Consider the following 110,808-nt stretch of genomic DNA (forward strand, 5'->3'; position numbering starts at 1 on the left):
TTTGCTTACTTTGAACTCTTTTTTTTAACTGTCAGAAATTTTATGTCGATGTGTTTAGACTTCGACAAACTATGATTATTCTTGGAATATAATTCTACAGCTTTATTATCATAATTGATCCTCAATTACCTATTTAATGAACTGTAACCATGTGATAAGATTTTGCATCTATATCCCATGATTGGAAGCTTCATAGTAAATTATTTGAGTAATCCTGGACTAGAGCTTTAGAAAGTTGTAAAGAGGGTTATGTTGTATTTGCAAACAATGAATGATTACATGCTCACATATTAGAGATCAAGTCATTTGAAAATCATTGGATATTCATACTCTGATTTTGCTAGGTACGCAAATAGCAGGAGGTTCACCTTAAGTTATGTCTTTTTGTTGATCGACGGAGATATATTATGAAAAAAACGTAAAACAGATGCTAATAGTGTTGTCATTCCTCTATGTAGGTAGAATTTATAGTTTCGACATTACAATGTGAATCTCGTTTGATTTTAAATATTCATTTGCAACCAACAGATTTCACCCTCTTAGATAATTCGATAAATTCCCAAACATCGTTATCCGTCATAAACTTCATCTCTTCCCTCATGACTTCTATTAATTTTTCTAGATGAAAGATACTATTTTACTTTTTGAAAAGATGAGAGATCATGTTCCAACCCAATGTCAAACTCATGATCTTTGAAATAAATATAATCATGTGACATCATAAATCTCAGTTTTCTAATGAATCTCTTTAGTGACACTTATCTTTAAAATATTTGAGTCACACCCAACCCAATGAATCTCTTGAACTGCGACATTTTTCTGGATTTGTTACAGTTGATAGGGGAGGCGTTTGCATCTAGTTTCATCTTTTTATTGGCGACTTTATTCGGCGCCCCGATTACTGGATTAAAAAGTTTTGTCAATAAGAAAAATACAATGGTGGAGGATCGTCACCTTCTTGGTTCATTTGTCTTTCTCAGCAACAGGATTTCCTTCCAGATTGATCGAGGTTCTTTAAGTTAATGCAGAAAGGACTTGTCAAAAAGAAAAAAGAAAAAAGAATAGAAAAGTTAACCTAGGATATTAAACATATCAACAAGCAAAGAACAACAGACCCGCATTACTTCCTAACGATTATGTCTGACCAATTAATTGTTGATTAAATTGTTTCCTACATCCAAATTTTGGAACCTTGAGTTCCTAGCTAACTCAACAGGGAGAGTCCTTAGATTTGTCAAAGACGTTAACATGGAAATTCTAGTTTACTTAATAGATAACACAGTTACATAATCACTTGTAATAGTTACCAAATAGTTTGAAGCTAATGGAACCAAGACAAAAACAGGTGTGAGAAAATTCGATACTATTGTACAACTAAAACATGCAATTGACTGGTTGCAGCTTTTTCAATGCAACAATTGTGTACCTTAATTAAAGAGACTAATTTGCACTAGATCACAAGCAAGTTTGCCAACAATAACTAAGGTAACCGATTAATGAAAAGGTTCATTCTATCTCTCCTTAGTCATGCTCCTAAAATCCTTAATCTTGTACACCTTCAATATGTCTTTCATATTTTGAAGGCTAAGATTTACATGATGAAATAAAATCTAGAAATTTTTTTTGCCTCATATGGATGATGATGTCAATGGTACGACTTCAACTCCCAAAGAACTCGATGAAGAGACTTCATACTTAACTTTGGTTATTTTCTCATTAATCATTTGACTCCAAGATTAACCCAGTTCTCAACATATCCTGATACTTCTGGAATTATCCCCATTTTTCAGCAAGTAATGAGCTATGCAGCATAAACTCTTTTACCTACAATAATAAGCCCTATTTCTATGACAAGAGCAGGCACATTACTTGCTGAAATAATGTGGTGGTAGAACCGAACTTGTCATAGAAATAGGGCTTATTATTGTAGGTAAAAGAGTTTATGCTGCATAGCTCATTACTTGCTGAAAAATGGGGATAATTCCAGAAGTATCAGGATATGTTGAGAACTGGGTTAATCTTGGAGTCAAATGATTAATGAGAAAATAACCAAAGTTAAGTATGAAGTCTCTTCATCGAGTTCTTTGGGAGTTGAAGTCGTACCATTGACATCATCATCCATATGAGGCAAAAAAAATTTCTAGATTTTATTTCATCATGTAAATCTTAGCCTTCAAAATATGAAAGACATATTGAAGGTGTACAAGATAAGGATTTTAGGAGCATGACTAAGGAGAGATAGAATGAACCTTTTCATTAATCGGTTACCTTAGTTATTGTTGGCAAACTTGCTTGTGATCTAGTGCAAATTAGTCTCTTTAATTAAGGTACACAATTGTTGCATTGAAAAAGCTGCAACCAGTCAATTGCATGTTTTAGTTGTACAATAGTATCGAATTTTCTCACACCTGTTTTTGTCTTGGTTCCATTAGCTTCAAACTATTTGGTAACTATTACAAGTGATTATGTAACTGTGTTATCTATTAAGTAAACAAGAATTTCCATGTTAACGTCTTTGACAAATTTAAGGACTCTCCCTGTTGAGTTAGCTAGGAACTCAAGGTTCCAAAATTTGGATGTAGGAAACAACTTAATCAACAATTAATTGGTCAGACATAATCGTTAGGAAGTAATGCGGGTCTGTTGTTCTTTGCTTGTTGATATGTTTAATATCCTAGGTTAACTTTTCTATTCTTTTTTCTTTTTTCTTTTTGACAAGTCCTTTCTGCATTAACTTAAAGAACCTCGATCAATCTGGAAGGAAATCCTGTTGCTGAGAAAGACAAATGAACCAAGAAGGTGACGATCCTCCACCATTGTATTTTTCTTATTGACAAAACTTTTTAATCCAGTAATCGGGGCGTCGAATAAAGTCGCCAATAAAAAGATGAAACTAGATGCAAACGCCTCCCCTATCAACTGTAACAACTGTATCAATTACCAAGGGGCATTGATAGGTAATTGATAGGTAAAAAAAATTACCAATGACCATGTCAAATCTCTACAAAATCCAATAAAGATATTTTAATAATTTTTTATTCTCTCAAATATAATAATTGATATATTAAAAAATTAGATCCCATTAGAATTGGGGCCCTAGGCATAGGCCACTAATGGCCTATGCCTAAAGCCGGCCCTAGTATATATCCCATAGTTGGAAGCTTTGTAATAGACTATAAATTTTGCCTCTATGGTGGAAATGACTATTAGCATCTGTTTGACATTTTTTCATGATATAGCTCCTCCAGTCAATATGAAAATATAACCTGAGGTGGATCTCCTGCTATCTAAGCAACTAACAAATCAGAGGATGAATATTCAAATGACCTGATTTCTGATTTGTAAGCATGTAATCCTTCGTTGTTTGCAAATTCAATATAACCCTCTTTATAGCTTTCTAGTACTCTAGACCAGGGTTACTCAAATATCTACCTAACATCCCTATAATTTACGCATGATCCGGACACGTACATTTCCAATGCATAAGAAATTACTACATTTCCTTAATCTCAAGTTCATGATATGAACATTATTACAAGCTAAATCTATCACCCTTTAACACAGGAGTGTCACCAGGAGCATAATTCTACATACCATACGGAATGAACATATTTTCTATATAGACTTTTTGTGAAAATCTAAGTATACACCTTAAACGATTGATTATGAATAATCTATATGTCTAAGATAAAGGATGTATCACCGAGATCCTTCATTTCAAATTTATCTCAGCAACTTCATATAATTGTAAACTATGGAACAGAATTGTGGTTCAATATGGAACTCGATGAAAGGTCTGTACATGCACTTGCTGCAGCCAAAGAAAACTAACTGATTAAAATTATTATGGCGGTTATTTCTTCGCTTCAATACTTTCGTCACTTTATGTTAGTATTAGTTCCGCATAAGTTAGATAAAAAAAGGATATAAACGGTAGAGGAAGTATTGATGCAACATTTTTTTTTGGACAATGTATTGGAATACAAGCACCCCCAGCAGCCACATAACCATTTAAAATAGCACAAACCAAGAGCTAGCTGATAGATTACTTGTGGCATCAGTCTGATTAAGCAACATAAACCACCCTGCTGTTTAATTATATAGGAAAAAATAAGCACGATTTATACTTCATTGATCATATCATATGATAACACACTACATTATGCTATCTACCGTCAGTGTTTCGAGTTTATTTTCCACCAGACTGCCATTTCAAGTCGACACAATATGAAAGATTAAGTTCGATACTTGAACTCTCACCTTTTGCGTAAACCATAAACTTGCCTGGAAAAAAAAAATACACCTTCAGAGACGAGAGGCAGTCGCCACTCAGATCAAGTTTCTCCAAGTTACGTTCCAGAAATTGCTCAAACAAGACAAAAGTCACTTGATTCGTTTGATCAAAAGCTTTGCAAAAGCTCTTGAGCGAGTGGTAGAGAGGGCGAATCATCTCACATCGGCAAGAGAGTTTGAGGGAGGCGGTAGCGGCAGCGTCAGTTTTTTTTTTTTTCCTCTCGGAATGCTTGCTCCAGAGTGAGGCGCACACCACGGCCTTCGTAGAAGTCAAATCCAGCTATTTTGAAATTGGATCACAACCAATGCAAGAATAACTCTGTATTGGGCCGACCTGGAGGTGGGCTCATGTTTTGGGCCGACTGGGCCTTGAACTATGGCCTTGTAAATTCGAAATAAAAAAATCAAAAAATATATATAATCAGAACTAATTAAATTCATGTTTAATAAACTAAATTATTAATTTTATTTGTTGCGCGCCATTTATTTAATGCTGAAGTCTTTCGTTTATACAACAAATTAGAAACTGAAAATTTATTATGATTTTCTTTTGGCGTAGATCAAACAGTGCGACCTAGCCACGTAACAATTACTTACACATATATATAACAACATATGAACAAAAGCTGCATCAATCAAAATCAAAAACTAACAAACTGGCCTGGAGATTGGAGAGGACTACGAAGTCAAATGATGTATCAATGTAAAACACACTGCAAATTAATGGCGTAATGCAACCTAATCAATCGGCTTCCTGTCCTCCGCAAGCAGGCCTCAGAGTGTTGGAGTAGGCCGTGAAATCAGGAAAGTAGGATTCAATGTTCGTCGCCAACTTGGTTAAATCTCTGCGCATGAAGGAGTAAACGTAGGCTTCGAGTTCGACGCTGAACACCAGCAGCATCCCTTTCTCCTTCCCGCCGTTGCAGACCAACATCGTCCCCACGGATTTTGGGTTCCCCGAGTAGACGAACTCGTTCGACTTCGCCCACGAATGTGATTCCTCCGACCATCTCCACAGCGTGAACGCGCCGGAGCGTTTGCTGTAATGCACCAAGCACAACCATGATTCCTCCCAGAGTGCCACGCTGATATTGTCGTCTGACTCCACGTCACTGCCGTCGGGCATCGCGAGGAACTCGATGGCCCCCGTGGCGATTTCGTATGACATAACGTAGGGGTCGGCGGCGGTAGATCTGAAGCAGTCGGAGACCCAGAAGACGACCCCTTGGCGCATCACCGAGTTGTGAAATTTCAGGTCTCGGCTGCCGTGGTGAATCATCTCGTCCCTTGTCCAAACTCCGGTTGCCGAGTCGTAAACGCGGCACTGGTACAAGTTGGACCAGTTCTTGTCCGGTGTGAGGCAGACGAGCTTGTAGTCGCTCGTGATGCCGTCACCGTCGTTGGTGAACTCGACGGCCAAGCTGGCGCGCCGTGCATTGCCGCCGGGGGGGATAGGAATGAGCGAGCATTTGCAGCGGGCGGGGTTATAGGCGCATATGCTGTAGGGAATACAGTCTGTTTTCACGTAGAAGATGAGACCGCCGGCGGAGCAGAGGACCCTGCAGGTGTCGTAGGAGGAGAGGGCATCCAAGCAGGTGTCGTAGGAGGAGAGGGCATCCAAGGAAGCCGGGGGGAGGCCGGCGTTGGGTTCGATAAAGAATAACTGCCGGCTAATATAGTTACCGGCGAAGATGGCAGCTGCGGCAGTGTTGTGGTAGGATTGCTTTTGGTGGAAGAGGGGATCCGAGGTGATCATGTTCAGGATGGACTTGGAAACGAGTTGGAGGCGGAAGATATTCTTGGCCGGGAGGTAAGAGAACACCTCAGCCAATGTATCGTAGTTGAGGGTCTTCTGGTCGACGGCGGTGGCAGCGGCAATGTTGCTTCCGAGGTCGGCCATGGATCGTGTGTAGAGATGAATTGATCGATGATGATGCATATGCAGGCGTCTATAAATAGGTAGATGTTCATCATTGGATTAAAATTTCTGTTACTAAAAATTTTGAGAGAAGTTCTCTATTCCATTTTAAATTCTGTTGAGAACTTTTTTAGAAAAAAATTTCTCTCAAGTTTTTTTTATTACTTTGAAATTCACCAAACTAATTTTCAATCACGCTGTATTTTTAGATAAACTAAAAAATTATGATCGGATAGATTTTATTCTAATTACTATCATTCTTTCAAATTCAGTCTTGGATTGGAATAGTACCTTAACTTTGTCAAATTAATTTGCAACTTGGAAAAATCTAATCAACATAATAATTCTGTTTCTACAAAATAGGAAAGCTATAATTAATTCTGTTTAGTTAATTTTGAACAATTAAATTAGAAGAATCTAAACTGCATATATACTTCTAGAAGATGGATTTCTTCTTAAATCAAATGTAGGGAAAAAAAGAAGGTCAGCATTAAAACCTATTAGACAATATAAAGTATTGTTTAATTTAACGAAAGTTGGGTTTTATATTTAACAATATAAAAAAATAATCATGCCGAAATCAAGGTCAATAATTTGGGACGAGGCTGTCAATAAAAAGCGTATGTGCCGAAACTAATGTGATTGCTGCCTTGCCTGATCATCTAACTGATGCCCTAGCAGTTGATGGAGGAAATAGATTTGAGCTTAGGAATCATAAGAGGCGTCTTTGATATTGAAGTGGAGAAAATGAGGAAGCACCTGAAAGCACGTAATATATGATATATCGAACTTAATCTATGATGTATCTACGATAATAGAATTTATTTTATTATCATCAACAAGGTAATACGAAAATAATCTTTGAGATTAGGAATCATAAGAAATTCCTGAACATACCTAACCTCCCAATAATTTATGTAAGATCCGGACACATACATTCCTGAACATACATCAAACTCTATACTGTCGATGCATAAGAAATTATTATATTTTTTTAATCTCAAATTCATGACATGAATATTGTTGCAAGCTAAATCTATCGTCCTTTAACACAGACGTGTCACTAGGAGCATAATTCTACATACCATACCGAATGAACACATTTTATATATAGACTTTTTGTGAAAATCTAAGTATGCACCTTATACGATCATGAATAATCTATATATCTAAGACAAAGGATGTATCACCGAGATCCTTCATTTCAAATTCATCTCATTTAAATGACTTGGTTTCTAATAACAGACATTTATTATTGTTTATCAATAATATATCATCCACATAACAGAACAAGTATAATAAGTTTACTGTCACTAAACTTGATATATAAATATTAATCAATTGGATTCTCATTGAAATCGCATAAAGAAATCACTTATACCATTGGCGAGATACTTAACTCATATATGAACTTTCCTTTTCTTCTGCAAAAAAAAGGAAAGTTCATATTTGAGTTAAGTATCTTTTCTAATTTATATATTAGGTGCTTTGAATTTTTTGACTCAAAATTCTCTAACTACATTATGTATATAAATTTTCTTAATATTTTCAGCATTATAATGTGAAATTCGTTTGATTTCAAATATTCATTTACAACCAATAGGTTTCACCCCTTTAGACAATTCGATAAAATTTCAAATGTCATTTTCCACCATAAACTTCACTCTTCGCTCATGACTTCTATTAATTTTTCTAAATAAAAATACTATTTTACTTCTTGAAAGGATGAAGATCATCATCTTCCAATCCAATGCTTCAAGATAAATATAATCATGTGACATCATAAATTTCATTTTTCTAAAGGATCTCGTTAGTAACACTTATCTTTAAAATATTTGAATCATACTCAACATATTATCGCACGACTTGCTGTGCAAAGATGATAAATTTATTTCGTTTTTAACTATAACGCACCTCCAAACTATTTATGACTATGAAATGTCAAGTGTTATTGATGTCTAGTTTTTGTTGCAAATCTATTTACCAACAGACACAAGGCTGCTCCAACATTGATGTGTAGATGCTTACGACAAACAGTAACACAGAAAAGAGCAAGGTTTTAACACGCGCAACAAAGCCATGATAATTATCTCCGGTCAAATTAACCCATGAACATAGAATCCAAATTCAAGACATCAAATGGTTCTTCTTTCACAAACGCACAACTCATTGCAAACAATGATCACTAAGTCGAAACATCACTATCTACAACTCTTCAATATTCTTCATATCTCTAAAGAAAAAAAAGTAGCTCACTCAACATATCTTATGGTTTAGAGAAGGTTCAACCAGTCCAAATGCAATTATAGTACCTGCATATCAGAGAACCCCCAAAGAACCCTGTTCAGATTCAAACAGCAAGCATATTCAAACATGGAGAATAAGTTAAATTTCTCACGATAATTTGAACACCGCCACGCCACCCATCCTGCTGCAAAATGGTGGTCTCACAACATTACAGCAAGAGCAGGTGTTAAACAGCTGCAGGATTCAAAGATTTGAGTTAGAATTCTATAAATCAATGAGAAAAATTAGAAAAGTGGGCCCTTATTGGAATACATCTAAGTTTATCCTTTTCATGAAATATTTTCTAGCATTTCACTATTTGTCAATACCCACAAAATAGTTTATCTTTTCTTTCCAAAATGCCCACTAAAATTTTTGTTTTATGATTTATCTTTGTTTGTAGAATACAGATAGCTATTCAAAATGAGAGGAAATGAAAATAAACCCTGATTGCATTTAGACATACAGACAAACAATAACTTGGAGGAAGGACATTTTGACAGGAACTTTGTTCCGAGGTAAAAATCCATGGAGCCCAAACATAAGAAGTTTCCAATTTTTCATATGAAGAACTTAGAAAAAGAAAATATATTCAGACTTAAGCTAAACTAAAAAAAAAAAGGAAAAAAAAAATCTTTGCAACAAAGAACATTCTATGCTCAAGTGAACATAAACAAAACAATATTATACCTAGCATATGTAGTCAACTAAACAGCCCAATGTGCTTCAGGTCAGATTAGATGTCAAAGCAAAGACCAAAGAGGGCATTGTAAAACACCTGCGGGAAGAAAAAATAGATATTCCACAACAAAAGAAAGACCAAGTAGAAATGAATGCTTTGGGTAGACACCAATTCCTCACCTTAAGCTGTTACTAGGACATATTTAACCGCCCATGCACATCATTGGCCAAAATTCATCTCTGAATACCTGCAAGAATATGGAAAAGAAAACAGAATAACTAGCATGCTATGGAGATAGCAAACAAATAATCACCATCTCTTGATGCAACTTTATATCAACATTTTTTATGCTTACCTACGAGGCTTGTTTTGGCGTTGCCCAGAGTCCTCGTTCACCTCTGATAAAAAGTAAAAAAAAAAGACAAGAGAGAGGTAAATACCACATAAATTTAATGACGATAATAGATGGATTATTATGGAAAATAAGGAAAATAGTATCAGCTACGTAGTGTACCAGGTCTCTGGGAAGGTTTCAAAGAGCTAGCAGGTTTGCTTGTACCAGTTTCCCTGAGATGCATATAGTCAATGGTGAAGTTCTTATAACATAGTAAATTCCAGTGTAGACATATAATTACGTACAGAAAAAAAAAAGAAGAGGGAAAATAATATGGAACACTGCCTGAAACCATAGTAGAATACCATTCACAATATGACATCAAAGTTCCAGAGGCAGTATGCTAGGCTAATCAACTATATGTGCATTTGTGAAGATTGTACCAATCAAGGCACAAGTTTCCCTGAGATGCATATAGTGAATGGTGAAGTTCTTATAACATAGTAAATTCCAGTGTAGACATATAATTACGTACAGACAAAAAAAGAAGAGGGAAAATATTATGGAACACTGCCTGAAACCATATTAGAATACCATTCACAATATGACATCAAAGTTCCAGAGGCAGTATACTAGGCTAATCAACTATATGTGCAGTTGTGAAGATTGTACCAATCAAGGCACAAGTTTTTGTTCTTAAAAATTAGGAAGTCATATGGCAGCCAGCCCTTTATATTTTTCCATAGAAGTCAAGAAGAACACCTATCAAAAGCATTCATACCATGACCCAAAACAAATAGGCAAAAAAGCTAACAATGCTTGGGTGAAAAATAATTTGGAACTGTAACAGAAGCAGGCATTCAGGAAGCAATCAGAACTATGTTGATATCCAAAAAATTGTGCATCTTACCTAGAAGGGGATGATGAAGATGTCTGTCCTGAAGGATGAGCAAAGTAGTTTCCATCAAGAGCAATGTAAGGTGGGCAGTAAGGTGGCCCTAAAGCCCCAGCAGCACCTGCCAATACTGGCACCCTGGGATCCATACGGACATGAAAGAGTATCAGTTTAATACCAGAACAAAGACATAAAGCAAGACAAACAAAAATCCAGCCTCCATATGCTTTTCTGATGATAATTTAAGTCCCTTACTCTTGATAACATGAGGCATATTCTCAAGACCTCAAAGTTAATTATCATACCATCAGATGATAACATTCCCTCACGAATAGTCTGCTAACATGCCTAAACTACAATTGGTCAGAATATAGCAAATAGTCTATACAGGAAACCATCAAATCCAAGTCCAAAAAAGCCTTTTCAATAAGCAAATGAAAGGTCCCCAAGGGTCCATCTTATAGACAATAATAAAAGAGTAAACAACTATGAGAAAATGAGTATGTGCCATTGCATGAAAGATAACCTATTTGAATATCATTTTGCCTTAAGCATACCAGTATAGGTCAAACAATATAGCACAACTGTAAAAGTGAGAAAAGAAAGGAAGCAACATATTTTATACCAAGTCATTTCTCCGCTGCCAAAACCAAGCTGAGGTTGAGCTACATATCCTGGAAGAGCCATACCCATCGCAGGAACTCCCATACCACCAGGATTGGGACCACCAAGTTGCATAACTTGAAACAAGCAACAAAAAACAAAATCAAGAAAGAACAAGTTTACGGATACTGCCAAAAGTGTACAAAAGTCATATGGTCACAAAAGATTCAAATGATAATTTCTTGTTTAGTTTTGAATGAAAGTTCATTCCTCAGAATATACAGCAGACAAAAAAAGTGAAAACTTCCTATCAGAACCTTGTCAGAATACAATCTGTGATCAGTAATTCTGATAGAATTTTCTTACCTCTCTGATCACAAACTGTGGGATGAATTGGGGCCAAGAGGCATCCCATGAACCCTAAGAATGATACTTTTGGGAGCCCATAAGTCAGCGGAAAGTTAAAAAACAAGAGAGCCTTGGTCTGGTCAGTGGTCAAAGAATCACACAAAAGGAAAGCAACTGCTAGGCTGGTGTTAAAAACAAGTCACTCATCCAAGATTTTGGGACAAGAGGAGAGGCAACCTCAGTTGTCCATGTGCCCATTTTATGGGATGTAATATGAAACTTGAGGAGTAATGTCATCCCATCATATCAAGAAGTGGATAAAGGAAACCCACAATGACGAAAGGCATGCTTCAATAAAATAAATACAAGAAAGGAATTTGACAAACCTGGTAAAAGTGCTGGAGTTCCAGGGAAACTATGATCACCATTGGGAAGTCCCACAGCCCCAGTTGCCCCAATTACCTGAGTTCCACCATAAAGAAAGGGTCCCTTTCCTATCCCTTGATTGTTAATCCTTGCTTTTCCAACAAGTGCGACTTCTGGTTTAGTTACACCTGAATGTGAATCAGACTGTACAATGTCAGATGAACTAGGAGGTGCAGAATCAGGAGGTGATGATGCATGATTCCCAATGCTACGAAGCTGGACCGACTGCTGGTTAGAAATTCGTGTCGCAGATTGTGCTGGAAACTGAAGTGGTTGCTGTTCTGTGGGCTTGTTTTGAGTAGCAACTCTTCCAGGTGGGCCAATTGATGGCTCAGAATGTCTATTTATACGACCAACAATACTTGATTCCCTAACCTGGACCCTAGAACTAGCAGTCTGAATTTCTTTTGATGATAATGAAGATCCTGACAGCTGGAGACTGGAGGTAGCCATAATTTTCCCTGCGGTTGACCGAAAGGAATCAGCAATAAATAACTTATCAGGGCCAACAATGTCAGTAGGTGTATTCCCTCTCATCAATGAGTTTGTTTGGGATGCCATAGAATTATCTTTTATCAGTGTAGTATATGAAATGGACTTGTTGGTGCTTCCAGTATGTACACCACTTTTCTGAGTCAAGGCTGCCATATCTTGATTAGAGGACCCAGAGGGGTAAAATGGGGGTGATGCAGAATTGAGGCTTGAGGCAAATGAGTTCTTCTTTGGAAGAAGAACAGGGTCTGATTGAACTGTTGCCGGTTGAGAAGATGGTCTTCCAGAGGTATCATTTGATACTGAGTGGTGAGGTTTTAAAGGTAAACTGCCAAGAAATTTAAGAACAATTTAGTTGCAAATTGGTACCATGCTGTAGAATGATTGCATGTGATAAACAACAATGAATAACTACTAACCGTTTGCTCTGAATTGCAGGAAAGTCTCTTTTGTTCCTCAGAATAGGTTCATAACGCCTAGGTCCTCTCCCTCTAACAGTCCTCGGGGCACGAGTTTCACTTTCAGCATCATCACGGTACGTATTGGACCTGTTTCCTCTAATATACACACGTTCAGAGCCCCGTCTTTTACCACCACCTCGTCCCCTAAAACGGCCTCTAGACTTCTGTCTTTCCTGGAACAAGTCAATTCTCATTCTCAATTAGCAAAACCTCAAAGGTAGGTTTCACGAAATGGGAATATGGAAAGAAAGTACCTCATGATTTCGTGTCTCTAGCAAATTCATTTCTTCAAATCTATCATGCACCCAAGCACGTTCATCTTTAGGATCCCACAGCTTTTGCCCACCAAACATTCGCCTACATAATAGTCATTAAAAAAAATGTAAGGAAAAAAAGTGCAAATGCCAAACAAAAGAAGTTTCAATTCCGTAACTTTAGTAGGACAGTGCCTTTGGAATCGATCGATGTCAAGAAAACTAAATGCACAAGACAATGCAAAACTATTTGATCTAGACTGCAATAATCACTGACTGCAACAAAAGTGTGAGTGGGAAAAAAATGATCAATAAATAACCCATAATGGTAAAGAATCATAAGTAATCATTATAAAGGAGCAAAGTAGCTGAATTATACAGTGTTTAAGGTCAAATAGTCCATTTAAAAATGATTAATAAATAACCCATAATTGTAAGGAATCATAAGTAATGCATTATAAAGTAGCAAAGTAGCTTAATTATACGGTGTTTAAGGTTAAATAGTCCATTTTTCCTATATGAACTATTTCTAATCATCTTGCAGAGTGTAATCTTCAGAAAATCATGAAAGTTTCAACACAACGGAAATGATGTGAATATCTTAAATGATAGCAGCATTATGTACAGTAATTATCTATTGAAAGCGGTAAATTACATCTAAACAAACTGTCAGAGTAAGACAATCTCAATAAAATGCACACTGTTGGGATCATAACAACTTCTATCAGTAGTCTGGCACCAAAGTGATTGAATATCTCTGATTTATGGAAAAAAAAAATGGAGTTCATAAAGAGTAGTAGTAGAAACTGCAAGAAGAAAAGAAAAAAGTTATCTATTACACCAGAAGCACAAATTGTGAAATTATGTTATTTGGTCAGAAAAAGAATATCACCTGCGGCGACCCCTGCCATTGTCCTGGAACCGATCATCATGCATGTAGAAAGCCCCAGCAGTCGGCACAGCATAGGGTTCGTTCTCCTTCGCCTCCTCTTCCACTGGATTCTTGTCTTCATTTTCTTCTGGTTTTCCACGATACGTCTGTCCATCTCCATCAGGAATCGGTGCCTTTCCCAAGTCCTTGAGGCCTTCGTTCACTGGAATACTGGCAAGATTCCCACCTTTGCTTTCCATCATTTCTTCTTCCCCAGCGAATTCCACTACTCCGTCCACCAGTTCATCCTCCTCCTCTTCGTAGTACTCCTCTTCGTCATCATAGACCTCAGCACCGCCTTGACCATCCGACTCGCCATCGGACGCCACCAGGTCTCCCGCGGGAGATTTCCCCCGTCCCTCGTATCCTTCCCCTTCCTCGTCGTCGCTCGCCTCCCTGCGACGCATCCTTGGCAGCGGCGCGTCCTCAGGATCGCTCTCATACTCCGAATCCTCTTCCTTGACAACCATCGATCTCCTCCTCTCCAAACCCTAATCAGCAATCAACGCCCCCAAAACCCAGAACCTGAAACTCCGCGGCGAGGAAACGACCTTCACGATCAATCAAGAACGATCCGCGGGATTCCTAAGAGAAGGATGTGAGGAGCGACAGATCCGCAATGGTTTCCCTGAGAAGAGGCGGAAACAAGATCAGGCGAGGATATCAATCCATCGATCGAGGCATCGTTAGCTTCGTCCAAAAAACGCGTTCTCCGCGATCCAAAAATCTGATCTAACCCGACCTCGTCTACCCCCTCCCCCAATGTGGGGTCCATTTAAAACGCTACATTAATTGGTCGAAAAAAATGGGGCTGATCGTACTAGGGCCTTATTAAATTGTTTGACACACTCTCATTGATGACGTAAATGGAGCACAACGCTTAGCTCACGTTAAAAGGGTGTTTCAAACTGCCACTGCCAAATCTAACCGCAACCAGTTTCTTCTGAATAAATAGATAAATTCCAATTTCAAGAACATAAAAAAAAACTAAAACATAATTATAAAAAAAAAAATCTGAAGCCGTAAGTTTCCTCATCACAAACTAACTCTCTGAGATGGCCTTCTTTAGTGTGTAGTTCTTTGCAAAAGCAAAATAAACACACAAAAAAATTCACTGTGGATATATATACAGGAGTGCCAACACCAGGAAGTAGCTATGGAGATTGCCCGAGGTGATGATGAACGAGTTCAAGCAGTTGCCTAAAGACATTGAGAAGAGGACCATTATGCTCTTCATCCTGTCAGGTGCCTTCGCGAAGAAGAACTCAGTTGGGTAATATTGTTGAAGCCCTCAGAATTGACTAAACAAAGAACCGAGGGAATTGTTTTGATTTGTATGAGGGGTTTGATTCTTTAATATAAAGGGTTTCATGCAAGTGCTGTCTACACTGTTTGTTTGTTTTTTTACTCCTTAGATGACTTTGCATTCTGGTTATCAATTTTTCTTGATCATAACATATGTGTATTCATGATGAATTAGAATGTAGTGAGTTTTTCTTAATCTTTTCACTCTTTAGTTTAGCCTTATTAATTCACTTTATAAAAACAATGACGAAATACATGCATCGCGTATTAGCAGTATCATTACTTGACGATGCAAAATAATAAGGATTTTGAAAGGCATTTTGATATTTTTAAGGGCGTAATAAAAAAATAGGTAAACAACAGGGGGAAAATGAACAATTCCAAAAGTTTAGATCACAGAATAAACAAGTGTTTTTTCTCTTACTGAATTTTCCTTCTTTTTCATTCAGACAAGAAACACACTTCCTAGTCGAATTTTATGCCATAAGCAATAAAACATTAAAACTTGAGAGTGTTTCTTTCAGATCAGTGTGGGTTTATAAAATTTATTTTTTTTCAAATTATTCTGGATGTTATTATTGTCAAAAAATAAATATCTGTGTGCAACTTAATGGTTAAAATGTTTCTAGTAGTTAGTTACAATCAGAAAACTTGACAAAACAAATGACTGACCTTCACTTTTCACGTGGGTATCATCCATTTCGCCATTGGAACCTAACTTGAAACAAATGTCAGTCATAGTAAGCAAACTATAGATAATGTATATTCTTTCGCTTTATTTAACGAACGACATTTTGAACTAAAGAAAACAAAATTCTCCGTGGTCTAATTAATCCTGATAAAGTTGCGCCGCCAGTTTCATATACTACATACTACTTATATGGGATCAAAATATCCCCGGAGCAATGGTAGGACATCCGAGTTGTGACCTAGAGACTCACAGTTCGATCTTCAGCTACGGCGTATTTATATGAATTTTCCTCCAAATGGGAAACGCAATCAAAGGATACTGGGCATCTGGATTGGCCGCCGTATACGCTTTCCGATTTACCCTGGTGGTCAGTGGAAAACTTCCGTGGGACCGGACCGATCACCCCAAGGGATTGAATCCATGAGACTCACTGGGATTTATCTTTTTTTTTAATATGAGATCAAAATATTCCATTACTGTCGTAGAGACTAGAGATATTATCCCTACAAAACATAACCACTGCCAGTTTTAAGTGTCTTTGTTTCTTGTTTACCTCTTGTTCCGACCTTTCTACACCTAGTTTAACGAACATTGGAAGAAGGTATCGCAACATCAACATCCATCATCGAGCCCTGGTCACCACAAGAGCTTCCTTGGTGACTTTGAAAATCTCATGTTTCATCTCAATAAGTGTTCAAAGTATGCATCATATAGCTCCATTGTACGAGCATTCTTAACATAGAAATGCAATTAACTCTGATACTAATTGTTGAAAAATTCTACAAATTCTCAGCCTACATGATAAACGCTCAAACTCTTCTATCTATATATTATCTAGTGTTACGTCTCAAACGGCCAATGCATCTATTTTGACGTCGGTAATAACAAAAAATCAAAATAAAAAATAAAAACCCTAGATAGGTTTGGCCTAGAACAAAGCATATTGGAAAGAACCAAACAGCTTTCAGCTATACAGTTCGTTTTGCTGATAAATAGTACACTCCAATACAAAATCAGCATTACATGTATTTCTCAATCTTTCAGATCTACATAAATATGACAAAACAATCCCACCCTACGCAAAATGACCGAGCAAACAAAATAAATGTCAAAATAGGGAACCTTCTGTATTGAATCTATGCTTGAGATTTGAGAACTGGGTCATAAAATCATGGCAAAACCTCCGGCCTTCCTGCTTGGAAAATGAGCAGTAAATGATCAGATCATTGGGGAACAAAATATTGCTGGCAACAATAGAATCACATTATGTTTGTCAAGATGGCAGGAAATGCAATAAGAATAAGTAGTTGCACATGTGAAAACGATGGGTAAAAAAAAGAGCACCAAACTAGGCTTGACTCACTCAAACTTGTGATAAATAATTCAATGTTCTGAAGCTCCACTATACCATAATTTACTCCACTGTAGCATAATTTAGACGAGTTTGCACAAATGATTGAGAAGTGGTTAAATATTATTGGCCATCTGATGCTCCTTGGTGTTATAGATATGCCAAGCATATCTTCCATTGAAGAAGACAACTTATGATTTCATTAAAACGCACAGACTAAATAGTTACAGCTACCACTAGCTATTACAGTTGGGAAAATATAGCTCCAGAAGCTTGAGACAAGCAATTCATTCTTTGGGACATCAGCAATTTCAGAAGATTCCAGATATGCAAACATGGATAACATGTTAGATATTATTGATAATATCCAGATATATTTTGGTAACAACGTTCATCTACTAATATTTTCAGTTAGTTCAAACATTTTAAAATTGTTTATACCTGATAATGACAGACACCATACCAAGCTCTGTTGTTTTTATTATTTTTTCATCATTGGCCTATCAACAATCACATCTGCTCCAAGAACCAATTTTACTACCCACAGATAGAAGCATTTATGTAATCAGGTGGTCAAGATCTGCGTTACACAGTTCACATTCTAAATGCTCGGCTGTATAGATCACTTGCACTTGGCATGTGGAACTTGTTTTCAGGAGTGCTTTTGTAGTAGTCATTGAGCCCAATTCTTTCATTCCTGAAGACCTCACCCATGCCCATATCAGCAACAGTATGCAAATTATTCCAGGAATCCCAATGGCTATTTGAGTAAAGTGGATTTCTTGGTTGCTGGTGCGACAGCTGTGCAAGAGGAGAAAACCTTGTATGACTTTGTGCTAAAAGTCGAGATGCAGCAAAAGCATCATTTAGTGGCCAGAATGTTTCTTCCATATCTGGTACCCTCATGTTTTGATGAGAAGAAATCATCTGCTGTGACAGTAGGTGAAACCTTGGGTCATTATCAGAAGTGGCAAATTGTGAAGGAAATGATGACTTCAATCCCAATGTTGAGTTATTTGGTTCGACAGGTATCCGGCTCTTGCCAACAGCCAATATTGCAGGATCTATGAACTCCACATCACCAGAATGACTAACTGAATGCGATTGATAATGATTTTCACCTGAAATGGGACCGTGCCAATGATTAACACACCATAAAAATAACAAAAACATACAATAGCAAAATGTACAAACCTGAGTAGGCACCATCATAAGTCTGGTTAAATCTGGTTTGAGAAGAAAACCCTGGAGGAGGTGCTCTGCTTGGAGCTGAGAATCCAGGTGGAACAGCAATCTTGGCCCTTGAAACACCTTCCAAAAAAGGACTTTCAGTATGTAAATTAAAAACATGAAAGACACAAGTTTAGCAGAAAGGTCACCAAGCATCAACTCATCAAGTGAACTTTTTTCTTGCATTTGAAAAGAAAATGCTGAACAAAACACTTTTAGAAGCGGATACAGGATCAGACAAAAATGGAGATGTGGAAACAGGCTAGTCAAAGCCATTTATAGGCACCGCTAGTCCAGGTGTACCCCATAGATATCAAACATCAAAGTCAAATCCTTGTATGCATATTTGCTTCAAGAATTACACTAAAATTGATTAGTGTATCACATAGCCTTGACCATGTTGCCTGGTCTCACTTTTCTTCTTTTGAAGCATTCTCGTATTACTCTAAAACAAACATAGAAATCTTGGTTTTTTCATCTTGGTTTTTTCAGCAAGTAGCACCCATAAATACCTTAGTTTTCAATGAAGAATATACAATTTGATGAAGGTACTGAATATACATTTCAAATGAATCCTAACAATCCATTTTGGATGGAGCCTATGAGCAATGCAAGAAACATATTCTCAAAGGAAATGATGGCAATACACTCCTTCACTATACTTCCAGTTCTTTTCAAGGTTGTAAAGAAGAGGAGTTGCAGAAGAAAAATTGATAAAGGTTTTATCTTAACTGATACTGTTTCCTTGTTCAGCTTTGAAAAACAGGCAATAATATTCTAAAAGAAAGAGCTTCACAAAATTGCAGTTTCAGAGAATCGTGTATCCTAAAAACCTTAGAATTCCAAAACCCTGAAAGCAAAATGCATTGCCTGCATCTGACACTCACAGTGCCTCAATAACAATCATTAGTTCATTATGGTGCCTCTTAAGCCACAATAAAAAATCTTCTGTTTCAAACAATTAAAAAAATTAAAATGGATGTACCTACATACAGATTTTATAAAACTGAAGTCTAAATTGGGTGCATCAAGTCAACTGGAATATTACAGCTAACCAACTTAAAAATCAGAAAAGCCAATACAACAGGTTTTACTGTGTTAGATTAGCATATAATTACATGTCCTAGGTTGCTTAAGAATTCAACAGTGTATACACCATCAACACTGTTCTCTCATGTATGCCCTCATAGCAACCATGTACTCACACGGAGAAGAGGTAAACAATGTCATAAAAGGTGGGCACACAAGGCAGATTTCAGATACTAAATAAGCAAAAAAGCTAAAGGAATCATAGACAAACTTCATTGACCCTACTGCAAGGCTTACAATCATGAAAATTAGGTGGCATGTGGTTGTGCATGTAGCCATTCGGAATAATGTTGTCTAATCAGAAGGCACTTAAGCATGGACATAGTCTATTACGCCCAAATCAAAACTAGATAAGGAGCATTAGAACAGAACAAACAAAAGTTAAATGGGAAGATAACAAAAAAAACAACACTGGATATAGTGTCAAATATTATATACAGCTAGTTAAAAAAAACAAACAAGAAATACTCTTACCAGTCCTATTAGAATCATCAAAAGTTTGGTCAATGGAAGGACCCGCATAATCGTTGACTTGAAAGTCACTGTAGAAATTTTCTTGGTACGAGTTCTGTGATGAGGAACAAAGTTTCTGCACAAAATTAGAATCTCCAATGGGAGTTTCTAGAAGACTTGATTGATTTTCTTGCCGGGCAAAAGAAAATCTAGACTGATTATTGGTTGCACTTCTCGATGAACTGGATAAGCTAAATGATCCTTCTTGCTTTTTTGTTTCACCCAAGAACTTAGCCAAAGAGTTAGCAGGTGATACTGATTCGTCCCATGGATCAAAGTCTAATGACAAAATATCTGATATAATGCTGCTCTCTCCTGTTTTATCTACAAAGGCATCCTTGACAGTGTTAGTTGTAGCACTCCTACCTAGAGGTTGCACACTCTCTTTGATGCAGTTGAACTCAGAACTCCCTGAATCATTCCTGCTCAAGGAGTTTATGCCTACACCAACTATTTGGGGTCCGTTATGTACAGCAGAATCTTGTTCTCCTAAGGAACAATTGGTATCAATATCCACAGAACTCTCACCACCTGGTGCTTGCTTATTGTCAAGTCCATTCCACAAGGAAGTAGAACTTAAATGGCTTGTATTATTATCCTGGTTATTTAAAGAATGCAAAGAGTGGTTCTGCTCTTTCAATGGATTATCCATCTCATTCATCGCAGATATCAACTGTTGCCCTTGGGGCTCATTGCTCCATTCTGATGATTCACCCGTACTCAATGTCACAGGCTCTGAATTAAAATCTTGACTCCGGGTCAAAACAACTGAAGAGAGATTAGAGGCTAAGGTCTGATGTTGACCAATATTTACCTGTTTCATCGTCGAGCTATCCAAATTAACAGACGAAGATCCTAAGACCAAGCTATGTACATCACCATTGATGATAGCTGAATCATGCTTAACAAAATCAGGATCAGAATTGCTAAGCTGTCTAACATGACGTTTAAGCATAGTGCTATTTCCCAGCATCATCTCACCACTGCTTAAATTTATGGTGTTTTCCTTATCTTCAAGTGCTTCAACAAGAGGGCTTGATAAGAAACTTGAAGAAACCTGGGAAACATCTGTTGTTTCCGGGACAACCTGGGTTGGCAAATGTGATAAAGATGTAGGTTGTTGTTGTCCAGTATTCAATTTTATAGAATCCAGACCAATGGAACTGTCATCCAAATCTTCCCCGTCTTCGTTGGGCTTTGGTGTGATAATGGTATCATCATCCCATGCAGATACTGAAGGATAATCACTTTCAAAAGCTGTAGTCAACGATGTAAGCAATCTTGACTCTAGCCAGTTATCAAGTTGTAATTTCTCTGATGCTGATAGGGCACCATCTACATTGCTTTCAGGTACCTTTGAAGTTGTAATCACTTTGTCAAGCTTTTCTGGAGGTTGAATCGGACTTTTCATCAGTGGAGAAGGCAAAGCAGAACTTTTGCTAGTCTCTACGTTATGCCTGGCAAGAGTTTGAGAAGATTGTGCATTTGAAGCTATTCGACAATTCAAACCACGAAGACCCCTACAATGGTCAGAATATTAGTTAAAAAGATCCTTTCGCATGTGAAGTTAAAAGCAATATACCATGAAGCAGCTGCTGGTAAAGCATTGAATTTTCCAAGACTACTATTGGGAGGAGAACCTTTGACCTGGCAAGGAGCATTATGTATGAATACCTAGTTTGAAAAATAATGAGATAGAAAAACAAAAGGCATAAGGTGGATTTGGTCTCTTAGAAGATAGCAGTTCTTGTCTAAACAAGTGCATCTACTACTGAAGACTATTTGCTTACATTACAGGAACCTTTGACTGGAAGCTTGTCTGAGCCTGCTCCATTAATGCTGACGTCGTCTACTGGAGGAGGCAACAAATTTCCAGACCGTCGCTGTGAATTGTTTAAAGTAGTTTGCGGAACCCTACCCCTGCAATGGCATAAGTTAAACTAGTTCATGGATTATTAAGTACAGTAATAGGAAAAAAAAGTTTATAAACAGCCACTAGAGTGCGAGTGAAACAAAATAAAAGTATGCTCAAACTGAAAAAACAAAGGAAGTTGCCTCTAATTTATGTAAAGGACCCATGGTAAAACACCAGTAGATGCTCATTTATACAATTGAATATTTTCAGTGTATTCTTAGTATGGCCCTCAATAATCAATAGGCACTCAAGTATGAGTTAACAGGTTGATACAATAATGTAGGTACTCAAGTATGACTTGACGGGTTGATACAATAATATAGTGTAAATAAATGTATTCTTAGAGTTAGCAGGCAGCAATAACTAATAGCCAATGCAAAGAGTGCCAAATTACCTTGATATAGAATTGATATAGAATTAACACATGAAATGTACCTAATCAGTCTTTAACATCTCATAAGCCATATGATACTAGAAAAAACACTGATATCCTACATTTCCTCCTCGACTAACCTACTTGTGAATACTGACCATTAAAAACTAAGGATGATGCATACAAAAGTTTGTTTGAAGGTAAAATAGCAGGCACACAGGAGAATTGAACTAGGTGGCATATCATTGAAAGGTTGACAATCATTCTATATTTCGAATTTTACCTCAAAACACTATATATAGATATTAGTTAGTGTATACAAGGACTAATAGGTACGATTAAAGGCAGACTAGCTATTGGGGACCATTGTCAAATCAAACGGTAAATCAATGGCTAGCACATATAGGCACATACAACTCTGTTTATCACTTTACAGTCTTGCTCATGCATCTAAACCAGGATATGTACTGGATCTGAATCCCTGAGGATGACAATCTACTACCTTATAACCCCTTTCATACAATGTGTGGTCACAATAGACAGATTATTAAATTCACATGGTTAAACCAAGTGATCCACCAAGTTGTTTATGGCTCAATGATGATCTACCAATATAACCTGTAGAAATTTGATACAAAAATTCAAGATATAAGAAAGAGAATAGAACTTAACAGGATTCTTCACTTGAAGATCGGAAGATAATTGAAATTAAGACCAGAACAGACAGGCTGATGCTGAACAGAATTAACTAATTCATGCTAATTCCAAAAACCAGAAGCCGATTAAGAAATGAAGGCAAAAAAAAAAAAAAAAAGAGGTTAGAATGAAAGCAGTTGCAAAGATAACTAATTGCTTAACCTGTTTGATATATAAAGTAATTAGGGCTGCAATGAAAAATGAAGGCAATGAAAAAGTTCCTGTCATGTAACCTTGTGGTCACAGGTTCAGGTTTGAGTTGCGGAATCAGCCTCTTACAATCAGGATAAGGTTGTATAAAATAGACCTAACATGGTCCGACCCTTCTCCGAGACCCTGAATTGATGAGAGCTTCGTACACCAAACCACCCTTTTTGTAATGACTCCATACATCAACCACTACACATATCCTATCAATTGAGTGATTAATGATGCATGTTGTAGTAAGATACACATTCAATAAACACAAGGGTTCGATCACAACACACAATTGCATCTTTATACTGAGGTAAAGATTTTAAAGTTCATGCAAACTTTGAGGGGGAGACATACCTAGTATATGCTGAAATTGTCTCATCTTTTGTAAAGCTGTCCTCCTGGCTCCCTATGTCATGTAAATACAGACAATCGGGATTGCTGCAGGTCTGAATCAAAAACAAACTCAGCTTATAAAATCCTGCAAATAGACGAGCAGATAAATACATAACCTGTGAGAGGACAAGAGGAGATGCTACATACCAAGTTCCTCAACCATGCACGGCAATATTTTGTGGTACCAAAGCATGCTCTAAGAAAATCAAGTGTCATAGAATAAGAATTCCAAGCAATAATTTCAAGAAATCAGAGGTCAGGTTATGTGCTTACCTCAAGGTTTTACCTTCTAAAACATAATTGTGTGCTGCTTGTATGCATCGAACTGCTTCTTCCTCTTTGGCATATGTGATATACCTACACATTAACCATTACATGAAAGTGTTAAAGTACTTCGCACTGGAGAGAGGATGAAAAATACATGCTTGAAACAATATCAAGACACAACTTAGCTTATCTGAATGAAAGAACAGTGAACTTCTTCGATATCATTTGGATGTCCATTAAGAATTATACAAAATTGGGACGTATTAACTATATCTAAAAACGATTAGAAAAATCTTAGTCGACAGTGAGGTGAAACAGAATGATAACAACAGTCCACAACTATATCAACAAAGACTAGAAATGAATTACAACAAGCGACAATAACCTAATAGTGTTTGACATGATTAATTTATCTGCTAACAGGTTATATCTTATATGTAAATGTCTTCAAAACCAATGCAAGACACAAGCTACAGGAGTGTGTTTGACGAGACATACACGCCAAATGTTTTTTGAGAAGCGGTGCCAGCTGGACGTGAAATTGAAACCTTTAAAACTTTACCATACTGACCGAAGAATTCCTTGCGTTCAAGAACCTGACAAACACACATATGCAACCTTTCAATAAATGCCATGTTGACAATTTGATTCATCACTATCGGTGAAAATGACATGAACATACATTTTCATCACATAAGTTTCCTGGTAATCCAGTTACATATACAAGATTTTTTTGCATTACTCTAACACCGCTAAGGTGTTTCATAACTTCTGCAGAAATCTTTGCCTTTGTTTTGTGAGACCTTTGCTTCTTCTCAGAGTAAACCTCAGCTATTATCCTGTCTTCAGGGTAAGGAATATTCCATGCCATTTCTTAGTAAATGAGGGTTAAATGAATATGAAAACATAGAAATGAAGCAGACAGAAAACAAATCACATATGAAAACACGAGCAACCTCTCAGAATTAGCAGCAGCTACTTTCAATACTCTGTCCTTGTCATAAGATGTACGGCATGCTGGACATCGGGCTTCTGTGTCATCCTTTTCAGCCATTTCAATTATGTGATGCCAGCACCAAATACAAATCTATACATAAGAATATAGAATCGTAATGTATGATCATATAGTTCCATAAATATGCAGAAGTTAAAGTTTTGAATAAACTAGATGATACCGAAAGAAATTGGACCATTGCAACACTGCCCAGTTTAAAAAGTTTCAGGTCTACAGAACAAAACTCAAGTGTTTCTTCTTGCTTTGACGAAACGCGTACCTCGTATCCACACTGGCAGGGCTTCAGCTGCTGGTCGGTCAGGTCCATTTCCTCAGCGCACAAAGGGCAAGTCCTTTCTCCGTCGTAACTCATGGTCGTAAACACAACAACAATTTCAAATTCGTCAACTGCAAAACAGTACGAACGAATTACTGCTTTCTTCCAAAATCCGACCATTAGAGAAAACAGGAAAAAACAACTCCCCACCCCCCCCCCCCCCCCCCCCCCCCCCCCCCCCCCAGAAAATAAATAAAAGTACCTAACTAGTGAACGTATTGTCTCCAACCAACTCGAGCAGGAAAATCAACAAACATATTCCCCAATACCCAAATCGACCTCTTTAAATCCAAATATAACTAACGAATAATCAGATCAGATCAGATCACAATATAGAAAATCTCAACGATTCAAACACTTTCGCCTTGGAACCGGAAAGAAATCGAAAGCCCTAAAGATCTATCCTATGCAATCAAAATTTCGAAGCCGGATCAACGCAGAAGGGAAAAAATCGAACTGAGCTTTTGAATCAAATAGGAACCTAGCCGGAAGACAAAATCAGAAAAACGAACACAGATCTGCAAGAATTTTAACAATCCACTTACGATGACCTAAAAAATTACTGCCGGAGAGGAAGATTACGTGGTTGAGGGCGGCTTAGCACGACGGATTGGGGCGGGGAAGATCGGCTCGATGAGAGGCGAGACGACGGCGAACGAGCGAGAGAGCGACAGAACGAGGGATCGAGTAGAAACCAAACCCTTTCCTTTGGATCAATAGCTCTCTCGCTCTTTCAATTTATCTCTTTTTATTCAGTCTCTTTTTCCTCCATTAATATAATAATAACACAGCTTCTCATTTTGGTCCCTATACTTTGAAAATTCATTATTACGCGTAAACTTTATTTCCGTAGTCAAACTACCCGCTTTACCATTAACCCTAATCCTTTTCATGTACGGATTCCACCTTAATCCTCTTTGTATAGCCTCCGAAGTATAATTGTGTTAGTTACTATGAAATAGATTTATTATAGTGGATAAAAATTGAATCTCGACAAAGTTAAAATAATATTCTCTCCCGTAATAATCAACTGTAACTTCTCGATTTACCTCTTCATAAGAGCATCTACAACACTGTTAAAATGGGGTGTTAATAACACCCTTTAGGTGTTAATCTATAATGTGGAGGGATGTTATAACACCCCTCCACATGAACGCGTTCAAAGTCTTGAACGCGTTCATGTAGCAGTGGGGTGGGTCAGCTTGGATGGCCCACTCCACATGTTTTTTTTATTTTTTTTATTAATATTAGAGTGTTATTAACGGGACAGCATTGCAGATACTTTAAATGATCATGAGATCGATTGTATGGGACCATTGGAATGGCAGACTTCATCTAATCTTCTTCATGTCACACGAGGTTTATTAGTTTAAATTGATTCCAAAATTACCTCAGAACCCATAAATCTATAATCTTAAAAGTAAAAAAAAACTTATTTTTTTTTAGTTAAGAATTTAAGAATATTTTTAGAATCATGATCTAATTTAGAATCAAAACTTGTGTTCATTTGTGTAAGCCTTTTAACATCTATGAATGCATTGGAAAATAATTTATGCCTTATAAATTTATAATTTTACTATTTATGAGTAAAAAGTATTTACATCTATGAATGCGGTGTTACTTGTATGTCTTCAAAAATTAAAAATTTGAAACATCATTATAGAAAATGAGTGTAAATTAATTTAAAAGATTGAATTATAAACACTAACTAGAAGTTTTAGGCTTGTATAAGAGGATTCATAAAAAGTTTTTATGATATTTATAAATCCACCAACAAATATCATTTTTACAATAATAAATTGTTTCTATAATCAATTTACATTATTTTAATTTACTACTAGATATAATAAAAACATTTTAAAATCAACCTATAATAAATCTTGAATACATATTAGAGCATCTAGTTTGAACTTTAATATATATGTCACTTATATAAAACAAAATAAAATCTATATCACATGCCTATTATATTAACACCTTCATTTTATTAACATATAATTATATTTATTTTAACATTAATATTCATTATTTATGAATTCGGCTGTTTAAATAATTGAACGGTAGTATATGTATAAGTATTATAATACATATCTACATTGATTGTTATAGCATCTACATATTAACATCAACATGGATGCTCTTAGCATGCAAGAAAAGAAAAGGACATAGGGTAGTTGGTTTCCAAATGATAGAATTATTGGATTGGATACAAGTCAAAGTTCAAGAATGTTAATATTTTGGATTATGCTCTCCCACCTAAAAGTCTATTGTGTATCTAATGTATCTATCTATATCTCATTGTGAAATATACTAGACCGTTTGAAATGAGTAAAATCACCATTTGCGGGATTAAATATCTATTAGCATCCTCATCCTTTGGTTACTAACTATTAGAAAAATTATAAAATAATTTGTTTTGTCTCAAAATTACATACACAGTCGGATTTTAGTAAATTAATTAACTTGTGTCACTGAAACTGGAAAATCTAATATCACATGCGGCCGACATGATTCGAATAATTGATGGGTCATCAATAGGGAATACTTCAATCATAGGTGGGTAAAATATAAATTTTAAAGTTCTAGTGGGAAAATTAAAAAGTATCAGGGGCCAACTACAATTTTCTCTGGTAATAATAAAATAAATAATTATTGACCGACACGCAATTGCCCTTGTACTTGATACAATTAACAAACCGAACCCTTCCACATGTCACTTTCTTTTTCGTACCCTCGAAGGGTCAACTCCATATGTAAGGACGTCGTGCCATCCAACGGTAGGGTAGACAGTGGGTACGGATATCAGTAAGCTTGTTAGATCAGCTGTGTCCGGGCGGCCGCTGCGTTTGGCACCTCCGCGGAGGCTAATTAAGACATTTCATTCGTGACGTGGCACCATGTGACTGAGTTGGTGGGGTCCGTCCAAGAAGCCCTTCGAGATGACGCTTTAGAAATAAAAGATTTCCAAATTCTTCATCATAAAAAAGTCAAAATTAATCATGAATAATTAAAAATAGACAGTGGGGTGACGATGTTAGTTTATTAAATTATTACTGATCATTTTATTAAAAAAAAGAAGAAAATTTATATTTTATGATGAGGATGTTGAGTGAGGCGTAGTCCACGTGGCAGATGTATGGTGGTGGAATGTGAATTTCTAATCAGATTGCGAGAGCGAAAATATGTGTCCAACTAATGCAAGCTTTATCCATCTATATCCAGCAAAGATAATAAAATATATATACGTTTTTTAAATGTATATAAATATATAAAAACACATTTTTGATTTTGGATCCTTAAAGTTCCATATTTCTAAAAATGAGAAGAAAAGTAATCGTTATAAATATTAAATACATTGCATATATCTTTAAGTATTACATACCAAATATGAACAATAATGTTTAACAATTGAATTATTATTATCATTTTGATAATATATTTAGTTTTTATGATTCAACTAATCCTTCATCGACTACCAGAATAAATTAAGAAAAATATATAGGTCTTAGTGAATAGTCTAACATCATACCATTTTTAAATTTCATATATATAATGTGTCATGGGGTGAAATTTAAAGTCTCGTTATTGTAGGATCTTGTACGCGCTAGAGGGGAGGTGAATAACGCGTAGTCGCTTTTCAAAATTGTTCGCTTTCTATCATAATACTAAGCAACGGATTAGAAATAAGATGCAGGGACACGCGGATTTTAATTGGTTCCTAATCCCCCAGGGTTAGTACATCCAAGGTCTATGCACGGGAGGCGCCCGTCCACTAGTGGTCTCCTTTCCGAACCTTGTTCGGAGGCGGAGAAATCCGTCTTACAGTCCAATCAATAATGCAAACAAGATAAATACAGAAATAACAAGTAAGAAAAACTAAACCAAGCAAGTAGCCGCTGATCTGGAAGTCCGAGCACCGCGTACTCCTCCTGGATCTTCCTTGGTTGCACGTGCCTGGTCCCGTTCACGTTCAGAAGCACCACTAATTGAATATGGGAACTTTTTGGTTTCAATGAATTTGTTTCTGCACATTCACCTCCTTTTATACTGCTTCTGAGCCGACTCAGATGTCAATCTGGGTCGACTCCAGCTTGCGTGGCAGATAGAACTTTATCCTGCTCGTTTATCCACATGTCAGTCGACTGGCCCTTCAGTCGACTGGGTTTCAGTTTTAGTCCCAGTCGACTGGATTCTCTGGACTGGTTGGTTTGACTTTACTTTGTTTGCTTCATTTATGTTTTCTCCATCTTGCTTCCATCTCCTTGGTTTCTGCAAGACAAACATACAAATATACAAACAATTCTAAGCCTTACCTGGTGGGTCTAACTTCGGATTTCTACCGAAATCCTAGGTTAGTCTGACACCTCCTATTCCACTCCGGGAACGCGCCCTTACCCACTCCACTCAGGAGAATTTATGCCAACCAAGTCCTCCAGACTTGTTGGACTTTTGCTCGGCTCTGTCCTCAGTCCCTACGATTTGTGTTGCGGTTCGGTTCTCTCTAACCAACCTAGACTTCTACTGCGACTCGGTCACCCACACCAGCTCAGACTTCTGCTGCGACTCGGTCACCTAGACCAGCCCAGACTTTACCTAGTGTTTCGACTATGCCAAGACTTCCGTCTGATCCTCCAAACCAGGACTTTCCCAGTTTTGCCTAGCCTACAACTAGGACTTTCCCTTGCCCAACTTCACTCACCAGGACTTCCTTTGCCCAATCTTCCAGATTAGGACTTCCACTGCCTAGTCTAACCGACTAGGTCTTCTCGCTAGTCGTCTAACTAGACTTCACTCACCTCCACACATCCAAACATCAAATCCTATTTGGGTCAACCCTTGGTCAAACTGACTAGACTTAGGTGTATTGTCAAACATCGAAACTCTAGGCAAGATCTTAGTGCATCTTGCACCAACAGTTACTAGGGATGTAAAAGAGTTAATAAGTTACTTGTAAGCTATTTGTGTCTCGGTTCAAAAAAATATTCATTCAAGTTCGTTTGATTAACAAGTCAAACTCGAGCTTAATTTCGAACACAAAAATATTATCGAGTCGAACACAAGTTTAACATTATTTCATTTGTAAACTTGTGAATATATTCAAGGGGCTCATTTATATAGTTTATAAATAATTCAATCGAACGATGATAAAAGATGAGATGAGCTCTCTAGATAATGAGTAGGAGTGTAATCGTCGAACTGAGCTTAACAGTAAGATGTTTGAGCTTGGCTCGATTAGTTTTTTCCTAAATTTAAGCTCGGCTTGAGTTTGATTCGAGCTTTAATTTTTAAACTTGGACTTGATTCGTAATGAATTAAATAGTTCGTGAATGATTCGAGCTTGATTTATATATCGAATCATTCACAAACTATTTAATTTTATTTCAAATCAAGCTCAAATTTAAAAATTAAAGTTCGAATCAAACTCAAATTTAAGGAAAATCCAATCGAGTCAAGCTCAAACATTTTACTATTCAGCTCAGTTCAATTCAATTACTCATCTTCATTACCTAAAGAGCTCATCTCATCTGTTACCCTTGATTGAATTATTTATAAACTATATTGGAGTGATAGCTATATTTTAGTATGAAATTAAATTTTATTTCAAATATAATTGGATGTAATGATTAAAAATATTTTAGCAAAATGAGATTTTGCTATTTTTGGGAGGGAATGATAAATTAGAGGTTAGGTTATGTGAAATTCGAGAGAGTGCACTTTTTTGCTATGAACCGTGTGATGCTGCGCGCGTAAATAGGATGTGTCCCTTTTTGCTATGCATGATTTTCTTTATAAACATGTAAAATTCGATAGAGATATTTATTTATTTTTTAAGAAAGAAGAAAAGGGAGCCGATGCCACTAACTAGTCTCTCACTTTGTAATTACAAACATGCATTCGTCTTCTTCAGCGACAATATAGAAAAAAAGGATAATATTATTTTTTTGCTCTTTAAAAATCAAATTTTTTTATTTTTTCTACACACCTTAACCTTTTAGGTTTATTATGTATAATGATTGGTTAGATTGATGTGGAGTAAGAACTTAGAGCATGTTTACTTGAAAGGAATAAATTAGATTCTCTTATCTACTCGCAAAAAGTTTGAGTAAAACGTGCATAGAAAGAGGAGAAGGTGGAGGGAAAATTAATAATTGGACTTTATGTTTCTTAAAAATGGGAAAAACATGCCATTTATTTTTTCAAGTAGGCAAAAACCAAAAGGTACGAAAAAAGAGAAACTCCCTTTATTCTTCCTTTCTCCTCTCTTTCCATTTCTATGATTGCACCTTTTTTTTTAATATTTCCTTTTAGTCAATTGACTGTAGACGACATCAATATTCAATATTGATATTAGAAAAAAGAAATATAAAAAAAGAATGTTAGAAAAAGAGAGAAAAAAAAGGAAGGGGATAAAAGTTGAATTAATAAATAATAATAATATAATATTTGTAAACTAAAAAAATATTTTAATACAATAAGTTAATGCATATCGAATTATTTCTTTATTCAAATTACTATACCATTTTCCATGTTTTTTATTAATTATTTTTTGAAACCAGCTATAGTTTTTATAAAAGCGAGAGGGGAAAACAATCTTTTGCCTACTATTTTTCAGTTGAAAAAAATATTTTCTAAGAAAAAAAATCTTATTATGATTTAAGATCCTTTATTTTTTATTTAAAATTTATTTTTTAAACCTTGAGAAATAACTTTTCTTTGAAAATGAATTTAAAATTCCGCAAGACAAATTCCCAAAAAGCATGGCCTTAATTTCGACTTTTTTTAATATGTTCTTACAGTTGAAAATTTGCAAGAAAGAGGGTAATTTGATAGACTAATAATTGCCTCGTTCACTTGTATGATTGCTAATATCTAAATAATATTAGCTAAACATCATACGTTTCTCCTTGTAAACTAGAGAGAGAAGCTGAAAATGACTCGGTATCAACAACCCATTATGAATAACATGATAAATAAATTTAATAATAATAATAATAATAAAATGTTGCACGAATTTGCATACCCAAATCAGCAATTCCAAGTCTCCCTGAGTCAAACCGGTTTATGGATTGGGCTTTTGTCGGGCTTAAACTCGATACGTTTGTAAAATGAAGAGTCATTTTGTCTGCTCCCTAAATTATTCTAAGCCAAGTCAATTCCGAGTAGAGCTGTTCATCATTAGGGTTATAAATAAATTGTTCATAAACAAATTTATTATTATAAGAGTTTATTTATGTTTATTTAATACACATAATATTAATAAAAAAATAAATTTAAATAACTCATTAAATTAAACAAACAAATTTGAATATATATATATATATTCAGCTCATTAATATTTATGAATAACGTTCATGAACAATATATGTAAACAATATTCATAAAAAATATGTGTGAATCATGATTATCAATAAAACTTTTATCAATATGCTAACTAAAGAAATTTTTTTTTAAAATAAATAAATATATATATATCATTAAACTTAATCAACCAATCAAGTTTAAAGTGTAAAAATTTTAAATAATAAAATTAATTTGAGTCAAACTTGAACAAAGCTTAAACTCATAAACAATAAATCAAGCTAAAATTGAATAATCATTTTAAAATTTAATTCATTTTAAACTTAATTTGACTTGCCTTGATTATCTTATCAAACAAACTTAAACATCATAAAATTTAATTTGACTTATTGACCTATATGTTAGATCGGATAGAATCCATATGTATATCCACAATGCTACTACGATATTATCCACTTTCAACCTACGTTCTCATAGTTTTATTTTTAGACTTTATCCAAAAAATCTTATATCAATAGAAATATCTTTCATCTTATAAATTCATGATGATCTTTTCTATGTATTTATAATATAAAATTTTAATTGTATCCCAACACTATACACCGTACAAAATGCATTCCGGAAACTAACGATAAACCCATCGACCAGCTGTTGCTGTAGATACTTGGGTTAAAATGTGTATCTCAGATCAAGTACTTCAGTTATTGTGCCTCCTGAACAGGGGACGGCAAGACATAAGGCCATCGCACGTTCTCAACGACGGACAAGAAGCACAAAACAAAACTTTAGGATATCCACTAAAAAGATAATTATGATATAAAGTCCATCGATCGATGGGCTATAGCTGTTGGCAGCGTATACATGCAGCGGATGATCGTCCTGCTCTCGCTACGTGTCGACAACCTGGAGCAAGAGACGGACCCACGTCACAGATACACGCTAGCAGTAGATAAAAACAGAGAAAGCAATTAATAATGTGCACCCTTCGTTGCCCTCTCCTCGATATACTTGATTGCTAAGCTAAGCAAAACGTCGTCGTCTTCAGATTGAATTTTGCTCGAGTACAGAAGAAGAGGAAGAGAACGCACACAGCTTGAGGCACGCAGTCATGCATGTTCAAACATGCATGCATGCTTATTATGTTCGTCACTATATACAGTGGTACAGAGATCTTATACTAGTGAGTGTTTTTTTATCCCAAGAAATAGAATAACAGTGTTCTCATCTTCTTTAATTTGTTCTTGCGAGTTCTTTTTCTTTCTGTTTTTCCCCAGTACGTTGTGTAATGTGTTCTTCTTTGAGATCAGATGTATCACTCAAAGGAAGAGGGTATACTACCTACTGCATGAGATGTTATTGTGCTATTTTGTCGTACGTGTAAGTTGTCGTATTGGCAGTACTTCTGTATGTATTTGCTGTATTCGCGAAACCAGATTTACCTCTTTCTTTAACACTAACAACTGTGTTATCTTTTATTCGGAAATGACTTTTTATAATGCAATCAGTTTTTTATGTCAAAAATTGTATTTGTTGTCGAGATATTTTTAGTTCATAATATACCATGAAGAGCAATCTACTTATTGTAAAAAGAAAAACCGTTTGGAAATAGACTTTAATAAATTTTCATTATTTGCTCGCTGAGGCCTTTTATTTAAAAAAGATTTATTTATCTTTTACTTTTCTTTTCTCATATCGTTTAATTTGTCCACTGAGGTCTTTTATTTTTAAATACTTCTAAATTAAATTTTGAAATAAATAATTTAACCTTTTAGCACACTACTAAAGTTTAATATTAAAACATAATTTAATATTTTTCAATTTCCCACTAGACTTATAAATGTTATATTTGATCGAAAAAGATATATATTTTAGGAATTCTATTATTCAGTTTATATAAATACTATTTTTTAATACTGAATTAAATTTCGATTGAATAATTATAAAAAATTATAATGGAACTTATAATATCGAGGTACATAGATTTTAGTTAAAATTCAATTTTAGATTAAAAATTAAAGGTATAATCTTGTAGTTGTAAAAGAAGGGGAGGGCAAAAACACAAAATAAGAACTTTTTAGGAGAATTGTTCGACGTAATATAATCATTCACGAACCCTGTCCGTCTCGTTCGGTTAGGTTCGGTTCGGTCCATGCGTAGGCAAACTCGGGCGTTGATGATGTCATCGATTTCATACGCTTACGCGGAACGACCGGAGAAGAGGAGGCGACGACCGACGGTATTGGCAGTTCTCATACGAAGATTACTCTCTTCAGCCATTTGAGGAAGGCAACGATCGATACAGTGAGATATCTTTTCGTTTCCTTTATCTGTAGCTTGATTTTCTTGTTATTCGATTTATTCTCTGATCTATGGAAGTGAGGGGGAAAAGTGATTTTGATCTCTCTGGTAGAAGTAAACTGAAGTCACCCTAGTGTATTTTTATTTTTTCATGTGTGGTTGGTTGTTCATGTACTTCTGCATAGAGTTTCTTCTTGGTGGATTCATACTCTTTCATGCCCTCAGTTTCTCCCCTGTTGAAATTTGCTGGTGTCGAGTGAGGATTCAAATTGAAATTTATATATCATAGATCGCTGAAAATCTGAGAGAATTTGAGGGATTTATCAAATCTGATTTAGTTTTCAGTACGGCTCATTGATCTTTCGAAGAATACTAAATTAACTTTACTCCATGGTAGGGTTTTGCTGAAATTCGTCTAAATTGTGGGTGGTCTATTGACTCACTTTGGTTATTATGATATAAAAGACACCAAAATTTTTGTATGGATGCAAAATATTGTCTTTTGCAATCCAGAATTAGAAAAATAGAAGATAAAATGGAACCCTCACTTGAAGAGATAAATTGAGCAATGGATTTAAACTTCAAAGTGAGAGGGATAACTCCGGATGGATGAATATTTGAATAGATGATTTGTAGCATTTGTAACCTATCCATCTAAAACTAGATGGAAAATTAATTAAAGCTTATTGGGTGAAAAATTATATATTTCCGATGGGAGGACCAAGTTTGGAGAACCAAGGAGGTGGAGGAAGGGGGAGGAGGAGTTGCTGACTATGTGTAGTAGTGGATTGCTGAGTAGGGCCTAAACCTTGGTAGGAACTGGAGTGGGCAGGCGACCTAGCATCGAATGGATGCTGAAGCTGTGATCCTGAAATCACACAACTCAAAGAAAAAGATCAAGGGGCTTTAGAAGTAATCAATCAGTTCAAGGCAATAATTCAAAGGATAAGTTCTTTTTTCATGCTTCTCTTCTATTTGCCCATATTTACTATGTCTAACTTCTCAACTTACATCCCTCCCAAAGGAACAAGGCCTTAGTGGGTCTCTTAGACTTGCATTCCTGTCAACTCTACTCGACCACTTAAAGAAACTTGTGCTTCTTAACCTTTAGATGAGAAATTCTCTAGTGAATAACTTTTTAAGAGCATGGGATTATTCAATTTGAACAGATCCATTCACTTCTGATCAAAAGCTGTTTTCTAGATTCTGAATGCTTAGATTACCATTTCCTGGGTCATTTTTGTTTAGCTTTGGGGTCTTGTTCTTATGGCATGGCTGCACTTGCTATTTCTTTGTTATACATTATCACAAACAACATTTGGTGGAGGAATGTGAATTATGCAGCAATTGATTAGGGGCATGCTTGAGCCTGCGACCAGTGAAACCAGGATCTAGAATTTCCTTTTTTTCCTCTTGTTTTTTTGCTTTCTTCTCCATCTAAAAGTCTCTATGTTTTGCCATTTTTCTCTGATCCATTTTAAATGAGAGCTTGTCATAAATAAAACCAAAGTAAGTGAAAACCTGTAAGCAATCCACTTCATTACCTGACCTTATTATTCAGTGCAGCATTTCCTGCGATTAGAACACACTTCATAACTACAAAGCCTTTGAATAAGCTGGGTAATACTATTTAAGCAGCCATTTCCCCTTTTGATATTTGCATTCGGAGTATAGGTGAGCAGTTAACACCAACGATAGAGACAAAATCTTGCAATTTTCTTTTTCAATTACGTTTTTCTTATGTGGGGTATATTTTTGGATTTCTAGGTCATCCGTTCCTTTTGGATTTTTAGTGTGGGTCAAAGCAACAAAACAAGCTGAAAAGCAGAGACTAGTATTGTCTTAATTCTGGATTTGATAGCTATGCCTTCCTACTATATTAAATGGTACCTAAATTGCAAGGTTTAGAGTACCCTTGCTGTTTCAATCTCGAGCCTAAATTGTCTAATTTTTAATGCTATAATTCTTTTCCATATGTGAATTTAATCTTGGAAAATGATATGTAAATCTATTTCATCATTCGATAAGGACTAAATAAAAGAAACTAGGAAATAAAAAGAATCTTTATCTTGAGGAAAATTTCATAATCATGGGAGAATAGATTAAGTTATAACGGTTGAAGTGGATTCGTCTCCCTTGATATTTTTCATTTTCTCTGTACTATTTTGAGTTTTTGGCATACTATCGTGTTTTATTTCTCGTTCATTTGTGCAAATACTCTACCTAGGATATGTTAATTAAGAATTTTGAGTTCATGCCCATTTTTCACCAAATATTTTTCAATATTATTTCTCATATTAACCTTATGATTTTAGATGGTATTAAAATGAGGCTGTATGTTTAGAACTATTCATTTTTATGAAAACTATTTTGAGTTAGAATAATTCACTTTTATGGAATATGTCTAGAATTATTGGATAAAAAATATTTCACCTATAAAAATATACTCGCCCTCCATTAACTATTTCTCCAAAATGCAAAATAGAAAATTATATACATTATTTTTTACAGAAGCTATTTTCGATTAGATATGCACTGATACCAGTAAATAAACAAATTGATGCGTAACTAAGCAGTCATTAATATTTTTGCAGAATTCACCAGGTAACATTCAGAGATAATAATTGAAGGCCGATGAGGAAATTATGTGCGATAGTACTACTAAACAAAACATGAATGCTTCCTTCAATGCATGAACTAGAATCCAAAACGACTGCTCTGTTTCTTGCCTCATTGTCTCCATTTTAGCAGAGTGTACGAAGCACGACACCCATTCAAGTTTACTATGTGCCTGTTTCCATGCAAACTCATTGCACTGATCCTAAAGAAACTACTACAAGTAAATTGATACTTATACATTCATCTCCCTAAGTGCTAAGTAAACAAACAAGATAGAAAGAAACGGCACTGAAACCTGAACAATGAATTCAACTCAGCCCCTGTTTTTCTTGTTTCTTTTACCCTACAATTCAACGTCCTGCTTCCTTCTCCCTGGTCCATCCCTGCTCACCATGAATTCATCGTCTTCCTTCTTTTTGACAGTCATCAGCAAGATTTTGTTTTTGTTTTACTTGCTTTTTAAACAGAAGTCAAGCTCTGAAATTACTGTGGTAACCAGGAATCGAATCCGATGGCGGAGCAGGCGATGGCCAGAACTGGGCGTGCTTCACCTTGGCTATGCTGTTGAGGACTCCCAGTGGCGTCACGTCGCCCTCCACCGTCACCTTCTTCGACGCGAAGTCGATCTCAAAAGATGTAACTCCTAATGATGAACCCAAAACAGGTAAATAGTGATTAAACTTCACGAACTGAGATCAAACTGTAGCTTAACAGACGCTCGGACTTGCTCACCTTCCATCTTCGAAATGTGCTTCCTCACCTTTCCTTCACACCCCTTGCAGTGCAATGACACTCGCAACACCACAACCTAGCAAGAATGCAAAGTACTGGATGAAACAAATCTACCTTGTTCCTCGTTTCATGCTAAAAATGTGCAAAATCTTTAGAGAAAATATCAACTTGGGACAGTAATTAACCTGGTTTTGCCTTTTTGAAGCAGAAGCGAAGGCAGCGGCGGAAACAGAGCAGGCTTTAGACCCAACCGGCTCGCTTATCAGCGCTTTCAGCGTCGGCGGGTCTAATGACATAAGAGGAGCCAACTCCCTCCCTCCTTCACCTTGCTCTAAGTAAGCTCCGTCGACACTGACGCCGCTGCTGCCGTCCTCGTCGCTGCCGAGCAGGTACCTCATGGATCCCGGGGTGCCCAACGTGCCTCTCCTTAGCTTCTCCGAGCTCTTGAGGCGGACTGTCTTGGGATTCGTCGGCGTATCGGGAATGGAGGAGGGCGCGGTGGACTTGGGCCGCCGGCGGGGGTCTTGGAGGTGGAGCGTGTGGCGGTCGAGGGCGCGGCCGCCACAGCCGCCGGCGGGATGGATGGTGGAGCGGAGGTCGATGCTGGTACAGATGGCGGAGGAAGCAGGGGAGACGCAGGAGAAATTGACTCCGCCGCCGCCTTTCTTGTCCTTGAAGAGCAGGGAAGCCATGGCTGGCGGCGCTCACACAAGCCCAAAGCAAGGAGGAAGAAGATACACTAGCAATAAGGAAAAATACAATAAATGGCCTAATATTTATTCTGATATTTTTACAATTTTCTCACTTTATTTCAGAAGTTTTAAATGCCTTTTAGCCAGTGAAAAAATAATTCGCTCTTATTCCACTTTAAAAGTACAATAAATTTATCTACTAATAGTCGTTACGTGAGATCTACATCGATAACGTAGCAATTATGTATTCTTTTACTTTTTCTATATTATCCATTTACCTTGCTACTTTCCCCCCATGCTCAGGCTTGGATTCATGTGGACGCATGCTGTGTTCCATCAGACCAGGAGAATCCAAAGGGGGTGTCGTTGCTGTTTTACTGCAGTAGAACCACCACGTTATGTAACTGCAACACTAAAAGAAATGCTGATTTATTTGTTTTTCTTCTTCTGGAAGAGAGGGGGAGAAAACAGTTTCTGCACTGTTCATGCCTGTTTTTTTCTCCTGCACCATCAAGAACAAGATCCTGCCCTGATTCTATTCACTTTTGTAGATACACATAGTGGCATTTCAGTCACTGACGGGAACAATTCATTCCTGCTTCACTTCTACTGCAATACAAGATGGCAGAGGGTGATAATTATGAGGGCTGAAGAAATTGATGGAGATAATGGGTAGCCTTTCTTCTCCATTATCTGAGAACTTCTGGTGCATCGTTCTTGAGGAATCAGATGTCTCTCCTTTCCCATCCAGATCATCAGATTCTTGCCTAGAAACAGGAAATCAGTGGTAGTTTGCAGTAAGGATGTTATGACTGGCATTTGCGTGCAACAGTTTGGATTGGTAAATTAGTCATTTTGACAGGCTGTTTTACAAAATTTCATGCATAAGAAATTTGCTAATTGTCCTACAGTTGGATGAGTGCATGTCTCAGCTAAATTATCACTCTCTCATCGCTCGGTCATGGTTCTCATTTCAGTGAAACTGTTAAGCTTTTGGTATTCTAATATATCGAAACAAAAAAGGAAAATAGAATTCTAGTATTAATTTGCCCCCATTCTTTATTTAAGTCTGGAGCTTCAACATTTTACAGGATCTAATATCAGTATTACCTATTTTATATTTCCAACAAGAACAATTAAAATATATTGTATAGAATCAGAACGACCAGATATTCGTAATTGGTTCTATGGTGTAGTGGTTAGCACTCTGGACTTTGAATCCAGCGACCTGGGTTCGAATCCCGGTAGGACCTTTTTATTTCTGTTTTTTTTAATTTCACCGTAGAGAAAAGCTGATATAAAACTGCACTATTTCGTGAGATTCGACGGCCGTCAAAGAGAGAGACGTCTTTCTAAGATGCGGCCGCATAATTCTATCGCATTTTAATACTTGTATTGCCATATCTATTTTTAGTCCCACATCTGGGGAATTGAAGATGCTCCGGCTGACGCACTGCATAAGATGCGGCCGCGACTGGTTATCAAACACACAGCTGCGTGGCAGGTACATAGCGAATTATTCTTTCGCCTTTTACTAAAGAATACCGTGCGCCTACCACATAAAGCAGCATAAGTTTATTTTTGGAGGGCTGACTTTGTTTTGAAGTGGCCCCAACAAATCAAACTTAAAATTATTTTATTTATGTTGTTTGTCCAATTGATGAACTTATCACTGTGTTTTAGGATCTAAGCTCGTCTAATGTGGAAGAAAGTGCTTGGTTTTCGCTGATGTCGCTATTTCAGATTTTGTTCTCTTCAAGTTCTAGTGATGCTCTCTATGCATGAGCCTGAATCCTCAAACTTAGGAAGGAATACAGTGTATGCTTACGGATGGGTGGTTGGTTCTCCTGTACTGTGTGGTTTCTGGTTAATGTCAAGTCTCCAGAGATGAGATTCAGAAATAGATACCTTTTATGTTTTGGTTCTTGATTACACTTAATAAGGATTAAAGTTGAGTATCATATTCCAGAAATGTAAAACTAACTGCGGGATCTAAAAAGGCTGCACTTGTGCTTTTAGCTCTTTCAGCAATTTTGAAACTATAGCTGCTGAATGAAATTTTCCATTGTAGCTGCTATATGATGATAATACAATACTTTTCATCGTGCGAGCTGTAGTTTTTTCTGCAGCCAAATGGCATAACAGACAGATTTCGACAAGAACGACTTGTGACAGCCACAGCTCCAACTAGAAAGAAGTTGATTGACTATAGCTGAACAGCTGCATAATCTTGAACAAAGTATGTGCTTCTAGCCTGTCATTCTGTCTGGCTAAGTATCACAAGCTTGCGCATGCTCAGGCTTGTGGGTGTATTCGTAGTCCAAGTGAACAAAAGCTCGCTCTATCTCTGGCAACTGCTCGAGCTTCTCCTGTAGGGCTTCACCAATGTCGTGTGCTTCTCTTAGAGGCATCTCTGATGGCAAGACAATGTCTACTTCGACAAAGTAGTGGGAGCCAAATGTGTAAGCCCTCACCGTATCGATCTGCCTTATGGCTTTGTGGTGATTCCAACACAGGTATGTTAGCTTCTGCAGATATTCTGGTGCTGCAGTGCGGCCTACCAGGGAGTTCACATTTTCCAGCACCGTCATTGACCAAGTACGGATGGTATACAATGCCAACTGCAAGTGTAATAGTAGTGTTGCATTAGTATTTGCAGATGTTGTCATAGAGTTCATAATATATGATGGTAAACATATAGCAAGAATTTATACACAGAATAATAAAGGAACATTGCAATTTTTAATAAAAATATGCACATACGACAATAGTGAAAAGTGAAGAAAACCAAGGGAGGTAGTAGAATAGAATGTAAAGGAAATAATCAGGCACTCACAATTACAGCTCCGACAGGATCTATCCAGCCCTCCACTTTGTCTGCAAGTAGAGCAGCTACAAGGCCGATCACATTTGTAATGACATCAAAAAAGTGATCCTGAGCATAAGCTTTGACTATTTCATTAGTAAATGAACGACAGTAAATAGCTAGTACAAGCTTCACCAGTGTCACTGAAAGCATGATTCTGACCAACCAAGATTCTTGTTCACTGGTCAACCTGAATTCATCCTTCTGCACATTGAACGTGAATAAGTATAAAACTCTGGATTTACATAAGTGGAACTAAGCAAACTAAAATTCTGTACTTCAGTAATGACAATAAACTATCAATGAAGAGGTCATCTGCTTTGTTGGTAACCAATCAAGTATTTTAAGACGCAATTCTAACCACTCAAGGATCATGTTTGACTTTTATGATCCAAAGAGCAAACCAAATTGTAAAATAATTTAATGATGCAGGAGATAAAACATAGTACTTACATCTGACATAAGTGAGCGCACTGACTCTAAGATTATCTGTAGTCCAAGTGTTGCCATTACTGATGCAAAAACAAGAATTCCCTGAAAATCATACCACGCTGAGTGAAGCTGGAAACCAATGGCACAGTAATGGCAGTGGAAGAAATCAATAAATGAGAGTTCAGATGATGCCCACAGAAATGGCTGGAAGCAGAAAAGATCAACAAAAGCAGTTCACACATCCAAAAGTGCTCATATGAATGAACTAGCACTAACTTGGGTTTAAGTGTTCTCGGTTAGTTTAAAGGATCTATCAAGTTATTAGGTTGTGATCCTCACATATTTGGTAGGAAGAAATCATTTTGTACTAGCTAAACAACAAGAAAAATGTGCAAGCTAAGCAACAACAAATTTTCACACCCAAAACAGTGTGTCAAACATATAATGGAACAAATACCTTTTCAGCATGAATGCTAGTGAAAGAAATGTACAAGTTAAGCAACAAGAAATTTTGTATAAAATTCAACATACAACTTGCTTCAGCAACACAACTGTACTCTTTTATGGTAAGCATGTGCAGGAGCGCATGAAGCATGGAGTGTAGTTTAATGAAGAGTGACTCGACATCGAGAGATTAGTTAATGCAAGGGTTGATGATGTTTTGCAATGTTGAGCTTCTTGGTAGAGAAACTTTTTTGAAAAAAAAAGAAAGTGAATGAGCTGTTCCAGAAAATAGTATTTACAATGTACATTATGATCAACTTAATCACTCAAGTATACTTACCAATGGTTGCATGCGCCTTTTCCCAATAGGATATTTGTAGGGGTTTCTTGATTTCATTTGGAATGCAGTAAACCATAAAATAAATCCTGATAATAGATCAAGGAGGGAATCCAGTGTCGACGCAATGATTGCCAATGAGCCACTTCGAATTGAAGCATAAACTTTTGCAGCAAAGAGAACCATGTTAGCAATATTCGACAACCGGATGGCTAGTGCTTCAGATTTAGCTAACTTTTCGAGCTCTTCCTGTATTCAGATGATATGGTGACTATCAGACATAATTACCTTTTCAAGGGGGAACAATCACTTCACTCATACCTTTGACATTCCAGGTAGAAATCCACGCTCAGCTAGTGTATCCATTTCACTAAAGCCCTCAAGCATTTCTTCTTGTTGTTGATAGTATTCTGCAACCTCATCTCCATTCCCTATAACCATCAAGTCAAACACGGATAAACAAAAGAAGGATAAAACTTCTTGCTCACTCAAGTGTTTATAAACTATCTTAAATCTTCAAAGGTCACACTTGCACATATTTGCTGGATAATGCCACAAATGTTTCGAGGGAAGGCAACACAAGTAGAAAAAATCATTATACAAAAAGAAATAACAAAAAGAACAAAAGAGACTTCACAAGAACCAAAACATAACTTTATAGATAATGATCCCACAGCATGACAGTTCAGTATTCTCCACCATTGGGATCCTTTAGATCAGAAAGGCACATCCCTTACTCAAACACTTTTCTATTAATGAAGTAGTTGCCGACACAGGGATGAAACTGGATTAACCCTAATTACCGTAAACAAGAAAGCGAACATCAACCAGACAGTTTCAATTTCTGAACTATTTCATCATCTTCCAACAGTGCCCCTCAAAATTTCTAGTTTAAAATTTCCTCATATCAAACCCTAAATTAAGATACTTTAAATCAACGAACTATTTTTATATTCCTTTCCAGGGTAATAGTGTTGTAGACGAATCAAACAGCATATGCTTACTGCAAAAGATTGTACTTTTCATAACAAAAATAGGGGAAAATAGAAAAGAAATAGACACATGTATTTGGATGAGGTACTTACCATTAAGGGGGATGACGGAAGAAAGACGACCTAATACCGACTAAAGAAAGAACCATCAAGCTGCTCGGATGATCCGACGAAAAAGAAATCGATTGGGCAAACGAACCTAGGACGCCGAGGCAATCGTGGAGGCCGCGGGTAGGCGGCTTCTCGCGGGGCTCGGAAGGCCGGAACCCGTCGAAGTTAAGCCTCCAGGAGCGCTCCCTGTCGCCCAACTCCACCAACAGGAGCTCGGTGCCTTCGTCGTTGGCGCCGCCACCGGAGGCCGACCGCGGTGGCTCCGCCATTCGCTGCCGCCGAATAATCCGAGAAGCGAAACGAATTCAATCTGACGGAGACGGGAGTCGAATCGCGAGACTGAGGAGAGGAGCCGTTCCGATTCTTCTTTCTTTGATTTTAATCGCCACGCAAAGCAGCCGCCTACACTGATGCGGCGGCGATGCAGTTTACGAGGAGGTCCACGAATTTTAAATCGAGAATTAATTATCGTTACTTTTCTGGTGGTTTCTATAAATGCACTTATCTCTTTTTTTTCCTATCTCATATTCTCATCGTTAAGACTTAAAATTATTTATGGACGGCTGCGATTCGATCCCGAAGGGATATCCAGTTCTTCATGGACGACGATGGTCCGACCGATGGGACCCTCCCTCGATATGACCTAAGATAAGATCATAGCAATCTTTTCTTTACAATTTTAATTTTAATTTCATCGATATCTTCGAAGGAGAGACAGAGAGCTCTTTCTTTTTTCAAAGAAAAAAGGAAAAAAAGAAAGTTTTGTATTTGGTTGTCCCATATTTCAGACCACATGAGAACGTGTTTTGCAAGGAAATGGGCTGCACTTCGCATCAATAATTACACGTACCCCACAAGTTATAATTTTATTCAATTAATTCCCCTTTCGACCAAAGAATCCTCCTTCTCATTATTTTCGTGGAAATCAGAATGGATTATAATATAAATTTGGAAGCAGCAGTAGCATTTTCGAAGATGTCCTTTTGCGTTTTAGGCGCGATGCTTTCTGTCAAATGGTTACGTGATTGACTCAGTCCAAATTTTATATATATTAATATTTGGAAATGACAGCGTTGATTATGATTCCGCTCATAATTGGAGTGAGTAGTAGAATACAAATGCAATCGTGTTAGTCCTTAATATTTAGGGCAGATATGAAACGTGTTCAAATTCCAACATTAAATAAACTGAAAGCAAGAGGAAGGAAGCTCCAATCTGATAGGGATTTGTCAGTAACAAAGAATTAAGATTTAAATTTTAAATCGAATGAATATTTTAAAAGTTGATTTATTTAAGTTGGAGTAAATCTGTATATCTCTAGAATTAATTAAAGCTTAATTTATAAGGGAAACTGCTAAACCTGAACTCAGGCGGCAGCGAAACTGCTGCCTAATAAATGAACATAAGGGACTAGAAAGCTTGGTAGTTCTTTTTAAGTACGAAGAGTGATGCAGGTGTTATAAAGGGCGTGGTTTCTTGGGAATAAAGGTCAAGAGTCATGCGAAGAATAAATTTCGGACCGATATGGCAAGACGGATTAACACATACTTGATCCCATTAAAATAGGATATCTGTCACCTCGGGCTAAGACCATACTTCGGGTTCAGCATGAGTTCGGTTCTGGCTCCCACTTGGGCCCCTGAAGCTATCTCATCCAGCCTCGTCTCGACTAATTCGGCATCGAGTTTCGTCTCGACCAACTCGGCCTCAAGTCTTGTCTCTACCCAATCAACTTTGTCTTGGCATCTCGATCGTCTCGTCTCGGCCAGCTCGGTCTTGAATCTCGTTTCAACCCGATCAGTCTTATCTCGGCCATCTCGATTGTCTCGTCTCGACCATGTCGGTGGTCTCGTCTCGTCTTAGCCAACTCGGCTTTAAGTCTCGTTTCGACCATCTTAGTCGTCTCATCTTGGCCATTTCGACTTTGAGTCTCGTTTCAGCCACTCCGTCTCATCCTGGGCTGCACCTTTATGTCTTCTATGAACCACTATCTTACATGACCCGCTAAAAGGAAAACGTGAATATTCTCAGCAGTCCAAAAATGAAAAGACGGTTATGAGGTTGTCAGACTCGGTCCTCTCGGATACCCCTCTTTCTGCACAAAAAGCTAAAAGGATATGACTATCGGATCTGATTCCCTTGGCAAGTTGCTATAAAGGCTCTGTCCCATCCGACATGGAGATGTCTTAAGCATGCTATAAAAGGCTTAGCCTATAGCCTTATTTCAAGTTCGATTCCGAGAACTTTGCTAGTATTATCTTCTTTGTCCACTTTTCATTATTTTTCATAGAATCCTAACTTGAGTGTCGGAGTAGCCTGCTGGAACTTTCGGCGTCAATTTAACTTCTCCTTGAAGTGTGTTTCAGGTCCGGATCATCTCTTGCGTCCTAATTCATTCAGGAGGTCGTCCACGTCGGACTGCTTGTTGATTGATGGCTTAACTATCCATGATATTTGGCCGGAACAAAGAGAATGAGAAAAGTGTTGAGGAGATAGGGAAGCTAAAATCGCAAGGCCCAGACGAATCTCAAGGAGCAGATGAATGAAGTTATGTAGAATTCATTTGCAGCTACTAGAACATTATAAAGGCAGATGTGTGGAGGCTTTTTGAACACTATCTATAAAGGGAATCTGCAAACAAACAGACTTAATTACATTTGCATCTCATTGATTCCCAAAATTCAAAATGCAATAACACCAGCTCACTATGGAACAATAGCTCTCGAATTACTTAGCATCGAGTTGATATCGAGGGTGCTTGCAAAGAGATTGCAGGAAAATCATTATCAGAATGCATTCTTGAAAGACAAGGGTGTAACTGACTGTTTTATGACAGCTACTGACAAAAGCAGATTGAAGCATCAGTATTTGAAGCGGATTATTAAAAGGCATTCGATAATATGAATTGGGACTCACTACTTTTGATAATATAAGGAGCAACTCAACTGTTGAATTTGAGTAAACAAAAGCAACACTTAATGGGAGGCAGGGTAGTCATTGCCTCCCCCTCTTATTCGACGTCTTTTCTGCTCTGTTGCACAAAACTTTTATCAGAGACTCTCCTACCAGTGTTATTATTTCTTTTGAAAAGGAATCATGTCAGAATAGCAACACTTCTTCAGCAAGTTTCAGATATGACTAAAAACTAATGCAATTAAGGGTAATCCATCGCCAGAATAGCAACACATCTTCAGCAAGCTACAGATATAAGTAAAAACTAAATACGGCATTTACTCCTAAATTTGAGGAGCCCTAACCCCGCCATTGATCTCAATTTATCACAATCTATAATGAATTAACTGTTTTAGTTTTACCAATTCAGCTAGAGGTAAAGTTACTACGAGGGCAATCAGTCGTCCACAATTCAGTGAGCAGACTGAGGTTGTTAAGGTGCTCGTCGTTGGGAAAGTATAATATAATTCTTGATCAAGGGAGGAAGGAGGCAGCTTGTGTCCTGCTCTTCTTCCGTTATGCTATTAACTATGACAAGATTGGGGTAGTGAATTACCAATTCCTCTAGGGAGGTGAATCCATTAACTCTCTTTAAAGGAAACAACATGAGTTATCTACAATCATCAACAATGATACATTCAACATGTGGCAGGTTGTGGAACTTTCATTTTTGCATGGTCTTTTAAGATCAAATAATACAAGCTCTTCCAACTTGAGAAAACACATGACCACAAAGTGGACGATAAACGACACAAAAATGTGTGAGCTCAAGAAATGTCTCTCAGAACAATTGTTTGGCTAAAACAAATCCATTATTCTATAAAATGAAAATATAAATATGAGTATGTGCATAAAAGCAAAAAAAAAAAAAATTGTATATATATTATGTTTACTCAGCGACCAATTAATGAAAGAATCAACACATCCTCTGTTCACTAAATCTGCAATACAATGATCCCTCAATCACTACACGAACAATGGCAGGAGCTGATACTGAGAGCTACTTCGCCGCATTCCCACCAACTCATCGAACTCGATACAACCGACGTTCGCTTTGTTCACCTCGTCGCGGCGTTCGTACTCGGCGACCGGCCGATCTCCCACGTTCGCTGCCTCTGCAGCAGCCGCCATGACCCTGTGCCGCCTCATATGGCCGCCCAACGCCTGCCCCAACGCGAACTCCACCCCGCACACGCCGCACCGGTGCGAGCCACTATTCTCCTTCGCCGCCTCCGGCCGCTCCGCCCTTAGCCTCTTGTGGCTAGTCCGGTGCCCTCCCAGCGCCTGAAACGTCGTGAACCGCCGGCTACACGTCTTGCACTCGAACTCGCCTTTCTCCGCAGCCACCGACTTCGACGCCGGAAGCTTCACGCCGTTGGACAAGGAAAGCATCAACAGCAGCTCCGCGCCTTGGATCTCTTCCTGATCTCTCGACCGCTTCAAGGAGCTCACAATTGCCATGAATCACACTGTTCGACGAAATGCCGCAAATGGAATACTGAGGTGCTGCGAATTGAATCCTTAGCCTCTTGTCCCGAGTGCTGAAGATCGGTAGAATTTATAGATGTGGAACTAAACTTAAAGGTCTCCACGCTGCACACGCCAGACGCTTCGAGACGGCTACAGGTAGCCACAAGCGTACGTGCTTGCGTTGGATTCGGAGAACAGAAAATGGTGAGAGTTCAAAGTCAAACTACGTGTGTTTTGACTCCTTCCAGATTAAGCTACATAAACTGGCGGTTGCTTGGAACGGGAGCAAAGTATGACTTTTCAAATTTCCCCCTCAGTTTTTAATGATTTTTCAATTTAACGCCTGGTTTTTTTCTCAAATAATTCTAATCCTACGGAGCAGCAATTAAATTAAGAAGAAACTTTTGATGGTAATTGAATATATTATTTGGATATATTAATATGGATTTTATAATTAAAACTATCGACGTTTAAAGGCCACTCTAAATTATTACTAAAATTTGAAGGGTTAAAGTTGAAATTTATGTTTCTAGAAGTTCCAAAAACAAGGGGGATCAAATTCAAATTTGTGTTGCTTCTGGCGGTGCTTGTCCTCCACGCGGTTCGAGTGTTTGACTCGATGGGATCGCCTGAAGGCTAAGAAACAGCGCCGCCATTTGGGTCATTTGATTCATATGTGTAATTTCCATTTAACTATTTTATTTTTCAAAGTGAAAAAATGACCAAATCTTCGGTTTTGCATAGTCTTCTCAATTAACGTTGTTAAATAATCACCAAATCTCTTTTTATTTCTTTGCTTACCTAATAACAGACGTGTTATGTTATGTAAACATGTAACTAAATCACGTTAGCCAAAGCACGTGTTTCAGTCTATAAAATCAAACACGGTTTTTTATATTTAAAAAAAAAACGTATTCTTCTCGGTTTGCATGTTTTTGAAAGTTCTTAAAAGAAATATTTTAAGGATGGCGTAGAGCGAATTAGACTCTTAAAATGGAATTAAAAGGAGTTAGGTTGATGGTTGATTTGTTGATCATTTTTTCACTGTGGCTGTTACCTGTTGGAACCGCCATCTAAATTTATAATCCAAATGAGAAAAAGAGTAAGTTGGGAGGAATCAAATTAACCCACTTGGCTTAGTTTGATTATCGACCCTAGGGAAAAAAAGCCTTTGATATTGTTTTAAAAAAATTTCCTCATCCATTTTTTCATTCGAATTTGAGACCGACAATGGTAAATTTAAAATTTTATCATTTATACATATATATATATATATACATATATATAATGATAAAATTCAATACAACTCTTACAAAATGAAGATCACAAGACCTAACTAATTATTATTATTTATCAAAAACTAAATGAAATTATATTTTCATTATCTAAACCAGAATATTTATAAATGATAGCATGGAAACACAGAAAAAATTATAAATACATCTAAATAAAAATTAAACTTAATGTTTATCAAGAAAAAGAAATGATGGAGGTATCTAACTCCTTATGCTTAAAAATAATAAAATTTATCATTTCGATCGGATACAATATGGATGAATGCATCATTGTTTGAACTTAATCAAGTAAGAAGTATAGTAGCATCTAAATCAACATGATAGCATTAGGTGTGGTTTATATTTTCCAATCTTAACAACTAAAAGAAGCATGGAGAAAGAGAGTTACGTTGGAAAAGGGGAAGAGAGTTACATTTTTATTTAGAATTGTATAGATAAATTTTTTTTTTTAATTTATGTTATTAACGATCAAATTAAAAGAGAAAGCATCATCAACGAAGAAAAAATATAATCAGAGAAGACTAAAGTTGATATTGAAGAGGAATATAATATATAGATCTTATACAAAATAAACTAAAAATAATAAAAAATGAGTCCCTTTACGACTCTATCGGTTGGAATCATAACGAAAAAATTTATTGAATGAGATCATACAATTTTTAATATATATATATATATATTTGATACAATACGCGACTGGAGAAATACGCGACCGTGTGCGACTTGAATCTGGCCGTTCATCACGCGATCACGCGCGAATCCGGACCGTCCAATTTGGGAATGCACAGTGTTTCTTCTCTGACCCCCGCCGCTTCCGGCCGCCCTCGTCGCGCCGTCCGGCCACCGCCGCCCGCCGGACCGGGCCTGATCGACGCGCCGCTCGCGGGCGCGTCGACCGGTGCCGGTCTTCGGCCGGATTGTGGCTGCCGGCGGTCCTTCCTCGGCCGGTCTCCGACCGCGATTCGGCCGTTTCTCTGGGGCGCCCATTGCCGCCGTGATTCCTGCCAAATTGCGGCCGGTTTCCAACTAAATCGCAGTCGAAGATCGGCCGAGGAAGGACCGGAAGTGGCTCGACACCGTAATCGACGGTTTTCGACCAAATTCGCCGGATTCCGGCCACTATCCGGTCGGAATCCGGTGCCGGCCGGTGCGCCGGCGAGTCGCGCGTCGATCGCGCCTGGTCCGGCGACCGACGATGGCCGGACGGCGCCGCAACGGCGACGGTAGCGAACGGGGGTCGCGGTGTCGCGCAACGATCGCGTATTTCTCCGTCGCGTATATTATCAAATATATATATATATATATATATATATATATATATATATATATATATATATATATATATATAGAGAGAGAGAGAGAGATGATATCCCGCGCGACTCCAAATCCCGACTCCCGTGCGCGACACCCGACCCACGCCCGCTGCCGCCGCTCCCGTTTCGCCGTCCGGTCACCTCCGGCCGTCGGACCGGCCCCGATCGACGCGTCACTCGCCGGCGCGTCGACCGGCGTCGGTCCGGCGGCCGGAGGTGGCCGGACGGCGGCGAATTTGGCCGGAATCGAGACCACAGTGGCTGGCGGCGATTCCGGCCAAATCGCGGCCGGAATCCGGTCAAATTCCGGCCGGAGACCGGCCGGGGAAGGACCGCCCGGCGCCGGCGGCCCTTCCCCGGCCGGTCTCCGGCCGGAATTTGGCCGGATTCCGGCTGCGATTTGGCCGGAATCGCCGCCAGCCACTGTGGTCTCGATTCCGGCCAAATTCGCCGCCGTCCGGCCACCTCCGGCCGCCGGACCGACGCCGGTCGACGCACCGGCCAGTGGCGCGTCGATCGGGCCCGGTCCGGCGGCCGGAGGTGGCCGGATGGCGATGAAATCGCGGCGGCAGTGGGCGTGGGTGGAAGAGCGGCGTTTCCGGCCGATTTCGCCGCCGTCCGGCCACCTCCGGCCGCCGGACCGATGCCGGTCGACACGCCGGCGAGTGACGCGTCGATCGGGGCCGGTCCGACGGCCGGAGGTGGCCGGACGGCGAAACGGGAGCGGCGGCAGCGGGCGTGGGTCGGGTGTCGCGCACGGGAGTCGGGATTTGGAGTCGCGCGGGATATCATTTCTATATATATATATATATATAATATTAAAATAATATATTTTAATAAAAATTGGACTCTTAGGCATAGACTAAGTCTATGCCTAAAACCGGCCTTGCCATCGACCTCAAAGGGCCCCAACTGATTTGACCAAACCAAATGCTAGCTACTCTTCCACAAACACTGTTCGATTTGCATCCTCATCGCTCAGCAGTGTTAACTGCTGCTGTGCCCGCTAGCTAACTACTCTTCCACAAAACACATTTATTCATTAATTTATTGTGGATAACTAATGCCTCCTACTCTCAGCTTGATAGTGAAAACACTACCTATCAATTATATTTACGTAAGAAGGTAGGCATTTGACTGGCATCTCGTCCCTGGAATATATCCAGGTGCATGCTTGGCTTCTAGATTTTTTATCTTTGATTTCAATGAAAGCCAGTCTTAGTCGTCTCTCTAGAATCTAGATTTAATATTCTTCACATTTTCGGGTGACTTCAACTTAAAGATTAGCCTCTTCCTTGTACGTTCTTAGAATTTTTTCTAAGCTTCCTCAATTGAGTAGCCGAAGCCAAGAGCTGTTGTGCATGGTCAGTTTATTATTTACATGTTGATTTAAATCTTCGTGCTTCAGTTTTAAATTCCGAAAAGAAAAAAAACCACCGCTGAAAATTTATTATTAATGTTCCTATTCAGCGCCGTGACACTTTTTCAAGTTGCATTTATCTACTAAACGCGTCCCCGGAGTAATGGTGCAACGATAAGACATCCGGGTTGTGACTCAGGGACCCACAATTCGATCTCCAACTACGACGTATTTACAAGAATTTTCTTCCAAATGGAGAACGCAATCAAAGAATGCTGGGTATCTGTATTGACCGCCGTATGCGCTTCCCGATTTACCTTGGTGGTCGGTGAGAAACTTTCATAGGACCGGACTGACCTGATTGGAATTTATCATTTATCTACTAAACACGTGAGGCTATACTATTACTAGTGTTACAGATTCCACGTGTCTACTAAAACGTGCTGCTGTACTATTAATATATAGTTTTATTATTTATTTACTCGATGTTCATTTTATCTTAATTTGAACGTGATGCAAACGCTAGTTTTTTTCAACTGCCAGCTTTTATTCATATTTTCTATCGAAAAAAATTATTTATAGTAGCATGATAAATAAAGGAATACTTAATTAAATAATATATATATATATATAATAAATTTAATTTTCTCATTCTATTTCTCAACTATATATTTTATTTTTATTGAATTATTTTTTAATATGATATTAATTTTAATATAATAAAATTAAAAAATTATTAATATAGAAAAATATTTAATGTCTAATAAAAATGAAGATTAAAATGAAAATAAATATAATAAATAGAAATGAATACGAAAGAAATGAATTCCGATCTCAATCTCACTCAGTGACATCTCTAATTTCTAATCGAAGACTCTAAGTACAAACTATAGATAAACAATAATAGCAACACCCTTCCTCTGCTGCTGACTCGCTCGCCGTCGCTTTCCATCGCTGCCGCAGCGAACACACCAGTTTTTAACTACGTGTCAACTCCGTCACTCTTCCAATTCCATTCTCATCCATAAAATTTTCCAGAATCTCAATCTCAGTTTATCCGTCTACAATTTTATTCTTGCCCGGTCTCTGTCTCAAAGATCGAGGCTATTGAAATTTGTTTGCAAAAATCGCAGGGGGCAAAACGGAATTGGACTCCCACCAACAACTACGAGGCCTATAAAGATTTTGTGATATTATAATTCTTGGATTTCATTCACAATTTAATTAACTATTATTCCAACATGAAGAGATCGTCGTATCGGTTCGGAGGAGAAGCCAGGATCGATAGCATCGACATGGCCAGCATCCTCATGCTCTTATCTCGCGGCGGCGGTGGAAACGGAGGTGCCGGCGACGAGAGTCGGGTGTTCGAGTGCAAGACGTGCAGCCGCCGGTTCCCGTCGTACCAGGCGCTGGGGGGCCACCGCGCGAGCCACAAGAAGCCGCGGATGGTCGCCGCAGGCGACGAGGCGGCGACGAAGCCGAGGATCCACGAGTGTTCCATCTGCGGGCTTGAATTCGCCGTCGGCCAGGCGCTGGGCGGACACATGCGACGCCACCGGGCGTCGTCCTCGTCGTTGTTTGGGCGTAGCGCGGCGGTGGCGGTGGCGGCGCCGGAGAGAGCGGCGGCGGCGGTGGTGGAGCGGGAAGGGATCAGAGGAGTGGTCTTGGACTTGAACTTGCCGGCGCCGCTGGAGAACAGCGTCGACGATCTCAAACTGGGTTTGGGATTAAATTTGATGGAGAGTGTCGATGATTAACAACAAATCCTCCTGGCCATTTTCCTACTGCAATAATTCTTGCTAAACGAAATGCAGCAATTCCACCCAGTAAGGTAATAGGTGAGTCCCTCTTGTACAATGCATCAGGCTCTAACCTGAGTAAACATGGAACAGCTTTATTAATGAGCTCAAATGATTTTTAATCTAATTGCCAGATTTTTTTTCTGGCGTTTAAATCTTGAATGACTACGTACAATATCGCCTTATGATCTAAAAGCTTATCATAATTGGCTAGAATATTGTCCTGGAAATCTTGAATGACTACGTATGATGCTTGAAAGGAAGCAATTACAACATACTACAATAAGCTCCAACACTAGAACGTCTAAAAAGTGTTGCTTCAAATTTTAGATCATTTTTACATCAAACAGATCAAAATATATGAAACCTCACTTTAATTTCCTCCAGGAGCACCAAGGGCAAGTGTAACAAATCAAGAAAAAAAAATAATGATCAAGTGCCTCTGGGGCGAACACTAGCAGAATTGTAGCACACTTGCAAACAGCATTATTACATTCCTGATGCCCTTTTACAAGTACTTGATGAGAGCCCAAACTACAACGATGAGGACTACAATAGCGACGACCGATAAGAGCAGACACTTGCAAGAACAACCACCTTTTGTGCGCTTGTTGAGGATTGCCAGTCTCTTTTGAACTCTCTGCATGAAGTCGCCAAAGAATTAATGTGATATATTCACAATTATTCTGAGTCAAATGCAGGTATTCCTGCCTCAAATCCCAAGTCTATCAAAGAATAATGTGGAATTCTATGATACGAGCTAAAGATAACTTCAACACAACCAAAATTATAGAGGGATAGTCATCTATTGACATCCACAAATCAAACAGCAAAATATTATAGACGCTTTTTTTTAATTGCCATTTTACATTTCTCAACTGTTTTCACATACATATTGGCTGGCAATATATTTGTGCATATGCAAACTTCTAAAAAGGGCTGTGTTAAGTCAATGAACTGGTAAAAAAACAGCATGAAGGTGGAATTACCTGTAACCTTGAGTCTGTTACATCAACTTGCTGGTTCAGATCATCCTGCATCATCAGAAAAACATTCAATCAGCGATGAGTTCTTGAAGCTGCTGCTCAGTAATTTTGCATAATAAAGAGACCTATACTAGTCATAGTATTACATACAATTAATCTTGTGTGCAGATCCAGCTCTTCATTAACTGCTAATGCAACATGTTTGGTGCTTAACACAGTCTCCTCCAGTTTTTCAAGACCCTCGTCTTGCTCTATAAAATGGGATATATTATATAGTACGTTGAATTACAATTTCACTTAAAATGTGAAGAAAACCAAGAAAATACCTCTCATAATCTGCCTCTGCAAACCAACAATACCCTGATTATCCAACCCAGCGACTCTTGTTGCCACATCAACTGGTTTTTTACCATCTCCAAACAAGTTCTCCCTATGTTTCACAGATTAGTTAGTTTAAAGTGAAAAAAATGACTACAATGCATCATTCAAGTGGTAACAAACATGCCATCGTAATGACTCACCAAATTTAAAGATTGAATTTTGAAACAGAGGCTCTATTATGGTAAAACTAAAAGGTCAAAATATAGCATTATAAAGACAGAAAACTGACATAGAAACGTTATGCTAACCTGTTCCCGAAGTTGGACATGTTTAACGTGGATGCCATCTGATTTGCTTTAGATTTCAGATTTGATAGCATCTCTTGGCGCTTGTGTAATTCCTTATCCTTTCTGGATTAAGAAGGCAGTTAGGATGTACAAAAATAGGTAATGTTCCTAAAAGCAATCAATGGATAAAACTGAGTTCATAGTGAATAAGGTAAAGCAATTTAGTTTACAAGATTCTATAACAATGCCTTGCATGTATAAAGGGGGAAAAAAATGCAAGCAAATTATATTGCAATTAAACAAAACAATGACTGTAAGTAATATAGCAGCATTCAGAGAAGAAACCTGCAAATGAGAAGATACAATGGATCATTCAATAAAAAAGATAAATAAAAGATCTTCATCCTCGTATATATTCTTCCAAAGGGGAAAAATTTAAGAAACCCATCTCTTTGTCCCTTCCAAAGAATTGCATCCTAGGTTGAAGTTATCTCCTGAAAGAGTTTGCACTGTTTCTGAATTACCTACACTACATGAAGGAGAGGAAGAGAACCAATGTTCTGAATAAAGAAAAAAATACAGCATTATTTTAGAATAATATTTAACACTGAAAAGAACAGCAAACACTTTACATTGGCTGTAAGCTAGGAAGCTTTGAAAGAAGCGACTCCAAGTTCTCCAGTCTGGTCCGGAGAATTGTTATCTTCCTCCTCATTGCAGTCAATTGGCGTTGGGTCTCAGGCCCAGATGGAGGCAAAGAGCCCCTTTCAGAAAGCATAACACTAATTTCCTCAGAAAGCCTTGATGCTTCGTTGAACTCTTTCATCCATTGTTCTAACGAAGATGTCATCGCTGGTGAAAGGACCTATAAAGAAAATCTCCACTGTATGAGTCAAGATATTAGTTTCCATTGTAATAAATTGTATATAGGATGAGCATGTGTAGAAGAAATCATTCATATGAGAACCGAGAGAAAGAATATCAATGAAATTATGACCTTGATCTATTGGAAACAAGATTAACAAGGTCAACATAGTCAAAGCAAAGCAGAAAAGAAAAACAGGAATATTACATAAAGATGTTAGATTAATTATTACAAATTACCACTATATTAAGAACCGAGACTACAAATTCTGCAATGTTGGATGCAAGAAGGAAAAAAAAAACCTTTCTAAGTTAACACAGATATCAATCACCATGAAGGAGGATCTACTCCTCGTTAAAGAGACATCCAAAGTTCGAAACTTCCACCAAAAGTCTGCATTTATTCTCCTCTATAATGTTCCTCTTTTCCCCTCTCCGAAGCACCTCGGAGATCTCAAAATATACGACCAATGCTTCCTTTATGAATCAGAATTAATAGAAATCCTGACTCGACTATTCTTATTATGAGTCCTTCCTACACACGAATTTCGTCCAGTTCCTTCTAACGTTCAAGAAAATTACAATCTTAACCGAAATAAATCCGATGTGCCGGAGAATTTCGAACGAGGAAAGAGAAAGAGGATGACGATATTCTTCGTAGAAACCGGGGCAAATCACCAACAATTCACTATTCAAACTACAATAATCCTCGATCTCAACCAAACAAATCAAAGCCTACAAATTTACAAAACAAAACAAAAAAAAATCGTTAGAAGGTAATCGAAAGATATGCAAACACATCACGGAATCGAGAAACAACGACAATATCTCAGAAATAGATCACCGACGAGAAGAAAAGCATGACAAAGGTATTCAGGAAGAAGAAATCTCGGACCTTATCGCCTCCTTCCTCTCTCGCTTCTTCTCCCCGATTCCCAAATCCCGAGATTAATTCTTTTGCGCCGCGTTGCGTTGTCGATCTGATTCGTCGTTCTGATCTATTTCGTCTTTTGGCCGAGTCGAAACAAATAAGAAGGTTCCAATAACTAAAATACGCTGCGCCGTCCACCCGAATCCGACTGTGGAAGTAAACAGCTCATTCCTCCGACCCGCTTAATTAACGTGAAGACAAATCGATTCATTAATGATAACGGATTATAATTAATAAATAAAGTACAGTATATTAATTTATCTTACCAAAATAAGCAACTTTCCTCCTCTGCTCTTCTCCTCTCCGTCCTCTTTTTCTTCCATCCTTCCTTTCTTTCCCTTCCGCTGTCCTTCGGTGAACTGACCACCATCTCGGCCAACTGCGACGGCGAAGACGTGCGATCGTTCGTTCTTCTTCATCTTCACTGATCGATCCAACCAACGTTGAGTAAGTATTCAGCTTCATGTCCACGGCAAATATGTACAGGAATCTTCATGTTCTAGGCATCGGCATCGACTTCGGCACAAGCTATTGCTGCGTCGTCGTGTGGCGGCGCAACTGTGTCACCGAACCACCCTCTCCTTCCTTGTCTTCAATGGCATTGAGCGCATCATCGGCGACTCGGGAAAGACTCAGGCGTCCATCAACCCCGCCAGCACCATCCTCTGCTGCTTTTTGATGTCATATTTCCGTCCCTCTGGGTTTGGAGACTGCAGGTGAAGCCATGAATGTGATGGCTCCAAGAAACACCACCATCCCCAGCAAGAAGGAAGTGTTCTTCTCCACCAACCAGGGCAAATGGCGGAGCAAGAATGTTTGTCACGAACTGATTCAGATAGATGATCAAGATCACAGACAATGCACTGGTGACCTCGAACAAGAATGCGAAGGATTCTTCGTCGTGTAGAGTTAATCCAGGTGTGCGAATTAAGGAGAGATTCGAGGGCATGACGCAACAGTCTTCTTGGCAAATTCGAGCTAGCTCTCAGCCCAGCCGTCTCTACGGACGCGAATGGAAAGCCAAAGATTAAGGTGACTTTCGCCATTGATGCCAATTCTGTACTTATTGTTTCAGCTGAGGACATGATCACGGGGCACAAGAGTCTTGGCATAACTGAGAGCACAGAAGCATCTGGCGGAGGGTTATAACGAACATCTCTACTAGACTTCTTTATAAAAAAATAATATTATATTTTCTAAAAAAATATTGATAAAAAAATGTATCCGCTATTCTTCTACACCTTTAACAGCGCACAAACTTCGCTCGATTTCAGTGCTTTCGGTCAACGCGCAAAATGTAAGAAAAGATACGAGCTCGACAATTTCAAAATCACGTAACACTTGTCGCTCGATAATTGGATGCAGACCAGTCATAAATCCACCACCGCATCCAATTCCGGGCCAGCTCTTGAACTTGCCGGATTCTTATCAAAGGGAGCGAACAAGCTGCCAAGAACATACACCAGCCCTACATTGTCCTCTCTCGGAGCAAAAGCTGAGCCCGATTAGGGAAATCCTAGTGTTTGGACTTTCCTCTTGCTACAGATTTATCTGCTTCCAGTCGCTGCTCAGTCTAAAAGAGTAATTTTATGCTAAAAATGTGATTTTTCTTACTTCCTTTCACCAGATTTGTGTGAGCGATCAGTTTGAGAGTTGAAATGTGTGCTTTCATTTTCCATGCAATCTTCTTGTAGGTTTGAGAGTTGAAATTGGAAGGCAAGAAAGATGCGAAGTTTGAGCAATTTGGGCATCTGTTTGAGCCTTGTTTCAGGATTCCTCTTCCTGGCTCTTGTTGCAGAGCTCTACTACCTCTTTTGGTGGAAGAAGAAGAACAGAGCGAACAGAGGCATGGAAGACGGCGGCCACGGGAGCTGCTCTGCCAAAAATCTTTTCCTCCCTCTCTTTAGCTGGAGGAATCCATCTTCCATGAGTTCCACAGCCATCAATCCCCACGAGATCTCTAATCCGCTGAAGCCAATCGAGGAAGAAGATGGCACAGTGGAAGCAGAGCTGAAGAGACTGCAGGGCCTTGCAGGTCCTCCGAGGTTTCTCTTCACCATCGAGGAGGAAACCAAGGAGGATTTGGAATCCGAGGACGGTAGTAGCATCAAGGGATCAAGAGGGAAGAGCTTGCGTGATCTGTTTGTTACTTCAAGCACTCCATTCTTGACGCCTCTATCCTCTCCTCCTTTTTTCACTCCTCCTCTGACTCCTATGTTTGAGCCATTGACGGAAGAGGAGTTCATCAAGAGGTGTTCCTCTCCGCCTCCAAAGTTCAAATTTCTGAAGGATGCCGAGGACAAACTACAGAGAAAGAAATTGATGGAAGAAAAAGCAAGAAAAATCACAGAAGAAGAAGGATCTTTCATCTCTATAAAAATAGGAAGGAGCAGGGACAGAGGGCAACAGCAGCATTCGAGTTCCTCCCAAGTGATTCCATTAACTTCTTCACCTTCCAGTTTCAAACCAGTTCACTGAGCTTTCCATCAATCACAATCTATCTGCTGCTATTGTTTTTTTTCTTCGTTTTCTCCTTCATGAATGTTTCAAACAAAACTTTGATATGACTTACTTATGTTTCAATCCGCTGAATCATGATCGTTATCAAATGGAGGCCATCATACGATCTGTCGTCACTTTTGCAGAAGAACGCTGCCTTTTGCCTAAAGAAGGGGCAGGGAGATTCCTTTACTTCGAAATCACCGAAGCTCATTTACGTTTTTTTAAGAGTTATTCCACTAATATCTCTCTGCGAATTTATCCCACGTGTCTTTTTAAATTTTCTTTTAAATAGTATCATTATCTTTACCATTTTCATCAAAAACAATTTTACTTAATAAATTTATTAATCACATAGATAAGATCGATATTGATTTTTATAAGATGTTATTTGTATATATAAGAATCTATAAAATAAACTAAGAAATTAAAAGTTTTTAAAACACACCAATAATCTCATAGATATGTAAATATTTATAATATTACATAATTATTTTACTTGAATGAATCTCTAGTATTCACAAACAAAGTTTGCAGTTATATATATATATATGAACATATTTGAGATCTCAAACTTTTAGTTTAACACAGATATTGATGAAAGAGATGAGAAAATGATTAATCAGCTCCACTTGGACTGTTATATTTAAGGTCTCAAACTTATGAAAGAAACAATCCAAGTAGACGAGCTGAATGATTCATTAATTGATCCACTAAAAATAAGCTGAAAACGGATCCACCTGTCAGGGACACCACATACAGGAGAGTTTTCAAATCGCTACGACAACAATTCTCAAGGGAAAAGGCAGATCGATTGCTAAAATAAAGTGCAAAAACCAGAAGAAATAAAACTGCCGCTTAATACTAATTGTAGCCTTGCAAAGGGTCTTCTATCATTTCTTCTTGTCGCTGACTCCAGCGGACCTGAATAACCATACATCGTCAGAAATTGAAGGCCAAAGCAAATATATGGCAAAAACATCTTAATAGAATAAGGAAAAACTTACGAATAGTGAGCAAGAAAATAATGACTCAGTATTAAAAAAAAAGGGAACAAGTGACTCAATGAGATCAATATAACACTACGGAATATTTACTGTCAAATGTTACCTTAGACACCAAACAATTAAAGGTTCTTGTAAATTTACAAGATAACATCGCTGATTCATGAAATCAGAATGGAGGAGTATCTTGTATCCTATAATTTGCTCAAGTTCATTTCTGTATCTGATGTGCATTCGCAGGAAGCAATGGGAAATAAACATTGATGCAACCAAAAATTCTATTGCATTTTAAATTTTTTTTTTGATAAGTTTATATATCATGACTTGAATATTGGGAAAAAACTAAGTTGAATGGAAAAACAATACTTAGTATCCAACCAAACATAGGATAATTATGGCTTTAGCATGAGAACTAAACATGAACTAATGTGTTTTGTGGATGTCACACATCAGTTGTACATGGCTATTAAACACCTAGAAGGTTTATCATACATACAAAGATGATAGATTCATCTAACACATGGAACTGCAATTAGATGTCCAACATGCCAAAAATGATTTCTCTCAATTAACCATTCTATTAGTTGTGGTTATTAAACAAGTTCAAATAGGTAAAAGAATGATTTTAGCACACAAGACGATAGGTAAAACTAAAACAAGGAAATTCCGTACAAGTGGAATTAGGATTGAATCAAATACCTCATCTTCCGAAGAACATTGGCCATCTCCTCTCTCTTCTTTTTTGCCCTCTTATGTGTGCCAAGCTTTCTTTTTGCAACTTTTAGGGCTCGCTTGTCCTTCCCAACTTTCAAAAGTTCAGTGATCCTTTTCTCATATGGTGCAAACCCAGCAACCTCTCTAATCAAGCTCCTAACAAAGTGAACCCGCTTGCTAGTTTTCTGGAAAAATAATTGTTTCAAATTCAACAATGCTGAAGTGTCTTAGTCAAACAAAAAAAAAAGAATGCACCTAAGAAAGCAACATGTTGAAGGTTTAATCCAATGTAATTGGACAAGTGACATAAGACATTTCAATGGGCATCTGTATAACTGACAAAAATATTGATGTGAAAAAGTAAGATCGATCATGAATATGGAAACACATACAAGATGCAAACACACAAAACCAACAGCTAGAATTATATACTCAATCAAAACATTGGGCAAATATGAGAATGACATCAAAACTGCATAAAAAGTAATTACATGCAAATTTGGCATACAACGGAAAGGTAGTGATAAATCATATGTTAAAATATGAGATACTCGTAAATCGAGACGAGATTGAACTAAAACCCATAGCGTGATGGTAATATGGATACTGATGATGACTCTAACAAGATATAATCAAAAAGAAAATTTTGGCTAGAGTACTTAATCAATTTCCAGTTGCAAATGGAAAGGCAAAATAACCTTTAGACTATCATCAAGAGATTAAAACATCAGCCTTAAACTTTTGAAATTCTTACCCCTTTTCTGCTTGAAGGTCGAGGAGGCAACTCCCTTCTGGTGACGATGTGTCCTTTGTTAAGCCCCACAAAGAGACCGGTCTTCGGCTGAGGAGGAGCCATTTCTACACCTGGATAGAAGTTAAATTCAACAGATGCACGAGAAAACCAAGTATGCAGGAAATATCGACAAGTAAAGAGGCAAAAAAACTGGAACGGAGGCGATCAGATCTTACTTGTGAGAACCCAAGCAGACAACTACAAACCCTAGCGGCGGCACAAGGAACATTATATCGCAGGCGATTTCAGATGAAAGGACCAAAGAGTGACTCGAGAGCAACATAATTACGACGTTGCCCTAGCGTGATTAGGAACGTTGGATCAATTGATTAAATAATGCCAAGATCTTAAAACGAAATTAGAAATGCTGTGATATTTTTTTTAAAAAAATAATAGTTTATAGATAAACTACTGAAATTAAATAATAAAAAACGTAAAAAATTATATAGTTTTCAATTTTTTTGAATTTTATTATTTCAAAAACCCGCGGATCAAGCCGGATCCGACCCTGACCGCACTAGGCACTGCTCATTCGGACCTCGACCCGATTGCCATTCTCTTGTTCGAGACGGGCGTAGTATTAAATACCTTCTTGCGGTCCGTTTTAGGGTTTTGTTACTGGAGGCTTTGCTTCCCTTCCCTCGAGACTCTGGAGAAGTGGTCGGTGACGGCGATAAGGCAACGAAGCGATGGACAAGAGCATGCTCGGAGATCTAGCCTCTCTTCCCGAGGAGGACCAGATGAGAATGTCGGCCATGATCGATCAGATCCAGATTCGCGACAGGTATTTCGTGCTATACTTGCACTCTTTATTTATATATGTGCTATTGTCGTTCTTCTCGATCTTTTAGTATTACTTGGACGAACTACTGGATAGATTGTAAATCAATTAGACGTTAGTCAGAATGCATTAAGCAGTGCTACACTCGCATCGATTCTGTTTGCTATCTCCTCTCCGCGCGTTAGAAACTGGCAAATATATACGCAGGTAGGTTCATCAATTGTTTCCTTCATATGATTATTTCTCGGTGCCACAATATAAACTATCAGGTATTCCCAATTATCAATACGAGTGGCGAGGTTGTACATGTCAGTTGCCAGTTCATCTATTACAAAGAGGTAACTCGAAAGTGCATTTGAACACTCGTCTTTGCTGATGGTTTGTTATGGCTGAATCCCGCGAACTGTTGAAGTGACCTATTACTAAGTAGCAAGAAGAATTTTAGAGATTGACAGAATTTTGGCATAAGATGGTCATTTGTTGCAATTTCTGTGTTGAATTTCTTTTATTGTACTCAACACATGAAGGAACAGTAGTTGGACTGGTGCTTACTTTTTTTACCTTTTGTTTTTAGAATTTGGTCACGACTAGAATGCAACAATAGTTACTGCACTACTTAGCTTGAAGTGTGATGAATTTATTAATCACATTCAATTCAAAGGAAGTTAGGATTTCGCCAAGAGATCCGATCTTAGTTATCCTATAAGTCTATTGATGAGGTCTGTAAGTTGTTATCGATTGGGATTAGTTGGCTGGGATCCTAGAACAAGAGGTTTTCTTTTCCTTGGCTAATGCTAGCAGAGGCATGCTATTATACATATCTGTTCCACATATCAGGTGCTGATTTGTTTGATTGTTATTCTAGAAATATACCTTGTACATTCCTGTACCAGCTCTAGGCACATACAGAAGGCTTTCAGTTTGCCTGCATTAGTTAGAATTTTGGTGCTGTAGTTCAACAGGAGTGGGGGTTGAATTTCTTTTGATTATGTGTTCTGATGATCAGGTGATTTTGAACCTAGAAGTTTTACTGATATTTTGATGTATTAATTAGGAAGCTCAAAAAACATATATTTTTTCCAAATGGCCGATTCATTTCATTGGATATTCCATTTACTTTCATTGATAATTTCAATTATTCATGATTGAATAAATAATATCATTTATTTTCCTTATCTTGTGGATCTTGGAGGGTTGTATGGATCTCTATTCTAACAACTTTTCAAGTGTTGGGATTTATGGTGTTTTTCCTAAAAGCTGACCCAAAGTATTGGGGTTTCAAAAAACCCGAACCTGAAATTTTTGAGAGAAAACCCTGATTGGGCCAGGTTTCAGGTTTATTTTTGGGAGGTTTTATGTATTTTACATAGTATTTTGTAGATATCTGGTATATAAATGTATGGTATATATCATTTATGAAAAGCAACTCAAACCTAAACTTTGAAATCATTGAAATTTGAAACCCACCACTAGGGATTGTTAGGAGTTTGCCTAAAGTTTGTACTATCACTAGGGGTTTGACATCCAGTTTACGACTCATTGGGATTTTCTCACTTGCTAAGCATTTACTTACCCTTTACCTACTTGGACTTTCAATACTAAACATCTAGTCCTCTTAACTTGTCTAGACATTCTATGCAACACTTACTGGGCTTCTTTTTTGCCAATTACTTGTTGGACTTTCCACATATCAACATCTTTCGGAATTTCACCGATGTCAAGGCTTGTTAGACTTTCCATCTGCCAACTACTTGCTGGACTTCTCATATCAAATGTGTAGTTGACCTCAACCTATTCAGACTTTATCTAATGTCGACTATCCGGTCAATGTTAACATGTTAGCCTACCTTAAAGTTACCTAAATTATATTGCCCACAATTGGATTGTGCCAACATATTGTTCAAATATCAAATCAAAAACCTTGTCCATCAGGATCAAGTTACATCTGATTGCACCAACACAATCTACTACTAGTATATTGTCTGTTGCTTTTAGAACCAGGACATCGTTTCTGTTTTATTGGTTAACCATCACCTCATGGTTTGTTGCTCGCCAACATGGGAATATCTTTTGAGGTTATATACCATCGTCAACTTACTCTTACTGGCCTTCATATATCCTTTGCATTATAATATTTTATTTCCGGCACTTGTTTTACTGATATACAACTTATTGTTCCATCACGATTAATTGGTCTTCTGTCTGATTATTCTTTGCGAACGTGCAGTTTAAGAATGTATAATTCACTGGTCGAGAAGTGCTTTACTGACTGTGTAGACTCCTTCAAGCGTAAATCTCTCGACAAGCAAGAAGAAACATGCATCAAACGCTGCGCTGAGAAATTTCTGAAGCATTCCATGAGGGTCGGCATGAGATTTGCGGAGCTGAACCAGGGGGCTCCCACTCCTGATTAACTTGGTAATCTGGCCATTTTCCTATATCACAGGCCCATAATGTTTGTATTTGAGTGCAGACAGCAATGATTTAAATTTGTATTTGTCCATCGGAGAGCTTCCTATTAGCTCAGCAGACTTTGTTGCATTTTTTAGCACTAAGATTTGGCGTATTAATCTTATTATACAATAAAGCTCAAGCAGTTAGATCTTGCTTCAGCCAAAATTCATACTGTTTCAATTTTTGGAGACGATTTTTTCTACCATGAACCAGGGGCTACTAGATGACCGATCCCTGTTCTAATAATGAAACAGAAAGATAGTATATATGGCATTAAGATTCAACAGCAACAGTTCTTCCAAAGATAAGATTTAGGGTGGGTTTTGCAAATTAAAGAGAAGGCATGAACAATAAAGACGCCAGCAAAAAATTAGTCTTTGAGGTCGGCTTCTCTGTTCACCGACCGTTCATCTCCGCCGGAGGCCAGTGGAGGCCGCTCAGCTGCTCCAGAAACTTGCTCAGCCGCATATGCTTTGCGGCCCACTGGTCTGCTAATTTCTGCTCCTTTGCCTCTGCGTCTTTCCTCAGCCCGGCAATCTGTTCCTTGTACTCTACCTCAATTCTCTCCAGCGCCGCCTTCTGCTCCTCCCTCAGCGCCCGCACCTTGGCGTCGATCTCCTCTAGCTTATCCCTTCTTTTGCATGCCTTCTCCGTTTCCAGCTGCAGCTCCAGCCGCTTTAGCCTCCAAGCTGCTTCCTTTTTGTGTTCCATCCACGCCCGGTGCCCGTCCTCCAATTCCCTGCAGCACTCGACCAGCTCCGGCATAATATGGCCGCCTTCGATGCCATGCTGTGAGTTAGCCAAACCCAATCTACCTTCGACCCCCCGTTCAGCCTGAAGCCACGGCCTGGGAGACGGAGGCGTAACTGACGGCGAGAGCGTCAGAGTAACCGATGGCGGCGGCGGTGGGGGTCTGTGGCCGCCGGCGCCATTGTTCGCGAGCCACGGTGGGAGGAAAGGGGTGGCCATCAACAGCGGCACGACGTGGTGCTCCTTGACTAGCTTCTCCGCAAAGCCCTCGAGGATGCGGTCGTACTTGCCTGGCTCGGCGGCGGAAGCAGAGGATTTCTGGATCTCCCGACGCTCCCTCTGCTGCTTCTCCCGGAAGACCTCCCACCACTTGCCCAGCCGCTTGGCGGTACGCCCAGGGATCTCGGCTGCGATCTTCTTCCACTTATTGCCGTGCTTGGCCTGCAGGCGAATGACGAGGTGCTGCTCCTCCTCGGTCAGCGACCCTTTCTTGATCCCGGGCTTGAGGTAGTTCTTCCACCGCTCCAAGCAGGATTTGGCGTCCCTATCAAGGGCCACGTTCATGCGCTGGGAAACGAGGTGCCACTCCCTGGCTCCATACTGCTTTACATAAGCACGCAATATGTCGTCCTCCTCGGCCTTCCACCGCTGCCTATCCTTCATTTGTTGACTTCCATTGCCATCTCTCCCGATACCTCATATCTTTGTGCTTTGTTTTTTCTTTGATCCCCTATCCTGTTCTGGGCAAGGTTGCTAACATCTCAATCCTACAGAGTAAGCTGATCAAGATCGTCAGTAAGAACGATGGAATTCAACATCAACAGCAGCAAGATTTTTAACACAGGTATATACACTCAACGGTAGCCCTTTTTTTTCCCACTGCACCACAATTTATAATTTTCTGCAGCATATGATTCCAATAAGAAGAATCCAAACTTGTTTAGCGGAGATATAACAAACTAGTTTTGGAATGGTACAGAAACATTCGAGTATCCAAATCAAAGATTGTTCATTCCAACATTTTTTTGTCTCACATATCACCATGCATCTAAAGCAGCTTATAGATTTGTTTGGTAAATTTCTAGACATGTTCTTCTTCCTAGTCGATAAGTAAACGGATGGCGCAAGGCATGTAGAGTTCTACGAATAGAACAAGTCAACACACACCAAAGATGAATCATTGAGAGAAAGGGAATATATCATTGAAGTCTTACGGCGGCCTTCCGATGATACTGAGATCGAAAGCAGAGCACTTGACGCAGCAGCAGGCAGCAGAAGCAGAGGCAGCGAGATGCAAGGGAGCGGAATGAATTTTCACTGAATGAACAGAAAAAATATAGTGGAAGGAAAGGCGAAGGATAGGGGAAGGAGGTGCGACAGCAGCGCAAAAGGAGCGCACGCGAGTGAGGAAGAAAAAAAGACAAGAGGTGGGCGAGGAAGAGGACAGTGACTAAAAGACTAGTCACGTAGAACGACAGAAGACAGTGGGGAGGTGTAAGAACTGTGTCGGGGTGTTGACGTCAAAGGGGAATGTGATGCCATTCTCGTGCATTTACGAGCTACTGGAGCCCTACCCTTTATGATCCATCTCCATATCCTGTCGATGAGGTAGCTAGCTGTGCCCCCCTTCTTCTTCGCTCTTTTAATTACAAAATAGTAGCAAGATCCAAAGATAAGGTTTTCCATTTATTATGTCTGAGATTTCTGTAGGATTTTTGCAATCATCTTCGAGCATAAAAAAGAAAAATTGAAAAGACGAAGCTGACACTGTACCGCTCTCCAAGCCCTTCTTGCATGACAACGCTAACTTTTGACTGCACGAGGTAAAAGACAAGGCAACCCAAAAAATGAGAACGCCATTGCTTTAATCCACTCGCCCACAAAAGCTGAAAAGGAACCAGCCAAATCATGGAGGAGGGGGGAAGGTGATCTGACATGACCGCTGGCAGTTGCCTCCTGGAGAGTGGCGCGTTACTTCTTTTCTTTCGTGCTGTGCCTCGTCAGCGAACTTTGTCACGGCAAGAACCATCGCTTCGCCATCGTCCTGCCTACGTAGGCATGATCGGATGCTGCCCTTTTTGTTTTTGTAGGGCGTTTCAGAGTGAGGCAGCGTTGGGTTTAGCTGCTAATCAGCTTTACTTTTTGCAAAAGCTGCCTGGTGTAATTACATCGCAGTGAGCGTAGTGGGTGTGTGTGCCCCGCTACGGACGGGATCTGTTGCTGTGGGAGCAAGTGGGCATCGGGCGCGGGCGTCGAGAGCGGCATTGGCTCAGGGATGGCGGTGGGTGGTGGTGTGTCTGGTGCGTGCAGGTGCAGCAGTGCAGTGTGGGCAGCGGGCATGTGTGGTGTGGTGGGTTGGAGAGGAGGTAGTGCGTGTTTCGCGGCGGCAGCAGCGAACAGCAGCGGCAGGAGGAGCAGTGGGAATGGAGGATAGAATAGGGAGGCTGGGCAGGCCAACTGGAACGATGGGGACGCGACGACGCACATCTCCATCTGTGTTTGTGGGTTGGCATTCTTTTCTCTCTCTGTCTCTCTGTTCGGTGCTCGCCTTCGTGTCAGCGACTGGTTACGTCGCTCTCGGCTTCGGCGTGGATCCGGGTGCAGATTTGGATTGGGAGGGATGGCTCCACTGTGCTCGTTTGTCTGCGCTTGTTTCAGCAGGCTCGACTTCTGCGGAGATCGCCGGACCACTTTGGAGCCATAAATCCAACGAAAAATAAATAAATAACGTATAGCCTTTTACAATTATCGCATCTTGTTTACCCTGATGAAATCAAGATAAAGACAAGTGCAAGATATAGATTCCCGATATCTTCTTCTGGGCAGAATAGAGCTTTCCTCCACGGATTCGTACAGAACCCCTCTCTTCGCACTCACCTCCAGGAGATGCAAGTTTGGAGGAGTTGTACTCAAGGGCTCGGGCGCGATGGCATTGAGCAAAAACGAGTGTTTGATCATGGCTGTGGTTGATGAAGATGAGGATCAAAGGTGATGGCTAGAGCACGACAAACAACTAATGAAGATGGCTTCGGCACTGTCACAACTAGTTTCAAGGGTGACGAAGGTTCAAGAGGGGAGTGTTACTAGATTTGCACGAGAACTTCAACCACTTTGGAGCAAAGCAATCGTAGAAGGTAGCTGTGGAAGATGAAATCGACTCTGTACTATTGATTACTCGCCAACATGAACAGTTTAATTTAATTTATTGAGTGATGGTCATTCGAGAGGGTTCGATTTGGATTAACATCGTGAACTGGAAGATTAAAAAAATGATAATCTCAATTAATCGTTCCTGAGGTGAAAACCATGACCATATTGCATTAGTGAAAATCATCAAATTAATTCACAGCGAATGGGCTACTTGAGCAGTAAGTACAACTGCAAAATAAACAGTAACAAAAAGTGATTAATTAACACTTGATTATAACTAAACAGCAAGACAACAATAATTAAAAGGGTGGTTATCAAAATGTCGACTAAAATTTAGCAACTTTTATGTCTTTGTTTTTATTTTTATTTTTTAACAAAAGGTGCTCCAACTCTTAAGGCATCCACAATCTTATTTCAAAAAATTTGTGATCCCATGTCCACCTCACCGGTTCGATCATGGTCGATTCCACGATCATCTATTTGTTTTTTTTTAGGTAAATCATTTTTATTTATTTTTAGTTGTTATATATATTATAATAAAGTATTTGAAATCACCGGGTATTCGAACCCTGATTGCCCTCTCCGTACAAATATCTGCTGCGTCGTAACCAACACACCTATGTCCCCAAATACAACAAAAGGTGCTGCCCTTATAGAATTAGTCTAATAGAAAAATAAAGTTTGCAAAATCATTAACAGACTATTTTATTACTAATGCGGTTTAATAATCTAAATATACGTACAAGCTAAAGGCATAACTTCTCGTCTGCTCCGGCTCCTCAACGCCGCACATGACGATAAGCTCTTCTTCAGAGTCGCCAACCACAGCCTCATTCGTCGATCGACGCCTCCCATGTCGATGCCATCGGCGCCGACGTCGTCCTATGCACGCCGGGCCAAACAAACCAACGTCCTCCTTCCTGCTCGCCGTCCGGCCGTACGCCAACGGGCGGGGCACCTTCGCCGTGAGAATCAAAATTCGAATTCAAATTTGAAATTTTCTCCCGCTCTTTAAGCCATCGCTTCCAACCCTAACGACACGGCGTTTGCAGCGAACCACTCCGGCGGACTCTACAACATAGAGGACGCGCGGCATCCAGTGGGCATCCCGCCGGTGGTCGATCGATAGTTCTTTACGGTCAGGCTCGGGGCCAATCCCTGTCCCGCGAACCGGATCTTCCAGGGACCCAAAGGCACCAAGTTCGCCGCGTCGCGCTATACCTGCGGCGGCTAGCAGGGGGTACGCCGAGAGGCGCCTCCGTCTCCGTTCTTGTTTATTTTGACCCGGTCAACGATCCGGCGCGGTTCATTTTGGCCGGCTCCGTGGCCCCCCGAGTTAGAGAAAAAACCCACTACTAAATCTAATTAAGTAGATAATATTCTAACTACAGCAAGTTTCATAACAAAAAAACTAAAATGTTATAGAATGGAAAAAAAAAATATCTGTAGAACACAAATGACATAATCGTTGCTACATAAGTCAACTAGATTAAAGTGCATCCAATCAGTTACATTTCAAACTGTCACTTATCAGTAATTCATTTTAATTCTTCTTTTGATCAATCATCTGCTTGATGGAGGAATATGATCCAACAAGCGAGCACACTACTCCAATAATTATAACGAAAATACACCAAAATACCTGGAAAAACATAACATATTATTAGCTTTTAACAACGATCATACCAAGCTCTAGGCTTATTATTCAAATTTATCCAACTATACTTAACGAAGCAAAAACTATCCAATGATTTTACACTTTTTTATTGAAGATGAGGTTATGAATATATTGAGAAATGTAGATAATTATTTACCTCATGAAAACTCACAGATCTGCGCTTGATACTGAGATAACATGCGCAAGGTAAAATAAGAGCCTGCATGCGCGTCGTCATTAATAATGGATACTATTCTCTAATTAAAGTCCTTTAAAAAAAAATTATGTTTAGCAAAAAAGAAATTTACCACTAGCATTGTGAAGACAGATCCAAGCAATGCCATTACAGATCCTGCAGTCCAAATAAATCCATGATTTAGTATTACAGCAATAAAACTAGCTAAGAACTGCTTATTAATTAAAACAGTGCAAAGTACTCCCAGAATCGATATGAGATCTTACCAAAAAAGGGAACTGCGAGTGCCACAGCCAATGTGGAAAAAACTAGAAATGTTCTCATCGAAAGCATCACAAAATTGGATTGACTCGTCGAAGGCAGCAGCTCTTCTAGACTGAGGGCGACTGGAGTCATAGTCAATGCATATTTCGACAGCGGATTCACAACCTGAGTTTAGAATCACACATCGAAAGGAAACTGAAACAGTCTTTCTGTTTCTCCTCATAACGCGCGTATAAGAAGAAAGCAAATAGAGTTTAACCTTCATACCGTTGTCCATACCGCAACTTTAGAAATCAAGTATTCATGAGGCATATTTAGTGTGAATTGAGACTTGAGGGAATCCCCAAACATCAAATAGCCAGTCGCAGCGACCCCAGCATAGAGACTGGTACACACTGCGAAGCTGCAAGGGAAGAATGGCCAAGGAGATATAGGACAGCAAAAAGTTTAAGCATCTGAAAATTTTGAACATTAATAATACCAGATCATTAGAACAAATGGAAATTGAGATGGCACTTCCATGGAAGAATATATGTTGGGAAAAACGGAGTGACCGGAGTAGCAGAAGCCATATAATCCAAGAGCAACAGGAAGGTCCATTAGATTAAGTACGGATCCACCTGGATGGAATCCAACTTGATCCACCACACCCACCCAGAGTAAGCAGAGAACAACCAGTAACGTAGCTAACACTCCGCCAGCTGAGATGTTTAAAGAAAGCAAAAGATGAATACATGTATCTCAAGCTCAAAAATAGCATGAAGAGTTGGTCATGTCTTCAGTAATGTAACCTGAGAGGTAGGATAGTAAGCTAAGGTTCTTGAGCCAAACAGTGGGAAGAACAGCAAGGGCTGTGGTTACAGCAAAGAGCTGGGAAGAATTTAGTTCAGCTCCCAAGAAGTTCAAGCTTGCATCTGGGAAAATTGATGCCAAGTTATCGCCCACTAGAGTTATGTACTCCACACAACAACCCTGTAAAAAATTTTAAAATCATAGATTATACAGATAGAGCCTAGAAGATCAAAAGTGAAGTTCAATACGCATTACAGAAAACACATTTTTGGTGTTTTAACAAAAGGTCTTTCTTTCTAGTAAGTTTTTCATGTTTTACCTTCAAATATATGTTTCTCGGGACCAGTGAAATATTCTTTGTCAACCTATTGCAACTTGATAATGGTGCTCTAATAGACCAAGAAAACAAATCACACAGTCTCCAAAGCCATTTTTTATTCCTAATTTAAGTCCAGCGGTGAACCAAATGATATTGTTCATCTAACCTATTTAGTTATTCATTGTTGTGAAGGTCTTTTGCTGGATTTCTGATGGGAAATGGAATGGTATTTCAAACACATCCAATTGAGGGCATATATCAGGAAACATCAAAATAATACATTTTCAGTGAAAATAACAGGGATCTTTTGATAAACGCCAAGGGTACTTACATAAAGTTCCAGGTAAAGAACTATCTGCAATAAAAAGTTTGGTGTGTGAGCCAAATAGGAATTCAATTATATATATATATAATCATATTTTTTTCGTTTAGAAAAAAGTTATACTAACTGATATAAATAGACGTCCAGAGACACCAAATGCTGCTTGACCAATGTCAGGATATGTCTTGAGTCCTGGTAAGCTATCTAAGCATCTCTTGAGCAACATTCCAGTGTAGAATGAGATGGAGCCCAAGCCAAACAGGAAAAGCATGCCTGCCCACCCTCCTTCTTTAACTGCATAAGGGATGGATAGAATTCCGACTCCACAGAGAACATTAAGACCTGATCATAATGAAGCATACTGTTTAATGATACATATGGAGCCTGGAGGAGTCTTGTTCTGATATCTATGCTTTTGGATCACTAGGACGTGATAAAATGTTTATTATGATTTCAAAGCTTGTAAATTCGATCATTTACGTTCTACTTGTTGCCCAGAAATTGTTACACTAAGAATTTCAACTAGTCCTTGTTCTGCAACAGAACAAGATTCCTTGTGTATTCAAGGCGCATAAGCCAAGATTCCTAAACGAAATCTTTAGCGAAAACTCAGCGTTTCTAATTTGCCAATTGCCTACTCGATCCAATATCAAACATCTTATGGAACTAACTGCAAACAAGCTGAAATGAGAATACCATTGATCACGGCTTGAGTAGTGGAGCACTGGCGCGGCGGCGGCAGCTCCACGTAAGAAGCGAAAGCAAAAGAAGCTCTTTGCGCACCATCGGAGGGGAGAACAACCGACCCATGGTCCGGCGCGGCGAAAGAAGGGTAAGGAGAAATCAAAGGTTTCGCCAAATGATGCGCCGCCGCCTCCTGATCGTGGTTGGAAAGCATGGAAGCGCCGACCCTCAAGAACGAACCCTCCCCCCTCAAGAACGAGCTGCCCTTCTCGACCAAGCTGGAAGCCGCAAGAAATCCTACTTTCGGCGACATCACGCTGCTGAAGACATCGATGGATTGGCGGTAGCTGACGGGCCAGGTGGTCTGGTAAGAGCTCGGGTCGCCGCCGACGTTGTCGTCGTCAGCTGAAGAGGAGGAGGCGTCGGAGGAAAGGGAGGAGGCGTGGGACCCGTAGTGGTGTTCCGCGAGGTTGTCCTCGTCGTCGGTCTCGAAGGCCATGCCCCGGTCAGGCCCCATCTCTTCGTCCGCCTTCATTGATCCGCTCGACGAAGACGAAACTCGATTAAGCTCCTAATCGACTTTTATCTTGCTCTAATCTTGTTTCTTTGGTACGGATTAATTAGGCGGGGAAGAAGAGGAAGAAGGGACGCACGTGCGCGGAACGCGGCGATAAGCCGGGGTTGTTGTCCACGTGGCGAAAGACGAGGTCGGGTGGGGCCAGATAAAACAATGCGATGACTGCAAGGTCTATATCTTTATCTACGTGGCGAATTGTTATTTGTCAAGATAATACAATGCAATGGCGAACAAATCTAAAGGCTGTTAGTTTCGTGGAAGACACAACACCTAAGCTAAAACTAGTTTAGAGGGATTAATTATGTACATTAATAGCAAGCTTGAATTAGTTGCTCTTTTATTTAGACGCCAGCTAAGCATTGAGCATTATTAAGTAATAAATTATAGTTTTTTCGTTTATATTTATAAATGTTAAATGAACTTCACAATTCAATAATTTTCAATACATTTATTTTAATATTTATATAGTAAACTCATTAATGTTTTTTTATTAGTAATTTCATTATTTTTCATTTATGATTTCCCTAAATAATTTTATAAATGTTTACCAAATATTACCAGCTGTAAATTATAAACACCAATTGTGCATATAACTACTCTGCATAAGCAAACTTTAAAAAAAATATTATTACTGAGCGCAATTAATCAAAATAAAATATTATTTTATTTGAAAATAAGACATGAATGGAATGCATTAATCAATTTGACATATTAAATAGATTAATATTTTCCATTCCAATAATTCAACATCATTTACATAATAGCGAGACAACTGTTCCTTTATGATTTTTATAAAATAAAATGTGATTTTATTAAGTAAACTATACTAAGATTAATAAATTAAATTGTATAAATAATCCCTGAGTGGAACATAAATCACAAATCACTTAAGACCATTCTTAATTTCACAACTCTTGTTTACCAAATTAAACAATCAAACAAAATATTATGTTCTTCACTCTTCAATTGATAATCCAAACGCATTGATACTTCAACAATTTGTGATCGAGCAGTGAACTTTATCACTTCGACCGAACACATTTCTTCACCTATTAATCTATTATGAATTCATGACTCTCTATAACCAAAGATTTTACCTATTATGAATTCACAACACTATGACAGAAGAAGACCATAGGAATGTTGTCTTCTGTAAACAAACTTGAAGGCTTATGGTTCCGCATCCCTCTTCCTCTTCTTCCCTCTTCGGTTTATTCCAAAAGGGGCCCACATCGGAGTGCCGGTCTCATTTGTCTTCGCCACGATATCAAAGCGCATGCGGCCAGAGAGTTCCTCCATCATCCGCTGGCATTCTCGCACCTTGCCGATCTATATATATAGAAAAAAGATAATTTTTTTAAATGAGAAAAGGGATTTGATTTTTTTTTTAGCCCCATAAAAAGTTCAATTTCATACAAAATTGTAATTCCAAATTAGGAACATGATTACCGTGCCGTGGGCTTGAACGAAAGGGGCCAAAGGTGAGCCACCTTCACCTTCACCTTCACCAACAGCTTTCAGAGCAGACGTTGCCACTTCGGACGCATTAAATTGCAGAAATCTGCTATCTGGCCATTAGTTTTACATCAGTTCTCGAGAAAATGTAGTTAAATTAGTAGCATTGCCAAGGGAAAAAAAAAAAAAGACAAAAACAAAAATTAGTAGCAATCCACCAATCGTCGTCCAAGTGCATGGACCGGGCATGGCTTTGTTTACGGTACCTAATAAAGCGCCGACGAGGAGCTCCACGACGCGAGCACGCACACGATCCGAACCCCACGTCATCGCCTCCACGTACGAGTAGGGCGTGATCGATGAGAGTCGCCAGTCCAGTTTCCTCAGCACCGTCAGCTCCATCTGTTGGATTGTGATCGACTCAAACGAATGGTCCAGATCGTCCATCTGTTATTCCATCCGCAACCTCATCAGAAATGATTCATGTTGTTTTCCGAAGAAAATTGCTTCATACCTGGAGATCGAGAAATGAAGGAACAGAAACTTCGTCCATCTTCGATGCAATGGACAAACAAGCAATGGATAGCAGCTCCATCATCCAGTCCTCCCATTTCTGCACAGTTTAACCAAAATCAAGATTTGACTCGAGTGAGAAACTAATGGAAAAATTTCAACTAAATTACCACAGTAGAATTCATGGATACGAATCGATCCAGATAATTCACAGCATTGAATGTCGTCCCAACACCTAAATTTAGTCGGCTACAAACCTACAATTCGATAATTCACACAGCCTTGTCAAAATGGTTTAATGCAAATTGAGGGGAGTATCTCTCACAATCTTAGAAATTACCGATACGATATATTGTATTGCTCTGGTTCTTGCCACAGGTAGACGAGAAGTTTGGTGTAGTCGCTCATGGTAGCCATGACTTGGCAAAAAAATATGCTCTCTTTGCAAAAGATCAAGCAAGAAATTTTCCAGTTCCACGCCGTCAGCTACTGGTTGTGGCGAAGAAGACAATGCATAAGAAGATTTTTGAGGACTGAAGAGTCTTGGTGAAGGAATGGGGCTACCAAGGAATGGTTCCTCGTCACACAGAAGGCAAATGCTGCTGTTTTCCATGAGACGTGCTGTTACAGGCAGTAGAGGCATCAGACCTATGATCAATGCACGAGCCGTAAGAAAAATACAGATAAATAAGATACCTCAACCATGCAAACTTCTAAAATATCTCTGCAGCAACAAGTACACTGTCAGTCTTAGCGAATATCTCTTCGACTGTCCTTCGTATGTCTAAATTCTGAGTGCCAATTTGTGGTATGAGCAAGAGGACGTGGAAGTTATAGGCCATCGGATCTTCCTGTAAAGAAATGGGAGGGCGTGCGTGCGTGCGTGCACGGGTTATGGGGACTGGGGAGGTGGGTGGGTGGGTGCCTTGAAAAACGGAAGGGTTATCCTCATGAAGAGAGGTAAATGCAAAGGAGGCATTTTTAACCAATGGCGTGACAGTGCACGAGGATGGGTCCCTGCTCTTCATAATCACCTCCATGGATGAGTAGATGATCCAGCACAGTGCCCCTTTCGGATCTGCTGCAACTTCCAAATGAGATCGCGTTGCAGTAGTTCGAGGTTTCAGGCTTCGAATACCAGCCGCAATTACAACCTGCAGCATTGAACAAGAAGAAATGATCTACGTTTCTTAGAAATTGAGCCTTTTCGCGAGAGAACAGAAACAAATAAATATATTGTGAAAAAATCCATGTATTTTTCTTTTCAACAGAAACAAAACTCATGGGAGTAGGATTTATATTCTGAAAATTCTGTAGTAATCACTAGTTGCACGATAAATACAATTAGAGTAGATCAGCCTTTTAAGAAGAGCACTCAGATGAGGAGAAATCTTTCTGAGATATGGCTGCCGGTCTGCAGATTGAGTAAAGCAAAACATAGTTCCCGAAATTCGTGAAATTATCAATTATAAAAAAGATTAGTCCACGAGGTAAGAAATAACTAAATCCACAATGAATTTATTGATTAATCTGATTTTAGGTCTCATGTTTAGACTCTCAAAGCTGAAATATTGTTTGCAAAGCTAACAGGTGTCCTATTAAAGTCAACTATTAAGGCAAACTTTAGAAACAAGTGAGCAAGAATTTCTAACTAGTAAAACAAGGCACAATTGAAGACTAACAGTGCGTTCGATTCAAATTATCATATATAATTTTAATGATGTAATTATTAGGTAACAGGCCCGACCACGGTTCGGAACCGTCGGTTCGACGGTTCGGAACCGCCGGTTCGACGGTTCGGAACCGCCGGTTCGACGGTTCGGAACCGCCGGTTCGACGATTCGTGGGAGGTCGACCCTTAACCTTAATCGCCCAAGACGGTTTACGATTTACGGTTCGGAACCGCCGGTTCACGGTTCGCCACGGTTCGCGACGGTTCGAGATTATTATATTAAAAAATTTAAAATTTAAAATTTATATAAAAAAAATATTGAAAAAAAAAGAGAAAAGTCGATGTAATTAGTGGTGCATATTTCAAGACCGGTGAGAATTACGTTCGTTCCCCATCAACCGCGTCTTAATATGGATTTGAATTAAATAAAGTATATATATAATTATATTAATTTTAAAAATAAAAAGTGTTGTAGAACATTGGTGAGCATGTAAGCTTGTCTCCTGGAGTGTCTTGGTTCGATTCCCAGCTGTTGCAATCGGCAGGTAGTGATTTTTGAAATAAAAAATAAAAAAATTCAAAAAAACCCAAACCGGCGGTTCAAACCGACGGTTAACCGGCTGAACCGCCGGTTCAAGAGGCCTTGAACCTTAACCGGCCCGGCAGGCTGCCGGGCCGGTTACGGTTTGGCCCGGCTAACCTGGTCAACGGGCCGGGTCCGGGCTGGACCCGGCCCGTGGGCAGGTCTATTAGGTAATCACATAACTAAAATTATGAGATATAAAATATAATATAATATTATTTGATTCAATTTATTTATTTATTTAAAAGAAATAAAAAATAACCAGTTTAATATTTAATATATTACTTTTGATTCAATTTATTTGTATAATAAATTAAATTAAATTAATAATATTAATAATGATAATAAATTGATAATATATTAATAAAATAATTTATTAAATTAATAAATATAATTCAATAATTTTATTTTTTTTAAATTTAATATATATATTAATAAAATAATTAGTTAAAATAATTATTTTAATAAAATAAGTCATTAAATTAATTAATATAATTTATTAATTTTATTTTAATGAAATAATGTATTAAATAATTATTTTAATAAAACAAATCATTAAAATAATAAATATAATTTATTAATTTTATTTTTTAAAATTTAAAATAAATTTATATATTTTAATAAAATAATTTGTTAAAATAATTCATTAAATTAATAAATATAATTCATTAATTTTATTTTTTTAAAATTTAAAATAAATAAATAATTATTTTAATAAAATAATTATTAAATCAATAAATATAATCCGTTAATTTTATTTTAATAAAATAATTATTTAAATAAAATAATTTATTAAATTAATAAAGATAATTTATTAATTTTATTTTTTAAAATTTAAAATAAATTTATATATATTTTAATAAAATAAATAATTATTTTAATAAAATAATTTATTAAAATAATTATTTTAATAAAAAAGTTATTAAAGTAATAAATATAATTCATTAATTTATTTTTTAAAATTTAAATTATAAGTATTTAAATTAAAATTTATTGAATTAATTATTTCAATTTCAATTAAGTTTCACAATGCATTTTAATTAACTCAGTTTTAAAATCAAAGAGTAATCATAAAAAAAAAATTTCGTTAATCTTCGAAATCGTAAAAAATCTTAAGCTGTCAAAGTAATCATATTCACTGGTTATAACTCATTTGCTGATGTGGCAATGATGCTATATTACTTGGGAATCAATCGTAATCTGAACCAAACAAAATTATCATTGATAATCTTGAACAGATGATCAAAGTTATCAACGATAACCTTCAACCAAACACCTCCTTAGTCTAGGCTAAGTTATTTAAAAAAAAAAAAAGCCATAAAGCACAATTCAGAAAGCAAGAAAGTCATCCAAAAAAGGTCCACATAACAATTAGTAGAAAAACAAATAAGCAAGTTTAGCACAGAGAAGATGGCTACCGATTGACCCAACTGCATCATCCATATACTCGCATATTATCAGTTGTCGATATTTGACTGTTTACTGCATTCTTGATATTCAAAAAAACACACCTCTTTTATGCTAATGCTGACAGATACAACTTCAACACAAAAAAACTGAAATTATATCTAGATTTCACTCCAGTAGCGTATTGTTTTCCTACTTTTTCTTTTTTGTTTCTAGGCACAGGTGATTAGTGCTTATAGAAAGTCTTTTCATTTCCTAAGTTTCATGTGTAATCAGTGCTTATATAAAGTAATTATGCTGATGAAGAATATGAATGACAATGTAGTTACAAGTATTTAGAACCATAGCGAGTTTGATAAAAGAATTGTTTATAATTGATTTACATCAAAAGTCAGCTCAGCGCCAATGTTTTTCACATTATCCAATATAATGCGACTTGTTGCATATTATTTCAGATGGTATGTTGCTAAATGGTCATAATGCAAAAAAGAACTTCTAAGTAGAATAAATTGAATATATGAAATGTAGTTACGAAAATAAGAAAGATTAAGATGAATGAATATAGAATTCCTATAACATAGAATTTTTAGATATCTTAAATCTATTAGTCATCAAGATAACATTATGAGAATAATGAGTGATTGAAATGGAGAAAACATTTTAGAGTTTTTTGTGATCATTGTACATCCTTAGCCTAAAAAGAAAAATTCATAAGACAGATACAATCCTGCATACTTCATTATCTGTGATACAGCAAATCTGCCCTTCACTTTATGGTTTCGATACAGTTTTAAAAAGAAAAATAAAATAAAAGCAGAGAGTGATTAGATACAGATACAGATACAGATTCAATAAATGATAAAAAGAGGGGGAAAATAAATTTAGATGGTATGAACGTAGTCAATGGCTAAATTTTATAATTAGCAAAAATCAATCAAAGTGAAAGGTGTAAAGAATGAAGGGATACACTGAGAACTTGATTTAATATAAGAAAATTCATTTAATTAACTTAAATATCATTATCCATAGATCTCAATAGAGGGATGACGATGATGGTGTATTAACAACAACGGATGATTGAGATCTCAGAACTGAGATCATTTGACACAGTTCAAAAATTATGTGAATTAACACCTGAATGTTCAAAAGCTCATCTAATATGCTTTCACTCTTGATTTGAAAAGAAATAACAAAAAAAACAAAAGCTACCAAAGAAAATCTTTTTTTTTCTGAGGAATGGAAGGTTAAAGTCTACATACTTTCATGGATAGTATGTGCAAGTTTTTTAGACTAATCAACAGTAGATAAGAAGCATGTGCTTGAAGTATCTCCACAATAAAAGTTGAACTCTTTTTCAAATTTGTAATGATGATAGCATATGCTGCTGTTAACTAATAATTCAATGTTCTGAATGACTATTTGAATAACTAATAATTCAAATTTGTAATAGATGTCAAGATGTATATATATTTGATTTTTCGCATATGCACACACATAACCAAATAATCACGGAATTCACAACCAGCAAAATTTCTTGAAAAAACATATAAACCAAAATTCATCTACTTAGATCCACCAAAAATTGAATAATAAATGATCTGTTTGGCAGATCAAAAATTTTGTGCATGCAATGGATTTGCTCCTAAAGGAAACATATACAAACAAACAAATAAAGGAGTAAGCCAGTCACTGCATTGATCAATCAACAAAAAGTAGCAACACAATGGAAAGAATTAACAATAACTAAACAATCCTTATGAGCCCATCGTCTACTAAAGCATGATCATTAGCACACATCCTATACTGAAAACAAAAACCAATAACAGCTAACCGACACATCTAATGCAACAATAAAAAAACGAGTATTTAGAAAATCAGAAACCAAAGAACGAGAATTAAAAAAAAAAAAAAATGCTACTCAGATCCAAGCTTCCCAGAATTTGAACCTTTCCTGTAGGGACTAGAGACTTCTTTGTCTCCATGTCTGTTGGCATTTCGAACAAAGAAGGTGGACCAAAAGAGAAGAATGAAACATATTCGTCATACAGTCCTGTTATCCTTGAAGAAACCATCGATAGAGGAACCAATCATCCTATGAAGCGCAAGCAACAGAGCTGGCAACATCTGATGCAACAGAGAACCGAGTAAGAAAGATGCGGGGGAGAATACAATTGAAACCATAATCCCTAGCGAATTATGTATCACAAATCCTTGCCCTAATCAACAAACCTGTGAACCCTTGCCCTAATTGATCCGGTTATTCATACAATTCGCTGTAGCACCTGGAGGGAAGAATAAAAAACTGGAACTGCACCGCCGATCGGTTCTATGTTCTATGATCGCCTAAACCCTCTCCACCTCCTCCTCCCAGCGAGTGAAGGTCGAAGAGGAGAATCAATTCTAAAACAGTCGATTCCGCGACGTAATACTCCTCGATCCGCTTCGGATCAACTGAAGAACCGGGCAGAGGGAGGTGGAGACGACAGATCGATTCATCGGGACAGGACTCCGGCCGATCCGAGCCGGGCGGACGGCGCACAGCGAACCGCCTGTGAGAAGGGAAGCAACCGGAAGATTCGGTTCTTCCACCGAGGACCGGTCCAACGTAATTTTTGACCAGTAAACAAGGGGTGGGCCGTGGCTAATCAAGGAAACCAAATCGGATCGGTTACCGGTTTAGCCGGTCAGACCACAAACCCTCGCCCCCTCCTATAAATATTCGCCAAACCGGACCAAATCGCCTCCTCTCGATTTTTGGGTTCTTTCGGCTCTGCAGCGAGCGGGCGACCGCGAGGCGAAAAGCCAAGTAAGTTCTCTAAACCAAACCAAGCCTTGTTTTGCTTTTTGTTCCTTCCGTGCCTTTCGTTGTTCTTCGGCATAGCTTGTGCGTCACGTGATCTGAGGGCCTCTCTCTTCGTTGTTCCCGCTTCGCTAACGTGGTCCGCCATGCCCTTCCTTTTCAGGCGGACGAGGGAAGCGATTCGATTACGGCCGCCGCCGCCGCCGCCGCCGCCGCCGGTGAGATGGCGTCCGCATCCGAGATCATCCTGCCAATCGGCACGCAGAAGCACGATCCGGCGTGGAAGCATTGCCTCATGGTGCGGTCGGCTGGGCGGACCAAGCTCAAGTGCGTGTACTGCATGAAGTTGTTCCTCGGAGGTGGCATCCATCGCATCAAGGAGCACCTCGCCCGGCATAAGGGGAATGCGTCGTGCTGCCCCAAGGTGCCGCTTGAGGTGCAGCTGGCTATGCAGCAGAGCCTAGATGGCTCCTCGGCGAGGAGGAAGAAGAAGCTCAAGTACTCAGAGGAGGCGGCGACGAATGCTAGTCCTATTCAAACAGCGATCCCGATGCAACTAGAAGGAGGCGAGGTTGGTTCCGGGATGCATTTAATGCAGATTCAGGATGTGATCGACATGGGCGCAGTCCCCGTTGAGGTGCGAGAGGAGGGAGTTGTATCTAAGCCTCCTGAAAAAGCGCGGAAAAAGAGATCAAGGTTGGCTTCGCCTCTCCAAAATTCTCTTTTTCCCCAACAGACTCCTGCTCTGATCGTAGACGCCGGAAAGTCTATCATTGGAGGCACCGTCACCAAGGACCAGGTTTGTATGGCTATTGGGAAGTTCCTATTCGAGGCTGGGGTGCCTCTGGAAGCTGTCAATTCGCCACATTTCCAATCCATGGTAGATGCGCTCGCTTTGGTTGGACCCGGCGTGGGAACGTTTTCTTATCATGATTTTCGTGGCTGGATTTTGAAGCGATCCGTCGAAGAGATGAATAATGCATTGGAGCAGTACAGGGCCGCATGGAGTCGCACTGGGTGTTCGGTATTGGCAGACGAATGGACTACGGCTACAGGCAAGACTTTGATAAACTTTTTAGTCTATTGTCCTGAAGGAATCATGTTCCTCAAATCTGTTGACGCTTCACACATTGTGTCATCGGCCGATACTCTGTACGAGCTACTTAAGCATGTCGTAGAAGAAGTCGGCGAGAAAAATGTAGTTCAGGTCATCACAAATTATACTGAGATCCATATTGCTGCTGGGAATAAGTTGACTGAGGCTTTCCCAACCTTGTTTTGGACGTCATGTTCTTCTCAGTGCATTGAGGCAATGCTAGAGGATATCAGTAAATTGGGAGTGATAAGTGAGATCATTGAGAATGCTAAAGTAATCACAGGATTTATGTATTCTCATGCAACTATTCTGAACATGATGAGGAATCACACAAATGGGAAAGATTTGATAATTTCTTGCAACAGTCGACCTGCCATGAGCTTTATTGCATTAAAGAATATGATCAGCCTAAAGGAGAATTTGAGAACAATGATCACTTCCGAAGAGTGGCTGGATTCTCCATATTCAAGAAAGCCTGCAGGAGTTTTAATTGCTGATCTTATTTGTAGCTTGAATTTTTGGTCCTCTTGCGTTGCAATTGTTCGAATAACAGAACCACTTTTGCGAGTTCTTAAATTAGTAGAGAGCAATAAGAAGCCAGCCATGGGATATATTCATCTGGCTATGTATCAAGTCAAACAGACAATAAAAAAGGAACTTGTTAAGAAGGAAGACTACATGACTTATTGGGAGATTATAGACTGGAGATGGAATAGACAACTGCCTTGTCCTATTTATGCAGCCGCCTTCTTCTTGAATCCTCGCTTCTTCTTCAGCATTCAAGGTGATGTGTCCAATGAGATATCGTCCGGAGTGCTTGATTGCATAGAAAGACTCGTGCCTGACGCAAACACCCAAGACAAAATCCAAAAGGAGCTCAGTCTATATAAAAGTTCTTCAGGTGACTTCGGAAGGAAAATGGCTATTCGAGCAAGAAACACTTTACTTCCTGGTAAGAAAAAGTAAAAATAAACAATGTTTCTTTAAAGTTTCTCTGATGCTAATCTCCTTTGATTACTTCTCAGCTGAGTGGTGGTCGACCTATGGAGGAGCTTGTCCGAACTTAATGCGTCTCGCCATTCACATACTCAGTCAAACTTGCAGTGTGAAGGGATCCGAACGAGTTTACATTCCTTTCGAACAAATTCATAGCCATAGAATGAACTATCTAGAGCACCAACGTCTTTCTGACCTCATCTTCGTGCATTATAACTTGCGACTACAGCGAAGGTGCACATCTTTTTCAGTTTTCGTGCCATAAATGAATATCATCATCTCTCATTATGACTTTGTTTCTCCTCGTCAATGTACACAGGCAAATTCTCAGGCACAAACCATTCGATCCTATTTCTGTCGACAATATTGACGTCGTGGGGGACTGGGTTATTGAAAAAAATGAATTGTTCTCCGTCGACAATGAGCCTTCCAATTGGATGCTACTGAACCAACCAGTGGAAGCTCAAATGCAATGGGTGAATGTAGACGATGAAGAAATCGAAGCTTTCTTTGCTGGTATGCTTTCATTCCACCTCATGCGCGATTGAAACTTCTGGTTCATTACCAATTTTCTGCTGAAAACTTAATTCGCACAGGCATTGATGATGAGGTGATCCAAGGTGCTGGCAAGAATGTCGAAGATGATGGGGATGTAAAAGAGGAAGTTCACGTAGATTCTTCTTTTACATGAATTGATTTATTTATTTTTTTCAGATGGGGGAAAGATCCTTGCAGTGCTTGTGGCTATCGATCCCTACATGTTAGTGTAGTTCTGTAGATAATTCTATTTGCAAGTCGACTGATCGTATCCTTTCGTGTCACATAAAGCTTGTCATGTATGGGACCGTTGTTCTTCCAGAAATCCATATCTCGAGAGTGTAAATTTAATATCTTGTTGGTTATTTTACTTGGATTCTTTGAGAAAGCTGTTGTTTTATTAAAAGATTTAAAAAATAATTATAAAAAATGAAATTACATGCGTGACCCGGCCTAATTTCCAGCTTTATCGTGGCATTCGTTGGTGATTAAAAAGTCAAAAATGCCCTTGAGACTTTAATAAATCACATTCCTGCACCTCCGGGCCCTACCCAACCAAACGAAAACCGTATGGCCATGCTGCGTGCAAGCCCGGCTCATGGCGCTCGCCCCACCTCTCATCCGCTCGTGCGCGCGTCGACCTCAACCTCGAGCCCATGGCGGCGCATCGCAAGCATGATATCCATTCCCTCGATTACCAGGTGCAAGTCCAACGATCGTTCGTTATCCCTTCATCATCCCCTGCCTCGCTGCTGCCTTTCTCTCCGCGACAGTTGCAAACCGTACCTGGCCATGCCCCGAGGTAATATACTCTCCTAACTCGCCAGGGCGGAGGATACTTGTAATGGAACGCTGATTCTTATTCTTGCAGACTACGAGGAGGTTTTGCGTTGTTTGTCCTCCCTCATCACCCAACGCACTCGAGGCGATGGAGCCAACAGGGGTGACCAGTTCGATCTGATGTTCGACTACCTGAAGGTCCGTTCCTAGCTTTAAGCTCTTCTCCTCTTCGTTGGTTTTGTTGGCTGGTTCAATGTGCACGATCGGTTTGAATGCTTAGATTTTGGATTTGGAAGACGCGATTTCTCAGCTCAAGGTTATCCATGTAGCTGGGACCAAAGGAAAGGTGGGAAATTTTGGTTCTGCTTGGCTGTTTGTGTCAATTGTTTTTTTTTAAGCCGTGAAAGGTGGTGATTCAGGGTTCCACGTGCACGTTTACGGAATCAATCCTCAGGTCTTGTGGGTTCCGGACTGGACTGTTTACTTCGCCTCACTTGATCGATATACGGGAGCGGTTTCGACTTGATGGGTAAGGATTCGAGCTTATGTTCGGAGTAGGTGTTTTTTTTTTCTGTTCAATTTAGTTTGCAGAAGCAAGAAATAATACAGTTCTCAATGCTATATCATCTGTGTGTCGAAGACAGATTCAGTTAATTGCCCGTAGCATTCATATTTTTTACTTGCAATTCCATACCTCAAGTGGCACTGACATTGCTTTCTTGATGAGAATTTCAGAGTAGAAATTTGTGAAGATAAGTTTTTGGACAACTTTTGGTGGTGTTGGAATAGATTAAAGGTACTCACATCCACAGGATTAAATGTTTTTAGTTGCACGTGTTTGTTTTTCCTCGTAAGAATTTTTCTCTTTGTTATTTAGCACTAAGGTTTGTGCTTTCTACGGTTGGTAATGACAACAGTTCTGTCCCTAAATGTTTTTGTATACTTGTGTAGTGTTATTTTTTAACATTATGAATGCTTTTCTTCCTTACCTTTTCAAGTCTTTACCTCCTTGTCATTGTTTTTCTTTTAATTTCTATGCCAGATTGTCTACCGTTTTCATTAGTCAGCTTAACATTGTTTTATTTGCTTCAGGAGAAAACTGGTGATCATTTACAAATGCCGTCTTATTTCCGCTTCCTTACGCTTCTAGCATTTAAAATATTTTTAGCAGAGCAGGTCGAGTTTACATTACTTTTTGAATTTATTATTGCTTTATTATTTTACCATCCCAATCTTTGCATGTTTGTTTCCTCTATTATTGGTTGTGGACCTCACTAAAGTAAAGTTCAACTTTCTGCTTTAGTTTTTCTCATCATGATGGTAATGAAAAGAACTATGTACTTATTTTGCTATTATCCAAGTTGTTCTTAATTAGAGAACAACTGTTCAAAGCTCAAACAGCAGATGTTATTGGAAAGTTTCTTCTGATGGTTAAGCTACAAAACACAATAATGAAGCTTATCAGTCGGTGCAAGGTAAGACAAGCAACGAAATTATAGTCCTTAACTCTATTATAATCATTTTCATGACAATTTAGATAATGATATAGCATTCTCAGGAACTTCAAGATAGCTAAACAGAATTTAGAAAAGGATGAAGCTTTCCTAATTTTCATTGCTCTTATACTATGGATATGGAGTTGGTTCTCTAAAAAGAAATGCATATTGAAGTTGGATGCAACTTGAGTAAACTTATATTTTGGATCTTGCTTCAAACATGAACTCTGAATCACAAACATAAGAAAGTACATAAATTTCAAAAAATGATGATGTCAAACCATGACTAGAATCTGTGCCCTAAGGAAATCTTACATGATGATGTCAGCAAACAGGTTGTTATTACTCTGCTGCAATTATTTGCTTGTGTTAACATAGTTGCCTGATCACATGCATATTTTTGAATTATTTCTGGTACTGAGTAGAATCAGTGGTTTGCAACCGATCAATATAGGTGTCTGATTTGAAATTTGATAGGTCGAAGTTGCTATTATGGAAGTTGGTTTAGGAGGAAAATATGATGCAACTAATGTGGTGAGCACATACCAGAATTCATTAAAAAAATTTAATATTCTCTTTCAGATAATTGTAGTGGACAAGTCATGGGAATTATAATAGTACATTTCTCATTATCAGTTTTCATTGTCATATTTCAGGTACGGGAGCCAATTGTTTGTGGCATAACCTCCTTGGGTTATGACCATATGGAAATCCTTGGTTAGTTCCTGACCTCCTTCTTATCATGTGCACTTTAGCTCTTGTCAACTTTTTTTGTAAACTGGGATGCACTTGTTATTCTTGCCCAATTTGTTTCTAGATATTGAGAATGATCTAGTAGCATGCTTTGAGATCATGGGTTACAACTTTTGACCAATCATTTGCAGTAGTTAGGCATACCAAGTTGTCTATGTACTGTTTATGTTGGCTAAAATAACTATTTTTCATGATCTTCAATAAACAATGGTAGCAATCAGAAACTATAAGTATCTTATTTCTCCATATCCTATACTACACGTAATTGATGAAATGATCAAAATTTGATTTACATTGAAAAGATGTCTTCAAAATGATGATATTTGGGGCATTTCTAGACTGTTGTTTGTTACAATTCTCCATGAGCAGGAAATACACTGGGCAAAATTGCAGGAGAGAAAGCTGGTATCTTCAAGGTTTGTCGTTTCACTGATAATATGTTATCAAATGTCAAATTTCACATACTTTTTCTCCATATCTTCTATTTCATTCTCTCAGAAAGGAGTGCCTGCATATACTGCACCGCAGCCAGAAGAAGCAATGAAAGTGCTGGTAGATAAGGCTTCTCAATTAAGTGTAAGAACATGTTTTACAATTATGGTCAATCAAGATACTAATGCTATAACTGGAGTGATAAACTTATAATATTCACATGTGAACAACACTTCTTCTCATTCCACCACAGATTTCACTTCAAGTAGTTTCACCGTTAGACCCTGGACAACTTGGAACTCAACATCTTGGACTACATGGGGAGCACCAATATATAAATGCTAGTCTTGCTATTGCCTTGTCCAGTACATGGCTTAACACAACTGGAAATTCAAAAGACATAAACTTAGACCAAGATGTATGTGGTTTCTTATTTTTCCTATTATAATTTTTTTATCACTCAAGCAAATAATCACTACATTCTTCATGGTGATCAGAATTTACCTGAACAGTTTATCAGAGGCTTATCAAGGGCCAGTTTAGAGGGGCGAGCTCAGATTGTTCCTGATTCATTTGCACAACAGCTAAACTCCAATATTGGAGATTTGACTTTCTACCTTGATGGAGCACATAGCCCAGAAAGTTTGGAGATGTGTGCAAAATGGTTTTCTCATGTTATAAGAGTTGACAGTTTAAACTTGGAGAAACAATCTATCAAGAACAATTACATCAGAAAGGTAAATTTTCTCTTTTTTTCACTTGCTTTGATCAGGAAAAATAGATAAGGCCTATCAACACCAGTCTAAGAGTTTCTGCTGCAGGGAGGTCACCCTAATTCACCGGGAGGGAAGGAGCATTTACATATACTTCTATTCAACTGCATGTCAGTTCGAGACCCACAGCTCTTGCTTCCACGTCTGGTCAATACTTGTGCACACCTTGGTAAGTGAAAAGATGAAACTTGTGCTTTGGATGTTGAGCCATTAACAGATGTTATTTTTCGCTTTTTCTAAATATTTGTGCTTAAACTTTCTTTCAATTTTGTGTCCTATAAAAGTGTTGTCTTGTTTCTCATATTTCTCTTTTATTATTGTTCATCTGGACATCTTTAGCATTTTTTTTTGTCTCTGCTCTCAATTGACTTTGCTTAGCTCTTAAAATTTGCACACTGTGAACAACTTCTGGAATTGTAGCTATGGTTTGATCGTGCTTGAAGATATTGGTAGCATCCTGTCCATATTTTATTTGTACTATTATCTAAAAATTCTTAAATGCCCAATTTTATTCACCCCTAAAATAAACTCGTTTATATTTGTAATTTTTTGGAACTTATCTATTTCATGGGTTACTTAGTTATGATGCAGGTGAATGCTCATGTGAACACTAAGCAATATCTTGTTCTTTGATTTTGATTTTTTTTTTTTTAACACAACAATACAATTCATAGCTTGTTTGATAAATTTTAGTTTGACATTTGACCCCAGAGTTTACCAAATGTGCATCAATTTGACCTTGAAGCTATCATATATTTCAGTGTGGTCCTTAACGTCCCCAAACTTGTCCAGCTTCATCCACAATTGTGGACACTAGTAGAAACATGTGAAGAAGAATGAAGTAGATAATTTGCCTGCTAAGAAGAGAGTGGGGGATGTGTTGTAGGGCGGATTTATAAGGACAAACAAACAATTTTAGCCTTGCCAATCTTTGCTTTCTTGATCACATGAACAATAGCTGACCTTGGACATGATTAGGTGAGGTGTTTGGGGATGTCAGGAACCAAAACAATGCATCAGGGGGTTGATAGTTGTTGCACATTTGGTAAACTTGGGACCAATTTGAGATGATTTGTTCAAACTTGAATGGTCAAATTTGAAATTTTGTTTACTGGAACTTGCCTTATCGTATTTGCCAATTTATAACAAAGTTTGTCGAGTACTTGCCAATTCCCATGAAATAGCTATATATGGTTGTTCCTGGCCTTGAGAAGATGATTGTAGATATCTGTCTCAACATCTATGAGTAACAAATGCTCACTTATTACATTCAGGAGTGAAATTCCATAAGGCTATCTTTGTGCCAAACCAATCAGTATACAACAAAGTAAGTTCTGATGCAGCAGCACCACCAGCTGATGCCCATCAAAGTGATCTGTCATGGCAACTGACACTACAGAGGGTATGGCAAAACGTAGTTCGAAGCGAACAAGGTTTGTCATATTATGTGCTTGATTTTTCTTTAGTTTATTGTAGGCATTGTGATTTTTTTTAAAGATACAAATGTACCTTCAAATTACGGAATGTGTTTGCCAATGTTCTATTGCAGTCATATATACTTCATTAGCAAATTTTGAAGTTAATTCACTGACTATTTCAGACCCAGGTGATATTAGTGAATATGATGGAAGTTTAATATTTCCTTCTCTCCCATTGGCCATAAAGTGGCTCAGAGAAAGTGCTCTTCAAAATAGATCTACTCAATTTCAGGTATGAAACTAGTTTCGCTAGTTCATGGAAACTTTTAGGTTGCATGACTATGAAATCCTTGAAAACAATCTGGCATGATTTCCGTGCATTTTCGGATATTCCACTTCTATATTAGTGTTTGAATGAACTTGACATCTTATTAATGACAGTTTATTGTCATATATTGACGGTGAACCGGCAGTAGGGTGATTTACATTTTTAATGTAATTATGGTCATTGAAAATAAACTATGCCCAGGTTTTTAAGATATTGACCACTGTGATTTACAACTGCAACACGACGTCAATTGAGTGAATCTGTGCTCCATATTACAATTTGTTTGCACTGCTCCCCTGAAAATTGAGCTAATTTCTTCATTTTTTTTTAAATTTCAGGTTTTAGTAACAGGATCCTTGCACCTTGTGGGTGATGTCCTGAGATTAATCAGGAAATGATACTTAGTCGGTTCAATTAATTTGCTGCACCATGTTGATAAGGTTCACTGACTCTTTGTTTTTCTAGTGAATCGAGCGATAGGTATTCAATTTATGGCATTCTTTCTATCATCTTTTATATGAATAGTCGAGTCGCTTTAATTATTGAGACCCTCTGAACTTTAGGAGGAGATTGGCAACAAGTTTTGGATTATTCTCACTTGTTAAAATTCTTGTTCCACAGCCTGAAAAGACAGCAATGATGATTTAATTTATTCTCGAAACTTTGTAAAGAAGTGTAAACGGTGATCGAGTTGTAACATTATTTCCAGATTTCCATGATAGAGTCTGTTTGTTCCCCAATTAATGTATTTTCTGTAAACCATTTTTTGACAAACTTTTACAATGAAAAGTTTCATAGGAAAAGTGATTTTATGTTGTCCTAAATGCAAGAACAATGTAACGTCATCCCAATCGGGAAAAACAAAAGAACAATGAATGTCATGAATATTCTTAATTGAAGTTGTTGAAGAGGTCGAACCTATCCTGCCATTGATGGTCATCTAGCTCCAGCCATGTCGACTCGGGATCAATGCAAGACAATGGTACTGCAGCTAAGACTTCGTCCGTCATTTCCGGCCATGGCAGTGCAGCTAAATCTTCCTCCGTCAGTTCCGGCCATGGCAGTGCAGTTAAGTCTTCCTCCGTCAATTCTGGCTCAACCTCTGCCACCGACGCGCCCACCACCTGTTCGGCCGGCGGCCGCGGCGGCTCCACCAGCGTCCGCGCCTTCTCCCTCTCGACCCTGTTGCTCACCAACACCAGCTTCATCTCCACCAACCTCACGAGCTCCGCGGCCTCTTCGATCCCCGCGTTGCACATCCTCTGCCCGCCGGCGGACAGCACCTCGTGCAACAGCAGGCTCGCCTCCAGCTCCCTGTTATCGCGCTGCTGCCGGCGGATTTGGTCCTGCAACTTGGCCGCCCTCAGGCGGAGGAAGCCCTCCTGGTCCATCTTCTTGCGGCCCTGGTGCGGTTCCGGCGCGGCCCTAAGCCGAGCCAACACGCGCGCGGCCTCCGCCGGCGACGGCCACACCTCCGGCTCCGCCTCCTCAGGACCGTAGACGACGGCGCAGGCGTCGACTCCGCAGAGGATGGCCAGCTCACTCGTCTTCTTGAACAGACTGCGCTTGCGCTTCTTGAAGGTAGCGCGTCGCGTGGCGTCGTGGGCGATCCACGCCAGCGCAACCTTCTTCCTCGGCATCCTGGAGAATTCAGTAATTCTAATCGACCTTGTTCGATCAACGAACTCTAATTTATAGGCAAGGCCAGGGAGTTCGAATCCAGTTAGAATTGAAACATATGAAAATATTTCAATCAGAATCCTTGATTGAAACTGATTAAAATCTTTCAGAATCTAATTGCAATGATTAATAAGGCATTAATTAATTTTCACTACATCACAATTGGCACTCATAAAATTTATTCCTTTTTTTTGCTTCTAGTGTTCATATTGTCATACGTGTGATGCATGTGTTGTGAAAACCTTACTTTTAAAATAGAATTTAGCATTCAACTACAATTTTTTTTTTAAAAAAAAAAATTTTCTGTCATATATATTTCTTGGATCATTTCTTCGTCTTTGATTTATATCTCATTGGCCATGTCTTTGCTTAGACACAACTCACCATTATTAGGGTAGAATATAGGCAGGCCGGCCCATTTATCTTCTCTATTTGGGCCTTCCGTGGCCAGCCCGATATGTGGTCTAAAGCCCAACCTGGGGCAGAGAGATGCTCATGGCTCAGGCCGGGTTCATCTGGCTGGCGGACAGGATTGCGATCCGGCTCCCCAATGGAATTAACTTGGGTTCATCCGGCCTCACCACCTTTCTTGCCTTGTGGCCCAAGGCAACCGAGACGTACTATTGTCCGTTTGATGAGAATCTGACGGCCAATAGCACACTCTGATAAGAAGGATCCTTTCTGTATTTTACCATCTCGCCCTCGCTTCGTTTAAGTTCTTCTATTTTGCACGCGAAGGCTTTCGATCCAAGCGGCAGAGGCAGCGGTGGGGCATTAGCCGGGGAAGAGTAGACGAAGAAATGCAAGGGATGGAAAGACTGCATCGCATCTTCTCGGGTGCCGGCGGGATGGGCCACCCGCCGACCGATTCCCCGCAACTCGACTCCGCCGAGCAGGTCTACATCTCCTCTCTCGCCCTCCTGAAGATGCTCAAACACGGTAATTGCGACTGACGATCCTTGCGTTTCCTGCTCTTGCTTGTATTATAGTTTGACAACGACGATGGCGATTTTTTTAAAAATTTAGTCTAAGATTAGGGTTTGTTTTGATGTTGGGGAAACAGGGAGGGCTGGGGTGCCCATGGAGGTGATGGGGCTCATGCTCGGGGAGTTCGTGGACGAGTACACCGTCAGGGTCGTCGACGTCTTCGCGATGCCGCAGAGCGGGACGGGCGTTAGTGTGGAGGCCGTTGATCACGTTTTCCAGACCAACATGCTCGACATGCTGAAGCAGACAGGAAGGTCTCTCTTTTTTCCTTTTCCTAAAATTTATTTCTTTTGGAGCTTTTTGTCAGATTTGCTGATCTGCTCTAGATCTGCGTGCTTGGGATGAAATTGCTGTCTGCTACTTCTTTTAGTCCATCGTTTAACTGAGCTTATCTTGTTGATTCGAGTTGGAGTTTCTGCTTGTGGCTCTAGGGTTTTTCAATTTTGTGTTCATAAAGACAAATCAATATGCTTCATAACTTATATATCTTTTTTAGGTATATGGCAATAATGAATATTGATTTGTGAAGCTATTCATTGTGCTCATAATGATCCTTTGGAGGGAAAATTAGTCGGTAGGTTTCAATTCATAGTCTCATAGGTTGGATCAGTTGTCCAAATATGTGCATCAACTGTGAAATACAGATCCGTGGGTATTGTTTAAACAAAGTGTTCGCCTAGCACTTTTCTCACTGATCGTTTTTGGAAAGACAACAATGAGCAAGTAATTTTTTTGAAACAAAATGAGCTGAGTGTTTTCAATAAGACTATAATTCCTTGATTAATTGGCCCGGATAAAAAGGTTGGGTGTCAACTATCAAGATCCATGATTTTTAGATATCCCGGGCTAAAAGGACCTTTTTGGCTCAGCGTGCATGTGTTTTCTTAGCTAGGATTTCCTACATGTTACTTTAAATAAAGCAATGTATGATATGGGAAAGGATTACCACCATACAGAGACAAAGACATAAAAAGGCCTATGTTTGGAGTGAGGCAGCAGAGTTTTAAGTTGATACTGGTCTCTGTTTTGAACTTGCAATCTTGTTCTGGTGGTTATTCTTTATATAACCTTTTGATTACATTTCCTTTTCTCAATTACACTTGATTACGTGTGCAGAAGTATGTTTAAGGATGGCAAATGAAAATGCACTTTTATAACTTGAGCTTTTATGTGGTACTAAATGACTGTTATGAGGCATACATCTTGGTTTGGAGGATGTTGTTATCTTTTGCTGAACCAACTTTTTGTCATGTTGACACCTAGATCATCTTTTATGAAGAAATGAAAAGGGACAAGATTTCTTTTAAGTTACTATCTCTACAATTATCTTGTTTGATTTTTTTAACCTTGTTTTGGGGCATGGCATTAATCATGATTATGAGCATCTCCCTAATAGAACATTATCTCTAATACATAGTTCATAAAAGGTCAATCATTCTCGATCAAGTTAGGTTGTTGTAAAACTATTATATGTTTGCAATTTAGTTGAAAGGAACATCAATTGCACATTAGTTACCTATGATTTCAACTTTCACATTGAGGACACATGCTGTTTTTCATGTTTGATTTGGAGTTTCAAGCTTCGATTAATCGATTATGATTCATCCTATTTTACTTATCTAGTGTGTCTGGAGAACAATGATGGTCACTTGGTTATAATGCTTGTTGTCTTCTAGTAGCCACTTTTTCATCAATTTCAAACATCACTTTGCATGTTTGTTAACATCTTGCATGAATCAATGTTTCTAATTTTTGTGGTTTCTGTTGTTGCATGGATAGTTGATTCCTATATGATACTTTTTCTACTTATAATTTGTTTTACTCATCCTCTCAAGGGTATAGTATTGGTTAACTTCACCTTTTTTCAAGTAGTATGACTATTGAAACTATCACACAATTTGTTGATGTATTTTGGTTCATTGAGCTTGTTTATTGTATGTATTATAGTTCCTTTTGTTTTTGTTGCCATTTGTGAAGTTTTGGACTGTGGTTCCTTAAGGATTGGCATGTGCTTGTTCACCAACATCTAGAATTGATACCAAACACTGCAGCATCTAGAACCTAGCTAACCTAGATAAATCTAAATAACAGTTCATTGTGAAAATTAATTGTGTATTGAAGGTATGGATGATCAGGTCTTTATAGGCTAGTAGAAGTGGTAGAAGTTGCTCTAGAAATGTTAGATTTTTTGTTCATTGAGATAACATTGTAGTAATGGAGCTGAAAGCATCACAGTAAATATGAAATTTATGTGAGTTTCATGGGGGAAAATTGGATCACAGAAGAATGAAGTTCCGTAGTTTTTATTTTTATTGTGATTTCTGTGGTCCTACTGAGCATAGATGAGATGAAATTTGGAAAGGCTGTGTTGATGACGTCAAATATTCTAATTCTATATTACTTGGCTACAAATGTGGAAAAGGGAATATTGAGCCTTTTCCACTTTTTGGTGGGTTTGCTGTGTCAGTCAACTACGCATCAGGGTTGGTGAAAGGTGCCATTGTGTGTCCTTTGTTTGGTAAAGCAGAAACAGTGAGGGTTTTACCTCTTAGCTCAGTCCAATTAACCTTACATGTTTGCTTATTTTTATGTTTTAGTTATATCATTCAATCATTTGACTACTGCTGCAATTTTTGTGACTTTGGCTTTTAAATTCTAGATATGGAATTGTTTCATTGTGATTCTAATTTTGCAGACCTGAAATGGTTGTCGGATGGTACCATTCTCACCCTGGCTTTGGCTGCTGGCTTTCTGGTGTTGATATAAACACCCAGCAGGTATGTAGTCCTCTGCTAATCAGCTAAGCTTTTGTGCTTCTTCTGTTTCAATACATGTGTATATGTCTTGGCTCATATGATTTGGCTACAAAATATTTTCAAAGTGGAAATAAACATGTATGCAAAACAATCTGATGCCATTTTTACATCATCTTACATGAGGTGGCTTTCTGCAGAGTTTTGAAGCCCTCAATCCAAGGGCAATAGCTGTTGTGGTAGACCCAATACAGAGTGTGAAGGGGAAGGTGGTTATTGATGCTTTTCGCTTGATCAATCCTCAGACAATGATGCTTGGCCAGGAACCACGCCAAACAACATCCAATGTTGGACATCTCAACAAGCCATCCATACAGGTTGAGTACATGTTGAATATTGTTCTCGGTCATACTGAATTATTTACCTTTCTATACTTGGTTTACATCTTGGTGTTGTTTACCAGGCGCTTATCCATGGGCTGAATCGGCATTACTATTCTATCGCAATAAATTATAGGAAGAATGAACTTGAGGAGAAAATGTTGCTGAACCTTCATAAAAAGAAATGGACAGATGGTTTGATACTTAGGCCTTTTGACACTCATTCCAAAACCAACGAGCAGACAGTCCAGGTATGCAATATGTTATGATGCTACGTCTAAGTGGTTGTTATTTCCGTGACAGAAGATGCTGGACTAGTAAACCGTTGTAGTTCACAACAAAGAGATCTAGTGTTATAGCTCTTGTAATCGTTAAGTATAATTGTTACATGATCAGGAAATGTTGGATCTGGCTATCAAATATAACAAAGCAGTTCAGGAGGAGGACGAGCTTCCACCGGAAAAATTGGCCATTGCAAACGTTGGAAGGCAAGATGCAAAGAAACATCTGGAAGAGCATGTGTCTAACTTGATGTCTTCAAACATAATCCAAACTCTAGGAACCATGTTGGACACAGTTGTATTTTAGAACACGACTTAGGATTCCTTACCTAGATATCCTCCACTGAACAATCAGATTTAATCTATTCGTGACTGCCTGTGGTTTGCTAAAAGAAAAGACGGTAATGCTAGTCTTTCAATTGAACAAGTGTTGGGCTTGAAAGCAAAATCTTAAACTATTTATTTTCTTCAGAGATTATTATGCCAAAGAGGGTTACTTTGTGTTCTAATCGAATTTGGTTATTTCAGCATATTATAATTAAATGGGTAGATTTGTCGAGTTCGTTTTTATTGAATTTTTCATCTTGTTTCCACTAAGCTTTGTTAGCGATGTTTTGCATCTACTTTCCTACCGTTACGAATCCACTGACGGGGGTGATAAGTATTCAGTGGCAGAAGCTCGATCAGGATCGCCACCTCATTGTTGGTTGTACTTATCATTCGCACGTCGTTACTAATCGATTTAATAGTGAGGCACCATTCCAACCACATTTCATGTATGATATGGAAACCAATCCAAAAACACGAACCAATCTTTTTGTAATACCGAGAGTATGAGAATCACAGCAGATGAGCAGAACGGGAGTTTAAATGGTTGCAATATTGTATGGAATCACCATCCCAACTGAAGGAATCCCACTTGATTTACGACTACGTGACAATGGAAGTAATTGAGCAATCACCGTCAGCGTCAATCGCTGCCGATGATATCGCCTGCAGGAATTGGAGTCACCTACCTCTGCCTCGAAGATATGCTCATGATGCCTTCGAGACATCTGAGTTGGTTATGACGTAGTAGAGTTGCAGAAGAGGACAATTTCATCCTTGACGAAGTGTGGCGGATTTCAGATATATATGCTCATGATTCACCGCGCTGGATTGGTTTGTCAATCTTTCTCGCCTATCGAGATGCATGCTCCTGAATTAATCGTTCCTTTCTCAAGCTTGACTCTTTATAATGATTTTTTGTTATTCTGTGAATTTAAGTATGTTTTCACGATATAATGAAGCTTTTCCAGGTTGTGAATCCAAGTATGTTGTCAAGTGTCAAGAAACACAATCATTTCGATGGATTTGGAATAAGAGATGTCAAGAAACCTTCATTTTGGAAGTGTATAAAATAAAACATCATCAAAATTTTGTTTTTTTTTCTTGTTGTTTTACCAGTAATTTAATTGGATCAGAACAGTAATTTAATTGTCTGAGTTGTTTGAATGAGTAGTTGTTGTGTTTTGTTGTGTTGTTAATGAATCCTGATCGTGTATCACCCACTTCTTGTTCACCGACCAACTGCTGCCTTTGTTTGTCGCCTTGTTACGTTGTCAACACCCTAAGTTGGATCCGTCGAAGAATCTCCAAATAATTGGTTCAGGAATCTTCATTTTTTAAAAAATATATATATATATATATATTTTTAAAAAAAACTGACGGAGTGTATCAATAAGACAATAACCAAACAACGACAATATAATTATTTTAAGGTGTTATTAGTGTTGCGTGATCATTCAATTATCATAAGTCATAGACATCGACAGTGAGGCATTGTACACTGATTGGAAAAAAACACAAACACTAGTACTAAAATATATGTTTAAAAATTTAAATTAAAATTAAAATTACCACCGACCTCAAACTTCCATTGCTAACTAAAATTGTTCCTAATTTGTGAGCTAGTTGAGTAGATTCTTTTTGTTTTGTTTTTCCTAGCCACTCATGTAAATCATGATTTTCTATTCCATATCACGAGGAAAAAACAACTTTCCTATTGCATGTCAATTTATTAATAAACATATTAATCAACTTTCAAATTAAGTCTCGAATACAACCAACGATTCTATATTTTATATTTGAGTTCTTCCACAAAACACAATAAATTTAATCAAATCGTCTCAACATTATATTAAAAAAAATAAAAAATTGTGATGTCCAACAAATTAAATAATACATGCTTTTCTTTAAAAAATAGGTTTTTTCCAATCTACAATATTTTATTGAAATTAAAAATAAAAATAATTGTTCAAGTTTCAATGCGTCTTCACCCTTATCGCAAGAGAAACGTAATTACTCCGACAACGTCGTCTCAAACTTGTGACATGTTTTGGTGGCAATTAATTGCACTCACCAATGCAATAATTTTGCTCCTATTTTAATTATCTTTCTAAGATTCATTTATTAGTTCATGCAATAGAGTTCGAGTGTGTTCCGGACCGACACCTCATTCAATGCATCAAGCTTTTCTTGCGGCTTCTTTATCCGATCCAATTGTCTATAAATCCCATAATTAAGGAATGGTTATTGATCGAAGATTTGAATATATAGATTTTTAAAAAAATCATAATAAATCAGTTAAAAGTAAAACCCTACGAATCGTTTTCATCCCCAAACGGTTCCGGATTCATGGAAAGTTTCACTATGTGATCCACGAATCCGAACCCGACCCGATATAGATCGGGATGAGCTGGCGTCCGGTAAGTTGGCAGCCTGTCGCGGGCTCACCTCGCCATGTGAGGCGTACGGGTGCCCGCGCGGGCGGTGGTTTCGGGTGAGTGGGGTCCAGTCGCGGCGCTCCGCCGTCGCATCCTGTCCGTCCATGTCAGCGATCCGCGTGCTCGATCTTTCGTCGGTTAGCGTGACATGAAAGGATAGGGCGTGCCGATTACATGTCAGACACCTTCATCTGCTTTACTTTAAGATATATATATATTTATTAATAATTGGAATATTAATCGACGCATCGTCACCCCATAAAGCACCCATTTCTTCTTTAGGAAGAAAAAACACAAACAAGTAAAAACCTTGAGGCGAAGTGATCCCTTGGAATAGGTCCCACCTTAGTAAACATGGAAATCAAAGGGGGGCCAGTGTGGCGGGAATGGCGATGGGCATTCCTTTGACCCGATGCGTGGATCAAAGATTTGCTTTGGAGCGAATGGAAGATTTACCGGCCTCTTTTGGCGTCCGCGATAAGAAAGTGAGAGAGGGTAGTAGTAGTAGTTTGGGGGCCCCTCACCTCCGTTACTGAACTAACGGAACGAGAGCCCTTGGTCCGACGGAAATAGACAAAGAGGGTGTGAATTTAAATTTTTAAATGATCGCATGATTTCTCTTATAAAATAAAAATATATATATATATATTACGATGGAATCTTCGCAACCAACCGCGTCTTCGTGGAGATTCAGATTCCTAATTCCGTTTTGGCAGGAGAAATTTTGCACCATTAATCCAATTGCCAAATTACTTGTTAATTAGAAGAAATCTTAAGAGTGCACCATCTTTTCCTCCTCGACTTTCCACTTCCTTACGAAGATATTGGCTAACGATGGAGATAGAACTCGACTAGAAAGGGCTATGAACAAATTAAGCGAGTCAAATTTGTTAGCATTAGAGCATCCACAAGGGTTTATTCAAATCCATTCATTTAAAAAAATTGTCAAAATAGTTGAGTTTACCTTTTCACCTAACCCAATCAATAGCATCATTAATATCAGTAATCAAGTTAGATTATTGATCTAATGTTTATAAAATGTAAACAAGGTGTATTATTTTAATAACATTTGATAGAGGTACACCACGGTCAAACATATAGCTATTAGTTTAATTGTTGAGTTAAGTGACGAATAATTATTTTTTTTTTAAAAAAAAAAAAGGTTGGATGGAACTGGCAGTCCCCTGTCATGGCTTCCCTTCCCTTGTCTGTTTACTTTCCGCCCACTTTCCATCCTCCCAAGAGAGAAAAAGAAAAGGAAAAGAAAAAGAAAAAGGGGAGGGAGGGAGAGCAGCGGCTCGCAAATAAAAGGCACTCCTGCCTCCGCTTACGCCTCTTTTATCGCGCTCTCTCTCTTTCTTATTTGTGCTTTCTTTTTTTACTGGAGGAGGCCAGCCAGGGTTTGACTGTGGGACGCTGAGGTGAGCGAGCGGCGGAGCAGCATCGCCATCATTCCTTTCGCTGCCCGCAAGCCGCGCACCACCTCCTCCCTCCTCCGCCATCGGTCCCTTCCCCTTCCGCCCTTTTTTAACCCGCCGCTCCCAGGGAGGTACTGAGATCTTCCATGGCGAAGGTGTTCGAGGATGCGGAGTTTTGGCTGCCAGCCGAGATACTTGGAGACGACGAGTTCTTTCTCGGCAAGGGTGCTGGCGATGGAATGGCCGCCGGTTTCCCTGCGGTTACCATGCGTAGAGAGTTGCCTTTTGGGTTCGCGGCGAATCTGGACTCGCCGGTGGAGTCCGTCACGGACGAGGAGGAGGACTACGTCGCCGGGCTCACCAAGCAGATGGCTCATTACTTTCTGCAAGACGACGACAAGGAGGTCGAGGTCGCCGTTGGAGCGGCGGACAACTCGAGGGTAGGGAAGGCGTTAGCGATTTCTGTTTGTTATTCGAGGATTGTTTTTTTTCGACTCATTTTTGGGAGGTTTGCATGCAGACTATGTCCGGCTCTCCTCAGTCCACGCTTTGTGCGTGGGCCGCTTCCTCCAACAAGGGGAGCCCGAATGGACCCTCGTTGGTGTCGTCGCCGCCGACGTTGTCCCCGCTAAAGCAGAGGGGGAAGGCGGAGATCCCTCGCGATATGCTGCACGAGGCAGCGGGGCAGGTGATGCGTTTGCGACTCGACGAACTCGGCCGTCAAGAGAGCTTATATCATCGGGGAATTCTCGGGGCGCATAGGACTTCGCCGATTGCTTCTGCTCCGAAGAAAGCCGAGGTCGGTTTTTTGGCTCCGGATCCTGTTCTTAGCCAGCAACAGTTGCAAGCTGCTCGTGTGAGTGCTGTCCTCTTCAATTTTGGAGATCTCCAGAAACCGATGTCATATTTGTTCTTCAGATTTCTGAAGCTTGCCTAACTTGCTTTCTGTAGTTTTACCACTTGAAGAGGCAACTAGCGATAAAGCAGCAGCTCTCGTCGGCGGCCTGGGTAAAACAGACCAAACCGATACCAACCGCCGGCGGCGGACGGTACTGCGAAACGCCCTACTGCCGTCCCTTGGATCTTCCCGCGTCAGCGTGGCCACCTTTGCGAAAACCCCCTCCGTCTCAACCACATCCGCCACTCTCCCTACCGGGGGCCGGCATGCGTGCTGTGTTCCTGCACACTGATGGAGCCCGAAAAGAGTCCGCCGGAACCGGTGTCTTCCTTCCCCGCACCGCCGTCAACCAGCTCCAACTAAAGAAAAAGACAGGTATACCGCCCACCAACAATAGCCAGAATCCTTGGTAGGATCCTGCTGGTATTCAATCTGTATTACTCTTTTGTCTTTTCCCTTGTGATTCAATTTGGTCGCCACTAAAGTGTTAGCACCATCCTTTGTCCCCTGCCTTGAAAATTCAAGCTGTTCTTCCAACGATCATCATTTTTTTCGTCCTGCACAGGCTGTTCTACCGTTTTGGTGCCCGACAGGGTGGTACAAGCCTTGAACCTGAACCTCGATGACTTCGCAGCTCAACCACGCTGCCCTGGTGGCTTTGTTCTCAGCCATGGTTATTCTTCCTTGCCCTCTTTTCAAATGTTATCCCTTTAAGCATTTCATTTTTTACTTCAACCTTTAACAAGATATTTCTTCTCCCAGAAGCTCTCATTGGGCGAAGCAGCGTCGTGCCGTCCCATCACAAGAAGCCCTACTACAGCCTCAGCACGCAACCGCCGACCGGGTTGGCAGCGTTTCCAGCATCAGCAGCAGCAGCAGTACCAACTGCTCACGAGACGGGACTGCCCCAGGAGTGGACATACTGACCGCCTCGGGCCCACTAACATCATACTTTGCCGCATCGTAGTGGTTGCCTTAGCGATTAGTTTAACTTTCAGTAGAAACAAACGCCAAAAGCACATCCGTAGTTAGGATTATTTGATCTTGTATTTTTGACGACGCCGGTGATGGTGGTTGCTGCAGTTGAAACGGGGTACAGTGTGCAATAAAGCCATGGCCGTGTTATCTCAGGCGATGGAGTTATGGTAGGCAAAAGCGTAAGAAATAAGAATCCCTCACCAAGCAAGCTTCATCTTGTTTTACTGCTTTGGTATTTGGTTCATCAAATCCATCTCCATGGTGTCCTTAATCAATGCACGCCAGGCGTTGAGCACGAAAACATGGGTCTCAAATAAGGACGACTCGTCTTTTGTAGCAGTCTATCTTTGTAATCTGTTTTGCTCCAATGAAATATGCATCTTTTTCTGCTTTGTGTCTGTCTTTTTATTTTAATCATGGTGTTGAGGTTTGTGGTGGGGTGTGGAATTGAGACACGCAATCAGTGTCCCGAATTTCGAGTATTTATGTCTTTTTATTTCGTTTTGGTGGAAATGTGTTGCTTGCTGGCGAAGCGAGGACAGAAGCGTAGAGTGGGTGAGCCGTACTTTGGAGGCCTTTAATGCTTTATCGTTCTTGGCTTTAGTACGGGGCGAGAGAGTTGTCTCAATCTTCCTTTTCTTCAGTAAACAGCAAGCTCTGCTGTTTTAGCTTTATGCCTATAAAACCATCAAGAGCATTCGCGGACAAGACTGCAGTGTTGCCGGAGAGATCGGGGCGATGAGATTTTGTCTGACGTCCAATTAATGTAGGCATGCCCAATGGTTAAAGACCAACAGTTCGAGTGAAGAAGGTAGTGGCATGCCCAATTACCTATTAAAAAAGTTAAAATTCGAGGATGATATACCTCTTGTACAGTTGATGTTTGAATCAAACGAGCTATATCAACTAGATTAGTAGTCGTAAATGTGTTGCTATTTCGATGATAACAACAATGGCAAAAGAATAAGCCATCTACCATTAACTAGTTTCCAAAACAATTTCAGGCGATGGAAATGGAAATGTCATGCCAAACGTATGAACTTGCCAAGGATGAGAGCGAGATAAAACTGTGAATTCCCTATTCATGTGCTTCCGGTGCTTCACTTCCATCACTTTAACACAGATTGAGTCTTCACTTAACATTACTGCACTTCAAAGCTTGCTAAATAGAGCTGTGTTGAAATCAACCAAGCACTTGATACTCAGTCCGCCCAGTTCTGTCTTTTCTCTTGTAATACTTTCGCTTTCCCCATGCTACTGTAAATCATAGATGCTGAAAGGAACAAGGTGAATATGGATATGAACGTTGGTTTTATTTTTTCAACAAAGCGTTTCTAACTTTTAAAAAAAAAAGTATATTTGAGCAATAATTTATTTATTTATTTCTCTTCTCTTTCTTCTCCTCTTTACATACAACAACTTTTTTTTTTTTCTTTCCTCTTAATAAATATCAATTTTTTAATATCTTCTATTTTTTAATATAGAATTAAATTAAATTAAATTAATAATCAAAATTAATTTTATTAATAAAAAAAATAAATAAATTATTTTGATTTTTAAAATCAAGACCATAGCTAAATATCAACAAAGTTGCTGTGTTGATGTTTAAAATCTGTATCATAGTAGTGTTGATATTTAAGATCAAGACTGCAGTGATATTTTTTAAAAATAGTAAAAAAAAGTAAATTTATATTTGATATCCAGAGTATTTCAAAATCTATAGCATTTGAAATGATTTAATCAAAATTTTCTAGATCTATAAATAAATTTTGATCGAAATTTATCAACTACGAGCTTTGATTTTTATGGTTCGTTTATGTGGATTTCAGAAACATTTAAGTTGAATAATATTTTAGTCATTTACTTTTCGGAGTCAATTTTGATATTCCCTTTTAATTTATTTTATGGAGTTCTTGTGTATTTTTTTATTGGATTTGAAAATTGTATATTATCCAGTGATGTTAATCACTAGGTGGGCCCCTTTTATTTATTTAAAAAATACGTTTGCTCAAAAATGTCAACTCTCGGGTGTTTTTCTGATGATAAATAATTTATTTAAAAAAACAAATGGTTTCAAAATGCAAATAAAGTCAAGCCAAAAATAAGTAAAATGATTAAAAATGAACGTGGCTGATCATAATAATACAATGATAGAGACAACAAAAATAAACGAAAAATAAAATTATATATACATAAAACTAGGCGGATGGAATGTTTCTAGCGGATAAATAAATAAATATTAAAAGAAATTCGTTTCTCTTATTCGGTTTATTTAGATATTGGCGTACGGGATGCGATAGATTGAATTGTATTATTTATCATCCAAACTAAAGTGAATTTAAAAACTAAATGTCTTGCAATATTGTTAAGTTACAATTAGATATTTCAATGTCAAATTTTTATTAATTGACTTGTGATAGATGTTTAACATGATTGTCTCATTATAATGATAAAGGTTAATATAGGAAAGTCAATTGTATTTTAATTCTTAGATTGTGTGAAAAGAAATAATAAATCGATAGCATGACAAATGAACAATACTGAACGTATCGAGCCTTAGTTATCTATCTATGACACAAGCATATTGAACACAACAAATTAAGTGAGGCTCAAACCTTAAATCAAAGGTGCCAACATTACAAATATAAGTGAAGATGAAATATTGGCTATAATTTAAGAGTGATTTCATAACATTTGATGTAGCAAATGCAAGTAAATTAAAAATGCCAACAGTAAAGAATATTACATTTATGTCGAAATGATGATACTGACTGGTTATGGAACATTTAGGGTTTCTGAAATTGGGCTCCGAACATGAGGCCCACTTCTGGCCCATTTGGATCTGAATTTACACTAATAACCCCGACCTATTTACACGCGAAGTTAAATGGTTAATGCTAACGCACGTGACATGCTCGTGCATGTGCTGCCCCTTCCTCCTGTGTCTACGCCGAGTCCGACTCGTCTATGTCGACGGCGGCGACCTGCGACGGTCCTATCCTGCCGGCGGACATTGGAGATATTCTTACCGGTAGACGCCTATCCTTCTCTTCCGGAGCACCATTGCTGATGTCAACGCCGTCCCTCTCCTCCTTGAGGTCGCCTGGCGGGAGGAAGCACTCCATTGAGAGTCCCCGAATGTTGAAGTCCACCTCCTCCACCGTCCACGTCTCCTCCATCCGCGTCCTCGTGTGACGGTCGCTGGTCTCCCCGAACCGGAAGAGCGAGACGTTGGTGCGGCCGGCGTGGGCGATGTTGACGCCGTCGATGGTGCGGTAGTCCTCGATGTGCGACTCCATGGTGGTCTCCCAGTACACGCAGTCCTTCGCCGACGCCGATTTGATACGGAGGAGGTGGGAGTCCTCGAGCTGGACGAGTAGGCCGGTGCGTTGGCTGAAGTAGCCCCAAATTGTGTGGCGGATGATCTCGACGCTGCTGCTGCTGCGCGCTCGGAGTGTTGTTGCCTCCGTGTCCAGGCGAAGCACGAAGCATTCCTCGCCATTGACGGCCTTCTCCCCGAGGCACACCGAATTGGCGAACAAGTTCGCCGTCGATCTCGGATCGAGCCCCTGAAAAATTGCGATTTTGATTAGCGCGATGTGTTAGATGAAATCCTTGGGAGAAGAAAAAACATTGGAATTGAGTGCTTGCGAGTTGGCTACTTGCAGAGAGCGACGAAGGGGGCGAGGAGGTCCGCGGGAGGCGTGCGACTGGTTCCACGGCGTCTGCCGCCAGGCTACCTTGCCGTCGCTCCCGGCGCTGATCTTGTTCCCGGCGACCATGAGCTCCAGGCACCACATGTCGGGCTTTTTCTTCCATAGCACGAAGCCCCCGAAATCCCCTACGTTGCCGAGGCCCTTCCTCGCCTTCCTGCCATTGCTAGTCGCTGCGCCGTCCCCGTTCCCGCCGCCGTTGTCCTTGGACATCTCCGTCGCTGTCATCCGGACCTTCCCCATGGCGTACATGCTATTGATGGCGTTCAGCGCCTGATCTCCCCCAGAAGCCGCGATATACTGCTGCACAATGTACCTCGCCATCGATACTTCCTGCAATCCATAACAAAGGTTATGATTTCAAAACAGAGCAGCAATGCTCACCAACTGTTCGATCAATTGGTCAAGAGAAGCTGTGGTCTCACAATTGGGTCCTCCTTCATGTCCTTCATGAGCGTGGAGTTGTGAGCATGCACCGGAAGCGGGACGAGGGGCGCCCCTATGACACCGAGCATGAGCTGGAGCTCCGCGCCCCTGCCGATGGGCGACAGCGGCGCGCGGTCAACGTGCGGCCGCATCCACGCCTTCACGTTGGTGCAGAACGTCTTGCTGCTGTGGGAGCCATCGCCAGTGAGGAACGTCTCCTCCGGCATGGGCACTTCCAGGACCGTGTCCAGCCCAAACTCCTGCTCCAGGTTCGGCCACAGCTTCCTCATGGGCAGAAGAAGCAGTGGAGGTAACCAACCGCTCTTGTCGACCTCCAACCTTGCCGCTCGTCCTCGTCTCTGCCTCATAGCTTAGTACTGGAATTCGACTTGGACTTTGATGCAGATGGCGCAGGCCGCAGAGCAAATTGTTATTTTAAGGAAGCCATGAAGGTCGGAGGCCATGCGGAGCTTTAAGGTCATCGTGGGGGCACGCACTGTTTTAGTTTCAACCTGAGAAGCCGCCGTACTTTCGATAAAAGATTGTTGCTTCACTTCCACTCAGAAAAGCTAGAGAAAAGTCATCGTAACGGGGCGCACGCACTGTTTTCTACGACGTAGTTTAGAAACCTGAAGTAAGATTTTCTCCGCCGTACTTTCGATAAAAGATTGTTGCTTCACTTCCACTCAGAAAAGCTACCATTTTTTAGAGAACGATAAGATTTCCAAAAGTCTAAAGATAAGAAGAAGAACAGAATTAAACATGCTGCCGTGGTTGTTGGGATCTGCGCCACCAACCACTTCCAAATGGACAACACCGGCATTACTCCGACCGACCATGTTTTAGTTCTTTTGATTATTTCTCTCGTTGAGGACTCTTTAGCTTCAAGTACTATGTTTGAGGAATCCTTCAAAGAGGCATTAAGGGCACCACAAAGAACTCAAGCTAATCCTTTCAAATTTATTGTTAAATCATTTCTTAAGTACTATGTTTAAGCCATGCACGTTCTCCTCCTGTATTTGTTTATCGTTTTTATTATGGTTTCCTTATTTGATTCATTAAAGAATATTAAGAAGAAACTAGACATAGTTTTAAATTTTTAAAAATTTAATAATATAATAATTGCTTAACTACTAAATCTGTGATATATATATAATTTGTCAAACCATTAATAACTATGCTGCTAATCAAAACTATTGTATGTAGATTTATTAACTAAAACCTCTAATAATTTTGTTAAATTTAATAGTTCAAACCTTTCACAAATTTCTATATATCAAACTTTTATTTGTTATATATTTCACTTACCAACAAATTGAGATATTTAAAAAAGGATGCACTATAAGACATCACGTTATGCAGTATTCAAAGTGAGATACCATAAATTATTTATTTATTTTCGAGGGGAAAAAAAGTTAATTTCATTTTGATCCCTATGCTTTTCATACTTTGAATAAATTTTGAAATTAAAACTTCAAATATAAACAAGAAGTTAGATGTAAAAAATAAATTAGTAAACTATATCTAGGCCTAGAAAAAAATAAGGAAAAAAACTATTGAGTATATGATCATCAATTAGAACCTTCAACCAGGACCTTATGTAATCATAGGGAAACATTAAAAAGATGAACATGGCCAACATGAACTTAACCCTCCACATTAGTTTACTTATTTAGAGAAATATGCGTCTTAAATTTAGACCCGACAAGAAGTGAGGGGTGAGACTTGAGAGATCGAATAAATAAATAAATAAGAAAAAAAATATAATTATAACAAACATAACAAAGATTAAATTGCACACGAATGCATATGTGCGTGGATTGTTTGTGACATTGTCGGCTTCTATTGTTCGGGGATCGCTATTTAAAAAAAAATGATAAATCTCAATCAGTCTCATGGACTCAATTCCTGGGATGATCGGTCCGGTCCCATGAAAGTTTCTCACCAAGGTAAATCGGGAAGCGCATACAGCGGCCAATCCAGATGTCTAGCATCCTTTAATTGCATTTCCCATTTGGAAAAAAATTCTTGCAAATACATCGTAGCTGGGGATCGAACCGCGGGTCCATAAGTCACAACCCAGATGTCCTACCGTTGCACCATTGTCCCGGGACGGGGATCACTATTTAAACTACAAAGCAATGCGTGTATTAGATCTCAATCAATCATTGTGGAAAGTTTGTATTTAATTAATTAGTTAAGTATTGCTATTCCTTCAAAATTAATACATTCAAATGGTATTTAGATTAATCTCTTCATCAAATTAATAGTATTATGAGTTATTATTTTGTCTTACAAATGAAGCACAAGTTATGGGCCGTTCATAGTTGGATCAGAGCCAGGCCGGAAAAGGCCTAACAACATCGTCTGCTACCTCACCTCTGCCGCAGCTCGACGTCCGACAATTCCTCGTCCGTCGCCACCCGCCCCCCTTGGCGCCTTCCTCCACTTGTTGATGGTCTCTGACTCTCTGATTAGGATTATGTTATGGTGGCGCCGGAGGCGGCGAGGTCAGTTCTGGAACGTGCGGGTTCATAATCTCCGTCGGCTGCTGCTGCGAGCGCGATGAGCGACGTACTTCAGTTGGCCGATCGAGTTCATGCTTTGGAATACTCCGGCGAAGCAACTCTTCAATTGTACGTGAAATGCTTGATTTATTCACTCAAAAGATAGGCGAAGGAGGGAGACAAATTACAGAATGCCTCCTATTCAGCCGTCCAAGTAAACCAATCCTTAAACTGTGAAATGAACATATATAGTGGCAGGATTGCACTTTGGTCAGGCATGGGAGCGTCGCCGCAGCAGCAAAAATCTGCATGCAGTAGATGGTATTATCATTACTCCTTTCATGGTCGT

General features: G+C 38.9%; 19 protein-coding genes, 1 long non-coding RNA gene and 2 other non-coding genes across 28 annotated transcripts; 10 read left to right on the forward strand and 12 right to left on the reverse strand.

The window, feature by feature from the left end:
- Positions 1-8,285: 8,285 nt before the first annotated feature.
- LOC141833343 (protein MLN51 homolog) lies at positions 8,286-14,584 on the reverse strand. The gene is made up of 12 exons (XM_074720762.1): positions 13,885-14,584; positions 12,993-13,095; positions 12,697-12,911; positions 11,746-12,605; positions 11,034-11,148; positions 10,424-10,546; positions 9,694-9,746; positions 9,535-9,577; positions 9,359-9,426; positions 9,188-9,275; positions 8,610-8,692; positions 8,286-8,523 (listed from the first exon to the last, which is right to left on the reverse strand). The coding sequence occupies exons 1-9, from the start codon at positions 14,391-14,393 to the stop codon at positions 9,399-9,401; spliced, it is 2,049 nt and encodes a 682-aa protein (XP_074576863.1). The 5' UTR covers positions 14,394-14,584; the 3' UTR covers positions 8,286-8,523; positions 8,610-8,692; positions 9,188-9,275; positions 9,359-9,398.
- A 2,278-nt stretch (positions 14,585-16,862) lies between these two features.
- On the reverse strand, positions 16,863-25,963 carry LOC141833055 (uncharacterized). Of its 2 annotated transcripts, none has more exons than XM_074720449.1 (14): positions 25,858-25,963; positions 25,219-25,346; positions 24,901-25,031; positions 24,627-24,783; positions 24,443-24,540; positions 23,951-24,034; positions 23,825-23,873; positions 23,639-23,730; positions 21,893-22,022; positions 21,685-21,749; positions 20,064-21,622; positions 18,465-18,581; positions 17,712-18,391; positions 16,863-17,111 (listed from the first exon to the last, which is right to left on the reverse strand). In XM_074720449.1, the coding sequence occupies exons 2-13, from the start codon at positions 25,309-25,311 to the stop codon at positions 17,865-17,867; spliced, it is 3,102 nt and encodes a 1,033-aa protein (XP_074576550.1). In that variant the 5' UTR covers positions 25,312-25,346; positions 25,858-25,963; the 3' UTR covers positions 16,863-17,111; positions 17,712-17,864. The 2 variants fall into 2 exon arrangements, with proteins under 2 accessions (XP_074576550.1, XP_074576548.1); XM_074720447.1 differs by having other exon boundaries at positions 25,821-25,949.
- An 8,757-nt stretch (positions 25,964-34,720) lies between these two features.
- LOC141834131 (uncharacterized) lies at positions 34,721-38,707 on the forward strand. The gene is made up of 3 exons (XR_012602255.1): positions 34,721-34,875; positions 37,991-38,155; positions 38,432-38,707. It is a non-coding gene; the product is annotated as an uncharacterized LOC141834131 (long non-coding RNA).
- Positions 37,962-38,952, reverse strand: LOC141834130 (protein SODIUM POTASSIUM ROOT DEFECTIVE 2-like). Its single transcript, XM_074721582.1, has 3 exons — positions 38,409-38,952; positions 38,224-38,299; positions 37,962-38,134 (listed from the first exon to the last, which is right to left on the reverse strand). Exons 1-3 carry the CDS (start codon positions 38,913-38,915, stop codon positions 37,962-37,964), a joined length of 756 nt encoding a protein of 251 aa, XP_074577683.1. The 5' UTR covers positions 38,916-38,952.
- A 1,144-nt stretch (positions 38,953-40,096) lies between these two features.
- On the forward strand, positions 40,097-40,168 carry TRNAQ-UUG (transfer RNA glutamine (anticodon UUG)). The gene has a single exon. It is a non-coding gene; the product is annotated as a tRNA-Gln (tRNA).
- A 238-nt stretch (positions 40,169-40,406) lies between these two features.
- On the forward strand, positions 40,407-40,521 carry LOC141834228 (U5 spliceosomal RNA). Its single transcript, XR_012602284.1, has one exon. It is a non-coding gene; the product is annotated as a U5 spliceosomal RNA (small nuclear RNA).
- Positions 40,522-40,922: 401 nt separating this feature from the next.
- Positions 40,923-44,504, reverse strand: LOC141833366 (metal tolerance protein 5). Its single transcript, XM_074720787.1, has 6 exons — positions 44,186-44,504; positions 43,316-43,425; positions 42,998-43,243; positions 42,235-42,315; positions 41,752-41,985; positions 40,923-41,536 (listed from the first exon to the last, which is right to left on the reverse strand). The coding sequence occupies exons 1-6, from the start codon at positions 44,364-44,366 to the stop codon at positions 41,186-41,188; spliced, it is 1,203 nt and encodes a 400-aa protein (XP_074576888.1). The 5' UTR covers positions 44,367-44,504; the 3' UTR covers positions 40,923-41,185.
- A 3,392-nt stretch (positions 44,505-47,896) lies between these two features.
- On the reverse strand, positions 47,897-48,567 carry LOC141833709 (uncharacterized). Its single transcript, XM_074721199.1, has one exon. The coding sequence runs from the start codon at positions 48,508-48,510 to the stop codon at positions 48,016-48,018; it is 495 nt and encodes a 164-aa protein (XP_074577300.1). The 5' UTR covers positions 48,511-48,567; the 3' UTR covers positions 47,897-48,015.
- Positions 48,568-53,704: 5,137 nt separating this feature from the next.
- On the forward strand, positions 53,705-54,444 carry LOC141833802 (zinc finger protein ZAT18-like). Its single transcript, XM_074721300.1, has one exon. It carries the CDS (start codon positions 53,729-53,731, stop codon positions 54,245-54,247), a length of 519 nt encoding a protein of 172 aa, XP_074577401.1. The 5' UTR covers positions 53,705-53,728; the 3' UTR covers positions 54,248-54,444.
- Positions 54,445-54,661: 217 nt separating this feature from the next.
- LOC141833220 (syntaxin-52-like) lies at positions 54,662-57,756 on the reverse strand. Of its 2 annotated transcripts, none has more exons than XM_074720604.1 (7): positions 57,643-57,756; positions 56,516-56,735; positions 55,905-56,006; positions 55,602-55,705; positions 55,426-55,526; positions 55,279-55,323; positions 54,662-54,929 (listed from the first exon to the last, which is right to left on the reverse strand). In XM_074720604.1, exons 2-7 carry the CDS (start codon positions 56,731-56,733, stop codon positions 54,798-54,800), a joined length of 702 nt encoding a protein of 233 aa, XP_074576705.1. In that variant the 5' UTR covers positions 56,734-56,735; positions 57,643-57,756; the 3' UTR covers positions 54,662-54,797. The 2 variants fall into 2 exon arrangements, with proteins under 2 accessions (XP_074576705.1, XP_074576704.1); XM_074720603.1 differs by having other exon boundaries at positions 56,516-56,748; positions 57,643-57,718.
- A 1,350-nt stretch (positions 57,757-59,106) lies between these two features.
- On the forward strand, positions 59,107-60,374 carry LOC141833757 (uncharacterized). 2 transcript variants are annotated; one of them, XM_074721253.1, is made up of 2 exons: positions 59,107-59,278; positions 59,373-60,374. In XM_074721253.1, the coding sequence occupies exon 2, from the start codon at positions 59,404-59,406 to the stop codon at positions 60,154-60,156; it is 753 nt and encodes a 250-aa protein (XP_074577354.1). In that variant the 5' UTR covers positions 59,107-59,278; positions 59,373-59,403; the 3' UTR covers positions 60,157-60,374. The 2 variants fall into 2 exon arrangements, with proteins under 2 accessions (XP_074577354.1, XP_074577355.1); XM_074721254.1 differs by having other exon boundaries at positions 59,107-59,259.
- Positions 60,375-60,871: 497 nt separating this feature from the next.
- On the reverse strand, positions 60,872-62,934 carry LOC141833463 (large ribosomal subunit protein eL36y-like). The gene is made up of 4 exons (XM_074720916.1): positions 62,865-62,934; positions 62,650-62,759; positions 61,881-62,080; positions 60,872-61,101 (listed from the first exon to the last, which is right to left on the reverse strand). Exons 2-4 carry the CDS (start codon positions 62,749-62,751, stop codon positions 61,071-61,073), a joined length of 333 nt encoding a protein of 110 aa, XP_074577017.1. The 5' UTR covers positions 62,752-62,759; positions 62,865-62,934; the 3' UTR covers positions 60,872-61,070.
- A 384-nt stretch (positions 62,935-63,318) lies between these two features.
- Positions 63,319-66,062, forward strand: LOC141833828 (mitochondrial import inner membrane translocase subunit Tim9). The gene is made up of 2 exons (XM_074721325.1): positions 63,319-63,472; positions 65,697-66,062. The coding sequence occupies exons 1-2, from the start codon at positions 63,378-63,380 to the stop codon at positions 65,881-65,883; spliced, it is 282 nt and encodes a 93-aa protein (XP_074577426.1). The 5' UTR covers positions 63,319-63,377; the 3' UTR covers positions 65,884-66,062.
- Positions 66,063-66,169: 107 nt separating this feature from the next.
- On the reverse strand, positions 66,170-68,065 carry LOC141833453 (transcription factor AS1-like). 2 transcript variants are annotated; one of them, XM_074720903.1, is made up of 2 exons: positions 67,888-68,065; positions 66,170-67,440 (listed from the first exon to the last, which is right to left on the reverse strand). In XM_074720903.1, the coding sequence occupies exon 2, from the start codon at positions 67,334-67,336 to the stop codon at positions 66,320-66,322; it is 1,017 nt and encodes a 338-aa protein (XP_074577004.1). In that variant the 5' UTR covers positions 67,337-67,440; positions 67,888-68,065; the 3' UTR covers positions 66,170-66,319. The 2 variants fall into 2 exon arrangements, with proteins under 2 accessions (XP_074577004.1, XP_074577003.1); XM_074720902.1 differs by having other exon boundaries at positions 66,170-67,452.
- A 3,301-nt stretch (positions 68,066-71,366) lies between these two features.
- On the reverse strand, positions 71,367-74,592 carry LOC141833502 (amino acid transporter AVT1C-like). The gene is made up of 10 exons (XM_074720965.1): positions 74,070-74,592; positions 73,501-73,715; positions 73,383-73,406; positions 72,732-72,912; positions 72,422-72,641; positions 72,208-72,343; positions 71,943-72,105; positions 71,789-71,832; positions 71,638-71,700; positions 71,367-71,465 (listed from the first exon to the last, which is right to left on the reverse strand). Exons 1-10 carry the CDS (start codon positions 74,590-74,592, stop codon positions 71,367-71,369), a joined length of 1,668 nt encoding a protein of 555 aa, XP_074577066.1.
- Positions 74,593-75,593: 1,001 nt separating this feature from the next.
- Positions 75,594-82,855, reverse strand: LOC141833825 (putative cyclin-D7-1). Its single transcript, XM_074721323.1, has 9 exons — positions 82,494-82,855; positions 82,211-82,388; positions 77,299-77,756; positions 76,943-77,223; positions 76,773-76,859; positions 76,604-76,702; positions 76,356-76,536; positions 76,084-76,202; positions 75,594-75,963 (listed from the first exon to the last, which is right to left on the reverse strand). The coding sequence occupies exons 4-9, from the start codon at positions 77,213-77,215 to the stop codon at positions 75,805-75,807; spliced, it is 918 nt and encodes a 305-aa protein (XP_074577424.1). The 5' UTR covers positions 77,216-77,223; positions 77,299-77,756; positions 82,211-82,388; positions 82,494-82,855; the 3' UTR covers positions 75,594-75,804.
- Positions 82,856-83,264: 409 nt separating this feature from the next.
- Positions 83,265-86,044, forward strand: LOC141833051 (uncharacterized). Its single transcript, XM_074720444.1, has 4 exons — positions 83,265-85,112; positions 85,186-85,390; positions 85,476-85,672; positions 85,753-86,044. Exons 1-4 carry the CDS (start codon positions 83,288-83,290, stop codon positions 85,845-85,847), a joined length of 2,322 nt encoding a protein of 773 aa, XP_074576545.1. The 5' UTR covers positions 83,265-83,287; the 3' UTR covers positions 85,848-86,044.
- A 219-nt stretch (positions 86,045-86,263) lies between these two features.
- LOC141833053 (folylpolyglutamate synthase-like) lies at positions 86,264-92,458 on the forward strand. Of its 3 annotated transcripts, none has more exons than XR_012602191.1 (17): positions 86,264-86,495; positions 86,565-86,671; positions 86,754-86,819; positions 86,893-87,002; positions 87,209-87,269; positions 87,566-87,649; positions 88,447-88,503; positions 88,626-88,686; positions 89,092-89,138; positions 89,221-89,298; positions 89,408-89,572; positions 89,652-89,891; positions 89,976-90,096; positions 91,202-91,360; positions 91,528-91,637; positions 92,012-92,153; positions 92,237-92,458. XR_012602191.1 is itself a non-coding variant. In XM_074720445.1 (16 exons), the coding sequence occupies exons 1-16, from the start codon at positions 86,264-86,266 to the stop codon at positions 92,069-92,071; spliced, it is 1,758 nt and encodes a 585-aa protein (XP_074576546.1). In that variant the 3' UTR covers positions 92,072-92,458. The 3 variants fall into 3 exon arrangements, 1 of the variants encoding a protein (XP_074576546.1); XR_012602192.1 differs by having other exon boundaries at positions 92,295-92,458; XM_074720445.1 differs by having other exon boundaries at positions 92,012-92,458.
- A 105-nt stretch (positions 92,459-92,563) lies between these two features.
- Positions 92,564-93,313, reverse strand: LOC141833982 (agamous-like MADS-box protein AGL80). Its single transcript, XM_074721456.1, has one exon. It carries the CDS (start codon positions 93,311-93,313, stop codon positions 92,564-92,566), a length of 750 nt encoding a protein of 249 aa, XP_074577557.1.
- A 778-nt stretch (positions 93,314-94,091) lies between these two features.
- On the forward strand, positions 94,092-98,263 carry LOC141833360 (26S proteasome non-ATPase regulatory subunit 14 homolog). Its single transcript, XM_074720779.1, has 6 exons — positions 94,092-94,292; positions 94,417-94,594; positions 97,036-97,117; positions 97,294-97,470; positions 97,557-97,724; positions 97,870-98,263. The coding sequence occupies exons 1-6, from the start codon at positions 94,154-94,156 to the stop codon at positions 98,059-98,061; spliced, it is 936 nt and encodes a 311-aa protein (XP_074576880.1). The 5' UTR covers positions 94,092-94,153; the 3' UTR covers positions 98,062-98,263.
- Positions 98,264-101,883: 3,620 nt separating this feature from the next.
- LOC141833472 (uncharacterized) lies at positions 101,884-104,207 on the forward strand. Its single transcript, XM_074720926.1, has 5 exons — positions 101,884-102,377; positions 102,458-102,793; positions 102,889-103,210; positions 103,401-103,508; positions 103,598-104,207. The coding sequence occupies exons 1-5, from the start codon at positions 102,084-102,086 to the stop codon at positions 103,759-103,761; spliced, it is 1,224 nt and encodes a 407-aa protein (XP_074577027.1). The 5' UTR covers positions 101,884-102,083; the 3' UTR covers positions 103,762-104,207.
- Positions 104,208-106,758: 2,551 nt separating this feature from the next.
- On the reverse strand, positions 106,759-108,320 carry LOC141833086 (uncharacterized). The gene is made up of 3 exons (XM_074720483.1): positions 107,952-108,320; positions 107,476-107,859; positions 106,759-107,382 (listed from the first exon to the last, which is right to left on the reverse strand). Exons 1-3 carry the CDS (start codon positions 108,318-108,320, stop codon positions 106,759-106,761), a joined length of 1,377 nt encoding a protein of 458 aa, XP_074576584.1.
- Positions 108,321-110,808: the final 2,488 nt, after the last annotated feature.

The sequence above is a fragment of the Curcuma longa genome, chromosome 8 (genome assembly GCF_044706935.1).
Source record: "Curcuma longa cultivar G26 ecotype Majalengka, Jawa Barat chromosome 8, ITB_CL_G26_1.1, whole genome shotgun sequence".
In the NCBI taxonomy this organism is placed as follows: domain Eukaryota; kingdom Viridiplantae; phylum Streptophyta; class Magnoliopsida; order Zingiberales; family Zingiberaceae; genus Curcuma; species Curcuma longa.

What these genes read in the sequence shown, in the direction of transcription:
- LOC141833343 (XM_074720762.1), bottom strand. Translation starts at nt 14,393, where the DNA reads ATGGTTGTCAAGGAAGAGGATTCGGAGTATGAGAGCGATCCTGAGGAC. An exon ending in AACTCCAGCACTTTTACCAG is followed by an intron (nt 11,149 to 11,745) that starts GTTTGTCAAATT and finishes GCTTGTTTCAAG; the next exon opens with TTATGCAACTTGGTGGTCCC. An exon ending in GAAACCTTCCCAGAGACCTG is followed by an intron (nt 9,578 to 9,693) that starts GTACACTACGTA and finishes ACTTTTTATCAG; the next exon opens with AGGTGAACGAGGACTCTGGG.
- LOC141833055 (XM_074720449.1), bottom strand. Translation starts at nt 25,311, where the DNA reads ATGAGTTACGACGGAGAAAGGACTTGCCCTTTGTGCGCTGAGGAAATG. An exon ending in TCTCAAAAAACATTTGGCGT is followed by an intron (nt 24,035 to 24,442) that starts GTATGTCTCGTC and finishes GTTAATGTGTAG; the next exon opens with GTATATCACATATGCCAAAG. An exon ending in TTAGAAGGTAAAACCTTGAG is followed by an intron (nt 23,874 to 23,950) that starts GTAAGCACATAA and finishes TGATTTTCTTAG; the next exon opens with AGCATGCTTTGGTACCACAA.
- LOC141834130 (XM_074721582.1), bottom strand. Translation starts at nt 38,915, where the DNA reads ATGGCTTCCCTGCTCTTCAAGGACAAGAAAGGCGGCGGCGGAGTCAAT. An exon ending in CTTCAAAAAGGCAAAACCAG is followed by an intron (nt 38,300 to 38,408) that starts GTTAATTACTGT and finishes CATTCTTGCTAG; the next exon opens with GTTGTGGTGTTGCGAGTGTC. An exon ending in GCACATTTCGAAGATGGAAG is followed by an intron (nt 38,135 to 38,223) that starts GTGAGCAAGTCC and finishes GTTCATCATTAG; the next exon opens with GAGTTACATCTTTTGAGATC.
- LOC141833366 (XM_074720787.1), bottom strand. Translation starts at nt 44,366, where the DNA reads ATGGCGGAGCCACCGCGGTCGGCCTCCGGTGGCGGCGCCAACGACGAA. An exon ending in TTCTACCTGGAATGTCAAAG is followed by an intron (nt 43,244 to 43,315) that starts GTATGAGTGAAG and finishes ATCTGAATACAG; the next exon opens with GAAGAGCTCGAAAAGTTAGC. An exon ending in ATCCTGTCGGAGCTGTAATT is followed by an intron (nt 41,537 to 41,751) that starts GTGAGTGCCTGA and finishes TTACACTTGCAG; the next exon opens with TTGGCATTGTATACCATCCG.
- LOC141833709 (XM_074721199.1), bottom strand. Translation starts at nt 48,510, where the DNA reads ATGGCAATTGTGAGCTCCTTGAAGCGGTCGAGAGATCAGGAAGAGATC.
- LOC141833802 (XM_074721300.1), top strand. Translation starts at nt 53,729, where the DNA reads ATGAAGAGATCGTCGTATCGGTTCGGAGGAGAAGCCAGGATCGATAGC.
- LOC141833220 (XM_074720604.1), bottom strand. Translation starts at nt 56,733, where the DNA reads ATGACATCTTCGTTAGAACAATGGATGAAAGAGTTCAACGAAGCATCA. An exon ending in ATGTCCAACTTCGGGAACAG is followed by an intron (nt 55,706 to 55,904) that starts GTTAGCATAACG and finishes TGTGAAACATAG; the next exon opens with GGAGAACTTGTTTGGAGATG. An exon ending in GCAGAGGCAGATTATGAGAG is followed by an intron (nt 55,527 to 55,601) that starts GTATTTTCTTGG and finishes CCCATTTTATAG; the next exon opens with AGCAAGACGAGGGTCTTGAA.
- LOC141833757 (XM_074721253.1), top strand. Translation starts at nt 59,404, where the DNA reads ATGCGAAGTTTGAGCAATTTGGGCATCTGTTTGAGCCTTGTTTCAGGA.
- LOC141833463 (XM_074720916.1), bottom strand. Translation starts at nt 62,751, where the DNA reads ATGGCTCCTCCTCAGCCGAAGACCGGTCTCTTTGTGGGGCTTAACAAA. An exon ending in GACCTTCAAGCAGAAAAGGG is followed by an intron (nt 62,081 to 62,649) that starts GTAAGAATTTCA and finishes TTATTTTTCCAG; the next exon opens with AAAACTAGCAAGCGGGTTCA. An exon ending in AATGTTCTTCGGAAGATGAG is followed by an intron (nt 61,102 to 61,880) that starts GTATTTGATTCA and finishes ATGGTTATTCAG; the next exon opens with GTCCGCTGGAGTCAGCGACA.
- LOC141833828 (XM_074721325.1), top strand. Translation starts at nt 63,378, where the DNA reads ATGGACAAGAGCATGCTCGGAGATCTAGCCTCTCTTCCCGAGGAGGAC. An exon ending in CAGATCCAGATTCGCGACAG is followed by an intron (nt 63,473 to 65,696) that starts GTATTTCGTGCT and finishes GCGAACGTGCAG; the next exon opens with TTTAAGAATGTATAATTCAC.
- LOC141833453 (XM_074720903.1), bottom strand. Translation starts at nt 67,336, where the DNA reads ATGAAGGATAGGCAGCGGTGGAAGGCCGAGGAGGACGACATATTGCGT.
- LOC141833502 (XM_074720965.1), bottom strand. Translation starts at nt 74,592, where the DNA reads ATGAAGGCGGACGAAGAGATGGGGCCTGACCGGGGCATGGCCTTCGAG. An exon ending in TTCTTTACCTGGAACTTTAT is followed by an intron (nt 72,913 to 73,382) that starts GTAAGTACCCTT and finishes AATTTTTTACAG; the next exon opens with GGTTGTTGTGTGGAGTACAT. An exon ending in CTTACTATCCTACCTCTCAG is followed by an intron (nt 72,642 to 72,731) that starts GTTACATTACTG and finishes TAAACATCTCAG; the next exon opens with CTGGCGGAGTGTTAGCTACG.
- LOC141833825 (XM_074721323.1), bottom strand. Translation starts at nt 77,215, where the DNA reads ATGGAAAACAGCAGCATTTGCCTTCTGTGTGACGAGGAACCATTCCTT. An exon ending in CTTCATTTCTCGATCTCCAG is followed by an intron (nt 76,537 to 76,603) that starts GTATGAAGCAAT and finishes ATGGAATAACAG; the next exon opens with ATGGACGATCTGGACCATTC. An exon ending in CCTCGTCGGCGCTTTATTAG is followed by an intron (nt 76,203 to 76,355) that starts GTACCGTAAACA and finishes ACTAATGGCCAG; the next exon opens with ATAGCAGATTTCTGCAATTT.
- LOC141833051 (XM_074720444.1), top strand. Translation starts at nt 83,288, where the DNA reads ATGGCGTCCGCATCCGAGATCATCCTGCCAATCGGCACGCAGAAGCAC. An exon ending in AAGAAACACTTTACTTCCTG is followed by an intron (nt 85,113 to 85,185) that starts GTAAGAAAAAGT and finishes ATTACTTCTCAG; the next exon opens with CTGAGTGGTGGTCGACCTAT. An exon ending in AATCGAAGCTTTCTTTGCTG is followed by an intron (nt 85,673 to 85,752) that starts GTATGCTTTCAT and finishes TAATTCGCACAG; the next exon opens with GCATTGATGATGAGGTGATC.
- LOC141833053 (XM_074720445.1), top strand. Translation starts at nt 86,264, where the DNA reads ATGGCCATGCTGCGTGCAAGCCCGGCTCATGGCGCTCGCCCCACCTCT. An exon ending in ATAAGGCTTCTCAATTAAGT is followed by an intron (nt 89,299 to 89,407) that starts GTAAGAACATGT and finishes ATTCCACCACAG; the next exon opens with ATTTCACTTCAAGTAGTTTC. An exon ending in ACATAAACTTAGACCAAGAT is followed by an intron (nt 89,573 to 89,651) that starts GTATGTGGTTTC and finishes CATGGTGATCAG; the next exon opens with AATTTACCTGAACAGTTTAT.
- LOC141833982 (XM_074721456.1), bottom strand. Translation starts at nt 93,313, where the DNA reads ATGCCGAGGAAGAAGGTTGCGCTGGCGTGGATCGCCCACGACGCCACG.
- LOC141833360 (XM_074720779.1), top strand. Translation starts at nt 94,154, where the DNA reads ATGCAAGGGATGGAAAGACTGCATCGCATCTTCTCGGGTGCCGGCGGG. An exon ending in TCAACAAGCCATCCATACAG is followed by an intron (nt 97,471 to 97,556) that starts GTTGAGTACATG and finishes GTTGTTTACCAG; the next exon opens with GCGCTTATCCATGGGCTGAA. An exon ending in CCAACGAGCAGACAGTCCAG is followed by an intron (nt 97,725 to 97,869) that starts GTATGCAATATG and finishes TTACATGATCAG; the next exon opens with GAAATGTTGGATCTGGCTAT.
- LOC141833472 (XM_074720926.1), top strand. Translation starts at nt 102,084, where the DNA reads ATGGCGAAGGTGTTCGAGGATGCGGAGTTTTGGCTGCCAGCCGAGATA. An exon ending in GAGCGGCGGACAACTCGAGG is followed by an intron (nt 102,378 to 102,457) that starts GTAGGGAAGGCG and finishes GTTTGCATGCAG; the next exon opens with ACTATGTCCGGCTCTCCTCA. An exon ending in AACAGTTGCAAGCTGCTCGT is followed by an intron (nt 102,794 to 102,888) that starts GTGAGTGCTGTC and finishes TGCTTTCTGTAG; the next exon opens with TTTTACCACTTGAAGAGGCA.
- LOC141833086 (XM_074720483.1), bottom strand. Translation starts at nt 108,320, where the DNA reads ATGAGGCAGAGACGAGGACGAGCGGCAAGGTTGGAGGTCGACAAGAGC. An exon ending in ACATGAAGGAGGACCCAATT is followed by an intron (nt 107,860 to 107,951) that starts GTGAGACCACAG and finishes TATGGATTGCAG; the next exon opens with GAAGTATCGATGGCGAGGTA. An exon ending in CCCTTCGTCGCTCTCTGCAA is followed by an intron (nt 107,383 to 107,475) that starts GTAGCCAACTCG and finishes GCAATTTTTCAG; the next exon opens with GGGCTCGATCCGAGATCGAC.